We start from the raw sequence: 143,849 nt of genomic DNA on the forward strand, positions 1-143,849 counted from the left end.
ACCATGAAAAGCCAATGGGGTGAAAAACTGGAGGAGACCTTTAAGAGCAAGAACACCCTGGGGCAGCAAAGTGTTGTCTTTGGCAGGTGTTCATCGCATCTGTACATAAAAACCTGCACTCTACGATTTTTAATTACCTAAACGATAAGAAAGAGATTTCTATCACCTGATCTATACCTAAGTAAAATACTAATTTAAAAATCAATTTAAACGCTCCCAAAACCTTTCCTTCGGACCTGGCTGCTCTTTCCCCTAGGCTGCTCCGTCTGCCAGCCCTTTGCGCACCCCCATCTCCCACAACGAACAGGACTTCCAAGGTCCTTTCTGTCTGCAAGCTTGACATGGAGTTGATGCGAGCTTTTAGCCATTCATTTTAATTTCTGGCTGTCAACATCCTTCAAACAGGGCGCGGGAGCTGTTCCCAAAGGAGGGAAAGAGGCGGAGGGGGAAGGCGGTGCCTGCGGCGCTTTGGGAAGGCTGGTTATCCATTCCCGATCCCCTAGATGGCACTGGCCGCCGCGCTAAGCCCAGCATCCCCAGCGCAGCTGCCGCCAGCCCTGTGGCTTCCGCGGCAGGGACAGCACCGGCAGGGAGGGAGGAAGGGAGGCGGTGGGGAATGTGCTCCCCCTCCGCCCACGCAGCCCTACCCCGCCCGGCACAGGGCTTTGGATGCCGAGTGCCACTGACATTGAAAGGTTCCGTGGCCGTGGACAAGCACAGGGAGGCAAATTTGCCTCTGTCAACTCTTGGACACAGAAGCTTTCGGGGGCTGGTGTTCCTCAGCAAAGCCTTTGAGCGCAGGACGGGGATCCCGCCCGGCTACAGGCACCCGGTGGATGCGCAGGGAGGGCTGGGGGTGCTGGGGCGGCGGCGCGGTGAGCTCCGTGAAGCGCACACTGCGCGTCTCTCTCACCTGAAACCTGGCCACGTGTTGTGAAAGCGCTGAAAAGCAGATTTGGAAGGAGTTTGAGGGAGCATAATTAATTTAGTTCTGCTCTTGTTTAGTGTCTGACGACTCCTCTGGTGCAGCCCACCAAAGAAATCACGGGAGTGGGCTGTGGACGGGGCATGCCCTCAGCGCTTGGCAGCGGGAGTGAGCCTCCTGATGGGATGAGAGGAGAGGAGAGGAGAGGAGAGGAGAGGAGAGGAGAGGAGAGGAGAGGAGAGGAGAGGAGAGGAGAGGAGAGGAGAGGAGAGGAGAGGAGAGGAGAGGAGAGGAGAGGAGAGGAGAGGAGAGGAGAGGAGAGGAGAGGAGAGGAGAGGAGAGGAGAGGGATGAGAGGCTGCAGTCCATGGAGTGTTGAGAGTGTGAAGAAAAATTGCAGGCTGCACACACCTCCTGAGTAGTGCGCTGGCTCCACGTGAACATCCCATACCTCTGAGTGGCAGCAACAGCCCACTCATGTGCCTTCTCCTTTCCTGCATCCCAGCCCCTTTGCCAGCTGCTGTGCAGGAGGGCCACCGAGCCCCCGAGCCTCTGTGCTGGAGGAGAGGTGAACAGGGCAAGGGACTGGGGCCTTGTGACTTCTTTTCTAACAGTGAGCAACCTTCTATGGTCCAGTGCCAAACCGAAGCATGTCTTTGCCTGATCAAGACAGATACACTGACAATAACAGAAAACAGAAGCAGTAATGCTATCAGGCTTGGAAGATGTAATTTTAGAAAGGCCATCAGGTGCCCTCCTGTCTGATTCTTTGAAGGAGACAGTAATTTCTCAGCTTTCCTCTTACCTCAGTGTCTGCGGTCTGGCTGGATAGAAGGAAGCCACTTCCCTAAATTCTTAATAGGAACAAGATGCTCCCACAGACCTACTCTGCTTCTCCAGGCAATGGCATGTGTATATAACTTTTACTATTCACAGCTCAAATGCAATAACCATCTACTGCTCATCCGGTGGGGTTAGGAAGCTGAAGACAGCTAGCTACAGGGACAGTGGCTACTGAAGGGCCGGGGACTGACACAGCTGTCCAGGTGACTGGATGGGGATTCTGTAACCCCACCGGAGCAGGGTCCTCTGCAAACTGGTTTGAAGCTGAGCTCCCAGGCAGGAGGGACAGTGTGAGTGCCACCGCAGTGGTGGGGCACAGTTACCACATACGGGAATGCAGTGCTGCTGTAAATCCCTGCCCTCCACCACCCCTTCCCCCAGGGTCTGCATGCCCTCCCAGCTCTTCCAGGAGCAACATGTTTTCCAAAAGCACCTTTCACTGGCAGTACATACCATGTTCAGTGTTCTACCCAGCCCAGTGTGGGATGCAGAGACCCAGGTGCAAAGGGCTCCTTCAAAGACCTTTGTCTGAATAGTACAGATCCTAGTCTAGCAATACTCCTACACCAGCTGGAGCCGTTGCTGTGCTTGGGAGGACCTGGCTGAGCTCTGTGTGTGTGTGTCTATGTGCAAGTGTTTTTTCCTCTTAAAAATCAAGTGAAGTAATGAAACAGCACAGCTTTCCTTATACACATTTCATATGATACAATAAAAAAGGCAGAGCACTGCTGTTAGAAGGAAGGTGCCTCTTTATTATGCAGCTAAGTAATTATTTCCCAGGCAGTAGATAGGACTCCAGCCACTTGGCACTTTCTTACGTGCCATTTTCTAATCCAAAAGAGCAACTTGGGTTTTTGTGATAATTCAAGCAATCAGATGAGCTCATGCACATGGCATTCATTTGCTAGAAACGCCACACAGATCCCATTCAGCCTTAGCACTCATAAATCCATGTGACACTTTTATCTATTTATAAACTTTTAACAGCAGGTTATGATTGTTATGCAAGCCATTTTCCAGGGATTAATAAGCAGCTTTTGTTGATGGCAGAAAGAAGGGCCATTAACTGCTCTGGGACAGTCATTAATCTGTAGTAAATGTTAAGCATCTGGATCATTTCTATGTAATTAAATAATCAATACTGCCTTTTGATTCAAACAACTGGAGAATTGTATTTGAAATTTATATTGGCTTAAGGTGTTCCTAATTCATTTAGTTTACAATAGGGCAAGAAACAGGCACATGGGCGAGTGATATTTTTATCCTGGTGTAACAGGCTGTTAAATTATCAAGTATTTAATATAAAACCTGCCAAGTGGTCAAAATAGCATTCAAACTGGCCACAAAAACCAATTCATTGGATTGGATGGAGAAAAAAATAATGTGTTTTCTTTTTTCATAATAGAGTACTTTCATTATTGGAATAAAATTAGGTGACCTGACCCTGGGAGGTAGCCTGGAAGAATTAAAATAATCAAACAGAAACTCCTCCTGCCCAGCCACCCTCAGAAAAGTCAATTTTATTTCATTCCCTGGCTAACATGACCTCTGTGCCCTCAGGCAGATGAGGTTGTGATGTCATTTCTCTGCCTTCCTCTCTCTCTTCCTTTATCTCTCTGGGCACTGGTGTGAGTCACTCCTCTGGTTTTGTTTTGTTCTTGTCTTTGCTTCGGAATCCATTGTTCTGCAGAGGTGCTCACAGATGATGATATTGGTGTCCATTGCAAACCTGCCGAGGCCAGAACGCGCCACAGTGGGGCTGCTGCCTTCTCCGAGGAGAGCTCGGGAAACGCCCCAGCAAGCAGAGCTCGTCTTTCCCTCTGAAAGAGAGCAGAGAGAACAGTACCTGCTGAACCCTAAGTGTAACAAGGAGCTGGAAAATAAGAGGACTGTAAACCATAAATGCATCTTAAAGGGCTGGCTGGAATAGCAAAGTAAAGATAATTTGTGGCAGAAAGAAGAACCCAGAATAAGAAGGAAGAACCTATGGGTAAAAGAGACCATAACTTTGGGAAATTACTTGCTTGCAATAAAATTGCTGTCAGTTTAGGGGCAAGAAAAGAATGAGATCCAAACTGGGAAAGGAATTTAATGTCATGAAATAAAACCAGCAGGTTTAGATCAAAAGGTCTTTGGAGCAGGGAATGTGCCTAATCATGTATTCATAGAGTGACTGACAGAAGGAGGCTTTTGTCTTGACTTGAGCCTCTGGGAATGTCAGAAAGCAAACACCAGACCAAGGCAAGCTGCACCAGGACCTCTGAGATATACACAGGAGAATAAAAAGGAGAGTGAAGGTGAGTGCTGGTCAGGGGTAGGTGTATCAGAAGCTGGGGAGAATGAAGGCAGGGGCCTGAAGAGGGCAGTGGAAGAAAATGTCTATATCATTATACTGGTCCAAAGCCTCAGAGGGAAAGAGAGTCAAGTGGGGATGAGAAAGCAATTGGTCCCATCAGCTTTAGAAAGTTTCCCACACAGTGTGGAGAGCAATCATAAGTTCTCAAAGGCCCAGTAGGGACAGCTAACAGATTTCTCCACTTTTGCAATATCCATCCTATTTAGGTAATGCCTAACATGGGCTGTGCCTGCCAGGGCATAGCTGGTCTAATGCCTCTTGGTTCCCCAAAGGAGGAGGTGCCCCTCATCACCTGTGGAGGGTCATGGCAGTAGAGCACTAAGTGGAGACCAGGTACCCAGAGTCTCGGGTCTGCTGCAGCACTGAAGGGTCCCTTCTGCCAGTGCCTCTCCCAGCCCCTCCACATGGGGAAAGGGGATCATCCTTTCTGAATGAGGGCAGGAGAAGCACCCCAAAGCCCCCATCCTCCCCGACAGAGAGCTGTGCCAGCACCCAGCCAGAGCAGCACAAGAGGATCTGCTGTAATGCTCTCTGTAAGCATGCAAAGACAAAACCTGTTCTTAGAGGTATACAACACTCTAGGGCTGTGGATTGAAGCTGAAAATTCCTCCTCTCTCCCCGCCAAAGGTTTTTAATATAATTTTAAATAATAATTTTTAAGTCATACCTGAAAAAGCAGAGTGTGAAAATGGTTTTTATTTAGGAATTTGCCTGCTCATGTTCTTTATTCTTAAATACTCCCACAGTCTATTTTTCTCTTGCACTAGAATCTGGACATTATTATGCAGATTTCCACTATAGCAATATTACGGCAGAATAAATAGCTCTGCTATGCACGAAGGGGAATCCTATTACATCTTCAGTAACTCTCAGTAAGCATTATCGCTATTATACCAATTGAAGAGACAGAAAACAATTTTTAATTAAAAATATTTATAGCAGGCATAATACCAACTGCCAGATTCACTATCCAGTGAATGCATTCTGCAGCTGGTACTAATTCTCTCTTATTTCTATGAGGTTAGCCAATATCAGCTGTTCATTAAGCAGAGGACATTTCAGGAATATCCGTATTATATGCCGTAACTAACTAAGAAGTTCTTCCTTTGACAGATATTAGGAAATCAAGATTGCTTGGCTATGTTATTCTGGGACTTCATAATAGAGAGGTCGTTTCCCAGTGATCTGAGTGGGCTGCATCATCAGTTTTTATTCAAATCAATCCTACAAAACTGCTTTCCAGCAGATTAGAACATTTTAATTAGCAATATATCTTTTGTCTTCTATCTGCAGTGGAATAGGGGGTGGGAAATTGATTTCAGTACACCCTTTCTTTTACTGGGAGAACAGCATAATCAGAAGGTGTCAGCAGAACCACAGGCAAATTAATTTTGAGATACAGAGCTTTCTACAGCTAACCACACTGCTTCTCCTTGCCCTGAGTCGGGCCAGGCTGTGTGGGCGAGTTCACTGCTGCTGTCAGTGCCAGATGCTCCAGGAGGCCAAGTCTGATAAGGCTCTCTTGGGTGAAGGGCATGACAACAACCCACTGGCTCACCCTAAACATTCTCACACTTTCTGTGCCACAGAGCACATAAAACTTCAGTTCTCATCCTTGTTAGATATATGTATCAGTAAACATGCATATGTGTAGCTGTAGGTGATGGACAGCTCTCCCTAGAAGCTATAAAAGCACCTGTCTGCTGCAGCTGTAACTGAGGCTCAAAGGAAACCAGCAGACAGGGGGTGAGCCACAGAGGAGCCCTGTTGCCACATATCTTCCATCCTCCTACCTCTCTGTGCCATAGGACATGTGTCTGAAATATGCCTCCACCAGTTTTGTGTCCATGGAGAGCTCTTTCCCCTTAAATGCTGGGATTCGTGAGAGTCAGTTTGTCAGGTTCACATTCATGTGGTTCAGAGGGACTGTGGCATGCTGAAGGCTCTGGCCTATAAAGTCTAATACAAAACTTCTTGTTCCCTGTATTCACCCCAGGATAGCTGGCAGCCCAGTCAGTGAGGAAATCCCCTGGTGATTTTTCAAAGGAGCAGCTGGGAACTGACAAACCAAGCAGCTCATCATAACCTGGCATGTGAATTGCTAAATCCCATATGGTTATTGTTTTTCACTTTAAAATATTAGCCATGAGTTTCAAAACACAGAATTTAGCAAGCTGTGTTTCATCACTAAAAAGATCAAACCCCATCTGAGTCTGTGAAGCCATTTACAACATGCTTATCCTTCCACCTGCAATAGATTTCACAGCAATTTCCCCTGGTCCGTGTCCACAGTCACAGCAGAGGAGCCGAGGGGACACAGCTGGAAAGATGAATGATGTGAAATGGTGGAGATGGACATCTGTGAGAGGAGCAGAGGCTCTCCCAGGAGGTGATTCAGAACAAGAGTTTAATGTAGGGATGTGCTCTGAGTCACTTTCAGGGGAGCTTCCCTCTGCCCACTGCCTGCAGAACGACCTGTGAAGAGCAGCTGCTGTTGCTTAATTAGCTTTGTGAATATTCTGCTTTAATCCATCTTTAAAGCTCACAAAAGCCTATCATGTCTGTGTACTACTCTTGCTCTGGGCGAGATTGTACCAGTTATCAACAGCTTCAAGAAGCTGAGATTCACGAGCAACATATGGGAATATCCAAGCTATTATATTCATTTTCTTTTACCTACAGGCAAGTAAGTATGTCAGTCAACTAAAGAACAAACTCTTTCTTCTTTGCACAGATGGCCATAAGGGCTTCCAGAGCACTTTGGAATGAGTGTATGGAATGCAACAGTCCTAGATGTGACTTTCTCAGTAGTCATAGGCTAGCTCTGATTTCAGCCATTCCCCTTGGTATTTCATGGAAGTGAGCAGTGTGTGTTTAAGCAAAGTGCCATTTGGTTCTAAAGGTAGCAAGCAAAGTTTCGATTTGAAAAAAACTATACTAGTCAACCCTCTGGAAAGACAATCTGAACAAGTAGAGCAGCAGAGCATGAAGCTCTTCTTATCTTTTTCCTTAGCTTTTCATGAAATGGCACATGGAAAGACATAATATTATTTCTCAAAAATGCCTTTTCTGGGTTAAAGCAGAGTTTGTAGGTTTAAAAACAGTGAGTTTGCACTAGTCCTGGAAAAGTGGAGTCCATCAGTGTAGTCAGCCCTACAGTGTGCCTGAGAGCCTGGGTATCCATTTCCAGAGCTCCTACTACTCTTGGAAAACCATTTTCTTTGCCTACACTGTAAATTTTCAAGGACACAAACTTTTTCTAAGAATGTGTTTGTGCAGGAGGGCAATTTGAGATAGTCCTGTGTGAGGTACCACCACCGCAATGGAGACTGCAGAGTTTGTCATTAAGTTATATCCAATGCTGAAGGAAATACAATGGGGCTGCTGGGTGGCAAAGTAGCTGTTAAAACAACCATTCCAAATAAAATGTCACAGACTGAAGTTTAATGAATAAAATTTCATTTTTGCATGCCACTGGGTGGAAGAAAAGATCCCATCTGTTCTCCAAGCATTTCACATTGTTAAGCAAACTACTCGCAGCTTGGCAAATCAGAACATTAGAAGAAAAAAAAAAAAAATTAGAAAAGCCAACCATAGATGAGAATGAATACCAGATGAGTCATTGAAGTTTGCCCAAAAGCAACATAAAAATGATGGTTCTCGCCAGGAAGTTATGCCAGGGTATTCTCATGGGCCTGGCTCGCCAGAATGGGCAGGAGGAGGGAGAAGGAGGCAGGGAATAGGGGTGCATTCTTCCGCTGCCCGGGCTGGCGAGGGCTGCTGGGCTGCTCGCTGCAGGGAGAATGCGTGTGTTTGTCTTTGCAGACAAGGGCCACCATTATCACATACCTCTGCAGGGTTGTAGATGTCAACCAAATAATTGGTTTTATTTAGAATATGACATCCAACTGGTGAATAAAGCATTTTGGGTGTCCTGGAAAGATTTTGTATACAAACCAGCTGGAATCCCATTGACAGAAACAGCCTCTTCCTTTCCTTCTCCCCCTCCCCATTATTTAGAGTCAGACAGAACTGGAAGTGACTGAGAGGAACTCCAAGAAGCCTGTGCCTTTGAGCAATAAAGTCTCCTGGTGCTAAACATCTGACACTTGTTCATTAAGAGAGACCCAAGCAAGCATTTCATCATTGAGATGAGTATTTAATACATGAATGGGTAACGAGAAAACATATTTGTGGCCAATTCAAAAGGCTGTCATACAAGGAGACTCCAAGTCTGAGCAGGTTGGGAAAACTGCAGGGTGCTTTGGAATTTTCTCAAGTGAACTCACACTTGTAAAGCACAAAGTTGCTGCTGCAGCCTCCAAAGAAAAGTGAAAGTAGGATGGGCAGACAGCCGTGGGACAGGCAGCAGGTGCCAGGCTCCAGCCTTCCTTTAGCACAACCACTAGGTTATAGGGAAGAGGGAACCTTACACAGCTTCCCATACAGATCATCACAGCTGCACCCATCCCAGCCTTCATCTTATCATTCCAGAGCTGCATGAGTTATGTGCTAGGATGTTCCCAAACTCAGAGATTGTCCACCATGGTATCTCCTAGTACATGTGTCTCATGAACAAGACTGGATAGATGCATCTTCTTACCGTGGCAATCTACCATTTATTTGAGGAAAATTATTCAGGGTAGATATACTCAAAACAAGAACATAAAATGACTGAAGGCCTCCAATAGCTGAAGGTTAAAATACATTTCAAATGTATTTTAAAAAGCAAAAAAAAGACAAAAAAGAACAGAAACATTAAGTAAAGTGCTTTTTCTCCATTTTTGGAAGATGTAGAATGCTGGCTCCTGTAACAGGAGCAGAGCATGTCTTGCACATCCCGTATGTCCCAAAAGATAAGGGAATTATTTTTCCAGTAACTTCTTAAGTACTGGAGGCATTTCAGAATGTTTGAAACAAGATTGTGATGTGCTAATTAAACAGGACGAGTAGGAAGTTGAAAGTTGAAAGATTTTCATCCCGAGTGAGACTATGGAGAAGCTTGATGTACAATTCAGCGATCCAGAAGATGTACATTTCATCACTGAAACCATTGTTTCATAAGAACAAGCTGACTTTGTTTAATGTATCTCTTACTTTTCCGGTTTATAAGTTTGTCTGAAAAAGGACATGACAGACTGCTAATCCATACTTGTTGTAACAAGCTAGTTGGGTGTTATCTCAGAAAAATCCCACCAGTATCAACAAAAACTCCCCACTACATAATACAGGACAGACCCAGTGGATTAAGCCCTCGTTGATTAACAGTGAGGAACAGTCATGAAATGAACTGCCACATTTCTGAGTAGAGCAGCCTAGGACCAAGGCACAGCACCAGAGAGTGATTCAAGAACCCTACAATGCCAGCGTGTGGAAGATGCCCAGGCAGCAAGGGAAATCTGCTATGACATGGCAGTCATGCAGAGTGAATTGGAGCACTTGTTCAGTTCAAGTCACCCAAACAAGAACAATTTTAACACTAGGCAATGCAAAACCACACATCTAGGGATGAGGAGTGCTGGCTCTGTGTGGCAGGTAATAGGATGCTGGAAAGAAATTACTCTGTAGAGCTTGTGAATGAAAAGAGATCAAGCAATGCAACTGAAGTGGTCAGAACAATGCTGTGAAAAAATAAATTTAAAAAAATGTATGGACAAGAAAATAGTGAGCAATGCAGTGATGTAAATGCTTAAATACAGCATTGGTGAGGTGACCCTGAACACGTGTGTCAAATTAGTGACTACATTTCCTACACAATTAAATTAACTTGCAGAAGACACCCACCAAACAATGGGAGCACAGGAAAATTGCCAAGAGGTCTGTGAAAAATATCATTTGTAATGCTTCTATAGTGTCTTAAAATGCCTAGTATTAAGAAGGTATTAATATTTCAGATAATGATTCAGTGGTTATATTTATATTATCAACATATAATAATTATCGGGTTTAAGTAGCAGAAGTAAGAGTTGCATTTTTTACACAAGTGCATTTGTACATGAGAACAAGTGTGGTTAAAAAGGGACTGAGATGTAAATAGTTTCTGCACTTCTTGATGGCATCAGCTGATGATTTGTTGTCTTTCTGGGTGATATGCTCTAGTATAACACACAGTATTGATCTCAATATATGAACACTCAAAATTAAATGATCTGTTCCTTGCATGTGATTGTGCTAAATTTCATGATTCTTTCTTGCCTTAAGATTGGTGATCCTTCCAGTTCTCACATTGCTCTGCACATTGAGGTTTGCACCATGGAAACCACAAATAAATTAGAAAATGTAAAAGCTTGTAAAAACATGTGGTTAAGCAGCAGTTCTTACTTAGTATTTGAGACCATTTACAAATCAGGAGAGAGGGAACAAAGGGAGTCAGCAAGCTAGACAAGACATGCCAGTTGCAGTATTAAGTGCTGGGTTTATTAGGGTTGTGGGAGCCCAACAAGTTCACTGGAACCAAAGGACACCCTGTCTTGTGGGTCAGGTGGCCCCACTTCAGCATGTGCTGGACTGAGAATCCTGCCTAAATGTTTTCAAAACCTTTTACTGTAGGTTTGGGCTGTGTGCTGATCCTGTTATCAAGTCTAAGAGCAGGAACTGTGGTCCTGCCAAAATTAGATAAGGGTTATACAAAAAGAGAAAAGGGCACCAGCAGACGCTGCTATCAAACAGAGTGCTTGCTTGTGTTCTTACACTGCTGGAAATAATCAGCAAATTAGGAATAAAAGGAACATGCAGGCGGTATGTTCCCAGCTGAACTGCTATAAATGTCACAGCATTTGTATTGACACCACAGACTGCTTCATCACAAAAAAAAAAAAAAAAAGAGGGGAAGAAAGATAATATTGCAAAGAATATTGTTTTTCAAATGAGAATAGTCAAACATAGTTAAATCTACCCTGCAGGAATCTAATAATCACTATAATTAAATGATGGTCAAAAGATAATAGACTGAACAGAAACGCTACATCACTGATGAAAACTATTTAAAACATATTAAATATCTTATACCAAAGAATAAATGGGAATGAGACAAAGATGTGAAAGAGTTTGAACTCTTTATGTTCATGTTTATGCATCATGTTTCAGAGCAGAGCCACAGAGACTCAGGAGTCATTGAGACTGCAAAACCAAGAGGGATAAGCACCATGGGAAATATTGGCAGCTCAGATGAAATTGCGCTCTTGAGAGCCAGCAGTATTCTGCAATCACTTGAAAGCCTCCAGAGTACTTTAGCATCTCTTGGCCTTTGGTGACCAAAAAAGCAGGATGGGGCTGGTTTCTGCATACAGCAAGGCCAGTTGGAAAAGAGGGACACTAAGTTGCTAAAAGGGTTTTATGAAATCTCAGCGAGGCAACACCTGCCCATTTGACAATACTCTTCATAGCTAGAATGACTCCTCTGATGTTTTGAATACCACAATGCATCATTTATTCCTTTTCAAACAGAAGGAAACTTCTCTCCTTGTAACTCATGAGACTGTGTTTGGTAACAGCCAGTCTGTGACATCTTCCTGGGGAATGAGGAACCTTACAGCAGATACCACCTCATGAATAATCCCTGCAGCACACAAGAAAGACCAGCAAGAACTTTTCACATATCCCTTCAATCATGCCTTCCAGAGAGACCTCTGCCTTGGAGAAGTCAGGGCACACATTACAAAAGGACAAGATTTTAGGAACATTTTCATACCAGGTCCTTAAGCTGGGAGAAGAGAGCATGACTGTGCTTGCCCACTTGTGCAGCAAGAACATTTCCTCTCATGGCACTCACTTTGGCTGCCTTGCCTCGCCATCAGGTCCTGCTTCAGATTTGGTCTTCATATTATTCCACTTGCATCAGAGGTTCAAGGTGGCTGTTTTTTCCTCAAAGATCAATGATTTCTAGTCGAAGGAAAGAGTGAAGGCATCTTCAGAGAGCAATGCATATAAATGGACTCATCTCAACCAAAGGGGTTACAATCAGTATCTTTAATTACAATATAAATTAGCAGCAAGCCGCTTTCCTTTAAATAATTACTTTTAATCTTGTTACATTTCTTCTCCTTGATCCTTTTGCAAGGGAGAGGTAGACCTTACTGATTACTAGCCACAAAGATGTGTTGATTTGAAATTGTATACAGTCTTTCCACAGAATTAGGCTTTTTTTTTTTTTTTAGTTATCCAGAGGGACACGTGGTAAACATGTTTAAGTCATTACATAACTTAACATACCCTGCTTAGGCTGGCTTGGCTAGCAGAGAGCTGGATCCACAGGGATAGTAAAGATAGGCACCATGTGAAAGCTGCTGAATGAGTAGGGTGTGGGTATTTATCACATTGTGGGGGCAGCAGCTTTCCCAGTTGTCCCATTCTGGAGAGGGAGTGAGGTGCCTCAGGGCAGTGATTCTTCCTTCCTGAAAAGTGCTGAGGCACTTCAGGGAATTCTAGCTCATCCAAGGCTACTGCTACCCACTGAGAGGCCTTATGGCCAAGGGTTTCTCTGATTCTCCATGCCAGAAGATACTAATTCATATATTTATGAAATCCAGGGCAGACTCACAGCCTTAGTACTGAGAAATTTCATTATATTGTTATATTTCCCTTTTGTTCCCGACATTTAGAGTCCCCTTTCCCCAGCTCTTTAGGTTATAACTGTGTTGTAGCAGCATATGGGATTGTGAAAGCATTGTGCCATAACAGCATTTTATTCTGACAATCATTTACCCTTAGCTGTAGCCAGAGCTTTGAGCAGGAGTTAGACCTATATCCCATCTGGGTCATTTTATATGCACCACTGTTCTATTAGAGGAGGTTTTTTAGGTATCTCTGCTTCTAAAACTGTCAGCTTTACTGCTGCATTCACTCAACCTCCCCCCAAACACCAGCTTCAAAGCCTCAGTTCTTTCTGAGTGCCATTGGGCTTTCAAATACAAAAAAATATTGCTTTTTGCCTAAAGATGTGCTTTGTTCCTTTTGTTGGGTAAGCAGAATGTTCCGGCAGCCTCAGCACTTCATCATTAACTGCAGACTATAATTCACACCCAGCTTGGGAGAGAATTGGAGCAAAAAGAAAAATGGTTTTGCCTCCCTGCCCCTGACCCCATGCCACCGTGTTATTTGTCACAAGATTGCTAAGCCGTTCGTGGGTATAAATCAGTATCATTCAAAAACCAGTGTCAAAGGAAACAATGAAAATCCCAGGATTTTATGAATGGGAGGGATTGTCCTGTGCTGCCAGACTTGGATCAATGCAGAGCTGGCAGGGGAAGCCACTGCAACGCAATAAACGCTGCCATCTGTTACCTCTGAGTTCCTGGAGCATGTAAAAGGCAGCAGTGCAAATCAGCCCTGGCCTGACACGAGATGCTCGGGCGGCTCCTTCCCACCCATGAGGGCAGCAGGCAAAGCTGTGGTGGCATTGGTGACGCTTTGCCTGACTGGTGTCACCACAGGGGTGCCAGGACTGCGGGGGGCATCCCCATGGTGGAAAGCCTCCAGGAGCTTTCCAGCACCATGGCTGTCAGACGCTTGTCTCCCCCACAGCACTGGCATAAATCAGTGCCTTGGCAGCACTAGGACCCTCCTTCTCTGCCCAGGAAGGTATAATGTGCAGCACTCTATGAAGAACTTTGTGTTTTTGTGTGCATTCCCACTACAGCACCTCATCCCAGGTCTGAGGGTGACTCAGGAGAACATGCTGGGCAAGAGGGCTGCTCCTCTCTTCCCCACCCCTCTGCAAGCACTGATCTATCTCCAAGTGCACAGGACATGTTTGTCAGGTTCTGCCCCCCTCCACAAGCATCCCCCCGCTGTGGGGAATGAGGGCTGCCTGCCAGCATTTGCCATGGGAGCAAACGCCTTCCCACATCTCCCTGATGCTGACTGCTTGGCTGAGCAGTGGTGCGTTGTTTCTGCACACTCGGGCACGATGTGGTTGGGATTATTTATACTCAAGATACCTGCAGCTGAGGTCTTAAACACAGAGGCACCCCAAAAGATAACAGGCTGTTGTTTCTCAGAGAAATCCGTGAAGCCTAATGACAGAAACCCACATGCAAGACCAGCCTGCTCAAAAACTACCCAGTTATTTTTAGCACGGAGTACTACTAATGTTTGCAGACACATTTTTTTCCACACCCTGAGTTCATGCAGAACGGGGGATAAAGTTCTGCAATAGCTCATCATTTCCATTTGCTTTACATTCAGATAACATATTTCCAAATGTAAAAACTGGGTGGACAACACTGGCTACCAGAGGAACACTACTGGAAACAGTGCTTGTATGCTTATTGTTGAAAATCTGGCCCCTGGGGGACTGTGTTAATTTCTCTCATTATTTTAGCTGGGCCTCTCTAAAGCCCTTCCCCTTCCAGGCACGTGGCTGCTTGGAGCTGAGGCCACGTACCCCACAAACACATTGGGACCTGCTGACCATACCACAAATTCACTGGGATGCTACAGAGGGGACCATCTGTGCCTGATTATGGAGAGCAAAACAGCCATCCCACAGCAGGGACAAGCATGAAGATGAACCTCTCAAAAGATTTAATTATGTAAAAGTGATTTCTATTTTGAAATCCTATAGGATTTTTATTTTGAAAATTAACTAGTAGAAAAAATTCTTGTTCTGTCTATTTGTGTCAAAATATTTGTGTTCCCTCCCACCCTGCTTCCTATTTTGCTTTGTATTTACAGGAAACATTGCACATGTTCTGAGCAGCATTTTTCCTCAAAATCAGATTCAATGATCATGATTAAACTGAGATGTGCCTTAGTTTCTGCTGAACATGAATAAATGGCAGTTAGCTTCTTACCTCTGAGCTTGTCAAAAAAGAATGATTAGAAATATGCAGTTGGCTGGGAAAAAAACAAAATAGGAACCCACGAAGCTATACAGCCTCATAAACTGATTTTTAGCTTAACTGGTTTTCATCTAGCAAGAACTTAATCAGGAGGAAAGTAAGACTAGTCAGACAAGAAAAAGAAAAGTTCACATTGAAACCCCAATTAATTTGCCAATTAGGTCTCAAAACACTTTGAGCAATGGCTGGCAGGTGCCTGGAACCAAGCTACCCTTCCTAAGCAATCACTTTTAAGGTGTTATGGCCCAGCAATTATCTACTATATTAGCAGATAACCACATTTGATCAGAGTAATTAACTAATTTAGATAATTCACATGCAGTCACTACCTTGTACAAGGGAGTGAAGGGATCCACAGCACCTTGGTTTGACTCCAGTTCCAAATCCCAGTGTGAAATACAGATGTAGACTGCTGGTCATACCACGTGGGCAGACATTTCCATGTCATTGGATTGAGAGGGATGAGCTGCTGGCTGAAGCCTTCCCCATCCAATCCAAACTCAAGTTTGCCATGGGCTGGTAGCTGGAGGAGGGCACACTGGGCATGTGGGGCAATGGGCAGTGAGCTGTGTCACTGGTGGGGACATGTCTGAGCCAGGAACAGCTACATCTGTCCAGAGATGGGCAGCCAGGACTCAGCCTCCAAGCTGCTCCAATGCTGGAATATTTTGGAGTTGGGGAATGGCTCACAAGGTGCATGAGCCAACCTGCACAACAAGGTCTGTCCTGGTACTGGTGGGGGAAGCACAGAGAAGGTGAACAGCTGCAGGAAATCCATGTGGTTGTACACTTCTCCCCAAGGCCTTTTCAGTCCCTCTTTGCTACCAGACACTCATGTGATTTTGCAATCTGACCACTGAGAGCAGTTCCAAAGCAGTGATGATTGGCTTTTTTTACTAAACGTGGGAGAAAAAGTGATGGATTTGACTCCTCCTGGGTGCTCCCCTGATCCCAGCCCCTCAAGGGAAGAGGTCAACTTCCCCTTTCCTTTCCTTTTTGTGGATGCTGTGATCCTTCAACAACTTGCATGTAGTCTCTCTTAGTTTTGCCTGCCTGATTACACGTGTTTCTTTCAGCATCTATAGAGGAATTTAGACATGTGGCACAACTGTGTAGGACAGGCAGGAAGAGCTGGGATCAGACAGATGGTGTACCCTGCCAAACAGGCAGGACAGCTTCCCAGCCACTGCAGAGGGAAGGATGCAATGCTGTGGCACTCCAGGCTAACTGGGAGCTCTGCTGTGATCCCAGTGTGTCTGAGACATTGGTACAGCATCATCCTGGTCAGGAGAGCACAACAGTCTGTGTCTTGGGCAAAGTGTGTCACACGGCATCATAGAGGACAAATATCCCAGTGTGCCAGTTCAGCCTCCCTGAATGCCTTTTCTCACAGTTCTTAAGGTTTCTTACCACAATCCTGTCTCTTAGCATTGGTAGCAGAGAGCAAGTCTGCATCTCCATAAAAATCATTTAAAAACCCCATAAAAATCTACCAGAAAACATAGGTTTGGATAAATTCCCTAACATAAAATTCTACGTCCTTTTCTTTTTGTGCACATCCTGAAGATGTAGAGCAGGGGCCGGATTTTCAACTCACAAAATGATGATGTAGGTACGACTGTGTGGCCAAAAGGCTGGAAGCTGGCCAGAGAGCAAAATATTTGACTCAGGCTCGTGGGTGTGAGGGCTTCTGGTCCTGAGAGGCTGTGGTGTGGATTAAAGGATCAGAGGGTGACTCAGGTAGGAAGGAACCTCAGCAGGTTGTGGGTGTAGCCCAGCCTCCCACTCTGAGCAGGAGCAGCCCATTTGCCATCTGTCTTTGCCTTTCCCTAGCTCCACTCCATCACAGCTGGCCCTGGCGATTGTCTTGCAGCAGCTGCAGCCAGGTCTCTGCAGTGGGGCATCCCAGCTGGGGCTGCTGCTCCTTTCCTGGGCAGGGAGGAGCAGTGCTGGGCTGCTGGGGGACATGACACCTTCAGTCACTGCCTCAACAATGGAGGTTACTGTTTTATTAAATACTGCACCATCTAGTATCCTTATTGATTCAATTTGAATAGATATATTTACACACAGCGTGCTGCAGAACGTTGTAGAAGCCTTATTTCCATCAGGCTGCCTGCAGAGGTCGGTAGGGAGGAACAAGAGATTGGAGAGCAAACGGGAAGCAAAAGGCAGCCCTTTATTTGGATGTGGGGCTGACAGAGGGCTTGTCTCTGGATTAGTAACGGTGAACTGCCACTACAGGAACCTGTTTTGTTACTAGGACACGTTACAAGTCAGCAGACAGCCACATTTTTCTGACTCATCAGCTGATACTAATTAATGACTTGGGAGCACACCAAAAATCCCCACTGGCCTTCCCTCCTTCCTTGAAAGGCTGTGATTGTCTTTCTCCCCTTCCCCCCAGCTTTAGAAAAAAAAAATCACATCAAAAAGCTATACATTTTAAATATGGAGAATGACCAAAATAGCTCACCAGTCCCAGCATTGCCCTAAATGAAGGTGAAAACCCTCCAGAGGGAAGGATGCAAACCTAATAAGGAATGTAAAAGATAACATCGATTTTTTTCCCCTTTTTTTCATATGAAAAATCAACATTCTCTGTTACCAGAACTGCCTGTCACAAAGCAAATGCCCATGTCTGTGGGCTGCTGCATCTCTCTGCCAGCCAGGCTAGCAATGCTGAGCAGCAAGATTTCAGGTATACACATTGAAAATGTTTTTGTTTCTCTGAACAAAAGAATGAGGCAAAACTCCACAAACCCCAACACTGTAGTCCTTCAATGTGGGTAGGTATGGTCCCTTGTCTCCCCAGGGATACACCCTTTGCTTGTGTCACATCTGCATCCTCAGTGGGGCCAGCATCAGTTAAAACCCCGTTCCTAAAAAGCAGGTTTACAGCCTGACTCCCAGCACCTGTATTTCTCTGTCCTAGAAAACAGAACCATTGATCTTATATTCTTCTGGAATCCTTCATCCCTTATTTAATGTTCAGTTTCTCATTTAAATAATCTGTATTGATTTGAAACCAATTTTTCCCAAATCCCCCATAAATATTAATCCTCAGGGGAATGTATTTAGACAAAATGTAAATAGTTCCCTTCATGCAATTTTGTTTGGACAGAACAACTGCCACCAAGATATCGTGTGATCTCCAGGGTACCATGAATAGTGCTTTCATACTTTTCTGTCACTGGGGTGTAATTAAAAGATCTCGCTTTTTTTTTTTTTTTTGTCTTGAGTCATTACTGCATAAATAAAGCTTCCTTTTGAATTACCTCAGTCTCCTTCAATGCAAGAAGAACACAGAGCAAAGCTGTGTTTTTGAATCTGTCTGTTTTTAACAGATATAACCCTCCTAGAGCTTAACCATGTCTTTACAGACACAGATGCTCAATTACATCTTTACTTTCATTCTTATGCTCCCATACTGTTTTGTGAAGCATGAAGAAGCATTAAATGCACTTTGATTGATTCTTAGAGGACATTAAATTGGGTTGATGTCCTGATGAAATAATTCCACCTTCATCATGTACATATCTAACTCCAAATGAAATATTAACAAGTCTGAGGAAGATAAAGATGAATAAAAGGGTCTAAAATACTTATTTCCCACAAGTACCCTCAGGGTACATGAAAGTGTCTCCAACAGAATGTTTGATGGGAACAGTTGAGTGATTTGCATTCCCGCAGAAATCAGTCCTGTGCAAAGTCGTACCTCAAAAATACGTTCAATAATACAACTCTTTTTATCTCTAAGGGCTTCTCAGAATAATCTTGGGATGGTATCTTTGTTTGCCTCTGCTGTTCTTCCTGCTTTCACATTTCAGTGGCTGGACCATACAGAAAACCATCCTGGCTTTTTATTCTTCCCCTGAATGCAAGGGGCCTCATGCATGTTTGCTGGGGTCTAATGACTCACACACATTGAAGCTCAAAGCAGGTACTATCAGCACATTATGAAGATTATCAGAGTGGCTGACATAAAGCTGCCTGCTGCAACAGGGACTCAGAAAGGGCTACTGACTGCCCAGGGCCCAAAGCAAGGAGGCCAGCTGGAAGGGAGGCTGAGAATGAAATCATACCTCTGTAAGTTTCATATTCAGAAATATGAGCAGTTTCTCATTCAGAGCTCAGAATTTAAAAGCTGATAAATTACAGAATGAATATAAGCATCTGTTTACTTTATCCCTTATCCTTGTTAATTCTGCAGCACAGCCTTGCTCATCCAAAGCTTAGCACTAATTTAGTGTCAAAAACTCAAAAACATTGAGTGGCCAGGCTAGAACAAGTTAGCTAATAAACTGGCTTGCTTCTGAATTTATAAGAGCACAGAATTATCTTTTTATCTTTTAGCTACGTTTAATTTATTTAAATAAAATTTGGGGTTTTTTTTGTTTGTTTTGGTTTGGTTTGTTTGTTTGTTTGTTTTTGTTTTTTTAAAGTTCTCAATGGGTCATTTCTATCAGAGGAAAGAGGATCTGATGAAAAACTCCAGATCTTTATTTGCCTTCCTCACAGGGCAGCCATGACTTTCTCCTCTTTCCCACTGATGACCTGTAGTGGGGAGTGTTGCTTTGAAATACACACAAGGACGAGGCATCTCTTGCAGAAAGGGAAGAAGAAAAAGAAACAAAAGCGAGGAAACAGAAGCATCACCAACACCACATCTGTTTTCCTGTGACAGGACTAAAGAACCCAAGCTGGACTGGCTGCTGAGCTAACAAAACAAAGTTGATTCTGTGCCTTTTTCTAACAGAAGACTCCATCTCAACCCTCACATGTGTGTAAACCAAATTTGCCTCAAATTCTGACTCTAGGATGTGTGTGTTTTGAACATGTGAGGCTTTATGCTTCACATAGGAACAAAAATGCAAGCATGAGCCAAGGCTTTGGAGTGATTTCTAAAGCGAGTGTGGAAACAGGATCTGAAGGTTTCTTAGCTGAATTTGTCTGTGCTTTCTGGTGCTTCAAATTATTGTTATTTATATGCAGAGTGTTTGAATTAACTGCATGTTTGTACATGGTAAATCTGAAAACAGAGTTTGACTTTAATAAGGGAGTTGACAGCATTGAAACACTGAATCTAAAACCCTGTAAATAGCAAATCCTTTTGTGGGTGCCCACTGAGTCCAGGCAGTAATCCGTGCTGTTAGCATTGGATTTTCCCCTTTGCTTTCTCCATTTTTGTAAAAATACAAATAAAAAGTTAGCTGGTCGAACCTGTAAGCTTGCCCAATCCATATTCATAGAGAAAATGTGTTCATTTGAGTTCAGTGTCCCAACCAATCCACCTGATCTGGGTTATCACTCTGTGTTGCACATACCAGACTAGTTAAAAATGAAACTAGAAGAGCTTTGGACTGCTCCACATCAAGGGCACAAAAGTGAGTTGCACAAGCTATTCAAACAGACAAACTAAGACAACACATTAAACTAACCCTAATAAAAACGTTCCATTCCTCAAATTTTGCATGTAGCATCTGGCAAGATTTTCTCCTTAAACACAGCTGCTTTTCTTTTTTAAATTTTTTAACATATACATACGGCTAATTTGTAAACTAATTGTGATAAAAATGCCACGTGTGTTGTGTCCATATGCCATGGCTTTGTAAACTCTTTGGGTAACACCAACAATAAAAATTATGAAGGTATCATTGTAATAAGATTGTGACAATGATATGCTAAAACCAGTGGATGATCTAACCCAGAAATCTCTCAAAAAAGGAAACTTTTGTTCTCTTAAACGCAAGGCACAGGCAAGGTGTTGCAAGCAGTATAATAACTGAGCTCACATACTTGTCCTGCTCTTCTGGCCTGCAGAAAACAAATGTAAAATATTCATCCTATAGCTCAGTATCTTCTAACACCCACCTGGTTTGGACTTTACAGAATACAAGGCTAGGCAAAACCACATTAGAGAGATGCATTTCAGCAAGCACTGCATTTAAACAAGGTGTCACATAATGTCAAAAAATGTCACCAAGCCTCACACAAACTAACAATGCAAGATTTATTTTGTAAATTATCTTCTCCTGAATACTTATCTAAAATACACAAGTACAATAAAATATGGTTATAGGAAATACATAGGGTTCAACCAGGTTATTTAGGTTATTTTTCAGTCTCCACTTTGCAAGCTCTTGGTAAAAGTCCTGACTGTGTTTTTTTTGTTTTGTTTCATTACTGGCTGCTACGTTGTGGAATGCTCCTATGAAGCGTTGGATATTGCAGCCCTGTTGTTATCTGCCATCAGTGTTTATGCACACAGAGCTAAAGATCAGCCAAAATTTCATTACAGGAAATAAAAACCACTGGAAGACAAATGCAAAAACCATTTGGTAGAAATCATAGATCCTGGAATGAAACCTTTATCCCGTATTGAATTAGGAACAGAATATATTACAGAATTCAAAGGCAGAGTTGGAAGAGATGTCTGAGATCATTTGGTCTGAGATTTTGCAGAACGTCAAACTCAGATTTCTCTGTTAGCCCCTGTTGCATCCAGAGAATCTCTTTTAGCAGGAAAATAATGCAATCTATGGTAGTTATTAACTAGCTTAATTGTTAATTACTCCTTTTGTCAAACACTTACACCTTATTTTTAATCTGAAGTGTTTCTGTCTTTGACTCCTCTTGATGGAGAGTGCTCTATATTTGTTGGACTGAAGAGTTATCTGCTAATAAATTTTTCTTTCCTCTATAGATATTCACAGACTGCACTAGCCTTGTTTTTCATAAGATAAACAGATTTCTCTCCTTGAGATTTCCTCACACTTTCCTTTTTTTTTTCTTTTTGTGACATTCTGGTAGCTCTTACTTGAATCCTCTCCAGTTTTCAATATCCTCCTTGAATTGCTGACACCAGAAACAGACTCATTTGGCCAATGTGCTGGTGCCAAACATGGAGGTAATATATCCTATTTACTCCCACTCAGTATTCCCATGTCCTTAATCATTTGGCAGAAGGGCTGGGTTAGCAGCTCATATTTGTCGTGGTCTCCAGCTCTTTTCCAGTCTGTCATAATTTCCTTGGAGGAAGTACTGCCCTTTCCCCAGAAAGATGCTCTGTACTATCTCCCTGGGTGTCTGGATTTGAGCTTGGCTGCATTTTTTAAGTGCATGCATTTTAACAGCAGCCAGACTACCAGACTATCAGGTCATGCAGTCTGTTGTGTGCCACTGCCCTGTCTGTACCTCATTTCCTGTTTCTGCTATCAATACATCACTGTCAACCTTCAGGAAGACAACAAAGCTTTAAGATGTATTTTGTGTTACTTCAAATCAAGGGAACATATTTCTGTCACAGGCTCTGTGTTCAGGAATCTCTTCTCTCCCAGTTTTATTTCTGTCTAACTGCAGGTCCATTGGCACCAAACTATATACTGTGACCAAATGGCAATAAGCAAATGCACTAAGTTACATACAATTTAGTTCTGCAAAGGACCTATTCTAGTTAATGCTTAATTCTAGAATGCTTAATCATAAAGAAGTGTCTGACAATCACTGGCTGGGAAATTAAGGCATAAAACCACCAAACTGCTTTTCTTTTAAGGGATGTTTACTACTTCTTGACATTTCACAGGTAGGTACTGTTGCAACCCCTCAGTGTGAATACAGCACATGAGACTGTATGTGCTTATTAATAATAACAACTTTCTTCTGGTTTCTTCTTATCCTTCTGGCACTCTTCTACAAGCTTTATAAATGTGACTTTCCAAACTTCAAAGGGCAGTTTAAAACTTGTCATTTGCTCGTAGATGCTGTAATTCCACTCAGGTATGCCTTCTCACTGCAAACCTACGAACCACATCCATTATGGCACCAAACTGCAGTGCCCTTCTGAATCCCACTAGAGATGCCCCAGCCAGCCTGGGAGCAGCCTGCAGCTGGCACACTGCCCACCCCAGCACTGCCCAGCCCTCCTGTGACTGAGCCCTTGCAGCAGGCATGGCAGAGCCCAAGGGCAGACTGTCACCTCTTCCAGCCAGGACCCAGAGCCACTCTGTGCCACCACGCTCTGCCACCCAAGCCCTCTGCCAGGTTCCCCAAAGATAGGATGCCTGAAGATTGGCAGCCTGCTGCCCCTCCAGCTGGAGGCAAGACAAGTCTTATGGAGTGGGATGAGCCCAGTGGCCTGCAGCTCTCAGTACAGCCAGAGAAAATAACTCAATAGCAGGGATAAGAAAAGCAGGGCTCACTGTGGCACATGCCAAAAGGAAGTCCCTGCTGAAACTTGCCTGGCACTTACAGGCAGGACACAGGACCCACAGCAGCTGGGCAGGACAGACGAGCTGGCAGGACCTTGCTCCCTTGCTCCATCGGAAATGCAGGGGGAATCTGGCTCCACACAGCCATGGCCATGGGCACAGGGCAGCTCCATCAGCACACTGAGCAGCTGCACCCAGATTCAATTGTTTCTTTTCCTGTTTGTCTGACTGACAGTGAGCAGAAGGGCTGTTTAGTGTTAGGGGCAATTTGTATCATATGTTTAGGCAGCAGTGGTGCATTGTATCCCCATGGTGCCTTTGCTCTCCCCCTTCCTAGCCCCTGGGCACCTGACATCACTCCGGCGAGCTGCTGTACAGCAGGATTTTTCCAGCTGGTGCTGGTTTAAAAGCATTAACTGATCCTATTAACTGTCTTTGGAGGAACCCACCTTGCAACTGCAATGAGATCATGACACCCCTGACGCCTCTGGAGGCAGATGTTCCATTACACGATGACTAATGGAGCAAAAGGCTTTTCTTTGCACATGCAGATAAAATCCCTGGAGCCCACCTCTCCTGCTCTACCCCCCTCCCTGCCTTCCCACCCTCCCCACTCTTCCCCTACCATTTTATACTGTTTTTTAAACAACTGATTTCTCTGGAAAAATTACGTCTCATTTCAAGTTTCAGTGGAAACCAACCCAGCCCAGCACTCAGAGGAGAGGTTCAAAGATCCACTGGGGCTCAGGTGCTGAGCACGACACAGGAGCAGACTCCAGAGGTGATCTCAAATCTCTGCAGCCACAAAAACTGAAGTAGCTGTGCCCCCGCAGAGCCTGGGTAAGTAGAGCAGGAGGCAGCTGCTGGGCCCTTCATCCAACATGGTGAGAGAAGAAGGAACAGAAGTTTATCTCAGGATAAAGGAGAAGAGGCAGATTTAGGCAGGCAGTGTGACTTAGCACAGCGTTCCCATGGTCAGTCTCCCGTTCTGTGGGGAGCTCCATGTCACCACGGCTCTGTAGTGGTCACATCCAGGCAGTCCAGAGGTCTCTTTTCATGGCTGCACCAAGATTAAGACCATCTCCAGCTGATGTCAGGATAAGGAGGAAATTGAAGTGGTGTAAATGCAAGTTACAATCTTCTCCTTGGGCACTGCCAGGGCGTGGCTGAATAGTGCAGAGATTCACCTGTGGGGGCTTTCAGAAGTCAAGACATCTACATCTTCCTCATTTCTGGTCCTCCTTGGGCTGTGTCCATACAGTGACATGGAATGGCACTAACATTTAATCCAAATTCATCGCCACATGTGCCATACCTTGTGAGAAAAAGAAGGGAAAACTAAGGGAAAATTAACTGATTGGGTTGTAGTAGGGATGAAGTTGGTTACATAAAAACCGAGCTGAACAAAGCATTTGAGCACGTGCTACTGGGAACAGTCCTGGCGAGGACAGAAGAGACCAGTGTGTCAGCCAAGCCCATCTGGAACTTCCCAGTGTCACCTCTTGCACTTCACATTCACTACAGAGCTGAGCTAATAAGTGCACAAGCTCTCCTGGTCTTTCTGGCAATGCTCTTTAACACACACATATTTCCTTTTCTCATAATTCTTGCTGCCATCCCTGTGAATCCTGAATTATTAATATTTAAAACAATTAAGTAGCTGTGAAACTGCATTAAAAAGCGGATTCTTTCTTATTCAAGTGATACTGGTGCAATACTGCAGGGCTCCTTCATCATATGCTCTGAGATCAATGCTCAGGCAGTCCTGGACAAGAAGAGCTGTTCCAGTTAGTGACAGTGTGAAGGGTGCCAGGGAACCTCCAGTGATTTTTTTTCCCTCAAAGGTGAATGCATTGCTTTAAATACACAGTAGTTTTTAGCACAGCTGGCCTGCACGTGCAAAAGAGTCATGGACACTCCCAATAAGCCTCTGTTCAAAACCTGAAAAGGCCAGGAAGTGTTTTAATGTAGTTATTCTCTGCTTTTGAAAAAAGCACACAGAAAAAAGCAGGCTGCTTTCTTCCATTCCTTGGCTGGAAAGAGCTTTAACAACCCCCCTGTCTAAAATAAGGGAAACTGAACAGCAGGTTGAACAAGATGAAAGGGACTGAAATATTACTAGAGCTACAGCAATCTTCTGTTCTTATAATTGTTTACATTCCTTCTCCTTTGCTGCTGTCCTTTACTGAAAGCATGTATTGATTTTTGTTATCTGCTCCTCTGCCTGCTCTCCCCCGAGTCATTTAGATGCTTACAGGAATTTAAATAGACTTTCAGAAATGGTGCTTCCAGTTCTGAAGGTTATTTAAAAGGACACTGTCAAGACATTTCCTTTGCTTTTATTTTCAAAATTTGTTGAGTTAAAATTTGAAGATATTTTATTTTGACGGGATTGATGTTTATCCAAGCATAGGTCAGATTCAGATTTCCCTTATTACCTGGGCTCTAACTGAGCTAATATTTTTCCTTCATCAGTGAACTGCTACCAACATAAACAATCTTCACACTGTAACATAATATATTCATGTCTTCTGCAGAAGAAACTAAAAATAGAAAAAGGGATTGTGGCATTAATTTGCTGGTTAATGTAGTTACAGGAATTAGTGCTGGAGTATCTTTTTTTAGGGCTTAATGTTGAAGTATCTTTTTATTTTATTTTATTATTCCTTTGATATCTAGATGCATGGGGAAAAATGAAAAATCATCACCAAACCCAAGCTTTCATTTCCAGCACTTCCTTAAATAAATCCGTGGGGTTTTCCCAGTGAATCTGTACAATGACAGAGTCACAGTGGAGGGATGCAAGAGCAGCAAGGCTGCCCCATGCCTGCAGCACAGTGCTGGGCATCTCCTGCAGGCTGTGGCTCAGCTGTGCCTGCAGCCCCTGGTGCCCTCTGCGAGGGGCACATGGGCACTGACACTGAGGTCCCCAGGCTGCCAGTGAGGATAGAGATGCCCAGTGCTCCCCTTCCATTCTTCTTTCAAACTAGGAACCTCCAGGCTCTCTCCCAGAGACAATAAAGCAGCTGTCTTGTCTTCCATGCTTTCCAAGATTTCAATAGAGAGGAAACAATTTTCTCTGAGAGTCCCTGAACTGCCAGCCTTTGCTGGGGACATCTCTTCCATCCATGTAGCTGGGTGGTTTCTTCCTTTTGGGGTGTGGGGAATGGATCACATACACTTTCCATGATCCCATTCAAAGTAATTTAAATATCTCATTAAGGCCTCAACTGGTCCTACTATCCTCTCAGCAGAGAGAAGAACGGTAGCACAAGTATCTTAAGCATGGGCTCAGCAAAGCATCACTCAAGGGGCTTTGGAGCAGACCCCTACTTTTCTTTGTGACTCAAAAGATCTAAACAACAAACAAAATGTAAACACCCCACTGGTAGTGGGCCTTTAGTCAGGAAAATTAAGATTCACACTTGAAGATAGATGACTTAGAATTACTAACAGAGAAAAAAAATGGAAACAAATAGGTTTTGAGGTGTTTGTGCTCTGGTCATCATGCCAGTTGTTGAAGAAGCTGTTATTAGTTACACACAGTGACCTCTCAAAAAAGAAAAGATCTTTCAAAAGCGGCTGCTCTGCTGACACAGTGAAATGTTGCATGCCCGTATTGAAGGGAAATTTCTCTAGGCAGAAGCTTGCCCTGGGCAGAGAAACCACGCATTTTGCTGTAAACATGCATCCACAGCAAGTGGCTGTGTCTGGAGCAGCAATTACCCCCTCTGCCCTTTCCGTCCCCAAAATAAATTAAAGTGCTTACTGCTGATAATCATGTAGGAATTGTCCAAAAGAGTTTTGTATTGGTTTGTAATTTTCCAGACATAAAACCCTCCCCTCAGCCAGAAACAGAAAGTAAAAGAGAATTTAGCCTAATATGTCTGTAAGGAAACCCAGGGATATTTTGGATGAGGCCACAATTGGTCAAGAACCATGAGCTATACAGCAAGTAGCTGTAGATTCACTCAGATTTCTGTCCTAGAAAAAGCAATCATAGGCAAATCAGTAAAAGAAATTGGTTGAGAGAAAGGAAGGAGAACCACAATGATTTTAACTAACACCAGTCAACAGTGGAGTTTGCTTGTGAAATGCCTCAAAGTATGTCAGTGCAGTGAGCGTCCACCTCTATATTTCTCTCTCTCATTGATGGGCTTGGGTAAGGTTTTGTTGATTTTATGCCTGCTTCTAAATCTTACAAAAAGCACCATTAAGATGTTAGCATTTGAGCATGAACAGAATTAGGTGGAGGGCTTTTTTAAAGGGCTTCACATTGAGAACTTGTTGATGTCTCCTTGCTGCTGTGGTTCAGCACTGAAGCACTGTCATTGCAGAGAGCATCTTTGAAGTTATCCTTTCAAAGTGAACTAACTGGGAAGACTAGATAAAATCTGTTCTGCAGAGAAATCTATACAATTGTGGCAGCTTTTGCTTTTATAGATCCATTTTTTCCCCTTCTGAGCTTAGTCCTTTTGAACTTTACTTCGGTAACAGACCTTCTTGAACACTGTCTGAAGCAACCACAAAACCAATCTTTAAAAATCACTTCTATGCAGCTGAGAGACACTAAATTCCCTTCCACTGGCTTAAATAACCTTATTCTAAATTCAGTGAAATAAGAGCTGATCCAGTGTTTCAACAGTGGTATTTTACAATCAGCATGTTCTTTTCTCAGTCTCCCAAGTGTAACAAAAGTCTCCCATGTTTATAACCTTTATTGGGAAGACAATCTCTTACACTATGTGCAATGCCAAGACTCAGGCATCTTCCAGAACTGAGAACCCACAGACTCTAAGCTAATATAAACAATCAATTATAATTGCAAAAACTATCTTGCCATTAATTCAGCTGAAAGGTTACTCAGCTGGTGTACAGCAGCCATTCTGTTCACTGTTCTGAAGTATTATGGAGTTTTTTAGCTGTTAATGATAACAATTGTTTAGTTTACTGTATGCTTGGGTGACACAAATGTTCATTTCTTATAAAGCTGTCAAAAGTCAGCTGAGTAAACCTTTTCATTTCCTCACTTCCTTTTGGGATATATTTGCCTGAAGACAACCTCAGACTGAGCCATCTAGGGGGTTGCAAGGGAAAAGATGCCACTAAGTGTTGATCCTTCTAATAGACAATATCTTCCAGAAATAGTTTGGAAGTTCATTTCCACCTTAGATGAAGCTAAGCAGGCCAGCTGGCATTTTAGGAAAAACCAGGGTGGGTCAGAGACAGATGGAAAATTAAAAATAACTTCAAAGGAAACAAAAGCAACATGCAGAATTTTGAGGCTCTCTAGAAACTTAAATGCTCACACAACCACTGCAGAGCTAGCAATGAAATCATTTCCTTGAGCAACAACAAAAACATTTACTCCTGTGAAGAACTGTAATAAAACATTTTCCTTACTTTTGCACGACATTATCTCATAAGGTTTTGAATTGCACCAATGTATAAAGTAAAAAGTGAGATTATAATATGGGTTTTTTAGTATTGAAAATAAAAACTTCCAGACCTCATTAAAGAGGGATGACTTCTTTGTGGTTTCAATCAGTTCCAGTGAAGACTGAGAGGGAGGAATTTTCTTCATCCCTTCTTTGTTCTGCAGCATGAAGCAGTACAGGCAGATGATACACTTAAAAGATGTGCACATTTACAATTTTGGAGCCATTTGTCATCTTTCTGCTAGGTAATTTGCTCCATGCCTGCACCTATGTCAGTAAATGAAAGTGCATGTAATGGCTGAATGGGATCTGAGACTTTAAGGGACATTCCTAGTGAGTGACTTCAAAGAGGATTCCATCTACTCTTTTCCCCTCTAAAGGAAATGGGTTCACAGGATGGCTGTGAATGCCAGCATATGCCAACCTGTGCTCTCTGAGAGAAAATTAAGATAATGTCCTCATCAGCTGGCTTTTGTAAATACTCTGCTGATGGTACATTTGCTGCTGAGGTAACTTTTATGAAGAAGCTGGGACAGAGGAACTGTAGCTCAGACACTGCCTGCACACTCCTGGCAGTGGGTGAGCTTGACACAAATGCTTCTCTGTGTGCTCAGTGAGGGAAATGTCCTCACACACCTGGAGGGCTGTGGAGGTGAGACCCAGCCTGCCCTGCTCCCAGCATGGCTGACCACAGTGCCCAGCATCAGAGGTAAAACCCGTGTTTCTCCAGAAAGTCTCTTTCCTGGGTGATATTTTTATTTGCAGAAATGTATATGCTCGGATAGAAAAAAAAAACTTAAAAAAAATTATTTCCCTGAACCTTTTGTGCATTTTTCAAATCTCTCGATTGCATCTGAAATGCAGGGGGTTTAGTGCTGGTAAGCAGATACTGTTTTGGCTAGCTCAGGAGACTGTTCTGTAACTTCATCTTTGCTACTGAACTAGATGTTCCCTGAGTGGGAGGAACTGATATCTGAATTTCAAAGCAGTTAATAGTCTTACTTGCACTTTTACAATATTTGGAAAATTGTAATTAACCAGCTTCGCTAATTTACGTTTTTAATATTTAAATGTTGCTTGTTACACAGAAGCTGATTGCTGTAGTAGCTTCATTCTGAAAGCTCATTAGAACTGCTAAAATGTTTAAATACACACAGCTGAGAAATACATGCATTTTTATAAGGCAGGTATTATGGCAATACTTTGAATTTCATTGGCCTGAGCAAATGTGTCAGACTTCTGCAGGATTTTTTAATCAAGCTTATTTGCATTTGCTTGAAAAGGTACATTGCTGTTTTTCTCAGCTAAATACCTAAATGGCATCAGCTAGCAGGAGTTTTAAGTTTGTGTTTTGCACTGCCATTAACCTTCCATTATGACACAGCCAAGGAAAATCAGACAGGGAGTCTTTTGTGCTCTGTGTGATTCATGCAGGATGTAGATAAGACACAGACAGGAGGAGCAAGACTGGCATCTGGAATTTTCTTTTAAAGTATACCAATATTATTTAAGCACAATATCTCTTTACTTAAGGATGTATGCTCCTTTTCCTGAGCTGGATGAAATTAATTCCTGTGGGATACAAATACCAGGTATTACCTGCTCATTGAAAAAGGAAATGCAGATGAAAGTGTAAGGAGGGGCGACCAGAAGAGAGGAAGGATGTGGCAGGAACTTGTTTCTACTGGCTGATATGGCATGACCTGACACGAGCATAAGACAGAGATCTGAGACAAAAAAGCCTCTTGCTATTTTCAGGCTTATGTTCCAGTCCTGTCCCAGCCAAACCAGGGGTGCAGATCACCCTGCCATTAGGGCTGTGTTGCATTGTAAACTCTTATTACCATCATATGTGATAAAGCTCTTAGCTCCTGTGGTAATAGAGTAAGAATTTTCCTTCTATTTCCTACTCCCTCTGTCATGTTTTCCCTTTCATGGTTATTTTTCCTGCTCTAGTAGCTTCCTTATCCCAAAATATAACTGACTCCTGTCCATAAATATCCCACAAATGTGCAGAGTGCCAGATGATGATGAGGAAACCATCAGTGGGCACATCTGAATGTGTAAACACCCCGCTGCTGTAAGGGCTTTTCTGTCTGTTCAGCTATTTGGGAAAAACACCTCAGAAGCCAAAAGCTATATATACATATATCAATATAGATAGATAGATACACATGCAGAATCCTCCAGTCAGCAGATCTTGTAAATGAACTGGCATTACCTCACCAGCACAAACTGTGGCGTGCTTAGTGCAGCAAGCTGAAGCACAGGAAAAGCCTTGGCTTGGGCTTCTTAATCCTCTTCACCTTTTCCTGGCACTGCCAAACTCCTGCTGCTGTCCCCTTATCCTTTTCCCACCCCTTCCCAAGCCTGACTTCACCTTCTGTTTCTTCCTCTCACACCTGGAGTTTCTCTGGAGGCTCAGGACAATGAAGTGCTTGTGTGAGTGGGGTGCACTCTGCTGATAGCTGCACACCTCAGGACTTGCAGATGAGCTCTTATGGTCCTTCAAGTGACACAACAGAGGACTAAAAGACAGAGCTACACTACTTACTGCATCCCTCAGGAAGACGTGGGAGGAAACATCGAGTGCATGAGCTGTGGTCAGGAGAACAGAGATGTGGCACAAGGCAGTGCCACAGACCCCACAAACCAGAGTGGGGCATGTTGTCCATCTCAGGAAAGCTGTACTGAAAAAAAGAGGTTGGTAGATTTCTTCAAGTGCTGATGTGCTGTCCTCACTCCTGAAGGGTTCCAGACATGCTCACTGTTGGGCTGAGCTGTGTCTACACTAGGTGTGCCCATGCTAGTGAACCTTATAGAGAGAGGGTCTGAAACTGTGGTGCTGTAAGACAGGCAGAAGAAACCTGAGTTTCACCTTTTTGCAGGCAGGTGCTCTTTTCTGTCTTCCTAACTTTCCTCACCTGCAATCAGAACCCCAGCTGACCATAAGCTGGAGCTAGAAAAAAGAGAGTCTCTCTTCCAGTTCCCCAACAATGACAGACTCCTCAGGAGTCAAGCAGCTGTGCAGTGCCATTGCTGCTTGGCTTCCACACTTGAGAGTTTCCAGTTTCACTACTCCTTTGGGTGAGGAGGATACAAAAACTTTCAGTCCCTGCAGCGCAGCTGAAGGGCTTGTTTCTCAGGCTACTCATGTCTCTTGATTTCCTCTCCACGGCTGAGAAGAGAAAAAAAAGACAACTCCTGCAAAGCACAGGGGTACTCAACACAGCCCTGATGTTTGTATCCTGGACAGCTGCCGAAGTCAGGCCAGCCCTAGGCACAAAAGCTGCATCCTGGCTCTTGAGGGTAGCCACTCTTTTGGCAGGTGGGACTGCTTCAGATCAGGACAGGTCTGACAAAGCATCTGAAGAGAAAAAGGGGTAATGTTTATTTGTCTGAATTGTCACAGCTGCTGTAACACTGCAGCCAGGCTCCAGAAAACTGTCACACACATGGATCATACTATAGTAGCTTGGATGGGTTTTCTCTTTCCCAGCTGCTCCCAAGGGTGCTGCTCATCCCAGGAATGGGATACCTAGTTCCTGCTCACTGCCCATGGCACTGCACAAGCCAAGTTACAGCTGTGTGGTGGCTCTCACAAGCCATTCTGCATGAGTGCATGGAAAGCAGGCACACGTTCCTTCTCACAAGGCTCAAGTAGCATGTAATAACTGCTCAAACCAAACCCACTTACTCACAGTCCTAATCATTCCCTTCCTCCTCTCCTGCTCTGGTGCCAAGATCAAGTTACTTATCAGAGCCCCTCAGTACTTTCCACTTCTTTCCCACCAAATGGCTCTCCCATCTAGCCAGAAATATGCTAATACCTTCCTCCCTTAAATTTGGATGGAACCAGGCAGGGAGTGAAGCCTCTTGAAGGGCTGCTTGGGTGAGAGCCGTTCTACTGCAATGGAAATGGGTGCCACGGGACCAGAGTGGCACCAACCTTCATAGCATAATATATACAACAAATAAATATTGAAAAACCCAGAGCTGCTGACAGCCAACCTCAGAGTTCTCAATAGCTAGAAAGATCTAAGGAAGAAAATTTGGCCCTGATGAAAGAGGGGATTTCTACTGATCTCAAAGCTGCCAAGTTTTCAATAAAAGTTCACAATTTGGATGCTCACTTATCTATATTCAGTTTCTACTTATTCTGGAGGCATTCACAGAAGTCAAACATGAGGAAATCGATATCTGCCCCCAGTTTGTGACAGTGCACTACAGGAAAGAGACCTTTATAATAAGCAATGGAAAAAGTTTAATAAAAAGGGGGATTTTCACCAAAATCTGCACAGTAGCATAACTACATCCTGAAGTATAGTGAAAATACCAGAATGCAGTATTCAGGTCTGAGGGGAATCTCTTTCAGAGTCTCAGTCTCAATAACTGGATAAAGAAAATTTAAAAACAGTATTCACTGCATCTGTTCTCTGTCACATGCCCTCCACAAACAGCCTTTTACTAAATTACAGGCATAGTTAATCTATTAAGCGTAGCAAGAAAGAAACCATAGAGCATCATATTATCCCTTCTAGCATACTAATTGCCTGCCATTTTTTTTCTCATTATAAAGGTCATTTTATAGTTTGTCTTGGTTCTATTGCACCAAGGGGAGGTGCAGGAGGGGACTGCTGAGCCAGAGGCAAGCAGCATGCTCTGGTTTTAGTATTGCAGAGACATGCTGACATCTTTTACAGGAGGAAGAGTGTGCGTGTGTGTGTGTGTGTGTGTCTGGAGAACGCCAGTGCTCACACGCAATCTGGTGCAGCTTGGCAAGCTGCAAGCACTGTGCCCACATTTCTTCTGCACAAATGGTGTTAATTCCTGTGGACATCCCTCACAATTAAAAGTGTGGCAGCTGATAAACAGCAACATTTACACAAGATAAGTCCCAGCAATGCTTTCAAAATAAACGCTAGAAACCTGGACCAGCACCAAATGCAGAGTGATCCTATGCTTTAAGGTGGAAAGGAAAAGGTCTAACCCTCCACAAGTCATTACTCACATGGCTGTTGTCTTGCACCATTCACTGATTTCATGGCCTGTGTATTTCATTTCACAAATAGCCTATGGGTAATACATCTGAAAATAGAGTCCTGCCAAATGAAGCACAGAAAAGAGTAGAACTAGCTCAGCTCCTCCTATTGGGCTCCTGTCCTTCTCAATAGAGAAATATGGCTCAAGTACCTCCCAACTGTTTTGGCAGGGGAATGGTATATTTTTCTGCTACTTTAATTTTACCAACACCTCTGATAAGTTTGTTTAAGAGAGTGGTATGGCAGATGAAAAAAAGGGAGAGGGTGAAAGTCAGGAGAAAGGAGAGTAGGGAAGGGCATGTTGGAGTGATGCTGAGGTGAGAGGAGGGGAAGGAGGGGCTGGGAGCCAAAAGCCATGTAACCTTGAGGATGCTTCCCACCTCCACAATGAAAGCAGTGCCAGCTTGATTGTGAGGATGTCACTGAGAGGAGGGGTTTGGCAACATAATTTATGAGCCTGCTGCTAGAGATTCCTCCTTGTAATTTTCTCCTTAGTGCACTGTGCATACCAAACGCTTCCCCCACAAAAGCAGATAAAGTGCTTGAATGCTGCAGGGATTGAGATACAGCACCTCCTGCTTCACCTCTGCTACTTCCAAAGCTTACCTGGAAAACTCTTATGTAGCATTTTAATTTGTCATCTATATTTTAAAATGCAGTCTAAACAAATCAACTTTCATGAAGTAGGAGGGCTTAAAAAACGAGGGTCCAAAAAAAGTGTACAAATGCTTATTCTCAATGTACCATACTAAATTACAGTTTCATCAGCTGTAACTGCGCAAGTCTAAGATATAATTTCACATCTCCAAACAATTTTTTCATGTAACATGGTAGTTATGTCAATTAATAAGTTATTCAATAAATATTTTAATTGATGTTTAATTAACCCACTGTGGAATGCAAGTGTATTTATAGCTGCTGGTAAAGACACATTTCTAAACAGTAAAATAATGCTATTTTACAGAAATCGGGTACATAATAGCAGAGCAATTATACTCCTAGCTGCAATGTGCATAATTTGTGATCTTTTAGGTTAATTCTGCCGGGCTGCACTCCAGTACTCGGCAGTAGCAAGCTACGAGCAGCAGTATCTCCCTGAGCCAGTGGCTCCCTCTTGCCCCTATGCACAATCCTTCAGCCAAGGACACACACAACAAAGCACAAGTACACCTAAAAGGATAATCCCGATTTGCTTGAAGGGTACAGCTCTGTGAAAACAACCAAAAACCCCGGTTATGGTACTCAGCTGAGGGCTAAAAGGGAGTGTCAGGCACAGAAGTCCAAAACTGTGATGCCAGACTGCAGCTGCTGCCTAGTTCTGGCAGTGCCAGCATCTCTGAACATTTGGCTTTTTTTCCTTAGAAATGAACTGCTGCTGTGCTGGGAACTATCAGGGTTGGATGATGCAGGACAGTCAGGCTCCATCCTGACGTGTGTGTGCTGAGCTCCCTCCTCGCCCTTGGGAGCTCCAAAACCTCCTCCTGCTTCCCACCTGACTGCCTGAATCTCCACAGCACCCTGGGAGGAGGCATGGGGCACTCTCGGTGTCCTCTCGGTGAAGCAGGTCACCTCTCAAAGAAGGGGTGATCTGGAGCTGAGGACACGGTGGGGTCTGAGCACAGCCCGTGCTGGGCGATCAGCAATGGGCAGGTTGGAAAGACTGGGCTCCCCCACGTGGGGTCAGCCAAATAAAGAAGGATCATAAAACCACAGTGCTGTGGGGAACTGGTGAAAGCTGCTCCTTCTTTGATGTACTGACGCATTGAGTGTTTGCAGTTCTGACAGCTTCTACACTCAGCATCGGAGGTCAGTGATAGCAAACACAGATGGAAGTATGTGAGGGTAAGAGGGAGAGGAGGGAAAGCTGCTCCCCCCGAGGAGGCAGAGGTTGAGAGTGGAGCCTGTTCCACCGAAAAAAGTCAGTCATCAGACAGAAGGGAAGCTCATGGAAAGCTGGGCGATAATTCTCCAGGATCATTATGGAGGAACATGCCTTTCCCTATCTTACGTTGTCTGGAGAAGGCCAATTAAATACTGTAATAAAGACAATTCCCATTTGTTCTATATAACGAGACTGTCCATCTGTGTTGTGAACTCAGTAATAACCTCACCAAAGCTGCATGCCTGAGCAGTGAGGATCATTTCATATTGCTTGGCTTGGGGAAAATCATACAGAACTTGCTTTCAAAGGCAGGATTTTTCGAATATTTCATCACACTTTGGGTAAACATAAACTGGGGAACATAACAGACACACAACTGTATGCATAATGTCATTGTTTAATTTTTCCCCTGTATTCTCTCCGGAGCTATTCATATTTGCTGTTAGACTTTAAAGCTGTGTTGCTACCTTGTTAAAATAATTATGTCTCAGCACTGCCTTGCAATGTAGCTGTCTGCACTCTCCCAAGCTACTGCCAGCTATGAATTCCCAGGTGCACTGTCTGTGAAACTGAAAACCCAGAGTTATGGCCTTTTGTTATTCCATGGCCATGAAAGTGGGCATTACACATGCTGACATCTATTGTGTTCTGCTACAGAGAAATAAAGGAAGAACAAAAAACAAAACCTTACTGGCTCCAATGCCAAGATTAGTGTTTTGAATAGCAAACATCAAAATCTAATTGAACATGTAGGGTTGTCTGCTCTGATGTCTCCCGGACCCCTGCTATTTAAGTATTTAAGTATTTAAGTAAGTAAGCAGGCAACAAAGGAGGCAAACTATCTGTGTGGGGCAAAAGAGAATCAGGTTTAATTGCACAGGATGACACGGAGGACTGTTACAATGAAAATATCTGCACATTTCCAACTGGGTATCAGCTGCTACCACATCCCTTCAGGGGGATGCAGTATCTCCAGTGTGATGGAGCATGAGAGTGGGGCCCTAAAAGTAGAAATGCAGGAACTTCAGTGTTTGGATGTGTGCCCATCTGGGTGTTCCTGTGAAGAGAAGAAGGGCATCCCTACAGTGGCTGCACAGTGATTTGTAATTGACAGAGCTCAGCCCCTGGGCTGAAGCAGCCAGAGCAGAGGGAGCTTCAGCACTGAAAGCAGCATAGATGACAGTTTGATCCAGAGAAGGGATTTTTTATCCCTCTGGTCCCTGAAGGCCACAAACACAACCTGGTTCCAAACAAATCGGCTCTGCAAAGGCACTGCAGAAAACAGGACTTGGCTTCCGTGTGCATGAACCTTTAGGTGATATTTGGCATCTTCTTGGTTAAACTGAAGGTGAGCCCTTGGAGGGAGGAAATACCAAGCAGAAAAATGCTATTGGGGGGTCCCAGGAATGTCCCTGATTCACTCCCTGAGTGGTACTGGATGTGCCCCATCAGCCACAAAGCCAAGAGTGCACCCACTGCGCTGCTCCACAGCAGCAATCTGAAGGCAAAGATGAGACAACTGGCCTTTAATTATAGCCCAAAGAAGAAGAAACACCATTGATTCCAATGGAGTTCAACATGGGGCTGAATTTCACCCACTGTTCATCATGCTTGAGATACAAACAAGCTTTTCTTGAACATCCATAATTTCTTACACCACTGAATTGTAAATATGTTTATTGTGGGCAACAGTAAGAAAACAAGTCACCATTTATTATCGAATTTCCTCCTATCCCATTTGCTGTAACAGCCTTAGGTATTCATGGGCTGGGACATGTACAGTGAAAGCTTACATCTTTGTTCTCCCAAGGCAGCAGGGCCACACCACAGCTGGTAAGACTTGTGCTGTGTTGTGCCAGTAATTGTGCCTCCCAGGAAAAGCCTCTCCCACTGTCCACCAGCAACAGAAAGGACCAAGTACAACAATTACTTGTCATTTACTATTTTGTTGTAAAATGTTTCAAACAAGAAGCTCCTCTACTGTATTAGAAGGGGGTAGGGAAGCATGCTATGTATTCTTTAACAGAGGGCCTATATACATGTGATCATGATAGAGATATTGAAAGACAGGGAAAGTGAGAATACACTCAGGACTGAAAGAAAAAGAAAATATAATTGAGGAAGAGATAAAGTCTGAATAGAGAGATGAAAAACAAGTTGCTTTCATCTATGGAAGCACAAGGAGATCATCAAAAGAAAAAGAAAGATCAAATTTAATCATATAAATTTTGTCCTCATGGACAAGAAAAGGGCACCTACTTTGCACACAGCTTTTTAGCTTTGGATTTATCAGTTTATTTTATAATTGCATTTTTAACCTACTTAGGGAATATCAAATATGAAATTTCAGGCAAGCCACTCGATTCTTTCTGAAAGCAGAAGGCGATGCTTTAACCTTGTCTTTGTCCATATTCTGCTGAGTGTGTAGCTCTAATTAGATTCACAGCTCATATTAATATTGTGGAACCAACTGCTCAGGAGTCACATCAATATTTCTCAAACTTTCCATATGAAAACTATTCATAATTCAGTGTTCATTGATTTTTAAGACTGATGACATTTGAGTTGCTGAGCAAGTAAATGGAGTTTATCTGGGGTCATGTCCTTTATCCCTGCATGAAAGTAATATCTGACTTCTGCTGCTCCTACCCTCAACTCAGAGACAAGCAATGAAACTTAGCATGACCTAATTGCTACTGCAGTCCAGGGAGCCAGAGAAATAACATGTATTAAAGGAGCTCTTACACATGCATGTCCACAAAAGCCTCAAATTGCATGTATTGCACTGGGAAAAGATAGTGGGTGATGGAGAAAGTCTCTGGAGGTGTTATGTTTGCTAGCTGAATGGTGTGCATCCCCTTGCTGCACTCTGGCTGCAGCCAAGAAATGCAGAGGCAAGCTGTGGAGCAGCCTGACCTCCCCTTGCTTCCCAGGGCAGCCCATTCCCATGAGCCAGCCCCAAGTGGGGAATCTGCAGGACAAGGGGCTCTCCCCAGCCTCAGACCCCCCGTGCTCCATGCAGAGGGACATCAGCTGGCTTTGGACCTGTTACAGCTCATATCACCTCACAGATTTTGGAGTTGCTGTCCAATAATGGCGGACTTCGATTTGATACTGCGGATGGAAGTAAGGAAAAAGGGTTTAAAGGAAAAAGGGTTTAAAAGGAAAAGGCCAAAAGCACTTGCAAACAAAAATTACAATTCTTCTGGTTATAAGAGTCTTTCTTTTTGGTGAGTTCATGGAAACTACTCCATAAATCACCATTAGGGAAGAGAAGATGACATTTCTTAATCAGGGAACCTGCTTTCAGTTCCCTAAAGCACTTCTTTGAGCTCAAATTTGATTTTCTGACATGATGAGTCTTGCCTAATACTGTCTAAATTCAATCTGAGTGGCAGGCAACCTGCACTCTTGAAGATCACACACTTGTTTAGGTTCTTAATGTAGTTCTCCAAAGATGTCATTCTTCTAGGATGACATGAAAGAGCTCCACTGAGTCTCATCCTAGCAAATTGCAATTGTGCTCAGCATGTCAAGACTGGTTATCCTGAGCTTGGTCCTCCCTGAGACCAGCTGCTTCTCCTAGGCCACTGGAAAGACTGTTCTTAGCAGAAAAACAGACTAAATACACTCCAGCCCTGAAAGACTCTTTTCTTTAAGGGTAGACCAGTTAGGGAAAACTAGACTTTTCTACTTCTTGCTGTAGTTATCTTTGGGGAGGGAAATAATTTCCTAGCACTCTTAATCTCTCAGGAAATAATTTCCTAGCACTCTTAATCTCTCACCAGCTCTTATTCTTTAAATGTTTAAATTTGCTACTGTCTTCCTAATGACTCCAATTATGCCAGGAGTACTGTGCTACAGGAAGGAGGTGTCAAAGGTAACCACCTGCCTACAATCACACAATTTTACATTACACAGAAATAAGAGTTGGGAAACGTAACTGACATGAAGAAGCAGAGGGAGGCTTGCACGGTTTCCATGGACTGGCTGTGTACCCAGTTTTAGGTGTGTTTGTAAGTATCTGAACAAATACTCAGTTCAACAAGAAGGGTGAGAATTCCAATTTTACTGTGTAAATATGCAGTGGGATATTGTGTCTAGAGAAGCAAGTAATTTCTGATGCAAGCATTCATGCACGATTTTAAGTAATGACTGATTTTCATGTTACGTAAATCAGATTTTCTAGATATTACTCTCTTGATAAGACGTGGTTAAATTTAGAGTCAAAACTGAAAAGTATTCTCAAAGCTGTTTACATGGTGATGTATTATGCTCATGAAGGCATAATTTCTTCTGTTCTGCTGGTTGCTTTCAATGCTCTGGCTATGGAGAAAATGAATATTTCTGCATTGCTAAAATGTTTTATAATTCATATTCGAGGGAGTAGTAAGCAAATAAAAAAAAAAAAGATGTGCTAGACTCATGCTAATAAAGAAAAATACAGTTTTTATCTCTTGAATTTTGTTCTGCGGTATTTAAAATTTGTTCAAAATGAGACAACATGATCTCTGTGCCAGTCTTCTGCTTCCTGATGAGAAGGTCTTGGTGGTCAGGACAAAGAAACCTAGGGGAAATTGGGAAGTTGCATTCAGATTCTTGTCAGATCACCTAAGCAGGCAGCTACATAAAACAGTAGCCTAATTTTACCAAACTATGGCACATAACTTGCAAATCATACATGTGTTTAAGAGGTGAGAAAATGCTTAAATACCCAAACTGGTGATGCTGCAAAATCAGAAAGTTGGGAGGAAAGAGCTGAGAGACCTACATTTCTGTAAAAATAACTGGTTTTCAAAGCATTTCTTATGGTGTAGAGTGCAAAAAGCTTTTTAAAATAGCAAAAAATATGGAACTCAAAAGGCAAACCTCTGATAAATGGCAAGTATATTAGGAAATGAACTGAAGTATTTGTAAACAATGGTAAAGCTCCCTCTGCACAAAATTGCAGAATCACAGAGGCTGAAAGGGCCCTCTAAAATGGATTATATTCTTGTTTTCCCTCTAGTCATGGCAGTCATGACAGTACTCATTGTGTCTTCCTGCAAAAAAGAAGGACAGCAATATACATGTAGGTCTGACAGCTCAGCATAAGGAGTTAGAATGACCTCTAGCTTTAAAAATCCCACCTGAAGTTCCATCTGAACATGTGGAATGACTCCTTTATGGTGCAGGTGACGAAGCACCAGCACAGGTTGCCCAGAGAGGTTGTGGAGTCCCTTCCCTGGAGATATTCAAAAGCCATCTGGACACAGCCCTGAGTAACGTGCTCTAGGCTCTAGTCACCTGCCTGAGCAAGGTGACTGAACTGGATTACTTCCAGTGGTCCCTCTCAATCTTACTTATTGTGTGATTCTGTGAAAGCAAACAAGAATTTGGAATGTGGTTTTGGAAATATTCATCTGGAAAAGTGCAATTTCACCTTTGCTGAGCACAGCAAATGTTTACGTGGTCAAAATATTCTTCAAAAGGAGCCTTCTGAGCAACCAACAACTTGTGTAAAGGAGACAAACATCCAGCCAGCCAGGGGCATTTGCATCCAGCCATTCCTTCTGATGCTGAGTCTCAGAAATCCCTCTCAGCTGTGTGAGAGCACAGCATTAACTCTGTGCCCCTGGGGAGGCTTATGCTCAAAGTCCTGCACACAGGCAAGTGCTTTTCTCCTGCAAATTTTTAATTGCCAAAGTATTTGAACAAATAAAATGTTCCCTTAATACAAAATCAAAGTCAAATAAGTTTATGATTTTCTTTTCTAATACCAAAAATGAAGTTCAGGGTGCTTCAGGGCTGTATGCTTATACACATTATTACAGTGTATGCCCTTCAGCCTCGTTGTTGGTTTGAATTATTCAAGAAAGTATACCTTCTACATCTGCAGGTGTGGAACATTTTCAAACGAAAGGTCCACTTTGTAATGAAAAAACACTGTTTGTTGCAGAGAATGAATAAGCAGTCAGGATGTGGGGTTGGCACAGGTAACAGAATGTGTTCCAGTGTCTGCAACTGTCCCAATAGAGAGAATTTGCATATCAGGATAAAAGACCAGGGAAGAGCAATAAAAAACAGGAGAGATTTAATACAGCTGGTCTAAACTGTCTGGCTTAGCACTCAGGATAAGTCATGTCATTATTATACACAAACAGTAGAGCATGAAGCTGTAGCATAGGTATTGATCTGTGCTTGTAGAGTTTTTGTGCAGCTTCTTAATCAGGCTGTATTTGAGATCAAGAATATACTATAAAGCACAGATGACATAAAACAAATTGTAAACAGAGATCACTGGAGTCTTTACCCTGTGGTCTCCTTCCTACTCCCACTGTCCAGTTCTCAATGTATCACCCAGGGAAGCTACAGCTGTCCAGATGCTGAGCTGTGGGAACCCTCACTTCAGGTCCCCACTGGTCTGAGGACACCAGGTCTCTGCCCGTGGAGGTGTTTGGCCACCATCCTGCTTCGCAATGCATCAGCACTCCTGTTGTGCCCGATTAAAGATACAGTTAGGGTAGACCTAACATTTTGGACTTCTCCAGGAACTCTGTGGTCTGCAGGAAGGGACATCCCTCCCCACAAGCACTTGGAGTACCAAGTACTTGGAGTTCCATCCCTAGCTCCCTGCCATGCTCTGGGTGTGCCTAACAGTTTATAATGGGATCTAGGTGAAGTATCCTGATTTGGGGAAAGAGAATAAGAAGCAGGAGTTGGAGTCCTCTAGGGAGGGAAGGTTGTTCACCTGCTGGAATTAGCCCCTGCAATTAGAAAGGTTTAACCTCAGACATTGACTGCAAGGCATTCCAGGCTGATGTGAATTCATCTGAAAACTGTGCATTTTTTGTAATTCAGTTTTACACTAGTATACAAGTCCATATAAGATGCAATTAAAAGCTCTGCCAAGAGTAAGTTTATGAATAAGGTTATACAAGGGCCAATGTAGCTTGGGGCTATGTTTAGAGGTCTGAGCCCTTCAGGCAGCTCCCCAGATGACGTTCAACCTGCAGAGCAATAGAAAACCAAGTGCTGTGCACGCAGAAGTGAGCATGTGGAGGCTGAAGATGCAAAGCCACACGGAAGGTACAGTATTTTTAATCACAGTAGTCCGATGGAATGCCCCAGGCATTGTTCAGCTCTGCTATAGCTTAACATGAGCCTGAAAGCATTAATTTGGCATGAAGGTCCTGGCAGAGAGAGAGGCATCATCGAACCCCATGGACACAGCACTTCACCTCCCTTAATCACATTCTGTCCACTTTCACCTCCTGCTTCTGCCTTTCCTTTACTACGTGTTAAGCAATTTGAGGCAGAAGATGCATAAATTACCATCAGCTGGACACATCTTTCAGATGGTATCAGCTTGAAAATATTCTTCATTCACTCTCTAATGCCTCCTATATCTTTTTAGACACAGTTAAGGGTGTTGCTCTCTCACCCAGAAGCCTGCCAGTGTATGGATAGCAAACTGTTCCTAGCATGTTACGAAATCCATAGCCCTGCACTGCCTTCATAAAATATTCATTTACTTGGCTCTGAAATCATCCTTTCCCCTGGCCTTCCCAGACCTGTCCTGCAGAGTCCCTTTTTGTTTGGTCTATCATTTGCCCGAGCATTCCCTGCTCTTCCTGAATCCTTCAGTCTCTCTGTCTCTCCTCCTCCCTCACACATGTCCACACTGAAAAAATAAGTGGAAAGAAGCAGTGCAAAGGCCCTATAGATGATTTATGTCAGGCTGAGTGCATCAGAAGAATTCACTGGAGCAAAAAGGCTCCGGATCAGGAAGAGGTCAACCCACTATTTCAAGTGTAGTCACTGATCTGGGGACACATTATGGCTGGTGACATCACTGGAGTGCATTCATGCATGTGCTATTTTATGCAGCAGAACCAGAGGCAGCAAGGTGGGATCTGGTCACCTAACCCTCTTAAATCCTTCTGTAAACCCCAATGTAAATGTCTTTGCTGCAAAATAAGAAAAAAATCTCTCCTGCCAATAGAACACACCTGTACTGGTTCTTAGACTGTGCCAATACTGTGCAACATAACACCTCTAATTAACAGCAAACTCTCCTCAGACCCTGGCTATGCCAGCCTCTGTCTGTGGGACAGAAAGGAAGGCTGAGTGAAAGCATATCTTGAATTTTGCCCTGTAACTGCAAAAAAAAGTGAAGAGAGAATTCTTTTCATCGCTAGCTTCTAGAAACCCACTAAAATCAATAGCACAGAACTGAGGGTGTACTAAGTCAAACACAGTAAGGCATTTGTGCTCTTGGATCCATGTGCTTCTTTCATTAATATGACACAGAAGCAATATTACCTTATACTTCTGGAATAAGTTTTAGGACCCAGAGCAATTTTATAAGAATTAGTCTCATAGCAGCTCTTGGATAAAGGGCAATGATCAAGCAGGGAACTAGTGACAGGACTGAGTAAAAACTCCTTTTTCCCCTGGAAGTAGGACTGCCCTGGAACACCACCATCAGCCTTTCCCCATGCTTCAGAAATGAAGGGTTTACATGTTATTTTAGCCCCTACCCCTTATTAAATCACCCTTGAAAAATACAGATCTCTCCATAGTTGCTTGAAGTCACAGGTTTATTTTGTTCTCTCCACCACAAGACACGATGATCATTGGAAGAGCCAGAAACTAATCTTGATAGAAGAAAGAAAGAAAAGCAAATATTTCTCTCAATGACCTTAAAGCCAATATCTAGTGAGCTGTGAGCCCTGAAGCAGATGAGTGAGGGTGGCCGTGAAAGAGCTTTTCCAGGTGCCTTGATCTTCCCGAGCTACAGCAGTCAGCATCAGCAACCACTGCAGTGGTTTATACAGCTACAGAGAGTGGAATAAATGGATCAGAGTGTGCTATCTATCAATTCTTTTAATATAGGTACTGTGATTCACACTTTATAATTTTTAGAAAATAGAAGCTAATGCATTGCACACACTGAAAAAGAGGATTTCCTGTCCCTCATGGCTTGAAGCACAGCTGACCTCTGACCCACCTCCCTCACACTGTCCTGTCCAACTGGGAACAAATCCTGCATTTTGCAGAGCCAATGTGGCAAGGGGTTTGACACAACCAGCAGAAGCTTCTAGTCACTAACATAAATCAGACTCCAGGAGAAGGGCTTCTGATTCAGCTCAACCTCTCTTCTCAGGCTTTACCTTCTTTAATAAATGGTGCATTCACATCTCTGACAGCAAGCCTTGGTATCAGTGAAGCGATGAGCTTCTTTATATACAGCAGCAAGCAATAGCCACAGCTCTTGTCAAAAAGGGTGATTAAATTACAGAGTCTGCAAAATATTTCTTCTAGAGATTCTTGTCCCTCTTCCCAGTTTTAGGAGAGTCTGGTAAATATTCAGATTTCTGGATGCTTATATTGACTAACAAAAGCTGTTAGCTTGTACATTTACTCATTTTTAATTTTTATTTTATTCTAACAGACATAATAAGGATGCCAGAGGAGATTATTCCCCTAAAAGGAATATTCCTCTAAAAGAATAAACCATATTAACATTTGATTTTAAAATATTCCTCCTTAATGACTCTAGCATAGAAAATTTTACATTTTGCCCAACTTCAGATAGATCAGATATATCTAATGTATACACTTATTTTTCTTTATCAGTAGAGAACACTATTTAAATTTGAGAAGAAACTGAAATATTGATTGTTTTTTAATTCAAAGGCTTTACTAAATGTATAAACTGATCAATTTGACACATTTGGAAATAAATCCTGGACAAGATCCAGTAGTATCCCTATTGCTACTCACAATTTTTTCATCATAGTACAAGATTAATTTTGACTGTGAATCTGCCTTAGCTTATTCTACTACTTAAGTATTTTTCTATTTTCCTATTCTTATGAGGTTCAAGATATTATGTTTTTAATTAGTTCCTGCTTTTTGCTTATAGGAATACGAGCAGAACTGGTGGTGGTAGCAGATTTTGTGCTTTGCCCCATCACCTGAAGGAGGAGATCTTCAGCACCTTAGATGGCATGAATGTACCACTTGAATATCACTACTGAAATGTTACCACATCTTCAAAATCACATTCTGTGTAGTGGAAATTACCTGCATAAAATAAATTCTTAGGTTAGTGTTAAAGCCCTTATTTTGTTGCTTTAAAAAATATCTGACCGTTACTCCACACCCTCCCTTCTCTTTCCCCACCCCTCACTTTCTTCTTCTCTGTTCCTCTCCCATCTCTTCCTGCTTTTCTTTCTAAAACTGAGCTGTACCTGCTGTCAAAACTTGTGTTTTCACATTATTTAAGGGCAATTTCTTCTGCAAATCGAGTAACCAAGTTACAGCTAAGTTGTGTAGAGGGTGGAGGGAACTCCAGCACATACAACTGTAGTTGCTTCTGCTCCTTGCTGTGTTTCAGCTGGGTAAGGAGAAATGACATTTTCAGTGTAGATTTACTGCACATTCTTTAAGTAGAGCAAACACCAGTGCTTATGTTCTTCCAGGCTGAAAAAGAATTTAAAGCCCCTAAAACAAGTTTGGGGTTTTCTTCCCTAAGTCATTGAAGTAAATGGGATTTTATTGCATGAAAATCATTTATTTGGTTCAAAATATCTAGTCACATGGCAGCCCAGATTATCTGAAGAAATTTGAATGTCAGACTATGCTGGAAAATAACTGCAAGGACCAGCCCCTTTTTTCTGGCAAAATGCCACTGATTTGGACATGGTCCTTGTCTGCCTAAGCTCTGCAGAGTGGCTGTTCCAGCTGTTGGGGAGGTATATTCCACCTGTGCAACTGCTGCTTTCTGGCCTCACATTTTCCAAGCATGCCCTCAGAGCCTGGCATTTTGGTTATCTTGTCAGAGAAACAAGATGAGTGCTTTTTTGCCTTTATCAGAAGAGACCTTTTTTAAGCACCTTGCTACCAGCAAAACTGATGGCAAAATGAGAAAAATGAAGGAAATGATTACAAGAACATACGGAAATAAATAATTTGCTTAAAATAGTGAAAACTCTTTCTATGGCCTGTGCCAAAAGCCTCTTCTGGCAAGATGGTAAAAGCCTGGCATCAGAGAATGGCTGAGGTTGGAAGGGCCTCTGGAATCATCTGGGTCTTAGCCCCACTGAACATGCAGAAGCAGCTAGATCAGTCTGCTCCCGGAAATTTCCAGTTGGGTTTTGAATTTTTGCAAGGATGAAGATTCCACAACCCCCATAGATAAACTGTGTCAGTGTTTGACCTCCCTCACTGTAAAAAGTGTTTTCTTGTGTTCAAATGGCATTTCATGTATAATTTGTGCCTAGTGCCTCTTCTCCTGTCTTTGGGCACTACTGAGTCTCTCTCCCTTATCTTCACTGTCTCTCATCAGGTGCATCAGGTACACACTGATGAGACCCCCTGTCCTGAGCTTTCTCTTCTCCAAGCTGAACAGTTCCAGCTCTCACAGCCTCTCCTCACAGCAGAGGTGTTCCAGCAGAGCAGTCATCTTGGTGTGCCTCCAATGCACTCTCTGCAGTATGACCATGCCTCTCTTGTACCAGGGAGCCCTGAACTGGACAAAGCATTCCAGCAGCAGCTTCACTACCACTAAGCAAAGGGGAAGATCAGCTCTCTCCTAATGCAGTCCAGAGTAAGACTGGCTTTTTTGCTGTGAGGGTATGATGAATGTTCATGCCATTCACCAGGACCTCAGGGTTCTTCTTAGAAAAGCAGCTTTCCAGATGATCTACTCTCAGCACATATTGGTGCAGGGGGATGTAATTTCTCCCAGCCTGCAAGACTTGGCATTTTTCCTTATTGAAGAAGTAACTTTTGCCTACAGTCACAGCTTTTTACCAGTATGCACAAGGGAATACTTTAGTTGTATTTCTAGAGTACTGCTCATGTGCCACTGTCATCAGCAAAGTACCACTTTCCCTTGCAATAACCTGACTCATATGCTGGGCTGGAATAATTTCTGCCTCTCCTAAGCCTGTATTTGGCTCTGCATAGCTCCTCCTCATGATGAATGCAAGTAACACATACCCCTCCACTGCAATAGCTCCCTTGTTGAGAGGGTGGTAAATAGTATCAACCTACCTCCAAAAGGAGATTAAAAACAAAACAAGGAGATTAGAAACAGCTGTTGGGGGAGTGGTGATGGTGGGGTGGAAAGAGGACACTCCCAAGGCAAATATGACTTCTGCATCATGGTTCAAACCAAAATAAACCAAGCTAATAATAGAGGGAACTAAAGGGATAGTCACTGGATATAAAATGTGACTCAGACCATACTGAGGGACAGGACAGGTGGTGCAGGATATTGGACAAAAGGTTGTTTATCCTGTGTGGAGAGGTGCTGTGAGGGCTCTGATGGCCCCAGAAGAGCTTCTTCCCTGCATTCCTGGACAGCACTTCCACCACAAAGTCAGAATGAGGAGCAGGCTAGGAGGGACTGTCTCCAGCTCCACACACATTTCTGTGCCCCCTGTACTCACTCCAGATCTCCACATGGCCACTGAAACATGGGCAGTGTAAACCTCCTCCAGACTATGCTTTTGATCTGCTGCCCAGTCATGCCAACACAGCCCCTTACTCCTCACCACCTCCCCGTAGGGCCTCAGCCCCACAGCTGCCTGCTGCTGGCTCTTCTGTTCTCACGGGGCAGTGGCAGAGCCAGCTTCGATGGGGACACCACACCAGCACTGGGCACTCAGCCTGGTGCAGTCACTGCAGGGCTCCATCAGCCAAGAAATCTGTGCTTTTCACTGCAGGTGAGATGAGGAGAAAGGGATGAGTGACCTGTAACCCGGGGTGATTTACAGGAAGGGTAGAGCACTGAAAATTGGAAGCATCTCTAAAAATGGGCTCAGTGTAATGAGAATCAATCCCTGTAAAAGCAAAGGTGGAGCAGAAGAGAAACAGTTCTCAATGTGTCTCTGGTGTAGCCAGTTTGTTGTGGAATTAAACTCAGCAGAGCCTCTGTCTCCCAGTTCCAGACAGCAATCAGAGACTGCCATGGGAGAGCTCACAGCCCCCGAGGCTCTGAGCTGAGGGAATACAGACTCATCCCTTTGCCTTTGTTTAATGAAGAGACACCTTCATTAAGAGTGCATGTGGGCGTGCATTGCAAGAGGAAGAGGATTAGTTACCTGCAAAAAACACCTAGGTGCCATCAGGCTAGTCGTTTGCTTCTGAATTAAAAAGTAACATTATACAAAAGCTGCTACAAGCATTGATTGATTCATTGCTGGGAAAAGCTTGTATTGTTTTATTGAAAGGGAGAAACTGGAGCAAAAATACCTTAACTGAGACTGTTGATATGGAATTGTTGACTGTGCAAAGCCATGCAGGATTTTCACGAACCTGGCACCTTCCCTTGACCAGGCTCTAAGGAAACGGGTGAAAATCGGATTGAAACTGGTGTTGTGTTGCTTTGGGGTTTTTAGGTCAGTGGTTCTTCTCTGTCAGTAGGCTCAGGGCACCCACCATATGAGCCATCACTGCTGGTGGGCTGACACTGGTAGGAAGCTGGCTCTGACATAAACCCTCTAAAGACAAACCAATACAGCCCCATTGTTTCTAGTGTTAACTTCACAATATCATTTCATTACCCGTGTGATGGATTTTCTGGATGGATAATTTGAACCCATTGATTTATAGATTCTGACTTAATTATAACCTTAACGTTATCATTCCATTGCTTCATTTTCAATTAGTCCAGTAAGACTGCAGTAAGTGAGCCCAACAGTCAGGTCTCTGTGTTTGCCTGTTTGTACTTAGTAAAAAAATGTAGAAAAAAATGTGTGCTAATAGCTATTTATAATCCCAAACACTGGGAAGGAAAGTGGAACGGATGCTAGATGTGTTTGGCTTTTTTCCCACAGGAAACTCCTGCAGGGTAGAAGATACCACCTCTCCCACACAGGTGATGAGCCACACTGACCAAAGGATCAAATACTGAATTATTGACAACCCATCACAACTTCACACTTTATCAAAGTGCCACTGATTTCCCCAGCATAAGAGACAAAATAAAAACAAAGGAAAATGAAGAAGAATCATCAGGAGAAAATATTCTTAGGCAAAAAGTGAACAAATCAGTGCACTTTCAGAGAAGTACTACTAAAAAAAGGACAACCGTTTTTGAGAGTTTTCAGGGATTTTCTTTGCTTCAGGTTTTGACAAAGAAGGAGAGGATCTGGACACAGGAAGGGAGAAGGAGACAAAGCAATTAATTGAAGCAAAATTATTTCAGATGTGCAGCTGTGTTGTAAGAAGCCCCCTGCACAGTACTCCATTCTCCCACATCAGGGAGAGTGTTCACATTTCCCTGAATGCACAGAAGGCCACATCCCTTGACCTTGTGTCTCTGTGCCACTTATTGCTGGTTGCTTTTGTTTGTCACAGTGCCAGTGACAACTGCCTAAGCTTACTCTGCTGCTCTTTGTCCATGTCTCTATGCAGAGAGGCGGCTGGTGCCCTCCTCCAGCTGTTGTCACAAAAATGAAATATTGCAAAGTGATTGCCTTGTATGCTGCACAAACTGGGGAAGTTCATGGCACTGCTTTGATCTTTTCATTATTCCACAGAGTCGCTGCCTGACTACTGGACCCCTGCTTGACAATTTGGATTATTAGAAAGAGAGGCATTAATGCATTTAATGTATATACACAATCAAAATGTTGACTGTTGACAAGGTCAGAGAAAAATAATGAAATGCCATAATTAACAAAATACATTGGCCATTAAAATATGATGCCTCATTCTCTTGACAGAGACGCTAACAAGAAAAAATGACCTTATTAAAAGTCTTCATGTCTTTCTAAATCAAAGGCACAGTTTTCACCGTGCTTCTGGCCACAGGTTCTAACCAGCAAAACCCCTGGGAGATGTGATGCTGTGAAGCACTGGGAGGGAGTGTCACACTGAATTAGAGATGGGGAACATTGCTGAAAGGTCTGTACCAGCACTTGTCTTTGCTTTAAACCCACTCCAACCCACAGCCTTCTGAACTGAACTACCACAGTGTATCTAAAATGAGTGCTGCATGTGTGCTGCAGCAACAAACGATGGTAGGAGCTCAATGGAGCTGAAGCAAAACATGCATCAGCTAAAAGTAGCTGACACTAAGCCGCATTGTCCAGTAGATCCCAGGGCAAAAAAAGTTTTGGGTTTCTCCATCTTAATTTACAGCAGGCTGTTTCCAGTCTTAATCCTTTCCATTATTCATTCTTCCTAAGTGCAGAAGAGGGAATTCACTACCCATTTATAGCACTCTGAATTCTGCAGAAGGGTGATGCCATGCGATCTGTTACTCTTATTGACAGCTGGGGCTTCTGGTATTTTGGCCTAAAATCTGAAAGCCCATTACAGGGTGTAACAACATCACAGCTACAAATAAATCTTTTTGGTCTGAAAAATATTTCTTCTCTGACAGCAAAAAAACAAGCTGCTGTAACATTAGGAGGAGGTTGAACTAATTGGAAGTGCTTAATGCATGCTCAGCAACAGCTGGAATAACAGAAAGCTGTGCCTGACTAGGAACAGCAGATGTTATAAATTTCATCTGGTCAGCTCTGATGGGTGATAGGGAGGTCCTGCTCCACATCTGTGAAATATTCACCAGATTCCACATACAAACTTTCTGAGCAGGCGTTACCATGGTCTTTAGAAACAGAGGAACACATTTGCTCCAGAAATGTTGACAAAGGAATGTGTAGCTCTTAGGCAGCCTTCAGAGTAGGATAAAAGCTAATGATTGAATAGAAAAATTTTATAAATGTCAATGGTGAACACCAGCATAATTTTAAAAAGTGATATGTGCTCCAAACATCACAATATGCAATTTTACAGATAGAGATTAGATAACAATAAAATTAGAAACAAGTATGGGATTTTTATTGCAGTAATTATGCCACTGCAGTTTCTGGCATGGATGACATTAATTGCACTCTATAAAATTGTCTTCTGTATTCATAAAAGAAAAAGCTAGGGTGGGCATAAACCTACTGATGTTATCAAAGCCACACAGATAACAAGAGCAGATTCAAAGAGCACTCGCCTGTCAGTTAGGTGGGTTACAGGTATCTGAGTATAACAGCAGCCTGCAAAAATCCTCCCAAAGAGCCTCTCTGCCTAAGACACCAGGAGTGTTTCTGATTTTCCTCCAAGGAAGCTGTGGGCAGAAGGACTCACGGCTAAGTTCTGTACAGCATCCTGCTGGTGAGGGGATTTGGACAGGGAATGGGAAGCCCAATTTTGGGTTCTCCCGTGAGCACAGATGTGCAGCTCCCCACTCCCAAGGCTGGGTGCTCAACCCCCCCAAAGCCTATCAGCTCTGGGCTGCTGAACAGAAGGAATGACAGACTGACAGGAATGAGCCTGGAGGTGGAAGGAGAAGAAGGGGAACCTTGCTCAGAGCCTACATGCTGCAGAGGGGAATGGGGATGCCTGGCTCTAAAGGCTTTTTACAGACCCCATGTGCAAGAAGAAAAGCTTTGTTCTGTGTTTGTCTTCATGAAGCGATTAAATTATCTTCCACGCATTTTTATTGACTGTGACCAACTTTACCCTGTGACATTCATGCACAGCAGCTTGGGTGTAGTTTCTGACAGGTGTCCCCATAACGTGCTGTACTCCAGGCTTCCAAGATGGTTTTGTTGCTGCAGGATGGGGAGGAGGTAAGCAAGGCACAGTCAGGAGTGGAGAGCTGACATAAGCCAGGCCTCTGCAGTCTGGTCTAAGTGACAACAGGAACTCTGCTCTTCCATTATTCCCCAGTTTGTTGCAATCCAGTTAATTCATTCATGTCTTCAGTTTATTTCTGTGAAGACCATTGACCCTGGTTTTAGATCCACTGGCACAAGGCTGCATGTCACTCTTGTACTTTTTCATGCAGGGGAGCTGCAAGCAGAACTTCTTTCAACCAATATTATAATTTAAAAGTTTAAAAAATTGTCAAGCTAGGCCTTATGCTTCAGTTTTATTGGATGACAAATATGTAGAAGAAGCAAATGTCTCATTCACAAGCTGGTCAGAATTGGATCAGGATTTGAACAAAATACTTTTCATGTTTTCCAGATATTCCTCTTCCATGCCAATTTTTCTGTTCCTGCTGGCTCTGTGTGAGAAAGGAAACTTCACCTGCCAACAAGCACAAAATCAGTTTCTTCCAGCAAGAAAGTCATCTTATACCAAGATGTATAAGTGCCCAGTGAATTTCAGCCTTAGTCACTCCAGGCATTAAACTACTAGGAAGCATCTTGTGAACATTTCAGATGAGCTTGATCTGGATTTAGACAAGCTGGATTTGATGCTGCCTACTGTCACATCCCACTTTTGTGGCTTCTAATGCCACTTCCTTTGCTTTAGCTCTATGACTGGCCCTCTGCCATTACTTCCTGGGTTTCCTGCCCCTTTTCTTCTTCACAATAGCAGAAAATCTGGCATACAGGTGTCAAAAATCCCTTGGGCTTGCAAGAAGACAAAGCAAAACACTGGTGCTAACACCAAAAAAACCAAACCAAATCAAAACAAAACCTCTCACATGCTTCTCATTATCTCATTATATGTGTGTGAAGCCTTCAGAGGCTGGAGTATGCTCAAAGCCAGTGCTCTGCAGGCTCCATACCCATTTGTTACCCTAATGTGCTCTAATAGCTCTCTGTCCTTTTCTTTCCAGGCTGAAAAAAGAGTGAAACACAACCAACCTGCTTAAATAAATATGCTGATGTATAATACTGGTAAGCAAGTCTCATATGCATGGCTTTATGCTTCTCGTTGACTTCTCTTAATGTCCTTTTTCTTCCCCTGTGTCCATTTAATCAAGCTTCCCCGTCACTATCAAGAGTGATTTTTTAAATTTTTTTTTTTGCATTGTAGAAGATATATTGCTGCAATCACTTATGCTTCATCTACTTCTTATCCTGATTCTTCATTGCTTTTTTTCTTCCCCATCCCTGTCTCCACGGGCTCCGTCCTGTGGGCACGTTTGCTCTCTTGCTTTTTCTTTTAGCATGAGTCCTCTTTATGTCAAATGTTCAATTCTCTGAAGTTAGAGTGCATTCCAATCTCTTGGAAAAAGATAAAATGTACAAACTTTGCAGTTGGGGAGCAAGTGAAAAAGAGAAGAGAGACTGGGTTTGTGAGGTGCTTGACTGCCAAGGGCAGCTCTGCATAGCATCAGTCAAAATAACATGGCAAATAAATAGAAGCACATGAGAGAATTGCCCACAGATACTGAAACAGCACACAGGGCCATCTACTTGCTAAAGAAACATACTGCATACCAGAAGTGTCTGGCATGCTTGCACCTGCTAAATATTTTTTGGCACTGGTACTGCCTGCCTGCCAGCTTGAGGTCAGTTTGGCAAATGTATTTGTGGAGCTACATTTCTGCCTTTGACTCTGTGAATAATTTCTCATGCCCATGTTGTAATTACAGTGAAGCAGCAGAATTTGACAAGGTCATGGTTTATTGACATAAAGTGAAAAGAGCGAAAAACCTTCTTTAGGGGAATGGAAATTGAGTAGTGATCCTCTGCACCAATTAAGAGTCAAACTCCTTTGAAACAAGTTGTTGCTTTAGTTGAAAATGTCTACAGCATCAGGCTAAGACATAGCAGAAAGCTGTGTCCATGCCAGCCCACAAGAAATCATTCCAGATCAATCCAAAATAAATGTTTTATCTGTCTGAATCCAGGTCTTCTATGAACTAGGAAGGAGGTGACAGCATAACTTAGGGCTGGAGAGATACAGGACCTTAAGGATACAGCAGGGATCAGACCTGACATAGTCCATAAGCTTCTTGAGTGGATTAGCCCCAATTTCTGTTCCACTCAGTCACAGCTGAGTCACCTAGAGTTCTGGGTGATAGTCACCTCCTAAATTTGTCACTAGGTCCCAAAACAGCAAAGTTTGTGATAACACTAAGGATAAATACAAGCAAGGTTATAGAGTAAAGGCAAAATACAGGCTGAGACAGTCAGGCATAAGATACCTGTAGAAAAATCAAAAGCAAACCACCCATTCTTGGCAAAACGAGAATCCAAAATAAAATCTTGTGTGCTGTCTTTAAAGCAGGATTCCTACATCAGCACAGGATTGCACAGAACAAGCAGCGTTTCTACAGGTGAGTAGCAGGCAGGTTGCCTGGAGGCTCCCAACCAGGTACAGATGTACTGAGGAGGGAGGGATGAAGGTGGTTGGAGTCTCCCCTCCTGGCATTAGCATCCCTGCTGCACCCTGCACGGCCCCCTCAGCCGCACGGAGTAGCTGTGGCCATGCAATTCACAGCTCGCCCTGTTTCTCCCTCCCTGCTTTCTTCCATCCACCGGCACAGCTGGATCTGTCCCCCAGTGAGGAGAATTAGATCCCTCCCATCTGACACGGATGTTTGATGTTGAACAACAAAATTATTTTGTTAGGAGAAAAAAACACAGACAGATTCACTGATAACCAAAATCTCCCTGTTGCTGTCAGTGCACTTGAAAATGTCTGCACTGCAACGGGAAGATGCTCTTTATTTAGACTGAATCTGCAGCCTAAAAGGAAACAGTAAGCTTTTCAAATTAGAGCTGTTCTTTAAAAGCTTCTCTTTGGTAGTGTTAGAAAAAGACTTCTTCCATAAAAGGAGATTTCTAAATTAATTCTCCAGCTGGTAGTACTTCGCTGTCCTCATAAAGATGCTGCTTACACTGAGGAAAGAGAGATTTTAACAACCACTCCTCAGCCCCACCCCCAGAACTGCTTTTATTTTGCTTAAAGAGATGATGAAATATTTCTGGGGAACTTGAGCCCCAAGATGGAGAGGTAATGTCTGCCAAGTGCTCTGCCAAAAAGTCTCAAAGGCCACCATTTCCACATGGACAGTATAAGCAGTGTTTGACCTCTCTAAGCTAAAATGTGGGCTTCAGGCTAGGCCAAATCACTCTTTCTGGCAACTAGGAAAATGTGAAAGTGGAGGGGATAGAGATGTAAGTTCTGGCAAAGATTGGAGCAACCAGCAAGAAGAGTTGCCATTGCTGAAAAATTGCTCTTTTCTGCAAATTATTCCAGGCACTTGGTCATGTGTGTTCCTTCACCATGAAGTAGGTGATATCACAGATTCTTAGCATATAGAGTTGAAAAGATCTCATTATTAAGAATTGCCAGTGATTAAAGCTCATTGATCTCTTGAAGTACTCTGCAGCTCCAACATCTGTGCTCTATTTCCTCTACTGTAATCTCATCTTCGTGCTCCTTGCTCACCTAAGGCAGAATATGGGTGGGGCAGGAAATCAATCACCACCATCTTTATGATGATCTTTTACATATTTGAAGACTGCAGCCTATATTTCCTTCAGATTTTTCTCGTCTGGGCTGTGCAGTACCTGTTCTTTCATTTTTTTTTTAAATGGGTTATATTTTCTTGAGTATCTTTCTTGCTTTCCTTTACATTCCTTCCATCTCTCTTTAAGTGAACAGCTGTATTAGCTGGTTTACACTAAAAACTTCCCATTTAATGATGATTTGGTTTGGTATTTTTCTCGTCAGTATGGCACTTACTTCAATTTTTGATGAATTATCAGGTCCCTTGCATATTTTTCATCAGAACTGATTCCTACACGTTTATTTCTATACCTGCAACTGATTCTTCCTATGTCCTCACTTAGCTCCACATTGGCTACTTAAAACTAGTGCTCTGATTTGTCATAACCCCTTGAAGTCTCAGTCATCTGGCCAGTCCCTTCCAGATGCTCAGCACCTAACTAAATAAATATACAGCTGCTAGGATGCATGGATGGATGGATGGAGGGATGGATGGATGGATGGATGGATGGATACATACTTGTTAAATCTCACACAATGTAGTCAATGTAGTCTTCAATCAGACAGTAAACCATTGGTGACTACCATCTGACTTTTCTAAGGTATTCTGGCACCCATCTTACCATAGATTCTTCTCAACAGTATTTCAGTGGCCTGAGATGGAAGACTGTGTCAAAGCCTTACTGACCTGGTTAAAATTTTCTAGTGCTGCTTTTGATGGAGAGGACAAAAAGTGTTCTCTTGGAAGGATCTGAACACTATGCAAAGGCTGCTAAAGGAACCAAGTGCTAGCAGAACAAGGGTACAAGTTGTCCTTTGAGAGTGTTCCAATTAGAGCTCTTAGCCCTGCTGCAGTGAAAATGAAAGCAAGGCTAGGAATCATCTCACTTGAATTTATCCACCTAAAAATTAGACCATTTGACCTGGTCTATGTGAATCAAGTAGGTTTTTCTCCCCTGTCAGTGGAGAGACACAGAGACTGGTTTGCAACATTGATCTAAACTTAAGGTAAATCACCATCAAAAAGAGCTAATTTCTTTGACTAGCCAAACTGGGTAGCTGATATGAGATAAGCTAATTCCTCCCTCTGTGTGGTTTCATTCCTTCCCCCTGCAGAGTTTCATTACTATGAAGTATTAATGCTCTCACTAACCATCAGCTTGAAGTTCTTTGTAAGAGAAATGGCCTTCCACTATGTACTCGGGAGGTGGTTCTTGTCAGCTGAGGCCTTTGAATACCATTCTAAAACCAAGAATGAAGAAAAAAGGCTGGGTTTTGTTCTTGCCACTACACCGCAGTGTCAGGAAATTCATTGTGTTTGAAGAGAATCAGGCCATTTCTCTTTGCTAGGTCCAGCCCTCAAGGCCCAGAGAAAAGCCCAACAAAAGCAAGTCTTGGACTAAATTTCAAAGAATAGATTGGACATCTGTTTCTGTTTAATAGAAAAATTCTCTGTAATGCACAGAGAACTTATTTGAGGCTCGTCCATCAGGCCCATTTTAGGTCATAACCCAGCAGCCAGACTGACAGACACGAGGACAATTAGACCAAGGGAAAGAAACACGTTTGCTCAAGCAGGTGTACTGAAGCATCCTCTTCTGCTTCTGCAGGAGCATTTAATTCCTGATTTCAGGTTGACCCACAAACAACGGAAGATGAAGAAAGACACAAAAATTGTTCCTGAAAGTTTCATCAGAAAGAGATGAAAGGGATGTGAATCAGCTCCTCCACAGCTGCAGTTTACAGTGCAGCTTCACAGCGTGACCCTGGGTCAATGGCACTTCCCACAACACACTGCACTGAGGGCTCTGGTGGTTTAGGAGCTGACTCATGAGCCTTCCTGTCACCCCTGCTTCAGGGACAATGCCTTCCTGTCACCCCTGCTTCAGGGACAATGCCTTCCTGTCACCCCTGCTTCAGGGACATGCCTCCCTGAAGGAAGACAGGGCAAGCAGCTATGGAGATCAATCTTAACCTGCCACCATGGGGTGTCAACACGTCTGAATCAGCCAGAAAGCTTCACTTGTCTTCCTCCTGCACCAGCAGGTTGACTCTGCCCTTTTGCCAGGGACAGAGCATTGTGCACCCTTCAGGAATCACCCAACCATAGTGCAGGAAGCCTCTCCCAAGAGACCCATATCAAGCCTGGGTGTGCATTTCTGGTGGGAAGGCTGGAGGGGCCAGAATGGCACTGGCCTTAACAAGGAGGCTGAGGTTGGCCATTCTGTGGCCCTGGTGTAAAGCTACCTGGACCCTGGCCTGAATGAGAGAAAATTCTCCAGGAGTTTTTATAACTATGCTCACACTGCCCAGCATGTGCGTGATGGCATGCAGGATAAATACCCATGTTCAAGACTTTACTCTTTATTAAACAAACAATATTTGCCTTTCCTGGGTCACTGCTGCAGAGCCTACTCTTGCCAAATCCCTGGGCAGTGGTATGCCATGAGTGGAAAAGCACAGTACAGCATTTAATTTTAAAAAACTATCATGCTCAGCCTCACTAGCTATGAATTCTTTCTGTAAATTGATGCCAAATTTATATAGATTGCCATAAAAGAATCCCAATGCCTGCAGTCCTCTTTACTGTTCTCCATCCATTTTCTTGTTTGCTGCTGCAGTTACTTTTACCTTTTAGACTCAGGGGAAAGGGAAGTCTGAAAAGATCATGTTGAGCTAATGAGTCACTGTTCAAAAGATCCATAACACACATACAGTTAAAAAACACATGACAGTGAAAAAAATGAGCTCAAAGGCCCAAACACTAGATTTTCTGGAAGGAGCAGGGGTAAGTAACACTCCAGCTCCTCTGAGACTCATCCAACAGTCTCTGCCAGCTGAATAAGGAGCACTAACCAAAAACTGTCTAGGAAATTAGTGCCTTTAAAGGCAGTCACTCGTTATCTGAGCAGCACACCACTGCTCCAGGCAGTGGGATGAGTGCCCAGCTATTTGCCACTTCCCAGTCTCAGACCTTTTGTGTGAAAAACCGTTTGCACCAAGCCAGTGATACTAAGTCTTCCTCATACTGGGATGATGGAGCAGAGGGGGAAAGGGAGAAAAGGTTAACAAAGGTTTACTGAGTCATCCTAGTCCAGGTTGTGCCAAAAGGCTGCCCTGTATCCAAGAAGGGTCTAGGGTGAGAAAGGCAATTCTCATTTTAATCAAATTACATTTGGATCCTTACCTGGTCCTTTCTTCCTTTTTTTTTTTTTTTTCCCCTTCTTCTTCTTCTCCCTCATCTTCATTTTTTTCCTTCTTTTTTCTTCTTTCTTTTTTTCTTCTTTTTTTCTTTATTTTCCTTTTTTTTCATTTCTTTTTTTCTTATTTTTTCTTTTTTTTTTTCTTTCTTTACTGTCTCTAATCCACTAGAAATTTATATGTGATTAGTACGGTCATCATTATTATGCAGAATAATAGATTTTTCACAGACTGCCAGAGGAATTTGGCTATGATGACGATCACATCTCTTCCGATGTTTAAGAGAGGGGTTTGGGTTCAAGTCTACAGAACAACAGAGGGTCATTTCTAGCTCTCTTGCTTCTCAGTTAGGATTGTATTATTCAGAACAATTACATGTATTAAGGTGTGGAAGAAAGGGATGCTGTATAGCTCCAGAATAGCTTTACAAGACTTTCATGCATGGGGAGCTAATGTGTGCCATATCCAGCTCAACCCAGCACTTAGCACAGGTCCAGTTACAGACCTTCTACATTATCAGCTTACCTTTGTAGCCTCTTGTGACATGAAATAATGAAGGAAAATCAGTCAAAAACTGAATAGTTACCATCCCCTTTGCATAAAACCGAGTGGGAAAATGTAAATCTATTCTCTCACATAGTATAACTTAGCTAAGATTACAAAGAAATGAAAAGCAATGTATCCAGTGTCTAGAGCAAGCCTTTTCAGGAGAACACCATTCATTAGTAATCCTTCCCCTCACACACAAACTGCTCTTCTCCCTTACATGCTTTCTGTCTCCTGACACCTGTTAGTTTCAAGGTTGGGATAATGGAGTGCACATCCCCAAGGAACCAACAAAATGAGTACATGGTATTTTACTTTCCAGAAAGAATGAGCTCAGCTCAGACAGATTGTTTACACAAACAGACTTCCCAAAACACTTGTAGTCTGCATTAGGTTTACTCATGGTCTACAGGTTTATCGGATTATAAAAGTGATTTTGTCTTTCTGCAATACAGCAGCTCAACAGGACATATCTACTGCAGATCCCTTGTGAGAGTGTGCATTGGTGCTCCACAAGAAACACTGGTAATGGTGTGGGTGATGGTCAGCAGGGCAGGCATTTGCATTCTGCCCCAGTTTTAAGGAACAGAGGCCTATTTTAAAGATGAGTCAACTCATTTTATGCCAAGAACAGTTGGCAGCAGTGCTTACTAGAGCATGTATGTTGCCACATTGTGCTCAGTCATTTCAGTTTTGCAATCATAGAGCCAAAAAACAGGATGTGAGTTAATGCACCTTTGAGTAAAGCTTGGGCTTGTTTTAACTATTAATGAACATCAAAGCTTATTGGCTACCCAAGAATGTGGTGACCTTGGAAGAAAGTTCATGTTTAGGAAAAAAGATTCCAGCAACATTCAGTCCTTCTATTAAACTTCTAAAGAATTCAGTAGTGATGTTGTGGCCAAAGGCATCAGGGTGAAATTAGTAGCCTATTCCATGTCCCTGATACAACTTTCCACTTGCATTATAACTGAACACAGATTAAGAATCTAAGCTTAGGACAGTAATAAAACAGTCTAGGTTTATTATGACAGCATAAAACCATAACAGGATCTGGTGCTCTTTATCTCTGATGGTCTCTGTGTAGCTTGGGCCCTGAACTACCTCCTCACTGAAGCTGGGACATTTGCTGGAATAAGCAGCAAGGGAGGGATCAGGAGCTAAATTATTTTCACAATGAAGTTGCTTACAGAGAAAATGTGTCTGTTAAGAAATTACGGTCTACATGGTTTGCACTATCTCTTTTTCAAAGAAAGGAAAAAAAAGGAAAAACTAAATAAGTGATACCACAAGGAAAAGATCATTTATCCAGTTGCTTAAGTGTCTTCTCAGACTTCTGGACCTGAACACTACTGGAAGCAGAATGAGGCTGGAGGGACCCTTGGTAAGTACCTCTTGCCCCTTCTTATAGTGAGGCTGGCTCCACAGAGATCCTCATGTCCTCTCTGATAAACCACAGTGCTGATCAGAATAGTGAGTGCACTGACAGTTGAAAGTTATTTCTCTGAATAGCAACAGGGCTTTTTCTGGGAAGGCACAATACTGTTGCACACATAGACATAAACCTGTACTTTTCTACTCAGGAGGCTGTTCAATTTATATTCTGCAAACCTGGCTTAAACCTTGCATAAAGATCACTGGAGCTGAGGTCGATTAGCTTCAGCAGAAGAAAACTTTGCTTCTGTAAAGAAGCTGCAGACAGTATTTTACACAGTCTGTATTGCTTTCATTTAATGTGCTAAATAAAGGTTTCATGATTTTGACCTTTTCTTGCTTTTATGACTCTAGGAGAAACAGTTTTGCTTCCTTATATCAAAATGGCTTGAGTCATAGTCTTAGCCTTGCCTTGACATTGCTTGCACCTGTGAGCTTGCCTAAGTAGAGGCAGAGCAGTAAGAAGTTTCTGTGACTCAGCTTTGGTTAGTCCCTTCCAGAAGCTGGATGCTCAAGGCTGTACTTAACAGTAACAGGGAAAGAAAGAGCCTTCTAGTAGCTCTTTGATTTTTGAGGGGGTTGGATTTTTTTTCTTTTTTTGATTGTGTTTTTGTTTTAGTTCTGTTTATATTTCTTTCTCCTCCTTTCTCCCTTGAACAGTACTGCAGGGAAATGTGATAATGAGGCACCATTTTGCCATTTAGTCAGCCAAAGAGGAATGGGAGAATTATCTCTTGCACAGGTGCTCTTTACTCCAGTGGCATTCAAACACTGCCTCTGCAGCAGTCCAAGCTAATGCCAACCTGACAGCAATAGGTGAAATATAGAGGGCCCTCATCACCACACGTCACGTTGGTGCAGGAATGCCATTAAGCAGCCCGTGTGAGTTACATTTCATCAATAATGAAATCAACCTCCTACATTTCCTCTGAGAATGAAGAAGCAATAAACAGAAGCAGTCCCTCTCCTACTCCAAATTCACTGAAATTATGCAAAGAACTCATCACTTTGAAATATGAAAGAAACTTCATGTCCTTCTCAGCAGGACAAACTCAATTAGACAGAAAAAATGGAACAGCTGCTTTTTCAAAGGGACAGATGACCTTATGGTGTAATTTTCACACTCGGTCAATCAAAGCTTGTGGTGTGATTCATTGACCATGAGAATGAAACTAGACAAGAGACATAGTTAAAAGGTCATTCTCTTCTGTGGGTATAAGAGGCTCGAGTAAAACATTAAAGAGCACATGGCCCTCTTTCAGGAGATGTTGGCCACACCTCCACCTGCAGTCAAACAAAAGAAGAGAAGAATGCAAATACTGTGCAATGATGCCCAACATCCATGCACAGAGTTTCATGCTTTTTTCCATGCCCCTATGGTCAGTGGTGCAGATTTCCTAACCTTGAGCTTTTCTAGGGAGATTGGACCTGGCCAATGAAGCTCATGAGAATTTGCATGTCGATTACAATGGGCAGGGCTGCTGTGAAGGAGAATAGAAAACAGCTGAAAAGAGATGACAGCTACAGATTATGAAAGCAGGTGTTGGGATTTAGCTTCAACTGTTACCATTTGCCTCATTTAAACCAATATTCCTAGGCCTGGAGACCTATAAATACAATAAAGGAATTAAAGCCCCTACGGACAAATGTACAAATACAAGCCAGAAAGCTTTTTCAGTACATAATGGTGCCTTTTACTTCTTTGCTGCAGGTAGCATGGGTGGCATGGGTAAGTCCAGAACAGTCCTTTCCCCTGCAGCTTTGGCTTTGGGCCCAGGAAAGGGATTTAATCTCTCCTGAGCAGAAAGCACAAGGAGGCAGTGGATTTGGGGACCACACCTCCGAAGGAAAAGGTGACCCCACTCATACCTTTCCTCAATGTGGTGATGAGCAGACCACCTTTGAGAAAGGGGAATTCCTCAGAAACCCAGCTGGGGAGTGTTGCCAGCAGTGTGGGGACTTTGCACCACTTAATTAGTGGTTTGTCATTAGTTTTGTCTGTTTTCTTTCAGAGCCAGGATTAACAGAAGCACGATAGAAACAGATTTTCTCATGTTTGGGCTTGGATGTTTATTGTATCTTATTAGAAAGTACAGAGAGTACAACAGCACTTCCAGCTACCTGCTAGAAGTGAAGAAAAATGGCCACAGATGCAATTGCTACAAGGTCTTTTAAGGCTAAACAGTCTAATAGAGAATTAGCACTTATATTATTTATACTTTTGACCTAATAACTAGATTTCCATGACCCTTAGAGTGACATAACTGACTAACCAGAAACTTCTACGTGAAAACGACGAAGAAGAAGAAAGATGAAGAAAGAGACAACGCCCAAAAACTTCCATGTTGCCCCATACCTATTACTATACTATAAAAACCTGAAATTTAAAACCCATCACCATGTGAAAGCACACACTTCTAGTTCACTACACATTCGTGATTTTTACTTCACTACTCATATTTAGAAGCCATCTCCAAGGCCTCAGGTCAAAAGCAGTGTTTTCTGGGGGGTCAGTGCCTGAAAGCACAGAAAGCTCAAAACCCCCAGATTTCTGGGATCCAACAGGGGAGACAGATTGCTGAGACAATAATTTGAAAAGCAGATGGAGATGTCCACCACGCACTGAGAACTGGAGTGACCTGTAGCCTGGAGCTGAGAGACTACAGGGAGGGATGGAGGAGCATTGAGCACAGGGCATCGCTGCCAGCAGTGACCCTTTTGTGGGAGGAGTCCTCTGCTGCACCCTGGCATTAGCACACAATTAGGTGTTGGCCACATTTTTGGTTATCTAATCAATGATGAAAAGCTGTCTGCCCCCTGCAATGCTGAGTAAACAGGTGGCTAACTCTGAGCAGAATTGCTCAGTTCTTGTATTCACCTACAGGAAACATTTGGGCCAGAAGATCCTGATCCTTGGCTGTATTGTTGTCACTTGTTTGCATCTTTCTCCAGCCCGTATTGGGTCACTGCTCTCAATGGGCTGTTGAGAAACCTCCCTCCACAGTTTCCATCCTGTGCCCTATGAGTCCCTTTCATAACTTCCAGCCAGGCATGCAGAACACCTCTCCTATTAACAAATCATCTGCTGGGCTGGAGAGAAGTTTTGACTGAAACCTTTTCTTTGAACAAAACCCAAGAGTTTGGGTGCGCACATACACTTAATAATTTTATCAAATCCTACTGGTTTAAAACTCTAACACAGCTGTCTCTCTAAATACTCCTTGGCTTCTTTAATTTTTACATTTTTTTCAGAAAAAACAAGAAGTTCATTTTTGTATTAAAATGACATTTTATTAACAAGCATATAGTTAAAAATACAGAAATGATAGCTCAACTCCCAGATTTACTGCAGTTCTTTTCCAGTTTTTTGGAACTGTTTCCAGCTGTACTGGTTATCTGTGCAGCTCTTCCTTCCCCAAACAGCCTCTGGAAGTCCAGCACACAGCACCTGCAACCAGGAAGGCAGACAGACTCTTCCTCCACAGTACTCATATATTACCCTTGTTTGAGTCATCTGGAATTACCCTTGTTTGACTCTCCTGCAAGTCTGTTGACTTTGACTGAATAGAGATTTACATAATTTCCTCACGGGAATTTTGAAGGCTGATAACACACTGCACTGAGAGTGTTATTTCCCAATTTTATTTCCACAGCAGAATTCAGATATGCTCCTGCATATTGCTGCACCTGATGTTGTTTTTATTCCTATTTTTGATTCAGGAAAAATCACATCATAAAAGATGTACCAACAATTATTACTTGGCTATGGTTAAAAAAGAAAGAACACCCAGATCCACATCGCCTTTTCTTATCTTTGTCAAAGATGAAGGAAATATTAATCAAGCTATTTGACAAGAACTTCCCACTCTAAACAGTGCCAGGAGAAGGAAATTGAGTGTGTATGTGTCTGGAGGCAGCAGCACAGCTATGACAGACTGCAGTCTTAGTACAGCAGTCATAGCATTAGCACTCCTCTCTGCTCCTGACTGACCTAATACTCTGCATTTTACATGGTGCTCATTATAACCCACATGAATGACAGAAGCTGGGATCAGCAGACTCAGGAGAGGACCAAGATGCAGGCAGATTAAATGATTTCTTGTTCAGTGAAGCCAGGTAATTGAGTAGCCATGGACCTGATGAACCTGGTGAATATCCAGTCATGTTTTATGTGGCCTTAGGTAATGAAAATGAAGTTTCTGTGTTTGAAAGTCCTTTGGAAAGTCTCAATTTAACTAAATAACAGCAGGGAGTGAGAAGCACTACTGTAGGTGCACAGAGACTTGAAAAGGAGTTTACCATTCGGAATTTTTCAACTCTTATTTTTCCCACTGGTACATCAGGAACAGAAAACTTTAACTCAGGGTGCCAGGATACCTTGTGCAAGAATGAAGAGGATCTGCTGCACAAGGAGCTGTGAGAGTTTAAACTCATGAAAGTTTGGTCCATTCTGTGATAAACTAATTTTCTACACCGCCATCATCTTTAAATCTGTCATCACCAGCCTCTAAACATTGAAGTTTTCCTCCTATGACCAATCTTATCTGATATTTGACATTTTGCCCCAGGAATCTGGTTTTTTCTCATGCCTTAAGGAAATTAACTGGTAGGAGTTCAGCATACATTTTCAGAGGGAGAAAGGTTACTAAATTCATGAAGCACTGTTTTACACTGCTACTGTGGGAGGTGAGTCTTAGCAACACAAAGCACAGTAATTTTATAACACAGTGGTCATCATTAAGAGCCACAGAATATGCACAAATGTACCTTTTCCTACCCTTTTCCACAAAGAGCTCAGTGGATTTTTGTCATGCCAGAATCATGGTTCATTTATTTACCAATGCAACCTACTTTCAGTGGAACCTAAGATATGTAAAATGCTGTACTCGCAATTTCAATATTTTCTTAATTGATAAATTCCCTTAGAGTCATTCTGCACCACTGGAGCAGATCAAAGAAGATTGGCTTTCACTCTCAGTCCTGCAGTAGAGCCAAAAGCATCCTAATTCTGAGGAGCACAGGAAGATTTCTTAAACACCATCATTTGAATTTTCCTGAGTGCTCAGCTATCAGCACACACTGTTCCCTTTGCTCTCTCTTCCCTCATGAACCATTCTTTTGTCCTTTCACTTCATCTGCTCTATTCCACCTGTTAATAATAATCTTTCTAATTTTTTCTGTTTATTTTTTCCCACTGTGCTGTTGCTTAATTTTCTCACCTTCCTGCATGCAAAGTCCTTTTTTTCTATTTGCAATTCTTGTTTTACTCTGCTGCTCTTCCAGTGTTTATTGTCAATTCCTGTTTTTCTTTCCCACTGAGCATGGAAAAGGAGGATTATCATGATGACTCTGTAGCCTTGCACAAACACCTGAAGGCCTGGTGAAAACCAGGATTTATGTCACAGCCTTGCAAACACAATGGCCCACAGTTCCTGCCCAGGGCATTTGCATTCCTTTTCCCTAGGGAAGGATTTCAAAGACTAGAAGGGAATTTGCCTCACACCAAATGGTCTCTTGAAAATCTCAGGCTAAACACACAAAGGGCTGGATGGGTGATCTGACTTGCTCAGAAATATGGACTGAGGCTGTGGAACAAGGGATGGGAATTACTTGTTCATCTGCCCATCTGGTACATTAGTGATGCAATAGGAAAGAGACAGGAACTGCATCAGATTTTTCCCTCCTATGAAAAACACTGAAGCAGCATTTGCAATTAGCCTCAAAATATATGCAACAGTCTGGAGTTTTAAACAGAAAAAGAGCCTACTTTCTGTTCAGCTGGTGCTTTAATTTTGGGTTATCCTAAAATACCTGCCTTGCAGAGGCAGGCAGTACCAGTGTGATTCCTGTACCATTCTCCAGACACTTGGGTCCTTAGCTCTGGATTTATTTTGCAAGTGCTAATGTGTGGATGTGGCCAAAAGACACTGTTGTCAATTAAGAGATGTTCCTGACAACTCTTCAGAAGTCTGCAAAAAAATTATGTCACTTCAGATGGGGGCCAAAGCCACACAGGGATTTGCCCCTGAGTAGCCCGTGATTAGCTCTGTCAGGTTTTATGCAGCATGGAAATCTGAGCAGTGATTTGCATTTTCCTTCTTGTGCATTCTTCTTGTGCATTTTTGTTAATGAGCCAATTTAGTTTCTGCTGTGATTCCCTAAAAATAAAATGCTATGGACTGACTGTGTCCAACTACAAGGCTGTGATGCTTGATCTTGATGCTTGAAGAGTCATTTCAGCACAGTGGGGCTGCCTTTGAACTCCCCTCTGGCTTTCCTCTCTGCTAACACAAACAGTAAGGAAGCAAACCTGCATGGCTGAATCATACTTGTGTGTTTTCCAGGCAGCTCCTGAATCCCAGAGCCTGTTCAGAAGAGAAATGTCAGGCACAGCAGGACTGAGTCTGGCATGTGGGTGGATTTACTCAGGCATGGAAATGAAATCTGGGCCCAGGAAGCAGTGCTTGATGGCAACGGGATGGGGATCAGCCTGCAGCTACAGCTGCAGTTTAACCAGCTGGGGTGGCACAGCATTGATGGAAAGGCATGGTACTCCCCATCCTGCCTTTTTTTTTTTTTTGCAACTATTGCACTGGGTATTCTGATGGCCTGACTTCAATGCTTCACAAAATTAAAGAGGGAGAAAGTAACAACTCAATTCACATCTAAAATGTTTTAAAGGTGCAAAATGAATAAATTTCTCATAATTTCTTTTTACTTCCATCAAAGTAGGAAGAAATCGTATTTATATATTTGAATTTTGAAATGTATATAGATACTCTAGTCCTTGATATTTTGCTATTTACTTTTAATAATGAAAGAAAATGAGAAAAGGAAAGCATCTGGCAAGCATGCAAGCACCTTTTGAATGTGCTCCATACCTGCTAGAAAAAGATAAGCAGTTTCTCCCCACTCTCAAGCTCAGAAGGGAAATGCACTCTGGAGCAGGCTAAATCTGAGCAGCCCATAATGTGCTCCTATTCTCACACTTCTCTCTCTGCCCAGAGAGAGGAAAAGGCAATGTGGGCTTCAGAATTCAGCAAGAGATTGCTATTACACAAGCACTGTTTCCCTCAGATAGATAAATGAAGAGAAAGGAACAAAGGGGTATATAATCAAGGAGAGAAGAACTCAGGACCACCAGTACCAGCCCCTTCCCACAGCTCTCCAGCCAGAGCAGTGATCACAAATCTTGCAAATGTTTCTCCAGGAACCTCACAAGCAAATGTGATGTGCACTTCAAAAAACAAGAGAGTCAGAAATGTACAGGTTTGTAAAAAGACCTATCTGTGCTTCTTCCTTGTTTGACAGAACATCTCTCTGTCTCTGTTAAATGTCATTTTTATCATGACAAAACTCTCCTGAATTGATACTGTGCTTTTTTAATGCTCCTCCTGATGGATTAAGACTGGCTATGGGTCTTACATGCAAGTGTTTCAATAATGAAGATTGCCATGGGCATCAGAGATTACATAGGGATATAAAATTTCTGATTAAGTTTTCATCTTTAGGCAGGTGCTATGTACACAAACACTGGCAAAGCACTGTAAGGCAAACAACAGCAATAGGAATCAGCAGCAGCCATTTTATAGACTATAGCCTAGATAAAATAGTTCCTAGACTATTACCTACACCCACCTGAATGAATTACTGTGCACACCACTGATAATATCTTGGAACACATCGAAAGCAATGTTGACTTTATAACATTCACTGGTAAATGCAGCAGCAGGGAAAAAATGTTTTGTGACTCAAAAAGTAAAGGTCATTTGGTAGTCTGCCTCCTTTCCCTTTCATGTTGTCTGTGGCCTTCCCAAAATACTTTATGCTATAATTTGGTCTGGAAGAGTTCCTTTCTTCCCAGGTCTCTCACAGCATCATTATAAGCAAAGGAATCGTTTCCAGCTTCCTGCAGCTCCCCTGGGCTGTGTTACCAGGTCCATGTCCTCAGTGCCTGACCCTGCTGTCCACAAGAACCTTGGTGTACAAGGGTGAGCAGTGCTGTGTCAGCTCTTTGGGTTTCAGCAGTATCCATTCTGCATGTGATTCAGAACCACAGTCTACCCACATATATCTCTCTCTATATAACCATGCAATCCTGTTTTTGTTATCCCTGCTGTTCCTCCCACCTTCCTTCCTATTGCTTGTGTCATTAGCTTGTTTGACTTAGCCACAAGTAGACTATAAATTCCTCAGAATTTCTTATGCTTCAGTATCTTCTTGCCTAAGTGGAACTACCAGAACACAAGTAGTCACTACAAAACAAACATAGACCTCAACAGCTGGGACAAATAAGATGCATACTTGTAATTTCAGCCCCTAAGGTCTGTTTGACCTAGAAACCCATATTCAATTCAAGCAATTCCTCTTGTGCTTTCTGCTCTAGGTCAGAGTTGAAGCTGGAGCAAACTGCAAGGAAACACAATAAATAAACACAATTATTTAATGATCTGAAAGTCTGGTATGTTTACAGTTTCCTGGTTAGTTGACAACTGGATAAAATCCAAGAATTATAAGAAAAAAAAAAAAAAGAAAAACAGTTAGAAAAAAAATCTCTATCAGTAGAATGTCCTGAAAGGAAAGCAATTCATGTGTCATTGCTCCTTGCAACACACTCTTCCAAAGACTGAGAAAACGACTAGTTGTAGCTATTTCATATTTTCAGGTTTAAATAAGATAAATACAAAAAAGAAGAGGTGAGACACCAAGAGCACATGCAGTGTCCTCCATCATCAGCCTTGCAATGCAGAAGACTGAGAGTGTACTCAGAGGAGGGTGACCCAAGGAAATGGGGGTGGTAGGTGAGACTGGAGTGTGTTAGCAGAGCTCCACACACCTGCCTGGCAGGCTGGGTCAGGGATGTGTGCTGAGCTATGCACACCCTCCCACACATGAGCCACCCCACCTATTCCAGTCCCTGCTGAAGCAAGCACAGCCTGGTGCCCTGCTGTGGGCCCCATGGCCCTCACCAGTGTGCAGGGCACTGTGAGGCTGATGGCAGAGCCCTTAGCCCAGATGTGTGCCCAGATCCATTACCCTGACACCTCTGCAGTACAGAGGAAGTTTTGTGCCTGACACTGAATAAAACACTAAAGTAGATTAGTACAACATTAGCACAACACTAAAGTAAAAAGCACATTAAATTCAACAGAAGAACCCAAAAGTTCCCTGGACTACCACCCTGACCCAGTCCTGGGCTCCCCACTCACTGCAGAGATATTTCTATGACTAAAAAGTCCCCTACAATGATCTCCCAGACCAGGGTTAGCAAAGAAGAGACTCTGCCTAAACATCTCATGCTGTCTGGACATCTCAAGGCACTTGAGGTCCAACCCACAGCTCAGTCTCCTGAAGGGATCATAGAATGGTTTGAGTCAGAAGGGATCCTAAAGACCATATAGTTCCAGTCTCTGCCATGGGCAGGGACACCTTCCACCAAGTTGCTCAAAGTCTTATTCAGCCTAACCTTGGACACTTCCAGGGATGGGTCATCTACAGCTTCTCTGGGCAACCTGTTCCACTCTCACAGGAAAGGATTTCTTTCTAGTATCCAATCTAAACCCACTCTCCTTCAGTTTGAAGCCATTCTCCCTTGTTCCATCACTGACATGCCCTTGTCAAAAGTCCTTGTCCAGCTGCCTTGTAAGAGCCCTTTAGGTACTGGAAGGTGTAATAAGGTGCCCCAGGAGCCTTCTCTTCCCCAGGCTGAACAGCCCCAGTTCTCTCAGCCTGCCTTCATAGGAGAGCTGTTCCAGCCTTCTCATCTTCTTTGTGGCCCTCCACATGACTTACTCCATCAGGTCCACATCCTTGAGTGCCCCAGATCTGGACACACTACTCTGGTTGAGGTCTCACCAGAGCAGAGTAGAGGGGGACAATCACCACCCTCAACCTGCTGGCCACACTCCACAACAAGGACATGGTTGGGTTTCTGGGTATTAAGTGCACATTGCTACATCATGTCAAGCTTCTCATCAACTAACACCCCCGAGTCCTTCTCCTCAGGGCTGCTCTCAATCTATTCTATGCCCAACATGTATTTGTGGTTTGGATTTCCCCAACCCTTGTGCAGAGCCTGATGGGATTTGTGCTTCCAAATATGATGACAGCTGTGTTTACAGCCGTGTCTCAGTCAGAGAGGCTTGGGATCTAGGGTCACTGTAGCTGATGGTTGGGCAGCCTCACACTTCTTCTTTTACTAAAGGGTACCCTAGTTGTTAGGCCAAGGGCAGATTTTGGAGAAATCTGACACACATATCAAAATAAACTTGCACTCAAAGGTCAACAGGAAGAGGAAACATTATCAAGCATGCTTGCAGCAATCTGCAGATCTATTTGAACGTGGTCTGAAACAGGCTTTAGATATTAAGAAAACAAGTTCACAACAGCCCTTTGTCTAAATTTCAGCACAGAAAAAGTTACCAGAGCCCGTATGCCTTTGGCATGGATTTATTTTTTTCTTTACTCAACAATTTTTACTCTGCTCAGCGTACTTACCCAAGCAGCTGCAAACCTCCTCAGAGTTGCAAACATAGTGATGAGTCAGTCTAATGCAGTCTCCAATTCTTTCCCTGAAAATCTGGCATGCTTACTGATGTTGCAGCATCAAATCAATTTTTGCTCCCCTTCTTTGGTTTCCTTTAGTCCATTTAGCTCTGATTTACTCTCAGAAATTATTTCTCATAAATGTTTTGCAGAAAAAGGACTCTAGCAGAAGTCCAAGTAGGAAAAACGAATGGAAAAGCCCAGACCTGCCCTATGCTGCTGGGTCAGCTCTAATGCTGGGTGTATGGACAGCTGGGGCTGGCCATCAATGCCCTCAGCTCCTGCATCCTGGTCCAGGCCCCCCAGGGTGGGTCATCCTCCTCCTCCTGCCAGCAGTGCAAGGAAGCAAGCCAAACATCCCGGTTTGCCATGGAAATCAGTAGAACAGGGAGGACAGGACCTGCATCAGGAGCTTCTCTGAACACATATATCTACTGCAGGCAAAAGTAAAACCTGCTCTAAATTGATGTCCAGCAACATTGTCTTGAGCAGCTCTGTGCTGAAGGAGGAGACATAGGCACACGTGTTATATATATGTCACAATAAACCTGTACTCAAGGGTCAACAGGATGATAAAACTCATCAAGAGAGGAAATGCTAGCAGGTATAATTATACTATTAATACCATGATATACTATTTGCCACTTGGCTTACATTAACATATGCTCAAGAACAGCATCATTTATCTACTTTAGCATCATGAGGTTTTAAAGAGAAGACTCCATGGCTCCCCCAGTGTGCCTGTGCCTACAGGATCTTGCAGCCATCATCACCTTCAGATCATATTCGACTGAAGATGATCTGCCAGAGTAGGAGAGGGGACAGGGAGGGACAGCCAGCCAAGGATGAGGGCAGCACCCAGCCCTCTATCTCGACCTTCTGAGGGGTACTCAGTGGATTACCTCACAGATTTCTGTCCTTCCACCTCTAATGGGATGAGAAGAGCTCGAATGGGAGGTTTCAGCTGAACAGCAATTGGAAGTCAAGTTAGGCCAAAATACAGGACATCTGCAGTTCTCAGAAAGCATCTATGGTCCAAAGCTTTCTGAAAGTAACTTCAACCCTTTAGGGAAGAAAAGCTTCCAGTAGAGGTAAACAGACTCTTACTAGTGTTAAGCTTCCAAGAGTTAGACTCACAATTCTTATAGTCACAAATATGATTCACAAACATTTCTCATTTTCAGATTTTTTTCTCACTGAGACCATGAACTCCAACACATGACTTCGAGGAAGGAGAGTTGTGCACTGCTCATTCACCACCCACCCCAGCCATGGTGCCCATAACGTCACAGTACTGCACATACTCAGCAGGGCCACTGTTGCCATGTTAGACATTAAACCATGTGTTTAACATCTCTAAGTCACTTTGTCCTGATCTACACTATAATTTTGTTGTACATCATAAATGCAAAATGAGTTTCATTTCTTCTCCCTACACCTTTGGTTTATTGCATTTACATAAAGCTGTCAAACATTTATGAGGATTTTACACCTTTATGAAATTAATTTCTTCAACCACCAAGGAGATGACATTTCTGAGGTAATACTGCTATTTCCCAAAACCTATTTTCTGGTGTCTTTGGCCTCACTGAAGTGGCACATTTTTCATTAAACTTAGCAGTACATGAAGTCGTTAAGGTGACAGTAGTTTGCTATTATAGCTGTTGTAGCAGTGCTGGTAGTGACTTCACCCTTGGGTCATCTGAGGCAATTATTGAGTAAAGTGTCAAGAGATACTGAATGACTTAGAAAACTTAGAATTGCCTTGCTGTAAGCACCTCTTCTACTCAGAGGGCACAGAAGGCTGACCTTCATAGCTCAACTCACCTGGAAAAAGAGAGAGAGAGCTACAGAACACAGCAACCATCACAGCCAAGGATACTAAGGCATCCTGTCTTTCCCCTCCAGTATTCACCGTGACCTGAATCTTTTTTTACTCCCAAAAACATGTTTTCATTCTGATTTTCATCTACTCTAGTGATTAAAGTTGCCTGCTAGCCCTGAGGACTCTGCTGTCTCCCTGAGTGTCACAGCCTGTCATCAGAGTCACAGTTGCTCTCCTGCAGCAGGGAAAGACTGGATGCAGAAACAACAAATAACCTAGAGGAGCATGGAGCAGCCTGCTAACAATATAAAGTCTGTCTGTTTCCTTCCCTGTACAGTGTTTAAAATTATTGGAAGAATGCAAACGTTTTAAAGAGATATGAGTCTTATCTTTGTACCAGTGAGCTGTGGATCTGGGCATTTTTCAGACAGAAGTCCAAAATCACTTTACAAGTGAGAGAAAAATAATTTTAAATCCACTGCACAAAGTCTCTGAAGATGCCTGGAGCAATACAGAGCTATGATATCTCTTCATACTGTCATAGCTGGCCACATAAATTACAGGCCAAACTATCTAGCAATGTCCCTCAAGGTGATCATTTCACCTTGGCTTAAAAGGATGCTAATTTTTATCATATTGGAAAAAAATAACATTTTGCAAACACTTTATACAAGTTGCACAAGTATAACAAACACAAGGCAACCCAGCAACATCAACAACCCTGTAAAATTTGCATAACATAAGCCTGTAGTTTTGGTTATAATGAACTTTTAAAAATTATTGCAGTCAATATAAGCTAGAATTGTCCTATCTTAGAATTCACAGGGGTTTTTTTCAGAGTTTTTTTAATATTAACATTCCTGACTCATTTATTATTTATTATATTTTGAGACTTCTGAGGAACTCAATTTTTGAATATCACTTAGAAGCTAAGAAGTCTCATGCACTTCACTGTGAGAAGCACAAAAGACAGCTGAGACTGTAAACTCTGCAGGGCAGGAATCGTGCATGCTGTAATAAATTACTTTAGGCAAGATCTTGTAATTTATCAGTTTAGTTGGGGCTGATGGCAGGCGTCTGTATTCTTTTATACATTAAAAAAAACCAAATTCATATCGCTGTGTAGCAGTAATTGTGGAAATCTTTTATTCTGGAAGACAAGGGGGTGGTACTACCTCCAACAGAAATTCAGTGGAAAATTGCAGCCAAATGGTTTGGCCATTTCCAAATCCTGCTCTCCTCTTGCCTGCTTGTGTTAGCACTTCCAGAAACGGTTTGTTTGAACAGCTGCAGTGTCTCCATGCTGTGCTGCAGGGACTTGAAATGTGACTGGTGATAGAGGGGGAGGTGATAGCCTTGGTTTTCTCGGGCTAAAGCTGTGAAAATGCATTCAGGTTTGGCCACATTATGAACCCTGCAGGTCATTTCAGTGTGTATGAGGAACAGGGAAAACGTGGCACAGTGCTGTTCAGTATCATTACACCTGTGCCAGCTCAATCACCCGGTGTCCTGTCCACTCACTCTGACCTGAATGGGGCAATTGCTGGCACTGCTGACCTGGCTGTGGAGCTGGGCTACAGGAGCTGCACACAGGCGGCAATTGGATCTGGGAGAAGAGGGAAACAGCTGGGGTGTAAAACATCTGGAAAGGAAAGGAAAGGAAAGGAAAGGAAAGGAAAGGAAAGGAAAGGAAAGGAAAGGAAAGGAAAGGAAAGGAAAGGAAAGGAAAGGAAAGGAAAGGAAAGGAAAGGAAAGGAAAGGAAAGGAAAGGAAAGGAAAGGAAAGGAAAGGAAAGGGGAAATCATACCTTGCCTATTGGCTGGCATGGTCAGAGAGAAGAAAGGCAAGGAAAAGAGACATCTTGCCAGATGACCCAGTGTTAGTAAAAGTAAATATCTGCGATTACCTGCCATGACTGGCAGTGCAATGGAAGGGTGTCCTGAGAAGATGTGCACCCAGCCAAAGTTATGCATCCAGCCACGGCAACTCGCTCCAGAGCTCCCGCAAAAGTGGGCATGGTGAGTCCTGCAAGGAGAGTCAAATACAACCTTCCTCATGTCCTTTCCTTGGGGCAAGTGTGCTGGGAGTTTTAAGGACAGCTGGAGTCACCTCCTGTGCAAATCAATAGCACTGACTGCAGCTTTGCTTCTCTCCACCAGCGCTTGGTGCTGCCCTTGGGGCCACGGGAGCTGCAGTGCCACAAAGTTTGGTGACCATGGTGAGTCACGGGTCTGCATTTTTGCTCTGCACAGTCAAAGACTTGGGTTTCATGTTTATATCTTTGAACAGAAACCAGACACAGCAGTCACAGCTCAGGAATGGTTGTCCTCCAAGGGTCTGGTGACATACCTGCTGTGACTAACATAGGAGCTTGCTCTTCCTGGAAGAAAAAATAAGAGACTGGAAGGGGCTATGTGTCCCCCAGGAGAAAACAGATTTCCTCAAGTCTCTCTTCTCTCCTCGAGTCTGGGTAGTGCTAAAGTGCAGGGGGTCACTCCAAATGGCTCCATGTGCAGGAGTAGGTCACAGAATTGTAGATGTCTAGGGCTTCTCCAGAGTGCTACCAGGCAATGGGGGCAAATGTGGTACCTGATAGTGATATGGTTATTGTGGGGAAGACCTGGGCTCTTCCAGAGGGCACCCAAAGAAGCAGACACACAACTGTGCTTAGCATACAAGTGAGCCAGTGAATTTCACTTAAGCTGGTTTTTGTTTTAGCCATAATTTTACAGCCAGCAAAAGTTTCTTTTAAAACATTAGAGAATATTCAAAACTTATGAAGATGAGGGTTATTAACACAGTTGTCATTATACATGTAAAATAGATCTTTCCACTCCTTGTTAATAAAAATGGTTGTTCTTTTTTTCTCCTGTGAGTCTTCTCAGTTGCTTCTTCCCCTTTGGGGAAGGCTCTTGGCCTCACTGCCTCAGAGTTTGCCTATGCTGTACTTCAGGCTATTTTATCCCATGCATGCACAGCTCTGTGTGTTCACATCTATATGTGCTATTTATACACCTATATATAGCACACATATGCATACATATCTATAGATAGAGGAGTCAAGGACACAAATTTTTGCCTCTTACAGAGCTGACAATGTTCATGGTGATCCCTGTGCTGCCTGATCCCTGTTTGGACATCTTATATGGCCTTTGCATAAGCTGGGTTGCCATCATGACTGCTCCCTTCAGCTGGATCAGGCACCAGTCACAGTGCTACAGGTTGTAATCTTTAATCAGAAGCTTCAGATTTTTGTATGATTCAAATTCCCTTCCCTCTACAAAAACATGGACTATACAAAAGACCTCAAACACAAGAAAGCAGTTGAAGTTATTATTTTTATAAGATCTCATGTACTTGAAACACCTAATTCATCATATTTCAGTGTTTTCCAATGAGCAAAACTAGAAGTGTGTTATTTTATTGGCAGTCCTTTGTTTAAAGAACCTTATTTACTATCTACCAATTACTTGGTAATTTCTTCTGCATTCTTCATTAGTGACAATGAATGTCCATTATGCTGCCTCTTTGGGTAGACTGGTTTAATTCATTTCTTTGGGCCATTACTTTTACTGGTAACCGCTTGTCCAGCTTTGTACATTTTTTAATTCAAGCTTCATTATTGGTACAGTCAGAAATGAGTAATTTTTAAAGATGTTAATTGATCCAGATCCCCTCTGCCCCATTTACTTCACATCAGATATTTTGCATGTTTCCTGCCATTACCAATTTTCTATGCATATTTTAAGTGGAACTAGATAGCCTCTTCCATGGACATCATGTCTTTTTTTTTTTAACGTGCCCATTCTTTCAAAGAGCAATTACATATAAGAGCAAAACTTACTCTGGTGGATAAAACGTAGTCTTTCTACTACTGTTGAGATTAATCCAGCTAATTTATTGCTTCTTGTTTACGGTCTGAAAGAGAAAAAGATCTTTTCTCATCAATCTTCTTGGCAGTCTCTGAAATGCACTATTTATTGCTCTCAAATGCCTGGTTAAATAACATCCAGTCACCTCTGTAACAATTTCAAATGGAGAATGTCCCCGAGGACAGTTAGTAGGTGGCAATGCCTTTTCATTGTATGGGATGCCATAAATGACAAATGACAAGTGAAGACACCATTAAGCTTCATAATTTCTTCAGATGAGTTTGCCTGACACCTGTTTAAATTGAACACCAGCAGTTGCAGAGTGAATACCAATTCTCTGTCACAAGCCTTCACATGGATTTTACAGGGAGAAGAGTATTTTGATTGCACAATGTAAAAATTCCAGAAGAAAGAGGAAATTAGTTTATGCATAAACTGAGAACAATCATTGCACGCAACCAGCTTTAAATGCTCTTCAAATATGCAACCAGAGTAAAGGAGGCACAGTAGAAGCAGCCTTGGGGGATTTCAGTGTAGCCAGGGCCAAGCTGCAGGTCTTGGTGGCCACACTGATGACCAGAGAGACATTTCAGGCCAGAGCCTCACTGACCTCATCTGCTCACAAACAAGCTGGTTCCCCTCTCAGATTAAGAGGTCTCTAATGACAGCACCCTAATTAATTCTAGTTTGCTAGTGTGCAGCAGAAGCCATGGTTTGGTTACTGGGCAGATGTACACTCCCAGGCCCTGCTGTGCTTTTCCCAATCTGCCCCATATGGTCACTGCTGACTTCTGGCTCAAGGTCACCATTAACTTGGCATTTCCAGTGCAAGGGTGTTTAACCCAATTCAATCAAAACAAGACAGAAGTCAGCAATTTAAACTGTGCACTTGAAGAATTTTTGAAATTACCAAGGTAAGTATAATTTCAAATATATTTTACAGCCATAAACCTGACCAAAATTTTTGGGACTCCAAATTCCACATAAGGTCACAAAGAACCACACACTTAAAGCAGGCTTACTCCCAAAAGTCAAGGTCATCTGACAGATTGCTACCATGATTGAATTGGGTCTGATATCTCAAATATTTATTCTAATTTTAGGCACCACTCACATTGCTCAGATGGGCACATCTTTTAGAGAATTCTGCAATTCTACTTTTAGAGAATTCCATTATTCAGCAGCCCATCTCATGTTCGGTGTCCTCAATAGCAACACAGTCTGAGGGTTGTACATGTGAGCATAATTTGGCCTCCCAAATCCTCATTGGTAAGAGCAAGTATAAACAGGACAAAAAAAAACAGAAGAAGAGGCTGGATTTTCAGAGTCAACTTAAAAAAAACACTTGCTTCTTCAACTGTCATGAGTTAGCAGAACATTATAAATAACCAAATCCATGTACATTGCCCCCATTCTGTCCCTGTGATCAGCACAATTAATTAAAACATTTTCTTAAGCTGTGCAGCTGAGTAAGTGTATATTGATTGCCTGTGCACAGCATACAACAGGACAGATATAGAACTCCTGCCTGAGGTAGAAGATCCCTGCTTGAAGAATAATGGACTTAAAGGTGTGAAATAAAACACTCAAATCTAGTGGTATCAGTGAGTGATACATCTGTGGTGAGTGCCATCCTTAGATGTTTTACTAGTTCCCAGTTTTCAGGTTTACCTGTGTGACTTTTGTACAAAAAACAGATTAAAGAGGTGGTCCATCTGTTTAAAATATTTTCTATTTTGAAATTCCTAGAGGGCAAAATATGTGTCCCTGCTAAGACACCCCTTTCTCTACTCATTTCCCCTTATGTGGCCTTGTTCAAACTGCATTTACATGCTAAGGGGTCTCCTTCAAGAAGTTTCTGATCTCTGTAGTTCCAGTGAAAGCAGAAAAATTCTCCCTGCAAATATATTCCAGATTTGTCTCTCAGGAGCCAAGATTCAACAAAAATGAGCTGCCAGCTGCATGAAAGTTTTACATGTGTAGCAAGAAGAGTAATGGAATGAGAGCAAGAGTTTATTTGTATAAGTAGAAGCAAGCAGTCTAAATAAATGAAGCCACTGATAATTGTTTAGATATTCAGAGGTTTTGTAAACATTTCATTAAATTGATGGGATCAAATGCATCCTTCCAAATTTTTGCAATATAGAAATTTATGTGGCTAGGCCCTTTAGCATAACTCTCTTCAGCATTTTTTTCCCCAGCCACTGAAAGCTTCTAGGTCTCAATTAATTACAGGTCTGTGACCTTCGTGAACTTCAGTTTTGGAATTCAGGGGACACACACCATCTCACAGTTATGCCTGGACAATTATGGGTTTGTAAAACTTCTGCCATGTACATCTGCAATCATTTACTATCCTTCAGCGTTCTTCAGGAGAGCCTAACCTAAAGGAAACATGTAAGTGCCTGCTTAGAAATAGGAATGTCTAGATCCAAAGCAAACCAAAGCTAAGTCACTGCCTTCAAATCTTCCTATGTTAAATTGTCCAGTGACCCCAAATGCAGCACCTGTCACCATCATTAGGGGAAGGACAGATTCAATGAAGTAACACCTTCTATAGCAATTCATAGCCCATATAAAGTCAGACATTGCCCTTCAATCTCCACTTCTCTCAGACGAAATCTTTTTGAGGTAATTTTTTAAGTCCTCTGCCCACAATGTTGGCAAAGGTTGGACTATGCTGATGGTACTGAGTAGTCAGCAGAAAACAGTAAATAATTCTCTTTAGGAAAGAAAATTGATCCTGAGTAGAGCTGTTTGGTTTATCCAGCATGGTTAGGAAAAAAAGGAGAAAAATGCATCCTCTAATCATCTGTCTGGAGTTGCTAGCACAAGCTCAGGTGGTTCAGGCCAGTAATGGGAGTTTCTGTGAAAATAAAGCAAATCCTCAGGAAAAGGTGTCTATGTTCTTCTGCCTCTGCCTCCGTTAGATTCACATCCTGTGCCCTTGCTGCTGGTGCCAGGTGAGAAGAGGAGCAAGTGCTGGCTGGGTATGTCCCAGTATCTGTATAATCTTTGTTTCCTTTTTGTTTCACCTGGGAACTAAACAGTCCACGGAGCTAATGGGGTACAAATTCCTTTGCTCTAAATCCAGAGAAAGGAGCTAGGTAATCAAGACCTTACTATCATCTTCATAACCAACCTGTGGTTCCAATTTCGTGCTCTTGGGATCACCTGGATTCTGAATTTTGTTTCTTAGAAAGCCATGGACAATATGATGACTTTCTTATGGAGACCATACTTTCTGATAAAATGTGGAATCACTGGAAGATAAAAAGATGTTTTATTTTAAAATAGTGCAAGCAGTAAGCTAGATTACAGGGAAAAAATCATTAAACAAACCTGAAAGGGCACGTTTTCCTCACCTGTTCAATTTAATTGCCTTGTTTTTAAGCCAGTGAGCTCAGAGCAACATTTTTCCAGAAAGACCAGTCTGCCAATACTGATCAGTTAACAGCCCAGAAGGTTCCTCTTTTGGCCACATGACAAAAGAAATGCCATCATTGCAATAGAGCTTCCCTGTAAGTCGAGGGTGTATAGAAGTGCACTGATGGCACACTGCAATAGAATGTAACCAAAGCAGGTGTAGGGGTGACACGTGTTACTGCCAAATGCTGGAGACAAGGTGGAAAGGGTTACAGGGTGTGTTTGTTGTTCTTCTCTGGAGGGATAAAATGAAGACAATAAAGGTCAAAAGAGGATTCTAAGACTGTAAGAGTCATACCTCTGTTAAGCAACGCTCTCAAATACCTAGTTAGTGAAATATGAGAAGAACAATGCACAATATCAAAATGCCCAGCCTCCTGTATCAGCCTCATAAATGTAAAATCAAGCAAGGAAACTGTTGTGAGAAACTGAGGTAATATGAGAGCCCCATCATTTGTATAAAGATGCACTTACAAAGTAGAATGAGAAAATTACTAACACTTGCTTGATCCATTCACTATTAAAAGACACCAGGAGTGAAAAGAAGTGAGGACTGCACAGGGGATAGGAGAGTTCTGTATTTACCCAGTATGGGAAAGAGGTGGGGGGAGCTCGACCATCTTTGCAACAGGTAAAGGCTGTACCTGCCTCTCTACCAACCAGACAGGAAAACATATTCTAAATGCATGTAAAAATAACCATTTTCATCTTCTTTATGGACAGGGCCAACAGATTCCTAGAAGTTATACAATAAATGTGAAGTCTCCAAAGAAATATTTCTATAGCTCTGTTAGCTCTGTACTACACACTACACAAAACACAGGAGACTAGACTTTTAAGTCACAATTTCTATTCACTGACAAATAATAATCTTTGTCCTTCAAAGCTTTGGCAGGAGCCATTTAAGAACTGCAAGCTGAGCTTTGAAAGAATATCTGTTTTGAAATCCCATCTTTCTTATTTGAGCTATCATTATTACTATTCAATTCTAATTGAAATGTCCAGCTTTCATAATGCAAAATACCACTTCAAACTCTTCGGACAGCATTAGATGCAATGTCACTTTCTCTGTTTAGGCCAGTTCTTCAAGATCCCAACATGCCCCAAGTCCCCCTGAAACCTACTGACAATGCAAACTGGAGGGGATGAGACCTCCAAGAAGAGCACAAGGATCAGAGAAGCCTTCCTTCCGATTAACAGCAGCAGTCAGTAATAACAGCCAAAAATTCCATTTCTGCTGCTTGGAGAAAGACAAGGCAACAGAATAGACTCACCCTATTACAAAGAAAGAATAACAGAAAAGAGTAATCCCTGATAAAAAAAATGCTGAGGAGGAGAAGAGGTGGGAAGAGAATTGAGAAGGAATCCTGTGTTTCAATAATACTGCCTTGTTGATCTTCCCTCCCTCCACCATGTGGTTTCTATTTTCTTGTATTAATCCGTGCTTCCCCTCCCTACATTTTTTCATGTGGTTGCCAGTTTGAGGTCAACAAGCACTAAGAATGGACTGAAAAGAATTTCCAGGATGTTTTTTAAGACTATTAATAACTGTAGCAGCTATTCAAGCAAATAGCACTTCATGTTCATTGTACTCCAGGGCATAAAATCATCACTTGAGGAGGCTGATTCAGAGTTTCCTCACATTAGAAGTTGTATTGACAGTCAGGTACAGTGTAGGCTGTTGGAGGCAAGGTATCATTTCCAGTGGGACACTGAAAAATAAGGAGCCAATACTGTGCATGTCAATGGGGACAGTTTCCAAAGGTGAGAAAACTCCAGAGACAGGTCTCATGGGGGTTTTTAATTGTTGCCACTTACAATATTGTACTTCCTAATTTCCTACCACCCCACAGACAGGCGTCCTCAAAGCCCCAAGATGAGAGGTATTGCTCAGCAACATTCAGCAAGACTGGAGTACTTACAAGTGAGATCCAAGCCAGCAGACTGCCAGAGTCCACAGGGAGAGGAGGCACATCTGGAAACCTGTGATTAAGTTCCATCAGTACTGAGTCATGAAAGCCTGAGCAGCATCTCTCACCACAGTGATGCAGGGGCACTCACCTGGGCCCTGGAGAAAGGCACTGTGAAAACCACAATGTGGTGAATAAAGTAAAAAAAGATCAGACCTGTGATGTTCAGGACAACACACCTCGAAATTACACCAGAGCCTTCCACAGGACAGATTGCCAACCAGATGATGATCAAACAGGGCAGAATTCTGCAGCTTCACATGCCCCAGTATACTGCTTTAACAGATATAATGGGCAATTTGCAAAGACACAGTCAGTCTCATTCCTTGCTGTTTTCTGTGTTAGGCCTAATACAGCACATATGCACTGAGAATGCCTCAGATTAGAAAAAAATTAGGAAAAAAAGTAAGGCCTAGAACATGAGAGAAGCTGCGGAGGAGATGATCTGAGAGCCCCTTAGAGGCCCAGGCATGAGGCAGCCTGAAGACGCCAGGTGTGGCTGCTCACACACAAACAGATGTCTCCATTTATGTGTAATCCCCTCTGCTTCCAAGGAGATTAAACATCTGACCTTGAAATACTTAAAACAGGGCCCAAAGCCCATTTTAAAGCTTATTCTTTTAAACTGGAATATTATGTTTATTAAAAAAGAAGAGACTAAAACTTGTATAAGAGGAATGAAAGCGCTATGTCAAATTTCAGAGTGATGTACGAGGACATAAATCACATGTCTGAAGGGGAATACCACGGAATTAAGTGATCAGTTCAAACAAAGAGGAATGTATGCTATATCCTACTCCTCCAACAGACAGCAGCTTTTGGGCACACAGCGCTTTCCAGCGCCATAAGAAATTATGCAAATTATTTTCTTCCCTCCAGGGCTTTGCCTTGTGTTTTCCTTATTGATTTTGTATTTCAGAGGATAAATAAAAAAAAGCAAAGGGGTACATAGGAAGGATATTAATTTTCTTTCTTGTCTTTCCTGAAAATGACACAGTTAAGCAGAAGAAAGATTACAGACATTTATGGATTTTTTTGTTTGAGATGCAGTGTTAGGCCTGGTATTTATATAAGCACTAACACACCCAATCTGAGTCTCAGAGGTTTCCAGTACTCATTCACAAAGGTAACCAGAGACAAGGAGTGACCCAAATCTGCAGCTGGCATAGCTAGACCTGAAGGGTGATGAACTGGGGCTCCCCACAGGAAGAAGAAGAAAATTTCAATAAATATTGTGTATAGCAATGCAATTGAATAGTTCCTTCTTTGAAGCAACTGCAGCCCTTTCTCTTTTTCACTTTTTCAGCCACCTATGGCTCTGAAGAAGGTTTGTATACATTACAGTAACTTATCCCTGCTAAGAGCCTGGTCCAAGCAAAGAGAAACAGTAGAGAAATTTGTCTGGTTGATGGTTGTAGAAACAGAAGATGGAATCATACAGTCATTTAGGTTGGAAAAGACCTCTAAGATCATTAAGTCCAACTGTTAATCCAGCACTGCCAAGTCCACCACTAGACCATGTCTCAAAGTGCCACATCTACGTGTCTTTTAAATACCTCCAGAGAAGGTGACTTCACCACTTCCCTGGGCAGCCTCTTCTGGTGCTTGACAACCATTCTGGTGAAGAAAATTTTCTCAACATCCAATCTAAACCTCCCGTGCTACAACATGAGGCCATTTCCTCCACATATCCCTGGTTATCTTGGAGAAGATACTGATCCCATCTGGCTACAGCTCCCTTTCAGGTAGTTGAGGGTGTGATAAGGTCTCCTCCTGAGCCTCCTTTTGTCCCTCAGCTGCTCCTCATAGGAGCTGGAGTGTCTCTGGCCACACCACACTGTAGGCAATGCCATGGGGAGCTACCTTTTTATGTTGAACATTACTGTTACATTTCCTGCCCATTGCCTCAACTACTCACGTTTACTAGACTCTGCTAATCTTAAGAGCAACTTCGGTGTTGGGTGCTAAATACACACAACCAGCAAACCTGGTTTACTGCTGTACCCACTCTCTCCAGCCCCAGAATGCCTGGGGCAGACTCCTGGGGCAGGGCACAGGGAGCAGCTGAGCTGAGGCACCGAGTGTTGCAGAGCTCACACATCCCAGCAGAAGGGAGGAGATGCTGCACTGTGCTGGAATGGGGATTTCAGCTGCTGGGCTTTCCTCCAGCCTTATTTATTACCTTGGGCAAGTTATTTAACCAGTGTCCTGAGGGCCCAAATTAAAAGCAAAGCAGTGGTAATCCTTTTCAGCAACTGTGCTCCTTGGGCTTTTCTAAACATCCCTGAGGCCAAGGACTTTTTCTCACTAGAGCTTTTTCCAGCCATGGTCTAAATGTGGAGCTGAATGCCTCTGTGGTTCTTCTCCAATGTACTGGGCAACACACTCCCACGCAGAGGAGTGCCCATTCCCCTCTCCTGGTTAAATCTCTTTTATTTCCCTCTGTATCTATGCAATGACTGCTCCAAAGCATTTGCATTTCAGCTGGTCCAACATTCCCAACATTATTTACTAGTGTCAGTGGAAATATAATGGCATTTTTTTCCAGTGCACAGACATGTTTTCATTAACTGTGGTTAAATTCCAGCTAATGCCTTTACATGATCCCTACCTTCACTGGCAGGAGAGTCAATATTGCCTTTTCACTTCCTGCCTTTAAAAAGGAGACAACTGTATTGTTTCAAATTGCTTTGTGCATAGCACATTCCCTTCATAGTTTCAGAAAATCTGGGAAAGCTTGTGAGATATGATAAAGGTCAACAGAAATCTATTCTCCATTGGATATCCCTAGAACAGTGTCTGCATTGAAATGTTTGTGATGAAGCTTTGGGCACTGGTGTGTACATGAGTGTGAGTGTTCAGAGGAAGGCTGGCAAGAGCCAACAAGTTTTGGGAGGAGGAAAGGGACAAAGGGGCACTGGTACTGTTGAAAGTGAGTCTGAAATAGATTTTATATCCTCTGAGCTAAACCAGTAAGAGGAGTCTTGGGAGACATGGCAAACAAATTTTTCTAACCTCTAAAAAGCCAGACATTATTGCAGAGCTGGTTGTAACCATAAGTCTGGATAGAGCCTGGAATGCTCTTCTCAGAGCTGTAGAGAGACAGCCCCACTCCAGCTCCTCCTTAGCCCAACAGGGCAACATCACACTCCCCTTGGAGGAAACCCCTGCCCAGTGCCTCTCCTCGGGCTGGATCTCTGCAAACTCAGTCCCCAGATCCACTTCCAGGAGGCAGAGTAGGGTGAAGTCCTTTCTTTGGCAGTCTTGGGGAGCAGAAAGGTTGAAGTGCATAGTCCTCCTGGAGCAGCCTTTTACACAGCCCACATGAACCCAGATTAGACACAGTGTACAGGGAGTACGGGGTGCAGCCCTGCATCCTGCCTCCAGCAAATCCACTCCTGGTTATCACAAATAACTTTTTGTGGGAGGTCACAAGGAGTGGAACAAGTTTTGGTCAAGGGCACCACATTTTCAGATCAAAAGCATGCATTTATATTCTGAGTAGATTAGATTAGGATTCAAGTGGATGTGGATCTGCAGTCAAGATCACATTTCCTGTTCATTTTTCCTAACACTTTTCAGGGCAGAAGTTGGATACATGTGGTAGATGGGTTTCCTGAAGGCATGATATGATCTTTGCCATATAGATGATGGGATTGAGATGCCTAACACCAGAGCCACAATGATGCTTCATTTCTGTCATTCTCGATGGCTAATCATGTCTGAGGCTTGTGGACTCAGATAGGTACTAGTCACTAAGCTGGCTGCTAGTCACTTGAGTTACAGCTGCAATTAATTTTATTTTAGGCAGGTGATGGCTCCTTCTGTTTCACTGACTTTTCATTCCTAGATTTTGCAAGACCACAATGGCTTTTTATGTTAATTGGACAATGCTTCTTCATCTTCTCACACAAACATTTAGCACAAAGCACAGACTACTCTTTCCTCAGCCATCTGGAAAACTGAAATAAATTATTTTTCAAAAATCAGACATCTGAAAATAATGTAATGTATTCTAACCCCCTTATATACACTGAATAAGTCAATAGGCAAGTTGGAAAATGGAGAATGGGATGTCGGTAGGGCAGAACATTCATCTTCCCCTTCAGCATCCCTAAACAATCAGACGGAGGCTGCAAGATTATGAACACAAATCCACCCTTTCCTAGAAAGCCAATACCTCCTGCAGCCCAGCATCTGCTACACAAAAGATCAGGCATGGAAACTGTTTTTTAAAACGGATTTATGCTGCCAAATAGAAATAGACATGTATTTTTAAATATACACATGCATGCACACATCTATGCCTGGGATGTGGATCATTGTTTGCTGTCACATTACATCCTACTTGCCTTGGCAATAAAGCCTTTTTAGCTAAAATAATTTGTAAGGTCCATAGTCAACACCTTTATTAGACAGCACTGAAGAGCCTGTCTTGGTGATGTAACAGACTCCAGTTTGCTGGAAGACAGATTTGTGAAATGATTTCTGCTTCTGTGTGACACAGCTACCTGAGGAGAAAGAGAACACAATTTCAGCTTCCTGGAGCCCTCACAGTCATCCCAATGCCCAGTGACACAGGAGGAGGAAGCCATCACTGTGTTTAACACCAGTGGCAGTCCAAGAGGTAAATAAAACCACACTCTGCATTCAAAGCAAACACCTCAGAAGGATGTGTATGATATGCACAAAATAAACCCGCACTGTACCTGTCTTTGTGCTTTTCATATTTACCTGCATAGCACAACCTAGCCCTTTGTAGTTCACCAATGTCAACTCTGAGTCTATCAGGAATTCTGCTTTTGCAGGACTTTTCTGAAGAGGAATACCTGTATAAAACATTTAATGGGACAGTCACAGTAGTACTGAATGATGAGGACTAAGAAACTGCAACAGCAAGCTAATTGACATTTGGTAGAATTTTTGTCATCCTTGACCGGTTTCTAAATGAAAGACCATATTCACACATAAGATTATAGCAGTGGAAATATATGAAAATTCTACTTGAGCCTTTTTCCAAAGAAGAAATTATTCTTTGATTTGTTAAATTTAAACAAATATTTTTCAAAAAATTTTCCGAGCACAGCATTTCTAAAAAACCTATTGCAAAATTAGTGCTTGATATCGTCATTCACAATATGTGGCACTTTTCCCCTTGCATTAATTCTGCCAGCAAAACATCCAAACAGCTATATGCAGAGCAGCAAGTACCTCAATTCTACCCCGTCTGTGACACAATATATGTTTATCCCACAGTTTGTGTTTGTGGTCATCCTAAAGACTCATGAACAAACAACTACAGACAGCAGTTTCTGCATTTCCAAGTTCCTTTCCCTGCTCTCTGAATTTGTCAAATAACCACGACATGCTGGCTGGAGTACACAATGTCACAAGGAAATCTGAAGGGTTAAATTCCCACTGAAGATGGTGTGTGTTTCAGTGTGCTGGAGACATACTGGTACCTCTCCATTATCACTGTACCCCTTATTTGGTAACAATAACACAACTATTAAAAGGAAACAACACCCTCTTTGTCAACACGACTTTGCTATTAGAATGGTTTTCATAGCTTAAAAAATGCTGGGCAAAATTGATCTCAGAGGAGGATGTCATCGCTGTCCAGCCAGCAAGGATAAATTATCATCAGCTTTCAAAAGCAGCAGTCTATCTTTCCAGTGCAGGGAGCCAAGCAGATGGATGCCTGGATGGACGGTGTGGGGGTAGCCATAGTAACCACCATCCTGTGAAGCTCCTGCTCACATCTCTCTATGTATCACTGCTGGGGAATAAAGCCAAGGCTCGCCGCCAGGGTGCTGATATCCGGTCAGACCTTCGCCTCCCAGCTCCAGCTGGGGTTTCCTTTCCTCTGCCGCAATTTTCTGATTTCATCTCGTGTGTCTTCACTTTATGGATTGTGAATAAAATTCAGTCCCAGGGGAAGATGCCTCGAGCAAGCGTCTTCCCAGCTGCTGCAGCCCATGTCATGGGTGGGTGTGCTGGTGCCTTTTACTCTCTGCTAGGTGCAGGAAGCCCCTCAGCCTCCCCTGAGCCAGGCAAACAGCCCTCCTGAACTCACCTGGAGTACTGGAACAGACATCAGGGTTGACTCAGCACCCAGGGGTCAACCTATAGCCCATCAGTGTTCATCAAGAAGAACACAGGTACAAGCAGCTTTGTGCTGTGCTGGCTCCTAAGGGAGTTGGCTGAAGGGTGCTCTCGTGCAAATACCACCCTGGCTCATCAGAGGGAATAACAGACCTGAGAGGAGAAGACTGCTCTGCCAATGAGCCATGCTGTAATCCACTCTCATTTTCACTTAAGGTTTTATCATCATTTTCATGAAGGGCAGAAGTCTCTTCTCAGAGCAAAATGACACTTGATTGATACCTGAGGCAACTCATTCAACTGCCCTGGATGCACTCAGAATGTGCTTGCTGAAAAGCAAATAAAATCACTTGTATTAAGCTGGAAGAGTAAAGCCTGCTCCTGTTGTTGAATCATGGAACAGTTGAAGCTGGAACCAGCCTCTGTATACAGCCTAGTCCGACCCCCTCATCCTTTTCTATGGCCTGTACTTCATCACTGAAGGCAGTGTTGAAAGCCTTGCTCAAGTCAAGATAAACAATGTACTGCTCTCTGCTCATGCACGAAGCCAGTCAAGGCACTGCAGAAGGCCACAGAGATGGTCAGATATGGTTTTCACTTTGTAAATCCACACTGACTGCTCCCAGTCACCTTCTCATCCTCCACACATTTAGAAGTGGTTCCCAGAGTGATTTGCTGCATCACTGTCCCAGAGATTAAGGTGAGGCTGACTGGCTCGTAATTCCCTGTATCCACCTTCTTGCCCTTATTGAAGAAAGTAAGACATCTGCTTTATTTTTTTCCCAGTAACATCCCCCAGTTACGTGACCCTTCAAAGACAATTAAGAGTTGCCTCACAATGACAGTGTCAGCTCTGGCTTCATCTGTCAGGCTCCATGGGCTTCTGTGTGTCCAGTTAGTTTAAATGTTCCCTGTCCTGATCTTCCTTCACCAAGGTAAGTCTTTCCTGTGGTTTCAGGAATGTGGAATTCCTGAAGGCAAATCTTATCCACAAAGAACAAGAGTGAGTATATGAAGACCTGTGTGTCTGCAACCTCCTACTGCAAACTTGCTTGAATCAACATGTATTTGCTTTGTCTGAAGATATTCTGAAAACCACAGCTAAGTCATAATCATAAGTGACTGCCAGCCACTGCTGGTAACCTGATCTACCTTCAGGAGGTTAATTGGCACAGCAGTCACCTGGAGTCAGTCAGTATCACTCTCTGCAGCTCCACCCTTCAAACAGTCCTTGGACTTTAGCCAAAACAAAATCAAACCACTTCCAGTTCAGTTTTGGGAACTGTGAGAATTTATTAATGTTAAAGCTTGGTGAAAATGGGTAGATTAGGTTAGACAGCCTGTTTTGAGCAGACTAATCCAAGTTTTTCCAGCACACAACTCCAAATACATTGACTTTATTAGCATGTACTGAAAGGCAGCCATAATTACTGAATGTATTACAGTTGTCACCTCCTTCCCTCTCAGCCGTGTGAAGATTTGGAAGAGAGCAGGCAAAGGGAGTTGGAAACCACCCATGATTACCTGGCAGCAGGAAGGGCAGGGGTGCAGAGCCCTGCTCACCCACCAGCACTGCAGCTCTATGCAGCCCTCCTGCTGCCAGCACGTGGACCTTGCTGCATGTTGTCCCTTCTCTTTTCATTAAATAAACAGCTAAATGTTAAATTTATTTGTACATTTACTTTGCCAGGCACACGTTTGAAACAAAAACCCCTCACTTGAGTGGAATGGCTTCCTCTGCCTTACTCTTCATTTCTCCTTTCTCCCCTCTCACCTGAGGCTTGCAAAATTACATTTATGAAGCACAGAGGTGTTAGGCAAGGAGCACTGAGAAAAGAAAAGCTTACAAACAAATTAATAATTCTGTATTCATAGCAGGGTTTGAATAAAGGTCCCTGGAACCACATGCTGCGAAAGGAGGAGAAAACCAAATACTGAACAGATGCTCATTAGAGAAGCACCAGCCATCCCAAGCCCTTGAAAGACACAGGAGTTCTGTGGGGAGAAAACACTGCATGGCCATGTAATTAAAGGCTCTATCAGTGTCACAGGGGACTGCAGCAAGGCTATCCTGGCTTTGCAAGCCTGGCACTCTTAAAACACAACCACTCAGTCATTTTCTGGGGTCAAAAAACAGGGATCCATCTCCCCCAGGACACAAACTGTGCTGTGCCTGTTCCAGGAACACATTCCAAGGGGGAGCTGAGAGCTCAAAGGGAGGGGTCTCTGCCACTTGAGCCAACAGGAGAGCTGGCAGCAGTGTCTGATATCCTCTCCCTTGTACTCAGAGCTGGGGTAAGATGCTTTGTGCTGGCACATACCTGGGCTTCTCTGGCGTGTACCAGCAGTATAAAGGACCCTGAGGTGTCAGACACCAGTGTGACTGACTGATTCCCTGGGTGTTTTTGTGAGACCAGTAATGTGTTTCCGTGTGCCTTACCTGCACAAGTATACAATTCTGCCAGGAGGTTTTAAAACAGGTAAAATACTACATTCTTCTTTGGCTCCATTTTGGAAAAACAGTGGAACTACTTTGACAGCAAGTTTGGAACAAAAAATCAGCTTCACACAGACACCCAAAATGAAATATTTAATGTCTGATGGGTTTATCTGGCACAGCCATCAGCAGTTTACAGCAGAGGTGCAGAACAGAAGCATTGCACAAACCAGCCCTGCCCTAAAATACTGATGTTCAGATTGTGATGTCGTGATTTTATTGCTGTTTCTGTGGGATACAGGTGCTTAGAGGGAATGAAAGAGCAATTGCTGCTGGATTGTAATCACTCCCAAAGCTTTCGACAGAGAAACACCAGAAGAGAAAGCATTTTTGCACTCTAGTGAGGTGTAAAAATACCACAAACATGGACCAGCAGGACTGGCTTTCTGAGCCTGTAGTTATCCTGCAACAATTTTGACTCTGGTTAATGGAAAATGAGTGCTGTAAGCTAATGCAGGCAAAATTCGAAAGCATCCCCTGGGAAACTCACAGGAATTAAAAAACCCATGAAGCTGCTGTTATTTTCTGGGTTAATTTTACTTCTTAAAGCTCCACACCACACTTTCCAAGCTATACAAATCCCCAACACCTCTGCCACACCCAACCCCATCTTCTGAGGCTTCAGTGGTAACTCTAGCCTACAGCATGAGCAGGGGAAGGTACGAAACCACCTTTCTGCAGGGGTGAGGAGAAGGAAAACCATTCCTTGGAAATTTCCCCTCTCCAACATGTGAAATTTATTTCCCTTCCCCCCATGGCTCCCCAGAGGCACTCCTGTGGCTCTAGGGGAGCCAAGCCTTGCTGTAGAACTGCACTCATCTTGCCTCCTCAGCTTGGTTATCTGCTCTGAGCCAAAGCCTTGGCTTCTGCAGCTCTCCTGAGTCACCCTCACAGCACTGGCACCTTTTATCAAAGGCAACAAATTTAATGCAGAAGTTTCTGGGTTGGTTTTTATTTTCTTCCTTTTGCTTCTCCTTCCCCTTTGTTTCCTTTCTCAGCATGAGTGATGAACCTGTAGAGATGTTCTGTGCCTACGGATTTCCTGTGTGACTAGCTTTAATGTAAGGCAGTAAATACTGCAGGTCTGCCTACCAGGAAGAATAAGTAGCTGTGTGTGTGTATATATAGATATACACACACCAATATAATTATACTTGTATATAGAGAGGGAGCACAATGTAAGTACACATAATTACAAGTAGGTAAATATAATGGAACAGCTTGAACCTAGTGGAAAATCTATTTTTTAAAAAACGTTAAGTTTCCGGTTTTCACTGAGGCATTGAGCATCGGCAAAAATAGCCAAGTGCTCATTTTAATAGCAAAGTTAAATACCACAGACTTCCTATTCGATTCAAATAACTGTATGAAGGCGTTTCCCCAAGATAAGGTTATTTGCCTTTGGAAAGCAAGGCCTCTGTTTGCCTGGAACACGAGTGCCCATGCTTTCTGCTGGGCAGCCCCAGATGGCAGACAGGGCTCCAGGGCACGGCTTTGATCTCTGCCGACCGCTCCCTCCAAAACTGCTGCACTCTTTGCTCCTGCAAACTGGAGTGAGGATATTCTGAGATCCCCAGGGAGCCCGGGGTGTTCTCACAAGCCCTCCTGCAGCCCCTGAGAGCCAGGCATCCCCGTTTGCTGGTGTGCAGAGGGGTGTGCACTGGCACAGCTGGGAGCTGTGCTGTCTGGGTGAGACAATTCCAGAGGCACACATCATTTCATAGACACAAACTGGGTGCCACCACGCCTTTATCTTCTACACCAACACATGATTTACCTTAGCCATGCAAGGTACAGGTGAGATCCAGCCTGAGTACAGCTTAGTAACTAGTGCAAGACAAACCATGCAGGCAATATTTGCCTCAGGCACAGGTCCCTTTGGGCCAAGGTGCCCACTAGTTTGCAGCAGCTCAGCTCTAAGAGTCACCAGGTTGCTGTATTCATGTCAGGTGAGAATCAAATGCAATAATTAGCAGTAAGCCTCCAATGTAGCATGGAAAAAAGCTTGTCCAAGTTTTGAATGAATTACTTCTTAGCATATGTACCCCTGGAAATAAATATGCTTTGGAGTTTTTTCTTAGTCCTCAAGCAAGAGGATGAATATCCGTACTATGGCATAAAAAGCCACCATCAAAGTTCCCATTACTATCAAACTTTCAGCTTCTGGGACCCAAAATCCAATTCCTTTTGAAAGTGAAAGAGAACATGAGCTGCCTGCTGCTTCACAGACATTTACAACTGGACTTTTCTTCCCTTTAAAAGAGATGTCCAAGGAGTATTCCAAGAGGTGTATCCTTCAAACCAAACACTACTCAGAATTGCAAGTGGTGCTGGCCTCAGTTTGTTACTGCTGCTTTGTACCACCAAGGCAGCTGGGCACAGACTTAGGGTGGTGTATTAATTAACCTTTAAATAAAAAGACACACTCACATTTGACTGGAACATCTTGCTCCAGTCTCATGCTGCCATCCCCTTGAGGTGCAAGCTCACTTCCAGGGAGTTGCACTTACTTATATCAGGGCTCCATTTTATCCTGTAGAGGATGAGAACATGCAGTTTTCAATTGTGAGTATAGAAAGGACAGAGGCATTGCCATAATTTCAGCCTGGGGCGTGGCCAGCAGGGAAAATCGGACAAAGTTGCAGTTGCTTCTTGCCTTCCCTTCAGCCTCTACACAAATACCAACTCTCTGAGCACAAGTAACATTTAAGTGATCATTACCATCTTGCTCCCACCTTACCACACTTGCACACCCCTCGTATGCTGGATAAATGGCAAGATGGGGAGGACTCTGTGGCTCTGATGCCACCATCTTCATGTCATCTTGGACCAAAGAGATGTTCTTTGAAATTTGCAGGCAAATTCACTATTTTTTACTTAATTTCCCCTTTCCTGCTCCAAAAAACACCCGCTAAACATGCACCATTTTCAAGCCAGCTGCCAGCATGAATGCAGCCCATTCATACCACCTGTTTCTCAGGTAAGAAAGCAAATTCAGGTTATCTGCCTGACCCTAGCCTTGCTGAAGTTGATCGCAGTGCTTGCTAACCCAAAGCCTGACCCTGTTGCACTCCCCAGCATAATTTCCACCGTCTTCAAAGAGGTCCCAGGAGTGGAGCAATGACTCTTGCGGGCTTGGCACCAGGCTTTAAATCACTGTACAAAGTCACTTGAGAAGCTGTCGGCAGTCAGAAATGAGTCATTAGTATGCTGCCAACACAGTATTCAGTGACAAAACCCAGCTGCCACTGTAGTCGAGAATGCAGTTTCTTTAGCACTACTGTAAGTCTTATTAGCATAGAAATCAAGTGTATGTATGTAATTGAATTTCTTTGTCACATCCTACTATGAGATTTTCCATCAATCTTGATTGTTACTAAATTTGAACTAACAGCCCATATTTGCGCTTAAGCAACATCTGAAAGAGGACTACACAAAGAAAGACTTTCCTAAGTCAACACATCCTAGAAAACAGCAGCTGTGCAAAGGCAGAGGCAAGCAATATTTCGTTTTCCTCCCCGTAGCACTCAATCTCTTGGCACCTCCGCTTTAAATCTGGGTTCTGCTGGCAGCTCTGCATTTTCTCTCAGCAGAGAGGAGCTGTGATGCAGCCGGTGTGAGAGCAGGGGCTGTCCCCAGCAGGAGAGTCTGTCTGCAGGATCTGTCAGGATGTTGTGATGCTGGTTGTTGTTGATTAGGAAGTGAGATAATGCTGTAGGTAAAGTTCATTTTAGGTCACTGGTAAGCTCAGCTCCTGAAAAAAAAAAAGAAGTACTAAAGAGAAGAAGGGAATAGCAGAAGTGTTGAGGAGTATAATTTCTGCTTGACTTCACTGACGTAGGAATAGCTGTTCAGAAGAAAAATGAGTCTCAGAAACAGACACACGGGTTGTCTCTGCAGGTTTGGGGTGTGCTGGGGATAGGTAAAACTGACTAATCCAGCCTGGAGTGAGAATGCAGCCACCATCACTGTGGCTGACTTTTCAGTGGTTATTTCTCAAGGGACTACATTAATCCAGTTAAACCACCTAGGCATATTTTCCTGTGTTCTCCAAGCCTAACTGTGGTCTAAACCACAGACACTTGATGAAGCAGAGCAAAGATGGTGAAGGAGGAAACTAAATTTCCTCGCCCTGTAGAGATGGTCATTGTAGACCTTGATTAGGTTTGGTTGCTAATGGCTGCATTGTGTACACATCCCTCCAGCTTTGCTACTACAACAATACTTCTCCAAGGTCACTGTCCCAAGCAATCTACAAAGTCATCAGCCCTTGTCCAAAAACTCAAAACCAAGTTCTATAACCCTCAGGCAGCCTAGTACTGGATTGGGGCCAGAACCAGGGCACAAGATGTATCCAAGGACCAAAGGTAGAGTCATTCTGCAAAATTTCACAGTTCATTCTGTCACAAGATTCTGACATGAACAAATTTCCCCTGAGATAGCCATGGATTTTCAGGAAACATGACCATTACTCCTACAGCTCTCAGGACCTTTGTAAAACAGGAATTTGCTCCTGGTTTTTGTTGTGGGTTTGGTTTGTTTTTGGTTTTTTTTATTTTGGTAACTGCAATTAAACAGAGACAACAGGGGAAGAATAACTTTTAATATTGTATGCTCTGTAAGTGTCAAATCATAATCAGATTTTTGCCAGTATACTGCAATGCCATGTGATTATGAAACTGATATCATCACCCACTGAAGGGAGCAGACAGAAACAGAGTTCACTTCAGGGTCCAAAATTCCCCACTGAATTTCTTCTTCAAGAAATAAGCCCCAAGATCAGGTGTCTTCTAAATCAGTAGGAAGGAAGGAGTGAAGTCCTCTCTCCCCTGCCACAGTTGAACAGAAACATCAAGGAGCAGCTAACTCCCACCATGAACCATGATCCTGAGCCTTGTCTTCCACTGGGCAGCCCTGGGATGTGGCTGGCTGGACGTTCCTTTTAGGGAATCATGGAGAAAGAAGGGAGTGGATAGGCTGAGTGTGTGTGGCATTAGCTTTTCCCTGTAGTTTCCATCCATGCTGCTGATTAATTACTTCACTTTGGTCAAATTGTGTCACTGTGTATCCCCTTGGATTGCTATGAAATTGACTTTTGTTCCAGGCTGGATTTGCCATGATTTAATTTTTCACTTTCACTCCTAGGAATTTATTTTGCTATGATGATTTCAGTTATTGTGAGCTCGTCCCTTTTCAATTTTACACAAAATTTCAGGTGTAGAAGGTAATAATTTAGGAAAGCATAAGGATTTCAGAGAAAGGGAACAGTGATCTGATGGTTACTGCAAGGCTCTATCAGCCAGGCTGGGAGAGCTCCCACATTGCCCTGTGCCTTCCTTTGCCTTCCTGGCTCAACAATGCCAAGCAGGTGCCAGCCTACCCTCTGCAAGGAAGGGTGAGTTTGGAAGGCCTGGAGTTACTTCAGTCAGCACTTGTAGAATGCTCTCTGCAACAAAACCTTACTTCTGCAGGAGCATGATCCCAGCCCTTCCCTTGAGTTGGTGTTTTTGGCACCAAGTGATATGAAACGGGAATTCCTCTGACATCACCATCTGTCAGTTCCTGTTGCAGACACCAAATATCCCCAAGGACATGGAGTGCATTTGCTCCAGCAGAACACTTAGCACTAGCTAACATTGCTGCCAGCCTCTCTGGGGGAGTTTTTTCTGTTTTGGTTAGTTTGCTAATTTAGTAAATATTTAGAAATCCATGTTCTGACAAAACTGCAACACTGGATACCATTCCCTTTTGTTCAAATTTATTTACAGAAATAGGCACAATTATATCAAAATTCCTAGTTAATATTCACTGGGCTAAAAGCAAGAGATCCTAAAATGGGTAAAAACAGGGTGGGAGTCAAAATGGGAATTTTTTACAGCAGTTCAACAGTGTCTTGAAGCCTGTGTAGCTGAAACTGTAACAGAAAATTTGTTTCCAAACAAAAAACAGAAAGAATTCAAAAATAAGGCAGGGAAAATGAACATTCAAGACAGCATATCAAATGTGAACATTCAAAAGGTGAAAGAAAGATGGCAAGAGGCTGCCTCTAGCACATGGCACAGAAAGCTAGGCTGTGCATGACTGTAGGGAGACATCTCTCAGGAACATGAGCCTTTATGGAAGTTTCCTACACATCAGTGCTCCTGTTGCTGCACCCCCAGTGCACACTGGTGCCCACTGGTTTGCCCCCAGCCCACAAGGGGCTGGTGTCCCTGCCCCAAGAGTTTATCTCCAAAGGAGTCAGCAAACCATGCATGGGAGCAGCCACCCACTGGGCAGAGGTCTCCAGAACACAGCAAACACAGCTGACACCAGGCAGTCCAGGTCCAAAGTCCAGACTATTTTAGGAGGAAATTCCAAATTCCCACCAGTCCTTAGCAGGCCTGAATACCAGAGAACACAACCCAAAATGTCAACAAGGAATTGTGGAGCCGTCAAGGACACAACAGGCACCTGGTGGCAACAGGCATTCTGGGCTTGGCTTCTGACTACCCAGCCCAGGAGCTTGCTGGTTGTCACTGCTGCATGGCTTTTTCTCCCAGGAATGAAAAATACCCAGGAAGGCTTCCTGGTCCCTGCAGCTGCTGTGACTCTGCTGTGAGCAACACCCATGGTTAAAAATGGGTTCAGCTGTGTCCATAGGACAATTCTTCAGCCAGCCCACAGGCAGGCAGTTGCCCCTCAAGCGTCCAGGCATAGGTCAGCAACTGTACAATCTGGAATTACTTTAATTGTAGGACAATCACTTCCTAGTGTATTGGATAAGTACCTATTTTACACAGGACCAACCCCAGGGAGTCAGCTCCACTTCAAAAGGAAGGCCAATATCATGGTTTGCAAAGCCCACACACGGCTTCTTTGGGCCAGCTTATCAAGATGGTTCTCCACAGCTGCATAATTTACCTTCTCACAATACAGATCAAAGCACAGGGCTCTCAGTGGAGGGATTTCCTCTTGGGTAATGGACTAGGGAGGCAATTCTGTGTTTTAATCCCCCTTTAAACTGCCACCACAACCAGTCCAGGCAGGACAAAGAGCAAAGGGATGGAAGTCCAGCGCTTCCACACTGTGTTACACCACATCCCCAACACAAGTGCTCCCAGGGAACCCCCAGGAAAAACCCACTGCAGTTCTCCAAAGGAATTAGAAGTAATTATCCTCTCTTCTGTCAAGAGTGTTGGGATAATCCATAGGATTTGTCTCTCTATAGATGCATCTGTGGATGCTGTATGGTCCTGAACATTACTGAAGTATCTGCTCTTCTTTCATGGTGCAAGGATCTTGAAATATGAAAGGAGCCCTCCTGCCTAACAACATCCCTTCATGGGCTTCTTCCCCTTAACATTTCCCATCAGGTTTCAAATTTTTGCATTCTTCCCCTCTTGACAATTACAATTTAGTAAGATTTAAACTCTTCCACCATGGCAGGATAGGTGTGTCCTTTGAAGAGGGCTGAGCGGACAGTGAAAAGATACTCTGGGATGAGCTACATGTATTTGGCTCCTTTGAAATGGGAAAATAAAGCATGACAGTCCTCTTTCATATGACACCAGATTATATTTGAAAGGAGCACCAGGTATGCTGTATTCAATAGTGTAATTTATGTGAGGCCCAGTACACCATCTCAATGTACATTACAATGTGTGCACCAAAATAACACGGAGAGTTGAAATGCATTAGGACAGCGGCTGTACCTGAATCTGCTGATTCAACTCTCAAAGCTGCATTTAGCAGCTGTACTCTTTGAGCCTTGCAGATGTCTATTTTAATCATCTGTCTTAAAATATCAGCTGGTTTTATGCCCTATTCTGAGGCTTACCATCCCTCACAGAGGCTGAGTTGATTTCTCTAGGCATTGCCATCCAATCAAAATTGCAAACAGGCAGGAAAGAGAGAATGTAAGAGCAAGTTGCTTTTGTTTGTAGTTATTTCCACACATCTTGTACAGCTTGCGGCTGAAACACCTCGGGAGGGCATAGCTGCAGAACCTGAGCCTGCCATCTGGATGAGACCAGAGGGGCTTTTTCATTGGAAATCTGGAACACAGCCAATTGAGGCAAAATCCTCATCAAAAGTAGAGATTCAAGTCAGCAGAGACATCCCTTATCCAAGATTTCCTCCTTCTATTCTGGCTTGCTGGCTAAGAAACATGGCACTGAACAGCAGAGAAGCTGTTCCTTTTTGTGGAAAAACATCCTGCCACAAAAAAGGCCAAGGATCCTTCCTAAGCCACACTCACAGCATCAGCTCACCCTTTTAGGTTACTTTTCACCAAAAGCTAACAAAAAGAAATTCATAATATTTTTCTTCTCTTGAAGGCTCTTCTCCCTCTCATTGCTATGCTGACCCACATACTGACCATCCAAGGTGTGCCATGCTCATGTAGTCCTAATTTTAGCTATCTTCAATGAGCCTGCAATTTGTGCACACACGAGCCTAGGATCACCTGTAATCTTGTTAATTATTATAATTATGGTCATTAAGGACATATTAGGGAGCTCAGTGTTAATAGGAGTTTCCATAAACACTTTCAGCCAAAGCAGCCAAGGCCAGACTCCATACACAACTCTTCATGGACTTCCAAAGGACAATGAGTGTAAGGTGTGGGATCTCATGGCCCTCTGCCCTACACTCTCAACCATGGAGCTTTGCTCATCCATGGCCCTTGTCTGTTACTTATCATCATGAAGCCAAGGCCTTTAGCATGTGTTCTTGTGGCTGGAATAAGGAGGAAACACCTAGGAGGAAATGAGATTGCAACAAGTTGGGCATCAGTCTCTTCTCCAGCCTCAAATTGCACCACGGGAGGTTTAGATTGGATATTAGGAAAAATTTCTTCACAGAAAGGGTTATTAAGCATTGGAACAAGCTTCACAGGGAAGCAGTTGAGTCATTATACTCAGAAATATTTAAAAGATATAGAGATGTGGTACTTGGGGTACTTGGTTTTCTGGTGGACTTGGCAGTGCTGGGTTAGCTGTTGGACTCAATAATCTTAGAGGTCTGTTCCAACCTAAACAATTCTATGAATCTGTTATTCTAAAAATGCTGTCTGGGAGTGTGGGCCACAGCCCAGCAGCTAGAGGTGAGAGAGGTGTGAATGGCTTGTAGACTGGTGGCCCATTCTAACATCCATAGGAAGAAGCTGTGCCTCTGACACAAGCCTGTTTCACACTTGTCCTGGCCAGAGCCGATGCCTATCTTGTACATTGCAAGAGTGGGTGAGGTGGCTGCAGCCCTGGTGCCACAGTCAGCCCAAGGAGGCAGTCAGCCTTGCTCCCCAGGGCAGCAGCTGCAGGTGAGGCCAGCTGAATCATTCGCTTGACTCACAGAAATCTTTTTGCTACAATTACAGCCTTCAGGATGGAGTTGAGGCTCTTGACCTGGCCAGCCAGGCTGTGCAGACACCAAGTCAGACCTTTGCTAGGCACCTGTGTTTAGGAGGATGGGAAGAGGCTTGCCCTCTGGACGCAGCAGCCTCTCCCCACTGCAAAACATCTTGAGTGAGCTGTGGTTTCTCTTGCGGTGTCACGCAAAACCGTCAGGCTCCAGGCATGTGTATGACTCTCAGCATATCTCAGAGAGCCAACTTACAAACAGATTCTGAGAGCTTTTATGCTAATAAATGCTAAATAAATTTTAGCTGCTGTTTTCAATTTTCAAAGCCTGCTTTGTCAGTGGAAACCCGCACCCTCCCAACCATGGCATGGCAAAGTCTGCTGACGGTTATTCCGCCAGCATTACAACACTTCACATTAGGTGGTCCTATCTCGGGAGAGGAGACAGCTGATGGATGGGGAGGGGAAACTGATATAGCCTAACCATGAGGTCTCACTGCCTGCCTGGGAAATAAAGGACACCAAAATATAACTGCGTGGGAAGGACTTCTAAGAAGAATTTGTCCCAAACCATTTCTGGAAACTGATGATAACATTATTTACTCAAATACAGGAAGCTTGAGATTGCTATGAATGATGAAAGGGGGAGGGGGAGAAATCTCTACTTTCCCCTCCCCCTTCCCAAAAGATAGAAGTAAAATCCCTACCAGCAAACCCCTGTTTGTTAGGCTGTGCAATCAGAAGCTGATACATCCTTCTGTGTTTGTGCATGAGCACATCTCACACCCACACACTTCTCCCCGTCCTCCTTTGGACCTTAAAGCCAGGGGCTCTTTCCAAAGCCAGGCACAGTATCCCACAGAGAAGAGTCCAGCTGTTGGGATCTTTCCCAGAAATCAAACACTGCTGCATTGAAGCTTTTCTGGCCTTTCAGTAGTTAATCTGGGATACCCAGAAACCCTCTCCAATGAGAAGGGATAGGAAGCGAGGGGATGTGCTTAAAAGCTTTTGTATTTATTTATTTATATATTTGTGTTCATGTTTATGTAAATTTTGCATAAATCTAGATTTAATTTTGGGAGACTGATCTCTCAAATACAGAATCCAGCTGTTTGAAATCATGAGGAATGTACATTCCCACCAGCAGTGTAAAGCCAAAATATAAAAAGGCAAATAGCTCAGCTAGCCAAAAGAGGGGCAGAGAGGGGAATAGGTATCACAGACCAGCATCCCATCTCCTTGTGTATTTATTTTTTTATTGCTGCTGCTTACTCTGGAGGGGTGGGGAGAAGGAGTGGGGGGAATAGATGTTGATTGTTTTGGAATCCACCGCAAGATGAAACATCTGTCAGCACTCAAAGAGATTCCCAGCCATGGTCTCTGCTATGCTCAAACCCAGTGACAGCAGTACAGTCCCCAGGTGTTTTACTCTGCCAACAGACTGACTGATCTGGATTCAGCAGCATTTTAGTTATCTCAGCAGTGCCAATCAGCCCAGACACTGTGAATCTGCTGGTAGACCAAAGAGTGCCTCCTCATCACAGTCCATGGCTCAGTGTACCTACAGAATCATAGAGCCACATAGATTGTGTTGGAAGGGACTTTAAAGCCATCTAGTCCAACTCCCCTTGGAGTGACCAAGGATATGTTCAACTAGACCAGGTTACTCAGAGCCCCATCCAACTTGAATGCTACCAGGGATGAAGCATCTATCATCTCTCTGGGCAACTGTTCCAGGTTCCTGTTCCTCATTGTAAAAAACTTCTTCCTTATATCTAATCTAAATCAATCTTATTTTAGTTTAAAACAATTACCACGTGTACTATCCCAAGGCCAGCTCAGCTCCTGAGTGGTTTTAGAAAAGCTGAAGATCACAGATAATCTGGTCTTGGCCTCATGGCACAATGACAGCATTCTCAGTCCAGCTGCAGGATGCCAAGCACCAAGACAACAGAAACTCACCATTTTCATTTGTCTATCCTCAAAGCAATTCAGCTTGTTAACTTTGTTTGAAGGAGCTGTATGTTAGTACAAGTGTCAGCTGCAGACCCTTCAGCCAGCATCAGGCCACATCCTCAGCACAAGCTCCACATCACGTGTTCTGTAAAATTTAATAGCAATGTCAGCACACACATATGCACACACCTGACCTGTACATACATATATGATGAGGCATTCCAGTGAGAGCTGCAGTACTGGTGACCTCTGAGGTTCAGGCTGCCACTCACTGACTTCAGGATAAGTTGTATCTGTTCCTTAGGCACAGAAATGTATTATCACATCTCTGTAAAATCCATTAAAGTACCTGCTACAGAGATCAGCCCTCCCTTCCCAACTATTACTTTATAAAAGGGGGAGAAGTTAACCTTCTGAACATTCTTTCAAGCCCTAAATAAATTATCAGGTTCTCAACAGCATTCTTTTAGTGAAATAGGTGAATATTATAGTTATTATTACAATAAAGATTATAATAAAGGTATTGACAATGTGCTTTGACACCTAAACGTGGAATTGGGATTATAATGCAAAAATGTCTGTTCGAGTGGGAAAAAAGCTAATGTATCCTTAGGGCATGCATGTGCTTATCCTTGCACCCTAAAAGAGCTATGCAGTACATGCAAGTACATGGATTAACAGCTCTCTGGTTTTTATAGATAATCATTTGCACACACTCAAAAATGCACTGGCAGAAAGGAATAACCAAGGGTGAAGTCAGCAATTCAGAGGTTAATTACTGTCATTAAGAAAAATCTCCCACTTCAGGCACATCAACTTTAAAGCTAGTTGGAAGTGGCCCTCTAAGAGGTGGAAGCAGCAAGCAGCCATAAATAGAAGGTGTTCAATCTGTGATATAGTAAGTGTGATGTGATACAAAGTCTGTGATAAAATTTCATTGTAAAAGCACCTTGCCAGATGAGAGAAGGGGCAAATCAGTTCAATGAACTCTGAGAGCTCCTAAACCCAGATGGATCTCTCACTGATGCCTAAGGTATTTTATCCCCTGGCTTGGCACAGCTCCAGGACAGTGACAAGTACTGTGACCTGACTGACACCAGCACTTCACAAGTAACAGGTGAGCCCTGCTCCTGCAACGCTGGGGCCCTGACTTCACCACTACAGAAAACTCCCTGAGTTTCTGTACAAACCCTCTGCCTGCATAACCCAGTTTTCTCTCCTCTTATTTTCCAGACAGGAGCTCAAAGGGAGCGGTGCTCCCCCAAAATTCCCTGATGGCTCTTCATCCTTTCAGCCACCAGCACCACTTCTCCTAGTCCTCAAGATGGGCTTTGCTAGTCCTTGTGGGTAGCTGTGGCTGAGCAGAGAGAGGTAAGGATAATGCTTGTGGGTGGATAAGCCTTGGGGCACAAAGTGAACACTTCAGCTGAGCACACGAGATTTCTTCCTGCTGACTGATGTATTTCAATGTCAAAAATCATGTATTAGTGTTTAGATTATAGCTTTTTTTACATTTATGATGCCTGTGTTACAATGATACCTCTCCAGAGCCCACTGGTGACTGACTGCTGGTAATTAAAATGATTCAGATCGTCCTTATTTATGCCTTTTCCCTGTGAAACTGCCTTGATGACACTTCCCTTAAATGCTTCTGCAACACCTGCCACTGCAGAGAATCACTAAGGAATGAATTACAGCCACAATTAAGTTTCAGCTTTCAGAAAAGAAAATTCTTGAACTAAAACCCATCACCTGTTTTGATACAAATTAAAAACATTAGTTTTCTTCAGTAAGTCATAGCTCCAAACACCGCAGCACCCTAAATTCAAGCAGATGTTCTTTAGTCACAGCTATCTGCTATTACTTTTTCCTCAGCTAATCAACAGTGCAGTTAGCCGAAGTCATGTGAAAGGGGCTGACATTAAATAGAGAATGCCATTAATGTTATGATTCCAAAGAAAAGTGAGATTTCTTTTATACTCTTTCATGACTCTGGCTGATAATTGCTTCCTGTCTTACACCTACACAAAATTCATGAATATAATTACAGCAGCACAGTGCTGAATTCAATCAGAAGGGAGTATTGATTTGTGTATAAATCAAAAGCCATCTTCTTCTAGTTCTATTTACATGGGGGGGAAAAAAAGGACTTTTCTGAAAAAGGTGCAGATCAATCAAGGGTAGCGTATTGCAGAAAACCTCACTTGTAGATTATATGGCCAGAAGGGAATATGATAATCTAAATATGTCTACATATCAAACCACAGATTTCCCAAATTAATTAAGCTTTTCTCTACAATATATTTTTTAAGAAAAAACACCTACTTATTTTGGTAGATTTTCAAGTGCATAACTTCATTTATATGCACATAAATTATTTCCATGTTCTGTGCAGCAGAGCCTGCTGCCTGGAACAGGAGCAGGTGTTTCTGTTCTTGGGATGCACATCCAGGTGACCACTACTCACTGTCAAAAGCAGGGGTGCCAGCTAGCACATGGGGGGCTGCTAACAGGAGGAGGGAGAAACAGCTCTAACAGCTCGCTCACTTTTTTCCCCTGCTAAAGCCTCATCATGACTGGGAGACACATAATGAACTTTGCAGTAAAGACAACATGAGAATGAAGGGATGTTTCTTTTCCTGATAGGCAAAACAAGACCACATCAGTCCCTCTGCTAAACATCCTTCACCAAGTATTCAGCTCAAATTAACTGTCAGGGGAACACTTGCAAGTTCTTGACTTCACCTGGGGCTACTAGCAATTAAAGCTTGTTGTCAGCCGAAAAAAAATCTATCAGAATCAATGGCTGCATGGTTCTACATGGATGGTTCTTTCTAGTGAGCCACCTAAATAATATTAAAATTGATTTTGTGAAGTATTCTTAGATGTTTTAATAAATGTATAATAACACTCTATTTATGAGGCCACAGTATAGAAGGATTAAAGCCTGATCAATTGTGACATGCTTTCATTTTTAAATAGGAGCCTGTTTGAAGAAATACAATCTATGCAGACTATAATTACATATATTAAGTTATGCCAGAATCTATTCTGCCACTGACTGTGTAAGATTAAAAACATTGCTAGGAAATGGCTAACTAATTAATCAAACTGGCTTATTCCCAACAGCATTCATTTAATCAATTGTACCTCAGATCTACTTTTATAGAAACAGTCAATCAAAGAGAAAAAGATACTGCGATGGAAAGTGCTTTAAGAAATCACAATAAAGAGTGCATTTTTTTCCATTGCTCTAACTAATACGATTCAGAAATTTGAAAGAATAAAGTGTAAGTATCTTATTTCCAAGTATCAAGGAAAGATGGTGGATGAAGGGCACTGCCAAAGCACACCTTATACATGAATATATACAGCACCTTCCTTGTTTGCCAAGTGTCATCCTCCATAGACAAAAACAGAGCAAGAAATACTCTAAGTCTTAAGACTTAGAAAGCTGCATTGTATTAAGCACTTGTGTCACTGAGTTTGTAGAAGATACCTGAAGAGTAGCTATTGCTGGGTAACTAAGGACTTAAAGCTATGGAAAAAAGTTGTGGGATTTTCCTCGAAGTTTCATTTAGTAAGACTCCTGCCAGAGTCTCAAAGACATTATTGGTGTATTCCTGTGCCTAGCAAGCAAATGACCAGCTCTGTGGAGCATTTCACAGACTAAGGTTAAGAGCAAACGCTCACACATAATTAGAAGAAGAGTTTAACCTCTCAAATGGCATCCTGAGCAGACACCTGAGAAGATGATAAAAGGCAAGGCATGGCTCCTGCAGCTTTCTCAGGTGCAGCACCTCATGAGGCACTGAGCCACAGCAACACCTCCCTTCTCAAGATGAACACGGTGTCCCCTGGGGCAGGGAGGGCCACCTCTTCATTTTCTCTGTACACAGCGCAATATGCAGTCTTGTTGAACCCAGGTTGATTTAAATAATGTTAGAAACATAAAAGGGATGATAATGTAATAAAATCAGCTGGTTTTTAACAAGGTTCCTAGCAGAGTTTCTACAGCATATTTTGTCTGTTAATAAAGGAATATCTAAGGAAATTAAATGTATCATCAAACAGTTGATAAAAAACACCTGCTGCCTCAGAGAGCAATGTCAAAAGATGTAGTAACCCCTAGATTTTGGCCTTGGATCTAGAATACTCAGAGAGAGAACCTGGGGAAAACATGCCTTCCCATCTCTTCCTGTGAAGCAAGAGTTTTGGGCAGATGGGTCTGGGAAGGTGATGAGGCAATGCAAAACTAAACTAGAAAATAACTTGACTCTGTAAAGTGAAAACCACTGTATATCGAATATAAAGAAGACAGTCATTTTAAACAGTCATAGATATGCAAGTCCTTTCATGAAGATTTGATTTTTCTCCTACAGAATTAAAGAGGATTCAGGCAGTGAGCCTACCAAGGTGCTCTGGAAACCCTCTCAATAGCATATGTGCATATTGACTTGTTTATCAGCTTGAGAAATTGGACCCTGACTGTTCACAGCATGACAGCCTAGGATGCAAGAAGGTGACACTCTCTTCTGTGTACAGAATTAGTTAATCCCCATCTGCTAGTGTGCCTACAATTCTAGTAATCTCCTGAAAAGAGATCAAAAGCCAGGCAAATAATTAAAATGCAAGATGTTTGAAAACGCAAAATTTTTCACTCAAGGCAAGCAGCTGAAATAATTTTTTGCCATTTTGTCTCCTTTTGTCTTCTCTTCCTCAAACATTTGGTGAACTTGTTTTCTGACAGGGATATTCACTAGACATTCGTGTTCTATGCAATGCTTACAGAATATCTATAAAAAGCAGGTCTCAATTATGCCACCATTGATGCTGGCATATGCAGCCTACACCTTGCCAGTCAGGAGTCACTGCATGTCACACACACTCACTGAGGAAGTAGAACATAGCTGAGAAGGCCAGGGATAAAGAGAAACATCACCAGTATGAATGGGTACAAAAGGTTTTCCAGGAAGACAGATATATTGCATCATTTGAAGATGTCCATTTGGTCAGATGACATCATAAGCCTAATCAAGCAGGATCTCCAATAATACTTAGCTGGGGAAATACCTAGGATGAAGATGAGAAAAGCCAGCCCAGGCCAGACTCTCCAGCAGGAGCACAGCCCCAGGACAGGCAGCCCTTCTCCCCAGTGCCCCAGGGAGCAGCAGCAGCCGTGGTTGCAGGGGACATGAGAAGCCTCAGCGGCTGCAGCGTGGGTCACACTGCCACAGCAGGGCAGGCAAGGGTCAGAGCTGGCTTGAGGCCAGCTGACAGGGACATGTCACTGCTGGCACACATCCATGCAGGCACTCCACTGAGGACCTTGATTCTAGGCACATTTAAGATCACTTAGCATTTTAGCAAGGGTTTTGCAAAATTGCATTTTCCAGCTGATGTTCCTGCAGTGATACTGGGATGGTTCCTGTTCCTTTACCTGCCTATGGCCTAATTATTTGAGAGAATGTTCCTAGTAACATTACAAAGAGTGAACTTTATTCTTTGAGCACTTAACACATGGCTAAATTTGACTAAAGCCCCTTCCAAATTCCATAGTCCTTAAAGGCCTTGGAATTTGAACCATCATGCCTACTAATTACTTAATATCTATGGCCCTATTTGAAGTAATTAATGTCGTTTCACCTTCATTTATTCAAATTAGAGTTCATCCTGAGTACAGGCTACGTATGAACTGGGTTACAAATGGTCCCTGGACAATTAAGTTTTGTTCAAATGCTTACTGAATTACACATGTATGCCACATAATAAATTCAATAATGTCAGAAATTTCATCTCCGTGGTAAAAGTGTCCTGACGTAAGGACTGTTCATGTTCCCCAAATGCATCCATTTGTTCACAAAAGAAATCTCCAGTTACAGCCTCCCTTAGAAGCTGTCCTCCAGCACAGGAGAATTAAAATCCCTTTATTTCCTAGTGAGAAGATTTTGTGACAAGGAAATCTGGAAAGAAAAGGAAAAGCTCGTATATTATTTTTTAAATTGTTGTTGCTTGCAAAATCTAATAGTTACTATATAGTAACCAGCATATGAGCGTTGAGAAATGGAAATACAGTTCTTTTGTCTCTCTTTTTGTACAAGGCTGCTTTCCCACATGAGATTGATGTATGCAGACAACCATTCACAGTGTCCACAGGAGACCTGGTACATGATTGAGGACGTCAGGATGAATGGCAGCAGTCACCTGTGAACACTCCAGTCCTGCTTGAAGCCAAACATCCCAAAATATGACCCCAGGCTTGACTCCCATTATGTCAAGGGCAAAGTCCCTTTACCTCTCTCTGCCTCAGCATTCCTGCCACTCTGGGTCTGACAACACAGTGATCAAATTAGATGATTTAATTTGTTCATCAGAGGGCTGGAGCACCTCCCTTATGAGGACAGGCTGAGAGAGCTGGGGCTGTTCAGCCTGGAGAAAAGAAGGTTTTGAGGAGATCTTATTGCTCCTTCCAGAAGCTGAAGGGGGCTACAAGAGAGTTGAAGAGGGACTTTTTGCAAGGGCCTGTAATGAGAAAGGAGAAGGGGGGTGGCCTTAAACTGAAAGTGGGCAGGTTTAGATTAGCTATTAGGAAGAAATTCTTTACTGTGGTGAGGCACCAGAAGCAGCTGCCCAGAGCAGTTGTGGGTGCCCCATCCCTGGAAGTGTTCAAGACCAGTTTGGATGGGACTTTGAGCAACCTCGTCTTGTAGAAAATGCCCCTGCTTATGGCAGAGGGGTTGGAACTTAAGGTCTTTAAGGTCCCTTACAATGCAAACATTCTATGATCATTCAAGGAATATCAGTAAGGTCCACCCTTCAACTGGAATCATCACGACTCTCCTCATGAGAGCAGGACAAAGCCCTTTATTAATACACTCTTTCAACACCTAACAACCCAGTGATAAGCCATCAGAAGGAAGTGGCTTGGGGGGTTATTCTCCAAATCTGTGGGAACTTGACTCAGAGGAATGTTCGTTCCTTAACTGTCCCTTACATCTCGTCCTCACACACAGTCATAGGGACCAGATTCCCATGGGCACTGTCCTCTCTGGAGAGGTTAAAAATGGAGATGGAGGCAGGCAAGGAAAGCAGCTCTCACAAGCTCCTGGCAATACTGCTGCAATCTGCAGGAAACTCCATAGAGCTGTGGAAGGAGAGTGGGAATCAGAAAGTCCCTTGCCTTCAAGACAGGCAACCCAGAGGCACTGTGAGGCTGAGGATAATACACAGGAGGGAGCATGGGGAGAGAATACAGATGGGTTTTGTGAAACTGTCCTCTGCTATTTAACAACCACTGCTAAATACCCCATGTTTAAAATGTCCTTAAACTGGAAACCAAATGTATCTACCAAATGTAGCCTGAGGACAGCTCTACAGTTTGCCTCGAAACACTAATCTGCTAATAAGACAAGGAAAATATATAAAACAGATTTTACACTTAGGCAGGTAACAGCTCCCCGAGCCTCTTGTTCAAGTGGGAAAACGAGAAAAGAGCCATACTGGTGTGCCCAGGCAGATGCTCCAGGCTGGACTGGGTTTTCCTCTCAGTGCTGTGGGGTAGGGCTCGTGCCCAGCAGAGGCTCTGCCACAGGAGAGGGGCACATCCTGGCCTCCTGACCCACGAGGGGTGAGCCTCCAGGGCAGCCAGGTTTCAGCATTCAGACATGTGAGGAGGAGCACAAAGAAGCCATTTATGCTGCTGCAATTGCAACATTAGATTTCAGTTTTATTCCCAAACATGGGCTGAGCTCTCAGTCATAGACGGGCTTTTTAATCAGGCCTGGCAGAGATGAAAAGCCTGAGAAAGAGAGGCAGTGTCTGTGCAAGAACAGCTCATTTACATTAAATAATTATCCTGAAGGAGAGAAACAGCAAGGGAGTCAATTTTTTTAATTATAAAGAAATAATTGTAGTCTGGAGGAGCATATAGAGTCTTAGCTTTCCCTGCAAGTTACCTATTTGCAGTAGAACCCAAACAGTAGGTCTGAGAGATAAGAAATATCTGTTTGTTATTATTTTGAAAACAGGGTATTGTATGAGAAGAAACAGTGGGAAATACTTCTGCATTCCCAAAAGGCTGATGCTTTTATAATGTCTCCTCTGCACAGCGGGATTATCACAAACATAAATGCTAAAAATACAAGAGCTGACACAGAAACACATTCTGTAATCTGTTAGGAATGACTCTGTCAATGAGTGTCTGTGTGTGTGTGTGTGTATGAGAGAGCAATACAGCATTCTCATATTCTCATACAGGGGTATCTGACTGCTGCACAAACTGCTTGTGCAACCGGCTCTGTGCTTCCTCTTCTTTGATATTGCTTATTTAGTACAAAGAGAAAGGATTCAACTCCAATATTTCCCCATAAAAATTACTTTTGACATGAGATGAATAATAATAATAGTACCAAGGCCCCAAATTAGGAACTTTTTTTTCGTTGCCAGGAATTTATGATAGGGGCCGCAATCTCTTCTGGTGTTTTTGGATTACTTCCCTGGATGGAGCTGAAGTCCTGAGCCTCCTGGCACATAGCACAAGAGCACTGTTTTTTGGAACGTGAGCATTCCACTGCAGGCTCTGTTGCTTCCACCGAGGAAGGTGCCAAAATCTGTGAGATCCTGCCTGTTCCTCCTGCAGAATCAGGACAGTGCTCAGCAATTCACTACTGCTCCTCAGCTCAGGGCAGCGAGCACATTTTAGCTTTACATGGGGCCAGCCTGGGAGACGACCAGCAGTACATCCAGCAGCCACACGAAGGTGGCAGGGCAGAGAGCTCCTGTGCTCCCTGCTCACCTGAGCAGTCACTCTACAGCACATCCTGCCCATGCCATGTGCCACCAGTGGGCACCTACAGGCACAGCAGCCTGCAGCACCTCAGGATGCCCTGCTCACCCAAGCCTCTCTCCTGCCTGGGCTGTAAAAGTTACAGGTGTGCCATGTTTCTGCTCGGAAAGGGGCTACTTCCTGCTTTTACCCACTGCATCTCACTGTGCCTTCTCATCCTTGATGAAAGACCTGCTTGGTAAATGTACCTCTAGCGATGGTGACACCTTAAAATTTGGAAAGCATTATTTCGTATTGAAAAGAGAGAGAAGTGCAGTTTTAGAGGAGGCAGGTAGAAGTGAGAGACTGGAGAGAAGAGGCATAGAAATGGTCACTGGTGGGATAGGGCAAGGAAGGACTGCCACAGCCAGGAAGAAGAGCAAAGAAACAAGGCTGGACTTCCCCCTGAGAGCCCATGACATCTGCTCATTTTCACCTTAGCTTTGCCCTGTCACCACCAACACCAAGTGATGGCACGGTTTATCAATTCACATAGCCTGGCTTAAAAAATCTGAAATATTGGTTTCTATCTGTAAGCGAAAGCAGGCTGTGAGCTGACAGTTAGATACCGTTCTCCTGTGATGACCAAAATGATTGCTGCTGAGATCACAGCAAATGCAATTAATACAGAGCTTTTGTGTTGCATACGATTGCAGAAAAATATATTGAAAAATAACAATCTATACAATTATAGAATAAAATTAACTACATTAATTCCTTCATATGCCAATTCTAAAATTTTCTTGCCGTCTTAAATTCCCAGTGAATCTCCTTTTCAGGCCCTGCAAGCTCCTATGTTAGAAAATTTAAAGGCTTACAACAGCAGATATACAAATTAGACTGTAGTGTTCATCTATACAAATGTCACTGGAACGTGACCATCAGGAACACTGATTTACATTTACAGCTCTAGAAAACGGATTTGGTGTCATGAACTGTGTCAAGTACCCAAGACAGCATAGCAAAAGTTAATATGCATAATACATTAAGCTAATGGGATTCAGTCAAGGGTGAATATGTCTCTTTGGGCTAAGAAAGCATCAAGTCTGCTCACGTCTTCTGAATGCTCTGCAGCCTGCTGAGTGCTTCCACTATGGGCATGAATGTGAAACCAGAGCAGAAGAGGAAATGACACAGGGTGTATCTGAGAGAACAGAGTTGAAAAGATGTCAAGGAACAGCAAAAAAGACCAATTATTTTCAGCTGGGGAAAAAAAAAAAAATAAAGAAACCCCAAAATTTTCCTTCACATACCTTTTTTGAACCAAATCCAGCCTTGAAAGCCTGACCACTGCTTCGAAAGAATATGCTCAAAATGGCATTGTTTAAGGTGAAGAGAATTTAAAACAGCAAAATGGTTTTGATAAACATGGGTGAAAAAATTCTTCTCTCTACTCCTTTAGACAGATAACTTCCTCCCTCCTCTACCATGCCATGAAAGTTAATAGGGAAGTAAGTTCAAAGAAAAAAAAGACTGAAAATCAAATCTGAAGAGTAAAAATAAATACCATTGATATAAAAGATTATATTTTAACCTCAATTTTTACTATTTCCACAGATTAGAAACATCACCACCAACACCACCACCTCGCCAACCCTTAGCCAAGGCTTCAAACAGGCTCTTGCTTGGCTTTGTCCTCTTCCTATAAGGAAGTAAGGAAGGAGGAATTTACCTTTACTTATAGGCAGCAGATGAGGCACATTCCCAAACACATAGAACAGCCAAGAGTATCTCCTGCAAACTCTCTGCTTGCAAGGACTGAATCAGCACTTGTCTTCAAACATCTACACATCATTTTTTAGGTCAGCTCTTAACACTAGAGCTTCTCAGCTGTTTTATATGTTAATATAGAAATATGTTTCCTCTATGGCTTGGCTCAAAACTTTCTTTTATGGCAGTGCATTTTATTTCAAGACTTTAGAATTTTCCCTTATTCTTAAAGATAATTTGAAAAGCTGAGGAAATTCTTCTTCATAAGGTGTGAGATAAACCATGGGTAAGATTCCCAGCAGAGAATATTCATTTAAGTATTTGTAGGCCCCTCTGTATCTGTGTTTGTATGCAGGTGTCTAAGTTCACAATGTCTTCAGTTCCAGCTCCTTGCATTCATATTCTTCCTTCTGGGTATCTCCTGTTTGTCTTGTGCACGTCCCTCCAGCCCACTCAGATGTGCCTCTGCTTTCCCCTCTTTGCCTGCCAGTCTGATCTCAGGCACCTCTCCTGTGCCATCCTACTTGCTGGAGCCTTTCAGGAAATGTTTTGTCACACAATGCCATCACAAAGACATGTGGGATACACAGGACAGGAGAGTATTCTCAGGCACACCAGATTCACTTTTACATGAGACTCACAAATGCTCAACACAATGAAAACTCTGCAGTATTTTCCAGTGGACAGAGATATTTAATGGGCAGAGTTTTTCTGAGTGCAAAAAGGCCAGAATAAATTAAAATATGATAATAACTCCAAGTTAAACACAAACTGGTGATTGGTCTGCAATGTGGTTGTATATTTAGGTGCTTAAATATCGGTGTAAAATAGTTGACAGAAAACTGGTTTTTTTCTGGAAGACGTGACACACAATCAGTGACCTCTTCAAGAACTCAGGAAAAGCTTAAAAGATCTAGCTTTGTGATCTAGCAGCCAAATTCTAGCCACATTTTAAGGGAAGATGGAGATATCAGAACTAAGACAAGCTATGAAATATTCAAAATACTTGGAGGATTTGAGCAGTAAAGCTTCCTTGTCAGCAGAAGATATTAAATCATAAAGGTCCAGATAACCTGTACAAAGTCTTGTCCTGGAAGAAGATCCACAAAAATAAATTAAAGGGAAGTAATAGGACTATTCAAAGGCTTCATTATTTTTCACCAGAATGATGTCAAAATCTAGTCTGTAATACAGTTTGTTTCATTGCTTCCCCTTATTCCTGAAATTATTTGCAAAACTATAATCAATCACACAGGCCAGTACTTAAATAAAACTCCAGTACTGAGCTAATATGAATACTGGTCATGACCTCAATGGCATCAAAACCTGACACAAGAGAGGAAATGAACTGTGGTGAATTAGGCCATCCTCTAAACAAAACCTGGGCAGAAATGGTAACCCCCAGTGAAAACTGGGTGCAGGAGAAATGTTGGCAGGACAGGCTAAGTTCTTACCAGTGGACTTGGGTAAGCAGCTCTGCATTCAGAGGCAGGCTACCCATCAGTTTCATTCAATCCCTGCTGAGCCCCTGAATTAAATTCAATCTTTATTACGGGTGGTGGTGCACAAATAAAACCCAGCTGAAAGACAGCAAGTAGCAGAAGCTCTTTCCTGGAAACAAACATATCCTATTTTAGTGGGCCATTGTAGAGACTCATGCCTGATGTACAAGGAAATGAGCATGAGATAAGGTTTTCAAAATAGACCGTGACACTTGTGCCGCATGGGGTCCATGGCATTCTGATGAGTCATGGCCGTCCTTATCGAGGCGCGTGTGATTCCGGCCAGGAGCCGCGCGGGCCCGGATGCCCAAATGCCAGCCAGCACCGGAGCGAATGCCAGCAGAGCCATGTCCACCCTGGCACACGGAGCAGCACTGCTGCCCCTTCACGGCTCCCCCGCCCCAGAGCTGTATCCTCACAGCACAGCCATTGCTGGTACCAGCACTGAGCCCAGGAGGGCTTTCTTGTGCTGATTTAAAACCAACCTCTTCCTCTGTGTCCCCATCCGCCAACACAGGAGTCGTGATGGTTCATTTGATTTCAGGGGTGCAAAAGACACAGCAGGGGACAAAATCAGTTTACTCACAGCAATGCATTTTTATTGAATGCTAACAACTCGGATTCGATAGAGGGAGAGATAAAGGAAACAAAGTAAAGAGAGAGAGAGAAAGAGGGGGAACGGGGAAATAGCTACCAACAGATGAGACAAGTCCTTGTGGTCTTCTGCCAATAGACGTGTCCTTCTGTGGGCAGATATCAAAGGCTTCTCCAGAGTCACTTTTTTATAGTCCTTTTCCAAAACAAGTGGCTTATGGTCAAGGGGTGGGGAGATCTATGGACCATTGTGAGATGCTCCAAGAGGCAGGTGCAGATGTGCAGACCACGCAGTTTTCAGTTGGTACCATGACAGCACAGTCCAGTGAGCACAACACACCTGCACACAGTCACCTGGCAAGCATCCACCTCGACCAGGCCAGAAACTCCTGCCTGAAGTGGGTGGGGGTCCTTGGGGTCTTCTTGCGATGGTCATGATGCAAAAATGAGGGAAACTCTGGACTCTCTTACACTCTGGAGACACATCAGCTCTTCCCCATTGCCAGGATGGCCAAGCACGGTGTATGAGAGTATTGCTGCAGAGAGGTCACAGACCAGAGCCCTGTGGAGAAGGGGAGCACAACTGGAAGGGTGGAAGCCATATTCAGCAGGATTTTGTCATCCTTGCACTGATAAACTTCCTGACACCAAACCCAGCTGGCCTCGTATGAAATGTGTCTTCATGGAAGGCAGAGGGATGCCGAAATACTCATAGCAGCCCGCATTCCATGCCATGAGTGGGAAGACAATAACTCAAGATATGAGAAAAATCATGGCATCTTCTGATTAGAAAGACATGATTCATGTTTTCAGTGCCACAGTATACATGTTCTTATCATCAAAATTTACAGTAGCAATGGCAAATTTTTTGGCACAAAAAAAAATCGCTTACATCAAAATAGTTATTTATTTTCTTATTAATTTCTCTGGATAGATAATTCACATCAGAAAAATATCAACATCTTTTTTCTAAAAAAACCCCAATTCTTTCTCACTCAATCCTAGCCTTTTCTTCTCCCATTTCCCTCTAATTTCCCTATCCTCACAATAAAAAATTAATATGAAAAGTAAGGAAAATGAGATAATGCATCTAAATAGAAGGAGAACAGCTCAGACCCTTTCACAACCCAGTCGGGATTTTGGTGTTGGGTGGAGGAGGATAGAAGCAGTTCAGTTCGGGTTACTTGTGTCACATTATGCTCAGGAATTATTATTTTTTACTTGAAAACAGTTACTAGGTGAAAGGAATTTCAGGGTATACCCACAGCCTTTACAACCATATACTGTTCTTCATGAATCATTTCCTCTGAAGTTAAGGAGATGAGGTACACAATTGTATCATTGCACACGCTTGTATAAAAGGTACAAAAGGCCTTTTCTTTTGAAGTTAATAGCAGGAGAATGAAATAATCTCTTCTTTTTTTACAAGAGAATAGTTTCATTGTTCTGCCCACATACTTTATTTGTTGATCTGACATCTGTAATAGTGAAGTGGAAGAGGAAAGGGAAGCGGATGAGAGAAATAAGTGAATTAAAATATTTGGGATAAACTTTTGGAGAACACTATACGACTATGCTTGAGTAAATTTGACGTGATCTAAGTAATAGCACAAATAATCAAACACTGAAGGAAAAAGTCCACTCTGATCTGGTTGCAAACATTGACCTCTCTCATACCGTCATCCTTCCTACAGAGTTATTCTAATTTGCTTCTAAAGCTGTTCCCTGAAGACCTAATTCCCCTTTGTGTGTAGACAAAATTTCCACTGCTGCCTCTGAGAGTTGTTTTTTACTAAAATATGTTTGTTTCTGACAGCAGCTCCTTGAGCTGAGTTAACTCCTTCAACTTAATTTTGGTTCCTCGGTTTTAGATGCCCCATGGGGTTCACACCATACTGCTGTGGATGGTGCTGAAAATACCAACCCCTTGGCAGGGCTAGGGAGTCTTGTCCTTATCCCCAACCCAGAGGCCAGGTGAGGGGCAGCCCCATGGCCTTGCAAGGTATGACCCAAAACGTGGGTGGAGGGAGCCTTTACATCTCACTTCTGCCAGAGAACAGCAATGCTGGCAGGGGTCGAGCACTCTCCTTCAGGGGAATAACTCACACAGAATGGGGCTGTCTGGAGGGCTAGCAGCCACCTGACTTGGTGGCCCTACTCCTGTCACCAGGCAGTGGAATTTATGCTGGAGAGGAGGAGGAGACTGAACTGCATAGAAAATAACATACTCCAAATTTGCAAAGTTCTGCTGATGAAGGCAACAGTCCTTGCATTCCTTCCTTGTGCCAGGGACTTGTTGCTGAACCAACAAGACTTAGGACCTTGAATAGCAAGTTAGAAGAATTTGGCACCGTGCAAGGAAGCCCCTCAAATTTTGCCAGTATTCCTCAGGGATGTCTCTGCTTGTTAAATATTTTCTGGGTGTAATGTGAGGGATAGGTTAATTACCATGAACATTTTTATGTGGACCAGCTGTCTACTGTGCCTGCTGTCAGAAATGAGAAGTCCTCTGGGAATCCCTCTGAGAAAACACATTTTGTCTTCTAGGAATAGAATGGTTTTCTTTTAATATCCCCTTCAACTGTAACTCATTTAGCTTATAAATCTTGACAACAGATTCTGGCCACTGATCTACTGTTTTCTTATCCTAAGCCTTTTTTTTCTCTCCTTCCTCCTTGGATACCTTATACTCTGTGTTTAATGTGAGACACAGCTGTCTCTGCCAGCAGGAGTTCACATTCTAAAAATCACCAAGATTTATGCAACAGGTGTTCTACTAACCCACTGTGATAACATTTTCTTCATGCAATGAAACAATATACTGGTCTGGGTTAAAAAATAAATCAAAATAAAAGAAGAAAAGATTTGCTGGCTGGAAATAAGACTTGGCGCAACTTCGACTTAAGAGCTGAGTTTTTCTTTTTGTCTTACAGGAAACCTAAATAGCTTCCATATAAGTGGATGGGTGAAAATAGGCAGGTAGAATATAAGTAAAGGATTGACAACCATGGAACAAGGCTTAGTAGCAGGAGGATAATTGGGAAGAATCTTCTTTTAAATATATGCATCAGTTGTCCCAGCACCACGTCATTGAATACTCTGGGTACATTCATCAACAGACACAAAGCCACAGACCAATGCATTTCAACCTCTTGCCACTTTCAGCTCCATAAGATTTTTCCAGTCCATGATATGTAGAGACGTGTAGAAACTTTTAAGTTTAGTGGCTTTTGATTTTTTTTTGTAGTCCGGTTTTGAAGATCCTTCAGTTACCCACAGACGAGTTTAAAACCATTGCTTGAGTCAAACAAGATTCATGGCTGACAGAAGTTCCTCACGTCCCCAAAACGCTGAAAACAGCTACTAATAGCTTTAAAATATATGCTGTATGTGTACAGTATATGTATATATAATGTAGAATGTCATTATATTTAGACATGTGATACATAATATTATAGCAAAAATGCCCCACTCTTGCAAAGAGAGGAGCACTTTAAGTGTTTTATTCAGTGCTGTAAAAAAGCATTCAAAATTTCATTCAGTATGCATGTAAAGAGATAGAATGACACTTGGTACTCAAGCTTTTGAATGGATCAGATTAGCTGTCCCTCAGGAGACAGAGTTATGAGCTCAGGAAACGCTTGAGCACTTATCTGTGTGCTTTCTTCTGACAATGTGTTGGGAGGCAGAAAGTGGAGACAGAAGGAAAAGCAACCATTTCACATGGGAAATACACAGTACAGAAAATGGCACTCGAGTTCTGGGAGTGGGATCCTGCTCTTCACACCTAAAAGAAAGATGGATTTGATAGCTCAAAACCCTTTGCAAAGAGGACTTTCAGTCTTGGCACATCTACCCATCTCCTGCCTCTCCCAAAGGCCAGTGCCAAGTGTTTGAATGGCCTTAATTCATACTCAGGAGTAAGACCACACACCCCTGAGAGCTGTGTGGTTTTAAACATAGGTTTTTCACCCTCCCTTCCCTAAATAGGTGTATGACAAGAAACTTCAAGCAAAGAAAGAAGTGATAAAAGAAAGTTGAAAAACCTCCCTATTATAGGCTTATACACACATGGTTGATCCAAACAGTGATGATATACAGAATAGATAAGACAGTGCTGATCATGACCATACATATGTCTCCTCAATGTTAGTAATATATTTGAGTACAAAGTCTTGAATATTTTGTTTAAATCACAGGATTCACTATCAAGGCATGTAAATAAAACTGTGCCAAATAGCTGTGACTAGGGCAAAAATGAAGGAAGGATTTTTGAAGTCCAGGCGCTTCATGTTACTGTCTTGTGGATACTCAGTGGAAGACTGTAGTGCCGAGAAACTGAGCACAGCCCGACCTGGAAAAGCACTGTGCAACTTCAAAATTATCTCATATCCCTTCCTCGATTACAGCTGAGCAGTCAGTAAGACAAACCTACTGCCTTTCAGTAGACACAAAGGAAGCAAAACCTCCAAGGGTCACTGTGTACCTGAACAACAGTATCAATAAGCTCCTGAGGGAAATAAAAAGAGCCAGCCGAATGTTGACTGTGAGGATTTAAAACTGTCCTGAAACATGTGTTTCACATTCAGGCTTTTCCTGTGAATTAGCTAGCTGTTCTGAGGGTACTGAAGATACATGAGAAAGACTTCAAGTCCCAAACTGAATGGAGGGATTGTATTTGCTAATACTGTCCCACAGTGCCCTGCATCCCTGGGAATGAACAATACGTGCCCGCATATGTGACAAGTATTGTTGCGTTTGGGATTGACAACTGACAATTACTGTGCCTCTTTGCTAATCATGGTGTAGCCATCAGCATTAAAAGCATTCAGCACCACACTTTGCATTATTAAGACAACCTCTGTGTTTCTGTGGTGATCAGAGGTGGCTATGGACTGCTTTCAGAGAAAAGGATCAGGCCTTCAGATGTGTGAAATGCTGAGACTTCATGCTGCCAGTGTCAGTCACAACCAGCACGGTGGCAGCAAGACCAGCACAGCTGCCCCAGCCACAGCAGCATCACTTGCAGGAGGCCACAGGTGGGCACTTAATTTTGTGCTTTCTGTTCTTAAATAAAGCCTCCTTTCCCACTGCATGGCCAGACTCTCTGGAGGCTGCCACAGGCAGGGCTGCAGTGCCAGCAGCCCATCACACAGCCGAGACTGCCAGCAGCCACGCTCCCCCTGTGGCCATGCTGGGTGGGTGGGCACCGTCCCTGCACAGGGATGTGCTGCAGGAGATGCCCAGCCAAGCCCTGCTGCAGTGGGAAGGCCTTAATGCAGAAGCACAGCTGTTTCCTGGCAGCCTCCAGCTCTGCCGGACGACAAGGCAGGGAGGATGCCCAAGCAGGTTCAGCTCCTGGCATCCCATCAATAGCAGTGCAGACCTTCAGCTGTCAGGGTCCTCCCCCTGCCTGAGAGCCCTCAAGGTCACTGTAAATGTGAGCTCTTTGGCCAAAGAGAAGTTATTCCTGCAAGGAATGTATTCCTACCCAGTGCAAGAGGTGGCAGAGGTTTCCCTTATGCTCAGTGCAGCAAGCAGGGTGCTTGGAAGCAGCTTGGCAAGAGGTCAGAGCCTCCCAGCCCTTCCACACCTCAGACCAAGCCCCCCCGGCCTGCCTCTTCTGCCTTCGGAGAGGGAGCACACCATATGCTATCCCCTTGTAGCTTATCTCCCTTTTAATTAGATTTCCTGTCTTCAGCTAATAATTATTGCCCCAGGGCCATGGCCTTAAGGTGGCAGTGCAAATGCCAAGCAGAAAGTCCCATGTGGCTCCAGGATGATGCTCAGATGGATGCCCTGTCAGGGAAACAGCTGGGAATATTATTTGGAAGTGGCTCACCCAGGAACCACCACCAGCTGACCTGCTCCCCTTCTACCTTTAGCTCCTCAAACCTCTGCCCTCTGACTGGACAAGCAGGGAGATACTGACTCCAGCTTCTGCAGGAGCACTCCCACACCAGGGTGGGGATGGGATGGACATGCTTCCCTCTCAGATGTCTGACAGCCAAGAGGGACCAGGCATCTGCAGAAGGGACAGTTCTAGGACTGGCCAGGCTCTGTTCCACCAAATGTGTCTGATCTCTGATGAACACTGGAGAAAACTCAGCCCTGCTCTACCTGTCCTGGCACTGCCAGTCCCACATGTGCCAAGACAAAAGGGCAGGCTAGAAACCTCTAAAGGATCCAGTGAAGAAGGAGCCTGACTCACCACTGCATCTCCTAATAGTCCTAATGGGAGCAATAGAGAGCATGGGGGAAATAGGGCAGCAAAAATAAATAGCTGTACTCTGGAGGAAGTTCTGAACATTTAGAGCTTGCAGCTGGGCAGCTCTTCTGGAAAAAAATTTTAGTACAGGGAACTAAATATTTTCCCTGGAAGTTTGCACTAAAACTGGATCTCTTGAGTGAGAGGATGCATCCTTTTAGTGGTAATTTGCTGATGCTATTTCAAAAGAGTTGAGGTGGATCATGTACAACTTCTCTCAGCATCTCAGTCATTTTAGTTTTTATGCTCTGCATTGTGGGGATGGGCTTGTTCCAAGTTTTTGCAGCTCATAACACAGTAGTTCTACACTGGTTTCTCAGTGTTAACACAAATACAAAATCCTTTAGCAGAATCACTTCTGCACTAACATGGAAACTTCTTTCCAAGGGGTAATCAATCCAGCCTCAACTACTCTGTTTTATCAGGTCACTTCCTTTTGTGAAACCTCTCCCTCTCCATAACAAAACACATGTCCATCTTCATAACAGAGGAATGCATGATAGGCTTCCCTCTGTCTTTTTGCCATGTGATAATTGATTAGCCATGGGGCAATCATATATTTGAGTCCTTGCAATACTTCTGGAAGAAGTAAGATTTCTCACAGACATGGTAGATGATACCTACAGAGTCTACAGTTTTAAGTAACTAAAGATATTTGTGACTGGGGATGTGAAACCATGATGGCAACTTGGCTGCAATGTTCAAGAGTCACTAAGGATCTGAAGGTCTTTTGCTCCAGGACTCTTGCCTCTCCAGGCTGCTCTTCCATGACTCACTCCACAAACCAACCTCATTGCCACAGCCAGGAGGAAATGATTCATAAACAGTGACCTTTCCCCTTGCCACCCCTGCAAAATGAGGTCTGTGTATAAGCACTCACAGGGCTGGAGCCATGGGAATTACAACTAGATAAACCATCCACTGACGGCAACATCACGCAACCACTTCCTTGCCTGTGCTAATGGTGGAGATGTTTGCTGTGAGCCAGGCACACTCATAGGAGAACATAACTGGGGCAAAACAGACAAATTAGGCAAGGAGAAGGTGACTCAGATCAGAATAGGGGAGGTTGAAAAGGAAGGGTCAGAACTGGATGAAATCCCTTGGTCTCCTGTTTGCAGATATGTGAAGTCAATGTCTCATAGAAAAATAGACATACTTAGAGTTAATAAAACTGATATCCTTCATGCCACACACAGTCTATGGGACTCACAGTGTCAGGTCAGCAGTCATTAAAGAATAATATTGCTTTGTTATTATTTGCAACTTCTTCAGGACACAGGATGCCCAATCTTGGGTTTGCAGCCTGTCATCGACATGCTGCACAATCCTGAGGTGATGAGGGGTTGGGACCCAAAGCACTCTAAGTTCAAGCTCCTGTCTCAGGAGTAAGTACAGGAGATGGGAGGCAAATGCAAAAAGGAAGGATGGATAACCCTTTGTCTTGTGAACCATCCTCATGACCTAGGAGGTCCTCCCCACTTCTAGGCAGACTTCTCATTGAAACCTCCCAATTTAAGCATCCCAGAATTTATTTCAGTCCAAATACAAAGACAGCCAAAAGGACCAAGGCTTTTAATTATTTTATCACACCATTTTGGGCTTCAACTCTGTTCAGCAGAGCAGCATTCCCAGGTCTTAGAGCATGCCTCATACAGCTATCACCAGAAATGCCTAATTAAACTGGCAGGAATATCACCAGGATCTGCCAAAAGAGATTTGCTCCTTAATTTTAAGTCCATACTTCAGTGAGGAGTTGCCACCGAGGAAGAGAGCAATGCCAAACTGTTTGCTCTCCTTTAGTGAGAGTTGCCTCTAATGGTTTGGCATCTAGGTACAGGTTGCTCTTCATGTACCAGATATAACAGAACCTCCACCTTTGGACACTGTGAGTGTGGATAGAGGGTCTAGCAGCCAATGTGTACTCACAGGGAAAGCCACAGTCTTTAGAGGTGGGACTTTTCTTCAGTTTGAAGCATTAGGGTGGCCCAGCTGCAGCACATAGCTGTGGCCAGCCTGCAGTGGGGTCAGCAGCCAGCCCCCAGTGTGGCAGGCTGCCTGGGCACTGCTGGGCTGTAGTTTGGGGTGGCAGCCCCCCAGCATTGCCCTGGCTTGCCCCCAGGCAGCCAGCTCCCTGACCAGCCAGTCCTACAGGTGACACCATGAGGGCATGGACTTGCAGCCAGGGTAGGGCATGTAAGACCATGCAAAGGCAGATTAAGGACCTGCTCCTGCTCCCAGCACCCTGCAGCAAATTTGGACTTCCACGTTTTTCCTCCCAGCAGTGAGAAGGTTTTTGCAAAGGAGGCAGCAGCTGTGAATCCAAGTGTGGGGTGCAGAGGGTGCTGGCTGCCAGGAGCAGGCAGCTGCCTGGCAGAGCATCCTCAGGCAGCCATGCAGGTGGGACAGTGCCACCTCCTCTGTGGCAAGCACCCCCCTGCACAGCTTCCCTTGCAGGCTGCGTGGGACAGCGTGTCAGGGCTTGCAGGCAGACTCAGCAACAGCATAAATACAACTCTGGCTGCAAGGGCTGGCTCAGAGGCAGGGTGAGCAACAGAGGAGAAGACAGCTCAGTAATTATTTATGCTGCACAGACAAAAGAATTATTAGGCAGCTGTTGGCAAGCAGGCAGAGGTACCAAGATAAGCCAATCTTTGAGGTTTAAGAGTTCTGGGGAATCAGTGACTAAGAGCAGCATTTCAGCCACTTGGTGCCATATAGACCCATCTCTTCCAGTATGACAAGGGTTTACTTTCCTCTCTGATATCCTCAAAGCACGTTCTCAACTCCAGCATCCTGCAGAGAAGTGTAAGTAAAGAGAAAGATAGCAAACTTTCATCATTATTGAACAATACCATTTTGTTGCCACTGACAAATTTTGAATTCCCAGAGACAAGTGGGAAAGTGGAAATGTGTTGAAATGGCTGCTAAAGACTTGGACCCAGGCTAGTTGTCCCTTCAAGAGTGCACAACTGGGTACCATGTGCCAATGAAACTCTTTCTTCATTATCTAAACAAGCACTGGAGCTTCTTCTGGGACCAACAGGACTCATTTCTCAGAAATCAGCCTATCAGAGAATGAATACCTGGATATCTGGTACTTTTCCTTGGGGTGCCTACATCTCCTCCCAATAACTGAGTAGGTAAAGCAAACTATGACAAATGCAACTGACTTTTTTTTAAAACGTCCTTTTCATATAAAATATAAATTGAGTAGGATCCCAAGCTTCCCATTTTGATCGTAGATTCCCTAAAGGGGCAAGTCCTCCAGTGAAGTTAGTGAAAATCTGTCACAAATTTCAGCAGTGCCACAATTACACCTCTAGAGCTTTATTCTTTATTTTCCTGAATTCCCCATTCACTTAAGCTGCTCTAAATTTTTGGAAAGGTTTAATCATTGCTGTTAGCATGGCAAAGGGGGCTGCACCAGGAACATGTTCACCTGGGGTCAAAGGGATCTCCATGGGTGGTGCCTATCTGAGGAAAGTCAAGTGTGGTCTTCACTAAAGCTTCCACCAGTGCATTTTGAAGTGTCTTAGAAAGACTCCCTCAGATAGGGGTACTATCTGATTACAAGGCCAGGGAGGGGCAGGGAGAGGCCTTGGTGTCCCATATCTTCAAGACCTTGCATGGAGCTGCTGTGTTTGAGGTCACTGTTTCTTAAGCCATTTCACTAATGTGTCCCTCCCACCAAAGGACCGAGGCTCTCCCTGTGCCCCTGGGTAATACTTAGGCTGAAGGGCAAACACTAAAGTATGGTGTGTCCTTCCCTCTGGGCCAGCCTGAGATCAAATTGCCAAGGAGGCCAAGCTGTAAGTCAGAGGAAGGGGGGTGAGTTATGCAGCCCCCTCCACCATCCACTTTCCATCAACATCAAATCCAGCAACAGATCCATCCTCTGTAGAACAGCCTTGCAGGGTGCCAGGGGACCAGAGAGGAGGAATCTCAATGTGTCTATCAGGGATTCACTCCCTTTGTGGGCAGCTGGGCTCTGCAGCTGCCATGGAGCCCTCTGTGTCCCATCACACCCATGAGCGACCCTGGGGGTGCACACATTTCCACTCCTGTGCCCTCCTCCACACACGCTGAAGTACAGGTGTTAATTTAGCAGAGTAGACCCAAGAGCTTTCAAATTATCCAATGTGAAAAATTCTAACACTTCCTATGTCCTGAGCTGCAAGATGTAGAAATATGACAGCTTGTCAAGGGTGGGCAGTTACTGAACATCTCTGGCTGCTGAATAGACTGATTTTTCCTCAGTCCTAGCACCGCACTTGTACGTGTTCTGCAAACATGAAGGAACTGAACACCTTGAGTAGGTTATGTGCAAACCTGGAGGCTGGAGAGCTCTTTGAAGCTGCTGAAAAATTTAAGAGATGGGAGGCAAAGTATACAAAAACTGAGCTTTCCTCTTCAAAAAGCTGGTAAAGGATGCAAAGGGCTGGAGAAAAAGAAATAGAGTTTATAAAAGCTGAGGATTTTCTGGGTTGAGAGTGGACAGAAATTAATACAGTTCACTGCATAGTTCTGAGCTATTTAGCCCGCTGACATTGTAGCATCTAGAGCAACACTGCTAAGTAGATCAGCAATCATAAACTTCAGATACAGCTTTCTGGTGTCATGTAGTCAACATCTGGGAGCTGAAAACGGCTGTTTCCTGGTATGCCTTTGTGCACAGGAACAGGAGTGGCCCTCATGAGTGGCTCTAAATCTGGTCTAACCCTGCCAGCTCCAGAGAATGCTCTGCTATTAGGAGTTAGGCACCTGCATAAGAATCATACTGAACAAGACCTGGCCTGCATTGCATCACAAACTGGAAATTCTATGTTATAAAAGCATTTTTCTTTTCCAAGTGGTACATAAGAACTTGCCACCCTGACCTCTCCCAGGCTACAGGTCAGTGAGATACTGGATTTTACAGCAGTTCTGTGTGGTCTAGGCTAAAGAAAGGCCACTCACACAGTATTAGAAGACCCGTTAAGAGTATCACATAAATATCCTGTGCCTTTAGACCATTCCTGCTTTCCAATGCACCTAAACTCTTGCCTGCAGCAGAAGGGTAGCAGTGACAGCAGCAAAGGCAAACCAGCTTTCACCTTAATCAATCACATGTGGAAAGCAATGTTAGGAACTGTGAGAGGGGAAGCACCACCCCATCTCCTTAATGTCTGTGCATGCTTTTCAGTGACTGCAACAAAGATGTGGCAATAAAAAGGACCTTCCTGAAGGACACTGGTGCAGCAGTGCTACTGTAGGGCTCTGCCTACCAAGTACCCCTGGGCCAGTTCCGTGCAGTTCGGTGCAGACTGTGACAGCTGAATTAAGAGCAAGCTCTATCTGTGTTGGAATTTAATTTTACAAGGGCAAATATAATAGAGGATGGCTGCATACAGACTGAGCAGAGGATGTAGATGTAGCTGCTCCAGGGCTACCATACCTGTAAGAGGGCACTAGCCTCATCAGTAAGGCACACAGAGTGGGTGGGGGAGCAGCTGCTGTCATCGTGGGTCCCACTAAATGCTGCGTGCTCAACTCAGAGATGAGGAAAAGAAAAAAGAAGAAAGATGAAGCATAGCCAGAATTCAGCAAAAGTAAATTACTTCTCCCAAATTCAGCTTGATTTATGGTTTCAACTTTGAGTGAAAAAATCCTTAAGTGAATATTCTGAAAATTAACCATTAAATCCACTTAGATTCAGTTAAATTAAAACATTAGGAAATCAAAGGCAGCAAAATGATCTTTGTAGCCATAACAGATCTGCAAATATATATAATTATTACTTTTATGCAAGCTTTGCCATTGCCCAGAAACAAAATGAAATACTACATTAAGGTTACCTGCATAAACATTCACCCTTTTGCACTGTGTTTCAGCAGCAAAAGAGATTGCTGAGGATCTTCTACTGTCAGGAAAATGGACCAAGTTATTTAGAATTACCTTTGAGACGAAAATACCCTTTGGTAGATGGCTCTATGGCTGAAACCAGCAAATTAGGGAAAAACTAGGAAGAAAGCTTTTCCTTAACCTGCAAGTGAAGGTGCCACCAAGCATGGATGCTACAGTGCCACCCCTGGGATGACTAGCACCCAGCCCACTGGGCTAGGGGACCTCTGTCCTCAAGGTATGTTTACCTTGCACCTTCAGCTCAGAGCACCAAGTTTCCCCAGCCCCATTCAAGACACGTCACTGGAGCTGTTTCTGAGTTTATTAGCAGCAGATCCACAAGGTTAAAGGTGTTCTGCAGAGCCCTGTGAAGCTTTCAGACCTCATTCAGCTGCTGATTGCAGTGTTAGAGCTCACAGAACCCTGGTGAGGAGTGGCAGCACTGGTGACGCTGCCAGCAAGGCAGGGACATGACACAGGAGGGCAAATGCCTTCAGTGCCATTGATGACAAAGCTTGCTCCTCTTCTATGGGGCAGAAGCCTTTGGAGCAAGTGTGGCCCAGGAAGATTTCTCTGATCAGATATCCGTAGCAGAAGGACAGAGGTGAGTCTGGAGCCCACCCCTCTGCTGCCCCGAGTCATTCTGGAGGCAGCTCCTGTCTGGGAGTCCTCCTCAGCCTCCCTCGGGATGACTAAGGATGACAGTGAGGGTGGCAGGCAGCTGACTGCCCCATGGCTGCAGTTTCACAACTCCAGCCATCTGTGGGCCAGGACTGCAAGCTTCTTAAGCCCTCAGGGAAACACATAGGAACACTTTCCAAATTGTTTGGGAGTGATTGTAGCAGCTTCCCCGGGGCAGCAGAAGCTCAGTGCTCCTTTGCAGCTGCTGCTCTCAACTGTCTGGGCTAAACCTTCAGCACAGGAACAGGCCCACCTGTCATCCTCTCACTTATGCAAGCTACACTTTTCTCTTAGTCAGGAGGGGAAAATGGCTAATTGTTAATAATTATCATTGCATTATGCTGTCTTACTGCCATCTCAGCCATCAGATACCCCTCTCTCTTTGCACCCAACAACTCAGCTTGTGCCTGCAGAATCGTAGTGTTAGCTTTGCATTCTGCAGATGCATAGGTCTGACTCTCCCTCTGACCAGAAAGAGGTCATCCGACCATCCCTCTCCATCTTCCCCAGTTCTGGAAGGACAGTCAGTTTATTTTAGAGGCCCCAGCCCCACCCCCAAAGCAGCAGCCTTTTCCCAGGCCAGCTGGGTGCCCTGGTGAGGAATGCTGACAATCTGCCGTCCTGGAGCAGAGCTGTCAGCGTTACTTCCCTACTGCTGAGCCCTCAGTCATCACTCACATAAAGGATAAGTATGCAGCCCGCTGCCTTGTGACAAGAGCTGTGACTTTGTTTAGGAGCCAAGCACTAGGAAAGAGTACCAGGGAAACGTGGCTTAGTAGAACAGGAAATATTAACAATCTGTGATAAAAATGAAAAAAGCAGGCAGTACACATTTAACTCAGCTGGAGGCACAGCTCTATGACTGGCTGCGAGTAGCAACAGCCTCTGAAAAAAACAATAAAGAAACAGCTTTTCCAGTTCAAGGCTGACTTTTATAAGAACAGTAATTTTTCATGTGTTCATCTGCATACAAAAAAAAGCCCCTAAGCAAAGTCACCTGCATATTGCACTAGCTGCTGGCACAGGAAAGGACGTGGAGTTTTCAGCTCCACAGATGGTTGAAGGAGCTGTTGTGAAAGCCCACAAAGATAGACTCACACAGCCCCATCACAGTCCAGCAGCAAGTTAGGATAAGTGGGTTGGCTACTACAGCTTTCTCCACCAGTCATTTTTCTTTTTTTCTGCTTGAAAAAAACAAGACTGAGGTAAGTGTCTCTGACTATAGGAATTTCTCTCAAAGCTCTTTGTTTCTGAGTGAAATGGTTAAATGACAGCAGAATAGTAGGGAGAATAAAATTCCCCCCCCCTCTATTTTCCTTTGTGTGTTTTAGTCAAAGCAGGTATCAGGATGGAAAAGCTGCATTAACAGTGAATTCGTATCTAAAGAGTCCTTTCAAGTTATTATGGGGCTGATAACCTCTCTTTGTCCTTGTAATCCACAGTAAACAGAGGAACTTAATCGCTCAGGAAATAGGGAACAACTTGCAGATCCCTTCGTTCCTAGTATGCTGTTTGCACAATGCCTAATGCTGGGAATAGCCAGAAGCTGATTTAATAATCTGAAGTCATCCAAGACTCTGCTAAATCCCAAGTGAAGCCCAAGTGTTTCTGCCTTGCTCTTGTCTCCAAGGAGTAAGTAACTGCAACAAGATGAATCTTTAAGGCTGGAACTTAAATGGCAAGGCATTTAGGTCTCCATCCAAGGAGCTGTGGCACTGGCGGGGGGGTTGGACACTGCGTGTGCAGGTGATTGTTAAGGAAGGTCTCTAGCAAGCACAGCAAATGAAGCAGGCTCTGCTGTGAGAGCAGCACTTCTCACACAGGGACAGGACCCTGGCTGTGGATGGAACACAGCTCTCTGGCTCCCAAGGCATGACCTTGGGCAGGCAGCATGGGCTCTCCGGTCCCGAGTTTCCTCTTCTCTAAAACAGAGATATGATATACAAGTGGGCTGAGAGCCTTGCAGAGAGGTGCTATCGCTGGTACAGAGAATTATCATGCCAGGCCCAGGTCCAAAGCACACAGCAACATGGAGAGCCATTCCCTCAAAGGACCCTGGCTCTGTCAAGGCCGGATGTGTTCTCCGAGCTGCAGGTTCACTGCTATATTTTCACCTTTGTAAATGGCAGTAGGTGCAAGAGATCCTAAAGGCTGAGCCTCAAAACCTGACAATTACCAATAAGGAAATAATCTCCTCCTAGATGGTATATGACCCAGCTCTTGAGCCTCCTACGAGTTAGAATCGGAGCCATATGTACAGTCATAAATATCAGAAATATTTACAAAACACGGACAAGATCTTAAAAACAAAAGCAGTGATTTCTTCATCTCACTGGAAGCCTTACAAAACATGGGGTAAATTGCCTCAATTGAAATATTCTGCTGACCACAGAGGGCTGTATGCTTCATTATAATGGTTAGTCATTCTATACATATTTACTGGTTCAGTTAATCTACTACAGCTGCTCACAAACTATTGCAAGGCAAAGATTAGGAAGCATGGCCATTAGAAATTTTGTTTATGAAAAATCCACTGTGGTCATAGCACAATACAACACAAAAGGTAAATCAAACCCCCATCTGAACAATCATTTCCCCTGCACTGGTGGCTGGCATAGCCAGAGACATCTAGGAGAAGATCAGAAAAGGCTCTAAAAGTGGCTAATTTAAAGTTCCCATGATGGATCTGTACTGGGATACATAGCTCTGCTTTGATGTTTTTTTCCAAAAGCCTAAACAAAACCAAAAAAATCCCAAGCACTTAAGCACAGAAACATCACCTCTGGCTCCTCCTACAAGTCTCCTAAGGAAAATCTGTAGGTGCTGCAATCCAACCAGGCTGTTGAGGCAGACCACAGGCTTCATGCAGATGCCAGTTGGCAGTACAGCCTCACTTCCCAGTGCTTCATTCAGGAGCTGATGTCCCTTTCCTTGTAAACTCAGTGTGTACCATTAGGCCAAGGCTCCACAAGTAATCGATCCCAATGCTGAGGTCCCAAGCAGCTCCCAGGTCCTTTGGGTGCCAGGGCACCTTGAGGATGTTCAGCTCTTAGCAGGCCCAAAGGCACCTCTGCTCTGTTCATCTTCAGCACAGAAGGCAACACTGTGAGAAGTGTGTACCAGGATCCTTACCTTAGACACCAAAAATCCCACACTGGAAAGACAGAAAAAAAAAAATAACAAACGCCCATGGTACTGTTTATAACTTTTTTTTTTTTAAAGCTTATTTAAAATTTATAAAAGACCTAAGTTGAAAGTCTTTACAATGGTTGATTTTATTTTTAAAAAATTAAGGATAGGTGTGGAAAGTAATTTGGCACTTTCCAAAAAGGACTGAAATGTTCCTGCTAGAAACAAGCAATCAGAGGAGTAAAGGCTATCATTTAATTCTGGTTTGGGCTCAATTACAAAGAAAATTGTTCTGTTTCAGCTGTGCCATGAATTCAGTGAAATTGCATTCTGGTCTAGATTTCATTTGGGGGAAGGGGGACACACACATTTAGATTGGTCTTCTTTTGTATTTTGTTTTGCTCAAAAAGTATAGGCATTATTTCATTTTCCTCTTCCTCTCCCCGTCATTTATTTGAGAAATATGAAAGGCCAGAATTTCAGTGTTAACCTAACCACACACCATCAATACTGACACAGATCATGGGCAAAGGTCTTCCTTCTGGGAGGTTTCATTCCCAGGTTTTCTAAATCAAAAGAGAAGCAGCTACCATTTGTGAAAAAAGTCAACATCTGTCCCAGTCTAGAAAAATTCTGGTTGATTTCAATGAACTTTGAATCAGATCCAGATTTTCTCTCTGCACCCCACATTGTACTTCAGATGAGTGAAAACTTAAGAGAAAACGCTAGTAAGACAATATTCCCCATTAGGAAAATAATGCACCTATTTCTAGGACCATTTCATATGTACCATAAATATGTAAGCAGTCTTATTTCACATCCTCTCAATCAAAAGTTAAAGCAAGGAAGCATGTATTTGGGCACTTTTGTAAGGTATCACCATTGATGATGGAGCAGAAATAACCACAAATTATAAAACTCTTGTTCTAGTATATTTATGTCCTTACAGAGACACTTACCACTGTTATTAAAAGCTTGCAAGGGATACCTCTAACTGCTGTAAGCAACAGTGGGTCCTTGAATAGACAATAAATTTAGAGATGCTTAACTGACTTTTCAAAGCTGCTGAGCACCAGCGCTTGTGAGAGGTCAGATCTTTAAGCTCTAATTTGCATATCAATATTAGGTTGAAATGTCTATATTTTGGGTGTTTACTATTGAAAAGAGAACATGTACTTGTTACAGCAAAAGTCTTTTTATGGAAGAGGCTACTGACATCTCCCCAGTGAAGGCAATCAGCACCAACATGTCTAGGGCAATGCACATTGTGTCGCTGAAAGTAATACACCTTCAGGAGATGCTTGAGAATGAGGACCTGCTGCAATACAAATACATATCAGGGGAGCTCAAGACATCTGAGCAGCTGCAGCTCTACAGAGAGCCCAAAGCAGCACATTTTTTTGTCATACCTCACTTCTTTTCCCATGAAGCTAGAAAAGAACAGGTTGGAGTTTATGCCAGATGGTGGAAGTGGTTTTTTTTCTGGATTAATTTCAGGTTACTTGAAATTCAATCACAGTGTTTAAGATATATGAAAAAAGAGAAACAAGGCACATCTAATGCTTCAGTTTAGACTTCTAATGTCACACAGAGAAAGGCATTTACAGGTAACAGTGATGAGCCTGAATTCTGTGTCCCAAAAACCTGCTGTACATGAACTGTGACACTGAGCATTACAGAATGCAGCTACACTTGGTGTGGGTGCACACAAATCACACACTGCAAGGAGCAAAACTGAGGACTCTGAGTCTCATAATTGTGCTGTATATATAAAGATTAATTGGAGCATCTGAGTGGTTCTTCAGAAACTACCTACCCAGGTCTGAAATGTTCCTCTTAGGCTCTTAGACTGAGCTTAAGACATAGGAAAAGCTTAGACCAGGCTTTAATCATCACAAATAGCCCATCAAACAACCATTCTTCCAACATATTGAAAGCTCTTTCAATAGATACCTCTTTATTTGAAATGGAATGTATCTTGAAAAATATGAAAAATAAATCACATCTCTCAGAAATCATTTATGAGTCATATTTACACAATTTTTTTTATGACACTGGTATTTCTGCTCACGAGAGGATATGCTAGAAAACATTTTGTACATCACTGCAGCCTTAATTCAGAAGCTGGCATTCGAATATCATGAGCCTTAAAAAAGAGGAATTACTTCAGGATGTCACAGAAAGAACATCCACTTGATCTTCCTTTCCCCCCCCAGTTCCTAAATTGTCTTGGTCACCACAGCCTCCTGAATCTGCCCCTTGATTACTTTTAATTACAAGTAATTTTGACCTCTTTATGAACAGACTGTCCTCACTCCTGCTATCTATACCAAGCACTTGCCCGTGTATGTTTTACCAGCATTTTTGTTTTTTATTCTCTAATGAATTTACTTCAGCCATGTGCTGTCAGATTTCTCTTTTTTTTTTTTTTTGGAAGAGGAAGAACGACTTGATTTATTTACTTGCAAGGCTCCAATAAGATGGAGCATGATGTGCTGAACCTATTTTCATAGCCACTGCTTACAAAGCAATAACAAACAGCATTAAATCCAAACGTTCAAATGAAGACTATGCAATAATAGAGGGGCAAGATGGAAAAAACCCTAGAAGTACCCTTTATAACATCACACAATTTCTTGGTCTAAAATTAATATCAGTCAAGAAAAAAAAAAAAAGCAAACAAACAAAAACAACTCAAACTAGAAAACCCCCAAAACCCAAAAAATCCACACACTGTGGAATTCAGAGCGTGAGAAAGTTGTCAGACTGTCCCCATCAGACAATTTAGCCTTATTTATACTGACAGAGCATGAGCCACACGGTCCAACTGTCCCCAGGGGACCCCAGCCAATTTGTTCCCATTCAGTTTCCAGGAGACAGTTGGGAAACACAAGTTTGATCCTTACACTCATCCCACCCACTCAGGCTGGAGGCATCAAGGTAGATTTTGTGATGTGACCACCTCTCACACTAGGAGGCTGGCTGACACCAAAGCTTTTAAACAGGTAACACAGCAGGCAATGACAAGCAACAGAAGTCTGTTGAATTACATTAGTCCAAAAGATTTTCAGATCATCCTTCAAACCAACTTAAAACAAGAAACATAAAATGGGATATTGACCTTGATCCAGTGAAAAGGAACAGCAAATTCAAAATTAGTCATTTCCCCATACTTCATGTCAATTTTCTCACTAAAATTATCATCTTTAGCTTTCAAAGTACAAGTACTTCCAGAAGAACAGTAAAATTTCAGCTCTAGACTACATCCATAGACTTCTGTGGCATTCAGAGGCTTGCATCCACTGAGGACAATAACTGCCTCTCTCAGAGAAATACATGTATCTCTGATCAAAAAGGAATTAATTCTCATCAGTTACATTTATCCTTCAGTAGGTTTAGATGCATTTTAGTAGGTGAGATCATCAACACATCTGTATACCTGAAAAGGTGGATTAGTTTCTCAGTAACCTGTACTTAATCACTCTAAAAAGAAGAGCCAAATTACAAATTACAGTCTATTTCGTGAGTCTTTGACTAGCTCATTAGAGAATCCCCTTGCAGCTCTAACACCCAAGCGTTAGCAGAATGATAATGGCAGATGTACAGAGATGTGGAAATTGAGTATTATGACTGCCAAGCAGCGAACCTAATCCTCGAAGATGCGGGGCACCTTCGATTTCAATTAACCGCAAAATAGCGCCTTTGTTAGGACAGCTGTCATCTACCACCTCACGTTCCTCACGCAGCCTTGCCAAGGGCCAGGTCGAAAAGAAGCGCTCAGGAGTAACTACAGAGGGCTTTGATTCTGCACCATGACATGTCTTGCTTGCCTAGGTATGTGACCCTGACATCTGGGGGAAGGAACAAAAGATGAGGGCTAACAGACCTCAACTTACTCCTTACAGGACTGAGCTTAATCTTAGAGTGCAGAGGAAGGGACCGACATACACAGTAGCGAATTCTAAAATCTTCCTTTGAGTATCACTTCAGCTTTTTGCTTTAAATACTTACAGAAATAAGCTTGCACCGAGAATGTAAGGCTCTTGCTGTCAAGTTACACCTCATTTACACAAAAAGAAAAGCCTTCGATGTGTAGCTTTAAAAGACTTTGTCTATATTAATGTAAAGGGACCAAAAGCCATTTTCCTCACCACACTAGCTAAAATAAATATCTCCACGGCTTTGACATTTTACCTTGGACCAGAGATAATGGGCCACATCTCTCTGTCCCACTTGCAGCTTCCCCATTTCATTTAAACCAGAGAACCTGGGCGGTAGCAGCACCCAGTGTGAAGCCACCCATGTCGCAAGGGCCCTGTCCTAGAAAGCTCACTGCCCACGCCCGGCTCCCTCCTCTGCACTGGGCAAAGAGCTTGACCCACTCCCGCCAGCATCAGAGCCAAACTCCCACCGACTTCTAAGAGGCAGAGAAACACACACCAGCTGTGCAATTAGCCCTTTGTTTTCCAACTTCATGGCTTCATCAATGTTTTTAGAGGCAAGATGGCACGCGTCTCTCAACATCTGACAGTGCTGAACACCAAAATTAATCTAGTTCATCTCAGCTAGAGAGCAACTTTCAGCTTATGAAAACTGTGACCAAAATAATCCATTTGCACACTAAAACATACATAAAATGGATTTTAAACTATGGACTGCTTTAATGCAAGACATTTAAAAACCGCCACAAAAATGCAACGCAGCTCGAGAGTCCAGATCACTTAAAAACTGAGCGTGCAGAGGGAGCCCTGAACTTGGATGCTAAGAAATGTTCGTGAACACTTCCCAGCTCTGGGCCACCAGCCTAGGAGCAAGCACACCACACAGATAGCTGGAACCCTGCTCAGATTCTTGTATCACAAAAGAAGTTGGTCAGATTCTTTCCTCTCATACACTAAACAGATTAGTTTTAATCTCTGAATGACAAGCAACATTGCTTTTTTGAATAGCCAAGCATGAATAACTTTTTATCATCTTCCACGATGTTTAATATTTTTTAAAAAACCATTTAAGCCCCAGACTATAATTGTTGCTCTCATTAGAGGAAATATGCAGTATGGGTTTCAGCCAAATTTTCACGTTTTCCATGCTGGTGGAATATAGTGTATTTTGGGTAAAAAATGAATAACTTTTTTGTCAAATTGCACACAGTCAAAGTACCCAGAACTTTTCCTTTCTTTCAGGGAGCGAACATGCATGTTGTCTTTTCCTTTACTTTTTTGCTACGGCCTACATTCAGAAATGTCTTGCAAATAAGCCTTAAAAAATAAAAAGGAAAACAAAACCAAAAGAAAACCCTAATAAATAAAATACATTAAAATAAAGTTACAGTACATCATGTCTCCTAGAAGTCCCATCGCACCAAAGGATGCTTTCCAAGGTTCATAAATAATGGATTTGAAATGCTTCTCGGCACCGAGGGCGGCAAAGCAGCAGCAGCAGCTGGCTGAGGTTCAGGCTATTGAGCCGCTTCTCTCCGGTCTACCTGCACCTCCGGCGTTTGCTCAGTTTCTGAGCCCCTGGTGCAGGTCCGCCACGAACGCGCTCTTGTCCCTCTTCTCCGAAGCGCTCCGTGCAGTAACCTGCAGTGAGACAGAGAGCACAGAGGGCAGGCAGCCCGTCAGGCGAAGAGGCGGCCGTGCCGGCAGCCCCGCGGGTGCCGGTGAGCGGGCGCGGGGCCGGGGCCGTACCTGCGCTAGGCGGAGTTGGAGGCGCCGCGGAGGCGCGGCCCGTGCGGGGCCGCCAGGTGCTGCTGCTTCTGCCGGGTGGAGCGCACGGCCAGGATGGCCTGGCGGTTCTTGTACTGCACCATCTGCAGCGTGATCGCCGCGTTCCAGCCCTGCTCCTGTGCGCACCGAAAATCGATCTCCTTCCCCTCGGCCATCACCACCGTGAAGTACACGTACTTGCCCTTCCGCTCCACGCAGTCCACCGTCTTCATGTTGGAGAAGTGAAGCTCCTTGATCTTGGCCGCCGGCTCGGCCGGCGGTGCCGGCTGCTGCTGCTGCTGCGGCGGCGGGGGATGCTTGGGGGGGATGAGGAGCAGCCCCTCCTCGGTGAGGATACAGCGCTTCTTCTTCCAGAGCTGCAGCAGCCCGTCGCTCCTCTTCTCCAGCATGCCCTCCTTCACCGCCTTACAGCCGCTCTCCAGCATCCTTCTGGCAGGGTTAGACGGCCTCCGTCCGCAGGGGCTGGGCTCGGGGTGCAGGCGGCACCAGCCGAGCACTCTCCGCCGGGCGCCGGCTCCGAGGCGGAGGGCCGGGAGCGCCCCGGCCCGCAGGAAGCGGAGCGGCTGCCGCCCGTACCGCGGCGTGGCGAGCGGCGGGCGCTGCCGGTGCCGGCGGCCGGGGTTGTCGGCGGGCTTTTCCCTCCCCTCCGCTTTTGAACGCGCCTCTCCCGGCCCAGAGTGACACCCAGCGGAAACAGCGGCTCCTCCCGCCCGGTGGCCGCGGGGAAGCCCAGCGCGGTGAGAGGAGCGGAGCCGGGGGCGCGGGGCGGGGGCTGCGCTCGTCGGCGGCAGCGGGCCCGGCCCGGCTCCCCGCCCCTCGCCCCAGGCTACGGCACAGCGCGGCGGGGCTGCGCTGGGAAGGGCTTCCCCGCCGGAATTAACCGGCGCTAGGCTAATACAGAGAGATTACCAGCACACGGCAAATGCCCGACAGCGCTCCTCTGCCTTCCTCGGGGTGTTCCCGCACTATTTTAGTTGAAACGTATTTGCTCAGCCTGCCTCCTTAGGCAAGAACAGTAAAGGGCCCTCTTCTGCATGTCTTTGATTCAAGCCCAGTAAAACGGTGCTAGTTTTCAGCGGAACCCTGATATTTAAGCAGTCATCGCTCCATTAAACAAAAGAAAGCCTGAAAGAGCCTGGTACAAGACCGTGATCCCCTACACTGGCCCGGGGAGAAGCAGCTTCAACTGCATATATAAATCTTTACTTTCTGCAGCGGCTTGAGTCATGTCTAAAGAGACATCCTTCCCTACGGAAAACTGCAAAAGCAGACTAGGGCGGAAAAACAACCCCAAACAAAACCAAACTGGCCAGCAGCTAGCAGCATTTTTATCACTCTGCTTTGCAGCCACACATTTGCTTATTGTTTGAATTCTCCCCTGAGGTTAGCTTTTGAATAAATTTGAGTAGAAAAGTAAAGTGACCTAAGGTTAATATGAAGCTATTTAATTCTTAATCCTCTGATGTATTAGATGCAAATCAAAATCCCACATAGCTGAATTTGGCTGACAAAGCCAATGTAAACTGAATGCTAGAAGTTTCATACTACGTCTGAGAGCACTGTTTTTAAACATACATTTATCATGGCCATTAAAAATCCCTCCTCACATCCATCTTGGCAGCTAGGAAGCAGATCATGCTAGAGCATGTGCTATGTTCCAACAGATTAGAGAAAAAAATCAACAGTAATAATAGCTTCAATGGAGTACATCTCTGATAACATTTTAAAAAGGATTTCCTCTTATAATCTTTTCCTCTTGAAGTTCAAAGTTAATTTTGATAAATTGTTGAGGGATAAACAAGGCAATAAAAGCAATTAAAATTTAGCTGATTTGCCCTTCCCGAGGTAACTGGAAAACACTCAGTAACCAAGGCGACTTGACTAGCCAAAAATTAGAAGAAAAAGGAAATCAATATCCTAAAATAGCCATTTACATAAAGAATAGTCCCTTCTCCTTAGAGCTGAATAGATATGCTTTAAGATACAGGTCATTTTCACAACCATTTTATGCCTATTTAACAGAAGCACACACTGATTTTCAAAATATCTGAACACCATTCACCAATTGCCTCCACCAGCAGTTCACTGCCATTTGAACCTAAATTTCCTTCACAAGTATTTGCATCTCCAGCTGACTGTGCAAATACAAGGGGTCTCAAAAACAGCTTGAGCAACATAAGAGAATCCCTGCCTTTTCATTTGTGTTTTGCACCTATTTCTTTGCTCCTGATGAGGTCTCTGCTCACACAATTTTGAAACTCTCCTACTAAAGCATACTGGTTAAAACGCATTCACCAATACAGAGCAGCTTAAAAAAGTACTGAATTTATGTAAGGCACAGGACACTAGACTGAACCTACAATTTCTAACAATTCACCTGTTCAGTTTTGGTTGCTGCTCCACTGCTGTAAGCAAACAGCCATTTGATTCCATGTAAATGCACTAACCAGTAGTGTGGAAACTCGCATTAGATTTGAGAGTGCCACATGTTACATTGCAACAGCATTCAAAAAACTCTCCCCTCACCCCACAACACTGCACTGTAGCACTTAAGGCCATTAACACACAAACTGTATCTCTATAATGTCATGTGAGCTTTTTCTCTTGTTCTCAGTACTGACAGTAAAGTGCAGTGAATCACATGAAAAAAATGGAGACTAGTGTGGAAGGCCAAATATTTTCATCAAACATACAGGAGAAAGAAACTAAATTCATTCTACTTTGCCCTTCCACGACAAAGCATTGAATGTCAGATTTTTAACCCATCTCCAACCACTGATGAACATACTCTGCTAATATACAGACTCACAGCACTCTTTATTCCCGGTGAAATTCACCTAAGCATGTGGTCAGAAGCAAACATGCAAAACATCTTTAAATTTGTGCTCTATAAGCCAACAGATATTAACAGCCATTTAAAATGCACTGTTTGACCAAAAAAACAGATCAGTCAAAAGCTACAAGACTAGTGCAAGATGAAATACTGACAGTTCCATGATAAAAGAACAAAATACTGTGCAGAATTTGCCAGTAAAGGATAACAAACTTTGTTTTCCTAGATGCAAGTCAAAACTGAACTTCTGTAAATGTTTCTTACATGACTATTTTGAAAAAACACATTCAACACAGGCACACTACATTATCCCACTGAGATTTTACTTTACTTTTCTTGAAATATGTATTTAAACCACTGCATTTATATTATATGCTTCTCATCTGCTACCGTTATTGAAGTTTCAGTAAATACTAGGCAGGTTCTGCAGCCATTCCTCCAGAAATAACTGATGTGAAGATGCCTCCTACTGTCAAACCTGAAATACTGCAGTCTGAAAATGTGACCTTGGGTGCAGACTTCTCCTTTCAGGAACTCCATCTCACAGATACCTGCATATACCCCTCAGTAAACAAAGCATAAATGAAACATTTACCATAACTAACATAACATTTACCCCAGACCTTAGCATTCCCTAAAGCCCAAATAAAGAAACCCTGGGCAATTCACCAGCTATTGGCATAGCAGCTTCTCCAGCCCGTTTTTTTCAAAGTTCTTTGCATTTCCAAGGCATTTTTTTCCAAAAAATATTCCAACTTAAATACACACATTGTAGAGAAAAACTAAGCTGTAAAGGAGCTTTTAAGCTTCTCAGATTTACCACTGCAGTAAAACATGCTATGAGTTCAGAAGTTTCTCCACTACTAGACAAATGCAAATCTGAGCAATTACTTGCCAACACTTGAGCACACAGAAGCTCGTAACAGCAAGTTCAGGACTCAAGCCCCTTCTGCAGCTGCAGAGCCGACTTGTCAATTCGCAAGCTTTAGTTAGACACCTGTGAACACAAGAGCCCTTCTGCCATAGCCTCTCATGCCTTGTGTGCCCATCCCTGGTATACACCAAGCACAGATGAATATGCAGAGCTTATCTGTGCTTGCTCTACCCTGTCTTGTCTGCTATACCTAACTCAGATTTTCCTACAAAAGCTGAAACACAGGCCACACATGGAAGACTACCAGGCCTGAGCAAAGGTCTGACAAGAGGATTTTAAGAGCAATGAGACCAATGCCATGTGGACACACTTGTACCTCCTCTTGCTAGTGTACAGAAGACTTTATTTTCAGTAGATAATTTATGCTCAATTTAGGCAAGCATTAGCAATTAAAAGTCAATTATTTCAATATCCTCTTGAAATCCTGTGGGGATCCTCACACCTCAGGTTACTGAGCACTATTAAGAAATGAAAATGGAGATGTGGTTGCAACTTCTCTGACCTGTGAAAGTCTTGGATTAGAGAAGACCACATCTGTACAGAAGAGAAGGAGAAAGTGCTGTAGAGCTGAGTCTACCTACTCCAAACATGCGAAACTAGACCAAGCCTAGCAGACCATCAAGACTGGTCATGCTTTCATTAACAGGTTGTCCCTTTTGTAATGAGGGGTGTAGCATTTTGCTTCTGAGAGAAGCATTCTGCTTCTTCATTAAGCTGCTGAGAGTGTCACAGCACAATCCTCTGCCCAACAGAAGGCATTTGATAAACAAATGCTGCATAGACACCTTTGGAAATAGGAAACCTTTAGCAGAAAGGAAACTTACAGGTGAACGATTAACCTATCAATTTCCAAATCAGGTCTGCAACAATGGGCCCTGAAATACAGGGAAAGTTTTGACTACCAGCTTGAAGACAAAGATGAACACATAAATTTTCTGCATTTTTCTATATTCTGCTGATTTTTTCCACTTAAAAAGTGAAACATATCAGAAGTACAGTATGTGCTACTAGTTTTAGAAACATCAATTTCAAGAACCCAGAACAGAATCTAAGTTAATGAAGCTAGGAGACACTGGTAAGCATTGTTGCTATGCCCAGTGTTCAAATAATACAACTGCACCTGACATCACTCTTGTCCAAAAAATAAAACTTTAGAATGCAAAGCTTAAATCTGGGCTCCTTTATTTCAGAATGCTGTAGTTATTTTTAACATGGACAAAGTTTTATCAAACAGGCAAACTCTTCAGTGCTAATCTAATCTAGATTGCTAAAAGCAATTGTGAAAGGATTGCAAAGAAACCTCCCTCGCCATCAAGCATAAGCCCCAAACACCCTTCCTGTCATCCAAAGTCTCACTTTATTTTCCTCTTTCCTCACCAACCTCCCACTTTTCCCCCCAAAATAATTCTCCCTTCAATACAGCAAACAAAACTGGACAGAAGACACCATTTACACAGGCGTTAAATTATGGTGCATTTCTGCAACTGCTGCCAAAGACAGCACTTTCTATTTCAGTGACACATTTTCCAGCCTGAACCTGTTAACAAGGTAACTTACCCTACTCAAATACTAAATGAGATTCTCTATAGCTGGTATAAATGAAAAGTGAAAAGAATGAGTCACAACACTCCAATCAATGTTGAAAGTTTAATATTCCTGCTACATACTGCCTTTCAGAACTGCTAAACAAGAGTGTCATTGATAACAAAACTACAGTAAGCACCAGAACAGTTTTAATTAAACCAATGCCATAAGAACTGGCATCTCATTTATATTCCTCTTCTTTTTGCTGCAGTCTGGAGAGCACAAGAACTGCTGATTTAGAACTTGTGTGTCAATCTGGAGAGAAGCTTACCAGAATCTGTCAATAGAATGTATTCATGACTCTGGATCTTGCAGGCTGCAGGTGCGCTTTGACATCTAACAACTCCCCTTTTCAAATAGTGTCCCATTTTATGTTATAAATGTATTAAACAAGGAAGTAATCAAAGAGCAAGTCAAATCTGTTAAGTAGTGAGTTTTGAAACTTAACATTTTTAACAGCTCCTTTTCTTTTTAAAATACAATTACCAGATGCTGTTAGCAAAAATGGGCTAGATCTAAGTAAGGACTTCAGAGACTTCCCATATTCAGAAGTATGAACCCCAAAGCCCCATCTTCATGACTTCTCAAGCTCAGAACATACCATCAGTTTGGTCTCTACATGTACTCAAGTTTAAACTTAACCCTGGGAGATGCTTAGAGAAGAGACCATGTGAAAAACACTTGGCAGGGTCAATGCCTCAAAGGATAAGCATATTCTGATACCACAAGAACACAACCACATCTACTTTAACACACAGCTATTGAGAGTGGTTGTTCACATTTTGTAACTGCTTTTTCTATGCTATGATCTGTGTACCTAAAAATCACCCAAGATCACAGCTTCAATGGTCCTGCTTTACATACAGCTATAGATAATAAGCTCCTTCTCCCAGATCCACAGATACTGGAGAGGAGACAGATGAAGCCTGACAGGGATTCTGAAATGAAGCAGTGTGGTATTTAAGCCTTCAAGGAATTAAAAAGAAAAATCAGTAACAAAACTAAAACAGTTTAGTCAGAGGACACTAGACCCACATCTTGAGGGGGGCTGAGGATTTAGAAGGGCACTTGGGATAAGCTTCATTCTGTATTACTTACCCTCCAGGCAAGAGACATGCTACAGAAACTCTTCCACCAGCCCTATCCTCATGTGGTTGTTGCCTCCTGCTTGCCCTGCTCTTTTCAAACCTTTATGGCTAAGTGTGTAAGTGGCACGAAAAAAAACATAACTACTGCAGAAATAGATCCATGGCTAGCTGGACATTTATTTCCAACACTACAAGGACCCTTTATCCCTGAAAAAGCTATCTACTTGCTTAGAAGATCAGAACTCACATAGCTGTGTGAAGGACAAGACAGCACAGAGTACAGTAGCATGCTACTGACTGGAAAAACTCGGAATACACAGCTCATAGCCTCTTTCAGCTCAGTATGTTTAAATCCACATCTCAAAGGCCTCCACTGCTAGGCTAGAGGCAAGGTCAGAACGAGATGAGAAAGATCTTCTAGCCCATGTGTTTTAACTGACAAAAATATCCAATGCAGACAAAATATGCACCAGAATGTGCAAACACAAGCACAGTGAACATAACATTAGGTGAAGAAAACAGAATTTCTTTGGGTTTGTTTCCTCCTAGATGCTTGATACAGCGAGGACAAACATGCAGCCAT

The 143,849-nt window shown here is 43.3% G+C and overlaps 1 protein-coding gene and 1 long non-coding RNA gene across 2 annotated transcripts; both read right to left on the minus strand.

Annotated features, from left to right (window-relative positions):
• Positions 1-2,498: 2,498 nt before the first annotated feature.
• Positions 2,499-102,816, minus strand: LOC148223572 (uncharacterized). The gene is made up of 2 exons (XR_015803784.1): positions 102,514-102,816; positions 2,499-3,587 (listed from the first exon to the last, which is right to left on the minus strand). It is a non-coding gene; the product is annotated as an uncharacterized LOC148223572 (long non-coding RNA).
• A 30,212-nt stretch (positions 102,817-133,028) lies between these two features.
• Positions 133,029-137,594, minus strand: PHLDA1 (pleckstrin homology like domain family A member 1). Its single transcript, XM_014891952.2, has 2 exons — positions 136,789-137,594; positions 133,029-136,680 (listed from the first exon to the last, which is right to left on the minus strand). The coding sequence occupies exon 1, from the start codon at positions 137,250-137,252 to the stop codon at positions 136,794-136,796; it is 459 nt and encodes a 152-aa protein (XP_014747438.1). The 5' UTR covers positions 137,253-137,594; the 3' UTR covers positions 133,029-136,680; positions 136,789-136,793.
• Between the last annotated feature and the right edge of the window lie 6,255 nt (positions 137,595-143,849).

Source organism: Sturnus vulgaris, chromosome 5, assembly GCF_052056855.1.
Source record: "Sturnus vulgaris isolate bStuVul1 chromosome 5, bStuVul1.hap1, whole genome shotgun sequence".
Classification (NCBI taxonomy): domain Eukaryota; kingdom Metazoa; phylum Chordata; class Aves; order Passeriformes; family Sturnidae; genus Sturnus; species Sturnus vulgaris.

What these genes read in the sequence shown, in the direction of transcription:
- PHLDA1 (XM_014891952.2), bottom strand. Translation starts at nt 137,252, where the DNA reads ATGCTGGAGAGCGGCTGTAAGGCGGTGAAGGAGGGCATGCTGGAGAAG.